Source organism: Aythya fuligula, chromosome 6 (genome assembly GCF_009819795.1).
Source record: "Aythya fuligula isolate bAytFul2 chromosome 6, bAytFul2.pri, whole genome shotgun sequence".
Classification (NCBI taxonomy): domain Eukaryota; kingdom Metazoa; phylum Chordata; class Aves; order Anseriformes; family Anatidae; genus Aythya; species Aythya fuligula.
In genome coordinates, this window is record NC_045564.1 from 31,013,995 (window position 1) to 31,158,173 (window position 144,179).

The following is a 144,179-nucleotide window of genomic DNA, read 5'->3' on the forward strand; positions in this document are numbered from 1 at the left end:
CTCTCTCCTGCCCAGATTTTTAATTCACTCTATCTGCACAACAAGCATATTCCAGCAATGAACACTGCCTGGGTTAAAAGTGCATCCAAATAGTAAATCTAACCACAAAACTATAAATCAGTACAGGCTAGGAAGAACAAGCCTGTAGTTAATTAACAATGTATTTTGTAGATACAATATAAGGTAGACAGGGAGAAAAGAAGGAAATATATATCCAGAACTTAAATTACATGACTTTCAGCAAGAAAATTTTACTTGCTTAAAATTCAGCCTTGAACTGACTTCCCCTGGAGTTTTAAACCAAAAGCCTTTCTTGCTGAGGATGGTTCCATTATTTCCAAAACACAACTGAGGGAGATGAGTTATTCTGTCAGTTTAATAAACCAGCAGCCAGACACTTTATCCAGTCTGTCAAAGTTTGGACATGGTCACCTTTCCTGCTTCAGAGTTTCAGTGAGACAACTTTAAGTACAGCATCTCAAAAACCAAGCTACAGACCATACTTTTCAAACTGTCCGGAATGTCCCAACAGTGAACACCTGTGAACTTTTCTGCAACTGAGGTGCAATGCCCCACAACCATGGCAACTACTTCCAGTTATGAAATATTAACAGTTCGGAAGGAAAGGAAGTGAGATATGGATTAAAACAGTAAAAATGTTTTAACACGGGGTATACTGAAGTCCGGTTTACTCTTCAGTTCCTCTTGTTGAAGCTGTTCATCTTTGTACCTGGGAAGGAAAGTGACCTAGTGAAAGAATTAGCCAAGCAGACATATTGCTTTCAGTTTCTGCTCAAAATAAATAAATAAAAAATAAATAAATAATAAAAACATGGTTTTGTTATTTTGTTTTTATTCACCTGCAAGGTTCCTGTTTCACGTATAAAATGTAGAAGTGTTACAATTTCAATTTGGCTTGGTCTTCATTCAGTGTTGCTAGACATCATATAGAATCAGGGACATCTTTTCTTGCTCCAGCAATGCCTGCTTAGAATAATTTTCCTTCCCTGGTCATACTTCCTCCTCCTTTCACAAGCTTTTCATAAACAATATTTTTTTAGACTTGCAAATGTCTTATAATTTCTCTGTCTTTCTCATGCCTTTATAACATCTTCCTTTATAAAATTTCTCAGATAATGACTCATATTGTCATTGCAAGGCATTCATACTGTAGAAAAGTAGCCATCTGTCATGTTTCTCTTGTGAGTCTAGTAACTATTAGTAATTTGAATGTAGGTATATTGTTAATAAATAAAATAATTTTAAAATGTTATGTATCGTCTGGTGAAGTTCTGACACAATAATCATAATAGTCATCCTGGTGACCCATATGAACACATCAAGATAATGATTACAGGTGATGAAGAGCGAGTTTTGTTTCATCTCTGACAGCAGTAACTTTAAGATAAGATGTTATATGCAATAAACACTTCGAAATTAGTAGAGTAATAATTCTGCAGCTCAAATCTGCTTTACAGCGAGTTATTGCAGGCTGAGCATTACACAGCTTGCAGCCGTTCAAATTTCTAAGACCATAGCAGTCATTGGCTTGAGAAACCACAGCAACCCGCTGTAAATTCCTGTGCTATTCGTGCCATCTGCTGGTCACGAAAGATGTGAAGGGCGTTGCCAACAGCACAGATGGCAGGGGCTCATCCCCTTTGGGAGAGGATGGGGAGGCAGGAGGAGGAGAACGCTACAAGGGAGGAAGGCCGAAGTGCCCAGCACTAGGAGTGGAGGGGCTGGCAGGGAGGTGTGGAGCCTCTCAGGGGTAACGGCCAGCGAGGAAGAGGAGGAGGAAGAGGAGGAGGAAGAGGAGGGCCTAGGGAGCGCGGCGCTGCCTCCGCCGAGGCGCTGGGTGCCGCTGCGGGCCGCCCATCAGGCGGCGCGGGGCCGGGCCGGGTTAGGTGAGGCCGGGTCGTGCCGTGCTGTGCCGGGCTAACGTCCCCACGTGTGGCCGCCATGTCGGTGTCGGTGGCCGCGGGCAACCTGCCGATGCGGCTGCTCCGCAAGAAGATCCACAAGCGCAACCTCAAGCTGCGGCAGCGCAACCTCAAGCTGCGGGAGGCCGAGCGGGCAGGTACGGCCGGGACCGGGATGGGAATGGGGACGGGACCGCGGAGCCTCTCCCCGGCCGCCGGCCTTGCTCCGCCGCTTACAGCTTGTTTCCTTTGCCCTCGCAGCGCCTCCGGCGGCCTCGCTGAGCCCCCCGGAGGAGGAACAGGAGGAGGAGGAGGCAGCGGAGGAAGCCCCCGAGGCGGTGACCCCCGAGGCAGAAGCCCCCGAGGCGGCGGCGCCGTGCCCGGAGGGTGCCGGGGCGAAGAGGAAGAAGAAGAAGAAGAAGAGGAAGGCGGCGGCTGCTCTCGAGAACGGTGCGTTGTCTTCCTCGGTATGCCGGGATTCATTTGCCCAGCCTAAGTACCGCTGAGACATTCCCCAACAACAAAAAAAGCCCTCTTTCGGCTTTGTGCCCCTTCAGAGAGGGTGTGTTGGCTGTGAGAAGTGACCTGGTTGGGCTGATGCACGGTTTAGAGCCCTGGAGATCTTCCGTGGTGTATTTTTTTCAAGTAGAAGAAAGTAGCTGAAGATCTGAGGGGTGTCTGCATATACCTGGGAGCTGTTACTGTCTGTGCCCAGCTGCTGCAGCTCTGGGCCCTGCCCTGGTGGCTGCCAGCACAGGAGAGCACATGCTGCTGGGTCTGGTGTTTCTGGTGGCGATTTCCCTTATGCACAAACCTAAAAGCACTGCCTTTTTTTGTCGTGTTTCTCTAGATTACACTGGTGAAATAGGTGATTATTACTCAATGTTTCTAGTGATTTCTGGAAAACAGATTTGCATTATTACGATATTTTAGGGATACAAGTACACTAATGAGTAGAAGGACCGCTCCTTATATGCTTTGCAAGAAATGATCGTAAAGAAATTGGATGGATAACTGGAAAACGCATCTTAGGGTTTTAACAACCTATCTGAAATTTATCTCTTCCTTCCCAATTTTTATTCTGTAAACATCAAGCAAAAGAGTGCAATAGCTGGTACCTTGCGATTTTTCTTTTTGCAAAGACAGAATTCTGAATGTGCATCAAAATACTTCTAATGGAAAGCTAGCTGTTACACAATAAGTAGAGAATAGGTCCTTATTACATTTTGCCTATATACTGCATTTATATATAAATACATTTTTGAAGCTTACATTCTCTAATCATTTATTCTAACTATAGTATTTGAACTCTAATATATACTAAATCAGTAGCAACCAACTTATTTTTTCCATAGGATCATGCTTTTGTCATTTCCCCAGAAAAAAAAAAAAAAACACATATGGTATACTCTAAGTTGCTTTGGTTTACAATGCAAAGTGGATTGTGTGCAAGGAACTTGAATGAATGCCTTGCTATCTGCATCAGAAGGCTTCATGGAAACCTTGCCACCCCTTCTCATGACCCCTCTTACCTCATGACATTCATAGCAGTGATTTAAGGTCTAAAGAAAATAAGTCTGGCTCAGCTTTTAATGATGAACATGTTTTTCATATTCCTTACTGCGATTAACAAGTTTTCTGTAAAAATAACACCCTAGGTACAGAAACTAAAAAAGCAAAAACTGAGGAGGACAAGTCTGTGGAGGCAGAAGATGAAGATGGGAAGGATTCTGGAGAGAAAGAAGTGGAAGAAGAGGAGGAAGAGGATGAAGTACCTAGTTTACCGCTAGGTTTAACAGGTATCTTGTGTCCTCATTTTTCATAGATGTACAAAAATCCCAAGTTCTTAAGCTTTCTTCTAGAGCAAGTTGCAGTTTTCAGATATTTAATAAAAGTTACATGTTTGAATACAGGTAGCATGATGCTGACCGCTGTAGATCTATTTTTCAGTTACTGTTCTTTGAAATTTGCATTATATCTACGCTTCTGTTGGTCTTAAAATTACTAGTGAAAATCAGTTTTATAACATACACACACACACACACACACACATTTCATTATGGAAGAAAATGTCAGTGAAATGGAGGTGTATGGCTAATAAATCAGAATGAGAGGCAGTGCACTCGTATACACTGTTAACAGTTGTCTGCAGTATTCCTAGGGACCCATTAATACAGAGTATTTTGTCAACATCTAAGGATTTTGTGGTAGGAAGGAATGAGAAAAAATCCTTTTAACATCAGTTCTAACTGGGTCGTCTTGGGATAGATAGAGTTGAAGAAATAAGTTTGAAATTTGTTTTCCCTTCTCTTCAGGTGGTTTTGAAGACAATTCTTTTACATCCCTTGATGGTCTTGTCAGTGAGAATACATTGAAAGGCATAAATGACATGGGCTTTACGCACATGACAGAAATTCAGCATAAAAGTATTAAACCTCTTCTGGAAGGCAGGTAAAAAATGTGTTTTTAATAACTATATTGACAACAAATGTGGAAATTTTGCTAGCAAGATAAATACATGAGATGTGACTTACAGCTTTTTTTTTTTATATAATTCTCATATTTTTAAAAATATTTTGTTTGTAAACGTTAATACAAGTTAAGAAATTGTATCTGTTACCTGTGAACAGATACTGAGGTAAGTTCATGGAACTTGCTTTGCATTTGGCTTTGAAAGCAGGGAAGTCTGTTTTCGTTGGCCTCTTGGAACAGTGTGTTGCACAGTCCATTGAGGCAGAGACCAATTGTTGTGGACCAGATCTGCCACAGATTTCTTAGTATTAGCTATACTGGCTTCCTTTAAGCTTTGTTACATTTTTACATTGTCAACATCATCCAGAATGGGATTGCTGTTTTCGCTGTAGGTTTAACTAAACGCTTCTTTTTGTAACTTTGTTTTATGTAGGGATATTTTAGCAGCTGCAAAAACAGGCAGCGGCAAAACACTTGCATTTCTCATTCCTGCAGTAGAGCTCATCTACAAGTTAAAATTCATGCCTAGAAATGGTAAGCTTTTTCTTCTTTTCATGGTTGAATCCCATTTGTCGATTTGACTGTAAAGGGGATTGGGTGAGTTTCTGTAACTTAATCTTGTTTGGTTGATGTCTGCTTTAGGAACAGGTGTTATTATTCTTTCACCTACTCGAGAGCTTGCAATGCAAACCTATGGAGTTCTTAAAGAACTTATGAATCATCACGTGCACACCTATGGTCTGATAATGGGGGGCAGTAACAGATCAGCAGAAGCACAGAAACTTGGGAATGGAATCAACATCATTGTAGCAACACCAGGAAGACTTCTGGATCATATGCAGGTAGGTAAAATACTGATGCCTAATACTTAATAAAACATAATAAAATACTTGTCCCTGTCTGACTCTCAATTTGTTAATCTTCTAGAACACTCCAGGTTTCATGTACAAGAATTTGCAGTGTTTGGTAATTGATGAGGCGGATCGTATCTTAGAGGTTGGATTTGAAGAAGAAATGAAACAGATCATAAAACTTCTACCAAGTAAGAAAAAAGTCTTTCTTGGACATTACTTGGCTAACATTTTGTCTTCTTTATGACTCAATTATTGTAAAAGAAGTCATTAATTTTTATAGTTCTGTAGGTGTACCTCAGAGTTATTGTCTTACTCTGTCTTTTTTCCTGATAGCTAGTATGCATTATTTTATTTAGCATCATTCATCTAAAAGACAGAGTTTTCTTAACGTACTTTAGGAATATAATTCTGTTCATATAAGATCCTTTTAGTTCAACACCTACAGGATCTCATTCATCTTTCTATACCTGTTTTATTACCTACAATTTATTATTTCCTTATAAAACTTAAATATAAGGAAAAATGTTTTCTGGCTTGCAGTTGGATCTTTTATTCGTGTTTCCAAGAACAGTAGAAGCTTATTTCAGTGTTTACCTTAAAATTTGCTTTATCTTACTTTGATTTAGGTATTTCTTGCAATTGATATATAAAACACGATCTCAGAGTCACCAAGGCTCTTCCTTTAATTATCAAAATTCAGTAAAAAGCATGGAAGTAGTAAATAAAAAGTATGCAGCATGTTTTGGAAAACAAAAGTATTTTAATACCCATGAAAATGAAATCGATCTATAGTTAGAATTACAGGGTAAGTCTGTACCTAAACTGTTGTCTCTAAATTGAAGAGCAAATGCTAATTAACATTTCTCCCAGAGAAAGAATATCTTCTTTTTGCAGATAAAGATTTTGCAGATGGTAACACACTAAGTAAATAAAATATACAATGCATAAAGCAACAAAACCTGCTTTAGAAGATAAGCGAGGGAAAAAAAAAAAGAGAAGACTTGCTCAGGGAAGTTTGTAGCTAATGACGTTAAGGCCTTGATATTTGTGTTCTCCTTTTAAAAATAAGGCTTTCTTTTAAAATACTTTCAGAGCGCAGACAGACAATGCTTTTTTCCGCTACACAAACCAGAAAGGTTGAAGATCTGGCAAAGATCTCTCTGAAGAAAGAGCCACTGTATGTTGGGGTTGATGATAACAAGGAGACAGCAACAGTTGATGGTCTTGAACAGGTAAAACACACCTTACTAAAAAGGGTATCATCTGTGAACTTACACTGCCCTATATGTTTTTAAATAGGTTGTATAAATACTATCTTAGTGTTTAACATCCTACTGGGCAAAAGCTATCAGTTGCCTAAAGGGCTTTATTCACTCTACTAGCTGTAAGTTTTGTGCATCCAGTCAATGTTTGCAGGAAAGATGATAAAAAAAGTTCATTGGATAATAATAGTTAGTTACACTTTGCCATTCCTATTTATGTTATCTACTTAAGCTCCAGTTCTCTTTGTAATTCTGTTACCATGTTGCAGACTAGAAAATGCTATAGATTTCACTGTTGCTACTTCAAATGCCAGCTATATACAGTTGTACAGTATTTTTTGAGTGGTGTTTTAAAATGACTGGTAGTTACAAATTATATTTAAAGAGTAAACTTGTAGCAAAAACTGGATAAAATTCCTGAAATTATAAAGAATTTTAAGAAGCCTATACAGTAATTTTCATACTTAGTATCAGAATTCAGAAGTTCTTGAAATGGATTTTTATTGTATAAACCATTCTTCATTGAAATACTATTTTTTGAGAACTAGTGAAAAAATACTTCTCCATTGGAGAATTACTTCAAATCAGCAGAGTAAATTTTTGGCTGTAACTCTACTTCAGGAGTTTCATATAACATGGTGAGGGACAGGAAATATATCAAACGGTTTCTAACTGTATAGCTGGAAAATTAACTATTTGGCACATCTGTTTTGTAAGATAACAGCTCCCTGATTTAATTGTATTGGTAAAGCTAAAATGTGTTCCATACAACTTTGTTTGACACCATTTAAATAATTTCCAGGGTTATGTGGTATGTCCATCTGAAAAAAGATTCCTTTTGCTCTTCACATTCCTTAAGAAGAACCGGAAGAAGAAACTAATGGTATTTTTTTCTTCGTGTATGTCAGTGAAGTACCATTATGAATTACTCAACTACATTGATCTGCCTGTTATGGCCATTCATGTAAGTATTTTATACATAGATTTCATTTTTAATTAACCTGATAACACCTGTAAGTTGTTATGGATCTTTCATTTACCTTATTTATTTAATTTCAGTTTATAATAAACAGATACTCTGCTAACAAGATGTGCTGGTCTTGATTAGTTTGCAGAGGAATGAAATAAAATAAAAACAATGTAAGAGCACTGCAATGCTGTTAATCTCACTGTTTTCTAAATGAGGTTTGAATACTGATACTAATTTATCCTCTTGTGTGTAGCCCGTTTTTCTGTTTCTCTGCAAGAGGCTGCCTTTCATGAGAACCAAAACTCAATTTTTAGAGCAAAGTTATTATCAGAGGAAGCCAAACACTCGGGTCTTTGGAATGTCTGGTGTTGGGTGTTTTTTGTTGTTGTTTCTTCGTTTTGTTTTGCTTTGTTTTTTCCATAAGGCCAGGGTGATGTTTAGTTTTAGCATACCAATTCTGGCAGTTTAAAGGAGTATCTTCAGTTTTTATCAAAAAGACAAAGTTGTGAGAGTTGAGTGAAAGTTTATGAAATAATTGTAACTGACTGCAACTGTGCTGCTTGTTTTGGTTTTATTTTGTTTTGTTTTTTGCTGTACTTCAAGAGAGCTGTTACAAGTATGGGTTTGGTTTTGTTTTAATTGGTAATCTAATATACTCCTGGGTTTGCAAATATCCTTTTTCTGAACATTTTCAGGCATTTATGCAGTGCTTGTGAAAGTAATGCTTATGCAAGTGGGGTTTTAATGCCTTAGAAACATTAGCTCTGAGAGAATCTGTTGTGCAGACCTCTGCTGTTTGCTGTGGTAGCATTGCTTTTTAACCTGCCTGCTCCGTGTAAGTTTGTAAGATAGAAAGATGCCCTAAATATTTTTTTTGGTATGGGAAATGACATTTCTGCTTTCAAGCAGATAAACTTTTTATAGTTGACATTTCATCCTTAATGTGTGTGGGTTTATTATTATATTTGGTTGTTGTTTTTTAGGGCAAGCAGAAACAGACAAAACGTACCACGACATTTTTCCAGTTCTGTAATGCAGAATCTGGAATTCTGCTGTGCACTGATGTAGCTGCCAGAGGACTGGATATTCCTGAAGTGGACTGGATTGTCCAGTATGACCCTCCAGATGATCCAAAAGTAAGTTAAGGAAATAAAAAACTTTCAATTCCTAGCTACATATGTAGTAAAGAAACCTGAATCTTCTGTTCAACAGAGGTCAGGATTCAGCCAAGTTAGCATCTGGAAGCTGATTTCTTCCACTTACTCTAGCAGGATATGCTGCACCTAGCTGAGACTTCTGTTACATTTTTAAGAGTAGTTTTGTAAAACATTACTCTTTATGCTACTCAAGTAACTTAAAATCTAATCAGCTAAAAAACAAAACATCTATTAGAAGGAATATGAGGTTTATATATGCGTCCTTGAGTCTCCTGACAGCTTTTTCAATGGAAAATTGATTTTTATTTAAAAATTAGAATTCTCATTAGAGTAAATGTCCAGTGCAAACAAGAACAACTCAAATCTGGAAGGTCCTGACAAATATGTAGAGCAAATATATCAAAAGCAAAGTAAAATTTTCTGCTACAGGGCACTACAATTCTATTGTAGTGCCCTGTAGAACTACAGTTCTTCTGTGAATCTGTGTTATTAAATGCTTGAAAGACTGATTGGACTTACTGTTTTTTCTTCTCTGCAAAAAAGGAGTATATTCATCGTGTTGGTAGAACGGCCAGAGGTATAAATGGTAGAGGACATGCTCTGCTCATTTTACGACCGGAAGAACTGGGCTTTCTTCGTTACCTGAAACAAGCCAGGGTAAATTTCTGTAGACCTTTTTTTTTTTTTTTTTTTATTATGATTTCATAGTGCAACCAAGATTTCAAAAGGAAAAACTGTAATGATTAATGAAACACTTTAACTTTTAAACAAGAACTATTCTGTTGCTTAGAAAATATTTAACTGAACATCTGACTTTGTGCTGCTGACCTTAGACTCGAAAGTAACTATTGAGTATATTTATAGTTGCTTTGCAACTGTGTAGCTTGTGTTATTAAGAAATAAATTTCCTATGACCCATCATGGAAAGATACTGTGAGCTTGGCCAGTGCAGTTGTTATTTTTCTTTAGAAAGAAAATTGATAAATTTCAAAATAAAGGTAGCCTTCTTTCAAGTGTAGCCCTTTTAATATGGTAGAACTGCTCCTAGTTAGTCCCTTTCTATAGAGAGTTGTGTACAGTCCAGAATTTTGCCACTTGTAATTAATGTGATGTAGCTTCTAAAGGAAAAGCTAAAATGGTAAAAGTGTCATAATGCGGGTCTTCATGCTAGTTGAAAGGATGTGATAATACTGATATATTGGTGCAAAGGCACTTTATGAATGTATCTATGATAACAGGTAGCAATAGTGTGATTATTGCTTTGAAAAAAATGTCAAAAACCGAAAATAATTGTAGGTAATCTTTTCACTCATGAAAATGTCCTTGAACTTCACAGTTATAATTATCTATTAAGAGATATAGCTAAAATATTAAAAAGTGTTCTGTTATCTGACAGGTCTTATCCTATTTGTTTTAGGTCTTAAACACATTAACTGTTTGTACAGTAATACATACATAATGTAGATATTTTCCTTGTTTGTTAAAGGTACCACTCAGTGAATTCGAATTTTCTTGGTCAAAGATTTCAGATATCCAGTCTCAGGTATGAAATGGCTTGCTAAAGGTGCTCTGAACATTTGTATAACAATAATTTATGCAGATGATATAGTCTATTGCAACTAAAATTTAAAAATATATGTGCATGTTCAGAAAAGTTCCTGTAGGTGAGTATTCTGTAGTAAATCCTCCTGTCATATTGTCCCTATATGATATTACAGACAGAAAATGTTGTGAAACCAAATATGGATTTTAATATCCAGTACTAAATTGTCATCATTACATCATCTGAATTTGCTTGTAAGGATTGTTTTTTCATGTTATATTGCAAAATCATAATGATGTAAATATGCCTTCAGCTCTTGAATAGAATGTTCTTGTCCAGCGTACTAAACATGATGTTCCAGTAGCTTTCATTGAATGGTTGTGCATGTTCAGACTAATTCTGAATATCTTTGTCTTCTAAGATGATTTGCTCAGCCTTCAACATGTAAGAAATCCAGTACTAACACCTAGAAATGCTAGTGTATATATTCCAAATATATTTTTAACCTCCTTGATGGTAATAAAGCCCAGCATCAGCCAAATCTATTTTGTACTGCAGTGCTACAAAAATAGCAATGGAACACAAAGTTAAAGAGAATAACATAGTTTTGTATATAAGAATTTTTATTGTTGTTTAGTTCTGTGAGTCATTCTTTTCATGAGAACTCTGTAAAATTTCTTTGTAATAAATTAAACTTGAAATAGCAATACAAGAAGTATTGAAGACAGGCTTTACAGAAAGAGAATTGTTGTTAAGAACAATTAGGAAATAATGACACCCAATGTGAGTTAATATTAGTGTGCCAAATTAGTGTACGCTACAAGTCAAATGAGACAGGCATCATAGTATAATTCCACTTCAGGCTCTTTCATTTTTCTGTTTATAAAAGCACTGTAACAGCAGAGTGCACGCATACATATCACAGTGCAGTCTTACTGAAGTGAGTAGTGAATGTCGCTGCAGCTTGCACAGTAAATAATTTGCTTGCACATAATTTATACAGTTGTTATAGCCATAATTTCATGCCTTCTGTTTTTCTTTCCTCCTCACCAGCTGGAGAAACTGATTGAGAAGAACTACTTTCTTCACAAGTCAGCCCAGGAAGCATACAAAGCCTACATTAGAGCTTATGACTCCCATTCTCTGAAGCAGATATATAATGTCAATAACCTGGATCTTAACAAAGTCAGCCTTTCATTTGGTTTTAAAGTCCCTCCATTTGTTGACCTCAGTATCCTTTACTGCAGTGTTTCAAAGCTGAATTCCTGCTATGCTATAGTACCTATGCTACTTCAAATTCTGGTTTTTGTTTTGTTTTGGCTTTGCTGTTAATCACATGCATGCATCATGCTCAAAAATGGTTTATAAAAGAAAATCCTAAATGGCAGTTTTTCCAGTTCTAGTGTTTACAAACATCTGTTTCAGTGCATGAACGTGCTTCAGTTGCTGCAGGTTAGCAGGTGCTGAAATGTTGCGTACATCTTCCAGGGTGCTGTTCTTCACGCACCATAATTTTCATTGAAAGGTGTGTAATTAAGTTTAATCATGGAATACTGAAATAGAGGGGCAAGGGTCCCTCTTGTCAAAGCTACCAGTGGGTAGAAGTTGAAGCAGTGATACTCTGGTCAAATTAATTCTATGGCTGGAGGAATAAAAGTGTTCATTAGAATGACAGGCACAACTTCAATTTGATCTGTAGTTCTGCAACTGAACTTTTTATATTAATGCTGTTACTTTTTTTTTTTCTCCCTAGTAAGTAACATTTCAAATTAGTTTTTTTAAGTTCTTTAACCCACAAAATTCCAGATGTGAACAGCAGCCAAGGCAGAAGGCTACAGAAAAGAGGCGGAGGTGGAGGATTTGGTTACCAGAAATCGAAGAACGTCCACAAAGCTAAAATCTTCAAGCATATTAACAAGAAATCAGACAATCGGCAGTTTTCTCGTTAATCCTGCATTCATTAAAATGGCTTGTTCTGTTGGAATAGACTGCCTTCACCAAAACTCTCTGAAGTAAAAAATTACTTCAATTTTAATCTGCTTTGTTGGCATTTTTAGGGAAATTTGTTTTTGTTTATAAGAACATCTTTCATTGCAGGAGGACTCTTTGGAAAGGAAAATAAAGACAGGTGGCCTGATAATTTTGCCATGCTTGTAATTATTTCAAGTTAATACTACAGATTTATTAAAGAAAACATATTTTCAGCTTTTTATAGAAAAAAATGCTTATTTACCCTTTTTACATGCACACCTGGAAATTGTTGGAGTAGATAGAATGCGGGACAGATTGCATCGTGAGGTGACTTGTGTTACAAGAGACTTCAGTATGCTGGGAAATGCAGAAGAGTTTATAGGTCTCTGGATAAAACTTAAACAATGTAAAAAAAAAAAAAAAAAAAAAAAAAAGGATTTTTATTCACAAGAATTACTGCAGTTTTAGTGGTACAGAACTCTTTGTCCATCAACTATCCTGGAGAATATAAGAACATTCCTTCAGAACAGAACATGTCCTTTGAATCAAATTAAGACTGAGCTTGTAACTGTTTTAAGTCATGGTATCTGTATAACATACGGGATATCCAGGATTTAAAAAAAATATACATCAGAGACGTGCTTAGAACTGTTTCTCTTAATGTTATAATTAAATGGTAACATTCTAGTGAAATGTTTGGTTTTCTTTCATGGTCTGTTGAAATCTGAATTCACCTGTCTGGTAATGTCTAGTGTATTCTCTTAAGAATAGGCAAAGAAAAATAAGAAGCAGGTTGCTAGATTGGAAGGACTCAGCCCAGATAAAGGTGTGGGAATTTCATTCTTTTTTTTTTTTTTAATGCTCCATAAAGTTGATGCAATGAAGCAAAGATACTTCCACAGGATTTAGGTGGTGAGCAGTAAAATTGCTTGTGCACAAGTAAAAAATTGAAGGGGTGTATAAATATCCTAAAAGGATGTTTTGAGGGAGAAATGGAAGAGGACCAAATGCATGTTGCAAACAGAACAAGTATGGACAGTAAGTGAAAAGAAAGCACAAGGTGCAGGAAAGTAGAGTAATTATATTACATATATTATTTTCAGGTCTCTACCACTGTAGAAGTAGATAATTAAGGGCGGGGGGGGGGAGGATAATATTTCAGGAATGTACATCCATTAATGCAGGAAAGGAATAAAGCGTCATAGAATCCAGAAATCAGGGCCCCATGTGATTTATTTTATTTTATTTATTCTGTTTTTATTTTCTTTATTCTGTATCATCCAGAATGTAAACCATGACTACTTAAGAATATAAAAGCAACTGTAGTTATTCCAATGTAAACTGAACTGTTACCCTTAGGTCTTTTGAAGTAGTATGTCAGATTTGAAGTAAGATGCTGCGTGCATTGAAGTATTGAGGAAAAACTGGTGGTCTGTCTTTTTACCCATAGAGAAAACCAATAATTTGGGGGAGAAAAACAGTGTGACCCTTCTACTGTGGGTGCTTACAGCATCCAGAACGTAGTGTTGCCTTTCTTCCTATTTTTTATGAAACAGCTCACTTTTAGCACTAATGGACAGCTTTTCAAGGCTCTTAATTAATATTGGTTGGATACTAAGGACTTCGAATGTGTCAAAATATTGAAGTAGATTCCTGTTACCACAGTTTGAGTGTCTCGTGCTTCCAGGGTTATAATGAAAAAACAGAATCTGCTGTGTAGGATAAGCGATACTAATTGGTTGTGTGATTCCTGACTCATTGAGATCTAATCGTTGATTCTGGGTTTGCTTATACAGTTACAACTAATAGATGTCAAAATAGCTCTCATGTCTGTTTTTTAATGGCACATTTAAAAAATTATCTGAGGTGTACAGCATCATACAGTTAAAGGGTTCTGTCTGCACCTGCAGTCTGTGCAGCTGCAAGTATGGGAATTAACTTGCATTACAATGAAATAACTCATTAGATGAACTGCCACATTAATTACTTGGGAAGAGTTGTAAGGAAAGCTGCAGTAAACCACGGTAAAGATAAGTGCACAAGCACTCAATGTTAACGAAGAAGTATGGAGTATAAGTTTGGAACAGAAAAAAGCTGGGATAATGGGCACAGCAAGTTGGGTGTCAGAGCATTGACTGCCTGAGTGCTTGCACAGAGGGCTGACTGGGCTTAAAGCACGTCAGCATTCCTGCCGCTTCTCGATGTACGCAAAAATCTGCTTTGCAGAGAACTGCTTTTTTCTGACATTCCTACTCGTTCCGGGAGCAGAAGGCTGTCTGCTTTCCAGGCAGCTAGACAACTTCTAGCTCCACCTACCTTTTTCTTTGGAAGAGTTGAGGTACTGTCAGTTTCTGAAGTCTGACATTAAAAGTAGAGGCTTTACACAACATTGTCCAACTCCTCCCAGGTATTTTTGCTTTGTAGGAATCTTCGAAATAACCTCAACTGGGAGATGAAAATACTAAATGGTATTGCTCTAGCTTACCCTAAAGAAACAACATTAATTTTCTTTATTTATGCATTTCGAATGTGTAATAGCTGCACAGACTGAAGCAACTACGTAGTCGGCTGTTGCGCACAGTTATTTCCCAATTAAGCAGGTGAAAAATTCCTCAGCTGAGACCTAGTTAATATTGAAAGAGAAGAGCTTCAGCTTCCTGGCTTGTGCAAATGCGCAGTTGCCTTTCACTTTGTTTAAGGAATCATAAATGAAAAAGAGTTTCTGATGAAATATCTGTGTATCAGGCAACATCTGTTCTGCTCTGGTATTGCAAGAAGTTTAAAAGATTGTCAAACTGATTGGAAATCTACCGTTTCCTTTGCAACTTAGCCTGTTATCAATCTTGTGAGCAGTTAATAGACCTTAGCCATCAGACTCTCAAGGCTTGTCTCATAACAATGACTGATAGGTTGGGGACTAATATTGTATGCCTTGAGAAATTGCCTTCTTTCTCTGAGAACCTTGACAAAGAAATTGGACTCTTTAAACCACTTAAAGGGGTGATCAAAACTGTCCTGCTTGAAGTGGAAGATTTTTTTTGACAGTTCCCAGAACAAGCCCATAAAGGAGAATTCCATTGCCAAGCTACTGCTCATAATCATGAAAAATCTTGTCACAATACAAGTTTTCTATGCCGTAATGCTGCCAAGCTACAGACAAGCACAAAACCAGACTGAAAATGTTGCCATCAAATTTTTCAGGGTGAATGTTGTATGCAGAGGGCATGTTTATTGATAGCATAGAGCAAGAATACATGAACTGGGTACCTACTTGCTGTAAATAAGAAATGTGTTTACATCTTGGCAGTAATTGGCCTTACTGTTTCAAGTGTAAGAGCTACCCATGGTTTAGATATCCTAATGATTGGCTTTCAAGCAAGTAATGTAAGGCTAAAGTTAAGCAAGCTCTCATGAGACAGATAAAAAGTTAAGACCATACCTGTTTCAAAAATAATATTTTTGAATGTTATAAATAGCATATTATTGGTTCTTGAAAAATTTTTTGTTTGCCTTTTTTTTTTTCCCCAAAACTAAAATAACAATGCTGAAAGAAGCCTAGAATCAGCTGGCTAGGTATGCGGAATAAAATTTGTCTCTACTCTTGACTTCTCTCTACTAGCTTGCTTCTCCAGTATTTTAGATTCTTAGCTTGACAGGAGAATTCATGCAACTGTTCCCAATGCTTTTGTTTGCTCTAGATTTATAGAAAATGTTGAGTTGTGACAATAGCAATCCAACCTCTTGAACTGAAATGCTCTTTGCTTCTAAAAAATTTGCTGGCTTGCATCAAAGTCATAAATACTATAATGTTGCTTGTGTCATATCTCTTTATTGCACAGCCACGTGGAGAAGAGATTACTTTTTTTTCTCTTAGCCACCATAATAAACTTTTGATATGGAGTTGTGAGAAGAGTTAGAGGATGGATGCCATTAAAAGAAGGGAAGACAAATGGAAATTCAGGGTGCTGTCTAGACACGCACCCACTTTGTTATATCAGTGTCATCCAGCTTAAGAACTGCATTCACCCTTCAAAAAATATCTGAGCCTGCTCTACGATAGCAGTTTATCTTCCCAAACACTTTTGTAAGCTACAACACTGAAAAATGTAATTGTCTGCTATTTTTCCCCCTTGGTCAGAATTAAAAAAGAAGAAAATTGTAGCCCCTGCACAATCGTGTATAACTTTTTTGGAACAGCTCTTTATTTTTGCTGTCATCTGAAGAAGTTTAGCTGTGCAGCACTTTCTGGGCTCTTTTGAGAGTGGTTGCAATTGCCGTTGAATGTTGAGTCACAGGAATATATTAAATGCGTTACTCTGCACAACTAAAACTATATGTTCACTCATAGGGGTTAACAGACCATCTGCATTTGTAGGAGCTAGTGAGTCTTCCTTATTGATAAGCGTTCTTGATACATTGTCATTTCTAATTAATAAAAGCCTTTCTGTATGGGAAAACAGGCTGACTAGCTTAACTGGTCCCTGCTGGCAAATGTCTGCCTGCTCTGCATCCCCACCACCAGTGACAGCTGCTCCTTCTGCTCTCAGTGCACTCAGAAGCTGAAGAGGAGGGAGCCCAGGACTTCTTACATCACCATTCGGAGGCCCTTTTGTTTTGCTATGAGGGATAATTAAAAACTTAAGGCAAAGCAAATATGGAAAGATTTTCAACACAGGTTTGGAGTTTGTCAGAATAAGAATCAAAAAGGCATTAGGGCACCTTGACTTTCTCAGACACCAATTAAAATAGAAATCAATGGATGGGTCTGAAATAACTTTAAACCTGACACTTAAAAACATCCACAAATGGAAAGTCCATGTCTTCTACTTGACCAAAATAATAGCAAAATATTCTTGCTGGAGCCAACAGTCAAGGGCAAGCAAATTAGATTTAATCATAGATCATTAGTTGAGAGGTTTTGTTGGTTTGGTGGGGTGGGGTGTTTTGTTTGTTTGTTTTTAGTGTGGTTGTTACAACAGGTGGAAAGCGTAATGTCAGCTAATCTGCTACTATATAATCTCCTTCACATTCACGTGTTGGCTTTATCTGTGATAGGATTCATGGTCTGTCACAAGAATATACATGCACACTCCCCTGTGGCAAACTTACTTCATGCAGGTATACAGATTTCTGCAGAATAGTCTTCATGTTTAAAAACCTTGTACTTAGTGGCTTGCATCCTTTTAGGTTTCATGAAAGTGATATTTAAATGGAAATTATTCTAAGATTTAGACATTATTACTGAGAAAATCAATACTATCTAGCATTTATGTGACATTTGGATTCCCTTTATCATGTTTTCTATCATACAAATTTGGAACCGGCTATCAAAGGACTATTAGGGAGTTGTTTTTCCAATTTTTTTTGATCTTTATCAAATTATTGTAGGATTTTTATAGTTGAGTTTTCTGAAGAGTGCTTTATGAAGGAGGCTGGTTTTCTATTAAAGAACCAAGAGAAAACGCAGGCCAGAATAAAACTGCATCTGCTAGAAGCTCTTACAGGACCGTTGTATCTAAATAAGAAAATGAGTCAAAACAGTAAAGTTCAGTGTAATCCCTTTAAAACAGTCTAAAAATAATCTGCTTCTATTTCTAACAGATAAAAGCAAACTTCTGAAAAAATGTAAACTATATTTAGAACTTATATATTTGCTACAAAAATACAGCAAACAGGAATATGAAAACTGGCTCATCAGCTCATATAAATTGAAATTCTGTTATCTGGATGAATCATCATCCTCCAAATCTGTTCTTAAGCAGTACAGTGTCCTTAAAAGTGCTAGAAAACAGAGAATTTTCTATAATGAAGTCAGTTTTCTTTAGTACAACTGTACCAAAGGGATCTTAGACAGGAATTATGAGGGTGCAGAGAGGATTAAGCTATGTGAAGAACACTCAAACTGACAGAAAAAAAATAATTATGAAAAAAATTTATCAGACAAGATTCATTTCAATATCAGCAATCATAAGTGTCAATTTTGCAGATGGTATTTGGTAAAGTGATAAGGACTGGGAAAAATTTTGTAACTTGTTATTTTGCTCACCTCAGCCACAAGTCCTTTCCTCTCTAAGTGATTCTCAGGAAACCAGGGAAAGATGAGAAAAGTTGCAAAGGAAGACGTAAAGTATTTCTACTATAAACAGATCACTATTTTCCACCTTTTTGTGTTTTGTATCCCTTAAACTTCTCAGCCCACAAAGCTCCAAACATTCAGATGGAAAGATATTTTGTATTTACTCTTAGCTTCATTATCTAGCTCCAACTCTTTAGCTGCATATTTATTTGCTTATTTAAGAACAATGAAACAGTTGGTAATATAAGATATCTTCTGAGCCTACACACTACCACTCTTGGCTGAGAGAAAAAACTATGAAAGCGCAGGCTGTGGCTTCTGAAAAGTACCAGTCGCTGAAAAGTTTCAGTGAATGAAACAAAGACTATTCATTGTTTTCATTGCACATTGCACTTTGACATGATAGCAACTCGTAATGCTGCAACTGTACAGAAAACTAAAGTAGATGGTCCTATACTTTCAGTAGAAGGCTATCAGTTTTAGAGCTTGATTTTTTTCCTTCTTGGTTTTTTTTTTTTTTTTTTTTTTTTTTTTTTTTATTCTTCCTCTTTTATATAACATTTACTTTCTTTTCTGTTATTTACAATACCTGAATACCTGTAGCCTCTTCATTTTTTAAAATTCCCCCTTCTCTTTCTCAAAGTATACCCTGTTCCTGAGACACTGCAATGTGTTGCCATAGCAATCTTTGAGGAATGCTAAGCCTTTGCATTCACAGGACAAGACAGCAGTGGGGTAATTATCAAGAAAAAATAAATCCTTTTGAGACTTTCTTCAAGCCTCCATATTATAGGACTAGATTATTTCAGCCAAGTTGAAAGAAAAAGTGGGAGATTTCAATGAATTTGATGTGTGGACTGGAAAGTGACTATTCATTTGTGGTAGATGACCTACATGTATAATAGCAGTAGAGGAGGGTGAGAAATGGCTTCTACGAAAGATTTTGAAATCACCTGATCTGCTTTAATGGTGGCCACAGACCACACATTAAGTAACATAAGAAAAAGACAACTTCATTTCCTGCAGGCACAGGAACTGACATAAAATCATATCTTTGTCTATTTGGGCCCCCAAACATTAAACTTACTGCAGGTAGCCTGGGTTTGCTTGTTTTCACTCTTTCTTTAATAGCTGAGTCATTCAAGCTGTGATAAGATTCATAAATTCCTTTATTAAGTTCATAGAGTTGGTCTGGCAATTGTTGAAAAATTCAGAATTTAAAAGACCTTTTTATCTGCTTGTTTACCTTATTGCTTTTAGGTCTGAGTGTCTTTTAAAAAGGAATAACATGTTGTCTGATAATTATTCAGCTGGCATTTTAAAAGCAGCATTAATTAACAAAAAGAGACACAAATTACAAAGGAACAATATAAAAACAAAGCATGGGAAGGTAGCTGTGAAGCTGTCTGCCAACCCTGAAAAATTTTCACCAGTATTTAATTGTTCCAGGTGCTGCTCTAGGCTTTACTTGCAGCAGTAGTGTAAACAGCTTTCTTTGAGAAGCTCTGTCAGATTCTGCTTATTGGATAGAGGGGCAAATTCAGGTAGCAAAATTAGATATTTAGCACACAGAAGTCCTTTTCTCCTAATTATAAAAGCTGTTAAATAATGCAGATAGTTTTCTCTTTGCTGCTGGCTTACATTAGAACATTTGCTAGAATTACTAAAGGAAAGACCAACTAAATCCATGTCTACGTGAAGAACCTGGGAAAGAATTTGCTTGCTTTTTTGTTGTTCATCTGGCAAAATGAAATGGACCCAGAAATTAACAAAACAAAACAGCCTGTTTTTTCTGATTACAGTCATTGTCTTTCATTTCTGTAATTTTTCATTGTTGCACCAACTTTCAAGGCTGGGCATCCTGAGCAAGCCAAGCTAGACCCTGCTTGCTGTGGATAACTGTGGTGCTGGGAGAGGTTTCTCTTCTGTCAGATAGTCTTGTTTTGTCAGTGAGAGTGACTGCAAGGGGAGAACATTGATTTCAGCAGCGTTCATTTAGACAGGACTATTCATAGCGCTGACCCAGAAAATATTCCTTCTCTACCCCAGATAGGAGCTAACAACTCTCCCAGTCCCAGCGTCCTGCTGCAGCCCATGATTATAGTGTCTGTGTCTCCTATGTGAAAGGAAACAAACTTCACTGACCTTCTCTCATCCTGTTTGCTTGTTTCGGCTGGGAAAAACTTCAGATACCTTTGGAGAGCTCTTGACAGCACCGAGTAACTTGGTGACTGGAAAAGAGGCTGTGTTTCACCCAGTAACTTCCACTGAAATCATCCTGGCCACAGACTATGTGGATACAGGGTGGCAAGGCCAGTTATGGGTTGTAAAGGGCCCTAAGAGAGAAAGCAAGCTGGAATATAGCATCCCTCACAAAAACCTTAAATACAATGCCTCAATCACAGCGTTAAATGTAATATACCCAAGTTGGCACGTGATCCTGTCACACCAGTTGTCACTATTTTTCACTCGGGAAGTAGCGAAGCTCATTGCCATCACTCCTTGATGCATATCACCCTCTTAACGTCCATTACGGACTTTAAAAGATGCTGCAGAACAGGCTTAAAGTTATTCTTGAAACACAGCAATTTTGAGGGTAGTTCCTCAAAACTGCCGGGAGAAGGGCACACTTTTGGAGGCTGGGTGTGTGCCCTTCGTGAAGAAATCGTGCCCTGGACTTGCTGCGAGGCAGGAAAACGGGAGATGTTCCCGGTCCCTTTGAAAAAAATTCTTGTTTAGGTGCCGCAGCCTAGAAATAACTCGGGTTCAGCACCGAAACCGGCACCAGCCTGCCCGGCGGGGGCGCCGAGGAGAACATGGCGGGCGGGGCTGTGGAGAGACCCCGACCGCCTGAGGGGGCTGCGGGGAGAAGCGGGCGTGCGGCTCCGCTTAAAAACCGCCGAAGGCGGCGCCTCCGGGCCCCGGGGCGGCCTCTGGGGCGGGACGGGAGCTGCGGTGCCGCCTCCCCGTGCCTGCCCCTCGCCGCGGCCCCGCTGAGCCCCGCCGGCCGTAGCGGAGCTGCCCGCTATGGGAGCGGGGAGCCGAAGGAGCGGGCGGCGGCGGGTGCCCGGTGCTGCCGTCGGCGGCGGGTTGCGGGGGGCGACAGCACCCGGAGGGGGACCGCTGAGGGGAGAGCCGGCGCTGGGAAGGGGGAGAGAGGTGCTGGGAGGGAAGAGGAGGGCAGGGAAGGGCTGAAAGCCTGGGTATGGCGGAGTCCCTGAGTCCCTGCGCCCCCCGGGGCCAGTGTCAAGCCAACATGGGCGCCAACGCCTCGTCGTCCAACATGGACGCTAACGCCTCCTCAGCTGCCTCCGCGCTGGTGGGTGGCAGCTCGTGGAGGGGCCGGGAGCCCTTCTCCATCTTCACCGTCCTCATCCTGACCTTGCTGGTGCTCCTGACCATCGCCACCTTCCTCTGGAACCTGCTGGTGCTGGCGACCATCCTGCGGGTGAAGGCTTTCCACCGGGTGCCCCACAACCTCGTGGCCTCCACGGCGGTGTCGGACGTGCTGGTGGCGGCCCTGGTGATGCCACTAAGCTTGGTGAAGGAGCTGTCGGCCGGGCGGCGGTGGCGGCTGGGCCGGGAGCTGTGCCTCGTGTGGGTCTGCTTCGACGTGCTGTGCTGCACGGCCAGCATCTGGAACGTGACCGCCATCGCCCTGGACCGCTACTGGTCCATCACCCGCCACCTGGAGTACACGCTGCTCACTCGCCGCCGCATCTCCAACGTCATGATCGCTCTCACCTGGGCGCTCTCAGCTGCCATCTCCCTCGCCCCCCTCTTTGGCTGGGGGGAGAGCTACAGCCCCGAGCAGGAGCGCTGCCAGGTCAGCCAGGAGCCCTCCTACACCATCGTCTCCACCGGCGGGGCTTTCTACCTGCCCCTCTGCGTGGTCCTCTTCGTCTACTGGAAGATCTACAAGGCGGCCAAGTTCCGCATCGGGGGCCGCAAGAGGAACGCCGTGGTGCCCCTCCCTGAGGCTGCCCAGGTAAGGGTGAGGGATGGGGAGGAGACCCTGCACTGCCTCCCCCTGCTGCCTGTGCCCCTGCTTCACCTCTGCACCCATCCGTGGTTTCAGCACAGCGAGAGGACTGAGATGTCCCCCAGGGCTGTCATGAATTTAGCTCAGTTATGGTCTGGACCTGAGCTGTAATTAGCCAGTCAAAAAGTGCTACTCTGCTCCAAGAGTTTTATTCTTGTTTTTTAATTACATGTGTTGTGAGAATATGTGACAGGTGCATTCACTGCAAGTCTTGAGACCCGTTTAAAAATTGTCCCTTTAGTATGAATTTTCCATTCCTTATTGTTTTGTTTTTCTCTTTATCTCTTTACAGTGTAGTCAGGGTAAACAAAGACATAAACAAATCCTTAGGTCACATACAGAATAAATGCATGCACATTTTTCTGCCAGTACAGACTTTATGTAGGATCTCTGCAGGATCTGTCAGTATCTGAAGGGATTTTAGTAAGCAGATTATATTCAACACTTTATTTATGTACTTGGGTTATTTTACCTTGTATAGTGGGAACGTAGTGCTCGCTGCATAGTACCAGAGCAGGGTGTTCCTGGTAATCCTGCAAAGCCCTAGACCTGTGGGAGGTCTCGTTTGTTTCAGGGATATGACTAACTGAAGGGAAAGCTGCATCCCTGAGGAAGGATGGAGGAAGGCCCCTTGTGTCCCATTAAGTCAGGGTTTTTGTGTGGTGATGTTGTCACCCATGCCAAGTGTGCTCAGCAATGCTCACTGTGAGCTCTTCACTTTGTCACATACCCATACTCTCGTTCTGAACTGTGGAACTGATTTGTTGTGGTATGTTTTTGTGTTTGTATGTTGTACTTACAAAGTCCAGTCCTCTCCCAATAACAAAAGATGAGTATGTGGCTGTTAGATCTATATAATGAGACATGGAGCATTTTCTATTCAGGTGGGGCCAATCCTCACTCATCCACTAAATCCCTCTAAATTTGATTTTGAGTCATGGTAGGCAACATGTTATTATGGTCATAAATAAAAGTCTGGGGTTTCTAGCAAGAGATGACAGCCCTGGCAGTTATATGTGGTCATACTTGCATATTTGTGTCCTGATGTCTTGAAGATGTTTGTAATATGAATTGATTTTTGAAGCTATCTTCTATACAAACACAGAAAAATTGTTAGAAAAGATGGAACATCTCTTCTAGTGGCATCCTTTCTTTTCCTACAGCCCCCATCCTCTTGTTTGCACCACATTTTTTTCCAGGTTGTTCAAAGTGTGATGAATGTATTGCTTGGGGTTAATCTACAATCTTTCCAAACACAAAAGCTAACTAAGTATTTGTAGGGTTTTTACATGCTCTGTTTTACACACACACATGCTCATATGGGACTAATGGTAATCTAAAAGTACGGAAAGTTAATTGGACTGAGACATTATTGCTCAAGTTTTAGTCTCAATGTAGGCACTTTGTTGGCAAGGCAGTTTTACCACGGAAAAGTCTGGCTCCTAATTGTCACAGCGCTGTCAGCAAAGGCCTGTGCGTGGCCCAGCTTGGCTGGCAGGTAAGTGCTGTTTTCAGCAAGTGTCTGAGAGCTGGTTGAAGCTGTACTGACAAAAGTGCTCCTGTCAGTGGGAGCTGAATACCCATTTTTGAGGCGTTTGCCAGTATAGCTATTATTACAATCTCAGCAAGTGCTCAAGCCAGCAATTCTTCATCTTATATTTGCAGTGATTGACATTTAGTTCTTTTCTAAGAGTGCTTCTTGAATGTGCAGTTGGTGTATACTGCCGACCTTCCCCATCGTCCCATCAGCTTCGTTTGCTGACTTAAATAAAAAGACTTGTGATGCACATGCAAACCTTTACTCTGACACCCTGCTGCACACGTTCATTAAATTAACCTTGGATTGAGGGAGCTGGCATTCAGGATGCATTTCTTCTCGGTTTCCTTTCTAAGGTAAGAGGCTGAGACTTACTGATTTTTATCCCAATCCCATTTAAGCACATAGGAGTAGGGTCTGTCATGCCCACTGAACAATAGTAGTTCCCCAGGGAATTCTGGAAAAGAATCTTAAGATACTTCACTACTGTTCCTTTGAAAAATAAAAATAAAATAAAATAAAATAAAATATGTATATTTTTTAATGTGGTAAAAAAGATAACACTTCCAGGGGAAGTGCAAACCTAGTGAGGGGATCTGGCTTTGCTTCTCCATATCTGGGAGTGATTTGGCTGTCAGCATCAGCCCTTGCCCTCTCTCCGATGGGACTAATTCTGTTCCACTTCCCCTGTATTGCCCAACAGCTTACTTTATTTTTCCATTTATTTCTCCCCTAATGTCTCTACGCTCTCTCCTGTCTGTCACCATTCTTTTTCTGAATAAAATATTACGATAATACGGGGACGTTTTTAGACACTGCTTTTCTGCCAACAGAGCCAGGTGCTGAAGTGGTTTGTACATGGATATAAGCACGCAGAGAGGGGACGATCCTCTCCGAGCTGAGGGGGGCATACCAAGGGTATGTTTCTGTGCTCTTACAAAATAGCTATTTTGAGTCATTTTGTGGTTAAAATTTTACCTGAGTTTTCAAAAAAACACTTTAGAAAGTATTTGGAAAAAAATGAGGGAGATGGACATGAGGCAGCTGAGGTGCTTCTAGTTTTAATACAATATAGTATAGTGCTATGCTCTTCCCCCTTTGAAAACGAGAACTTTTTTCTCTAATTTTTCTTGAAACAATCAAATTGGGAGCTAAAGTGGGCTGGTGCTTTCATAACTATTTGTTTACTTATGAAATTCCTTAAAATGAATTAAAGTGAATTCTGCAGTCAATACTGATATGAATGAACCTTGTGTGAAAAAAGCAGTGACACGCTGTCACTGACAGCTACACTCTGTCCTACCTGGTTGACAGTTGGTAATAATTCTCCCTGTAAACAGTCCAATTGAAATAAATGAGACAACTTGAAAGACAGCAGAAGCTGCTGGATAATGCCCTTTCAAATCAATTGAGTCACCTGTAGCATCAGTTTTGCAAAAAAAAAAAAAGGACAGCAGAATCTGCAAGTCAGGCAGCATTGCTTAAATGTAAAAATTACAGGGTCAGGATTAAATTTCAGTGTAAGGAGTTAGAAATTAAGTTCTGGCGATGTGTTGTTGTTGTCTTCCCAAAGCTTATCAATTTTGCAGGAGTCATTCCCACTGCTTTGTTGGGATGTGAGTGAGGTCCTGGTGCTCGAGGAGCTGCAGCATTGTTCTGCACCCTGGCCAGTCCAGCCACTGCAGCCCACGGAGACGGTCAGGACAATGCAGGAGTGAGAGAAGGTGATGTCCTGAGGGTGTCACAGGACATCAGTTTCTTATTTCTGCCTCTGTCTGTACAAGCAGGAGAGAGGGGACAGAAAACAAGAGGAGCTTTGCAGAAGAGGTGTGGCAGATGTCTGGTAGGAAAAAGATGAGGCAGGAAGCAAAGTGGAGTAGGTGGGATTTTCCTGGGAGACACACAGCTATTCCTGCCTGATGGCAGAAAAAAAATCCCATGAGAGAAAGCAGGCATTCTTCTCCCTATCAAATGTGCTATTTATAATATTGGTGGAGCATCCAAAAAAGTGTACACATTCTTGTGTTTTGATCTTTTGTTGTGCATTGTAGTTTCTCGTGCTCTTGTTCAGAGCAAGAAGTACACCAAAGCTGCGCTGAGGCAGTAATATCTTGTTCTGTGCTGAACCACCCCAAAACAGGCAAAACTCTGAATTTGTGGTAATAAACTAGACTTAATTGGTGTATATCGGAACCATCACGGTGGTTCTGAAGTTCCAAAAGGATTCTTTACTGTTGTTTAAATCAGAGGTTCTTGCAGACCCTCAAAGTGCAGTACAAACACACATGGTACCTGCCATGAAGGACCAGTAATAACAGTCATTAAAGCTATAAGGAACATCTTAAATCAAGAGATTTCCCCAGAAGCTCCTTGGTGGCGTGTTCTTTATAACACTGCTGGGAACACAGGAACTGACTGTGTGTTTTCGCAGAGAGCTGCGTGTGCCCATTGAGCTGCAGTGAGGGACAAACACCAGCAGTGGCACCGAGCTGGAGCTGCTGATGAATGTGCAGAATGAATTCTGAAACCCAAACCAACCTCCTTTTGGCCACGATTCCTTTGTGTCTTTAGTGTAGAAGGAGAACGTGTACTCAAGAGCTCATTTCCTTCCTTGAAATCTCTTTATGGCACTCACTGGAAAGTGGCCCTCTCTTCGCTTCTTAGAGCCTGTTGTCCTGGAAATAGCTGATTTCACAAACTCAGAAGCTAATTCTGGCCTCAGAGCAGCAGTGCTTTCATGCCAGCTATTTTTCCTGACTCGCAGCTGTGGGAGCGGAGTCTGGGTGGAGGGGAGGCAGCCTGTGCCCAAGGCATAGCTGGCTGCCAGCTGCTGAGTGAGAGGGGTGCTCAGCACCCTGCAGAGGTGCTCACATCCGAGAGACATCCTTGCTATGAACTAAGATGTACGCTGTGGCAACCTGTTCCCCTGCCACAGCATGTTAGCTACTGATCATCAATAGGCCCAAAATGGGGTGAAAGGTTTTATATTGGGCTTTCCCTCTGTTCCATATGGCACAGAGATAATGGTCAAGTACTGCGACTTACGTTAGGAATTGGAGTCATGCAAAGCCTCCAGGATTGGCACTGGAAACCGCAGATTTGCTGTAGTCAGAGCTGTGTTTTGTTCAGGAAACAACTGGCAAGGCTGAAAAGGCTCTGTAGCCTGTGCCCTTGTTCAGGCAATGCCAAATCGCAATGGATTATCCTATGCCTGCATGAGGGGGATCCTTTAGTGTGGTTCCCCTGCCAGCTCTGTGTACCGCAACAGCGTTTGCCTACAGCAGACTGCTTTACCTTCCATGTACTCTGCGTGGGTTGGCTTATAGCAAACAGCCTAGACAACACGCTCCTGGGGACTGGGACTTGCAGCGAGGAGAAGCTTGCACCAACCAGGACAGGAAGATGAGTCAGGTCTGCAGCACATCAGACAGAGAGCAATAAAAATCAAAAGACTTGAAATGATTGTGAAAGGCTGGGATTTCCCCACTTTGCAATACGCTGGGCACCGACAGGCACACAGAGGTGAGCTTTCTGCAGCCTCCAAGGTTCAAACATGTAATTCCTGTTGCAGGCACTGGCTGAAGGGCCTCACTGAGCAGGGATGCTCGTTACATTTTCAGTAACATTTTGTGTTATTAAATCCTTTCAAAAGATTTCTTACGGAAGATTGAGGCAATATATCTCCAGCCTGCCAGGGATATTTACCCAATTTACTTATTTAACAGAAGGCTCTATGAGAGAGCCCATTCTTTTTCCTAAGGCAACAGACTGCTCGATTGCAACATTATTCCAAAGTCCCAAGCAGAACTAGTTAAAAAATAAATAAATAAAAACTGAAAATGTACCTATGAAAACAGAAAAAGTTGAAATTATGTAAATATAAGGAAACTGCTGTCCTGTAATTTACAAAAAATACCATGATCTGTTTTCACTTGCTGTTTAGTATCCAGATATCTGATCTAACAAGCAGAGGAGCTTGCAGAAATTCATCTGTTTCAGTAGGAGCTGGATCAGAGTATAATAAAATAAGTTAAATCAAATTTCTCCCAAATTAAATTAAGGGATAGACAAACCTCTGCTAGTAAACTCCGCAGTTCAGCCACAAACCTTCTAAAATCTGAAGTACCAAGAAGAAAAGGCTTTGGTTTGATGATGGGATGCTGTGAACTCTGTCTTCTGAGTAAGAGTTGAAGGTTAAATATGGTACCAAACCATGCCCTGTGCTAGCAACATGGTCCTTTGTGTGGCTCTCCCCAAGCAGCGTAGCTCTGCAGCTGTTTCTCAGGGCTAAGAGGTGATCCTTTCAGGGCTGCTTGTCACAAATCTGCCCTGCTGTCATCCATCCATCCCTTTTTACAGAGCGTGATTAAAGATGTGCGGAGCAAGTCCTTCTGCAGACAAACGATGTGATCGTTGCTACGTGAGGGGTGTCCCATTTTAATTGTCAGGATAGATGTGATTTTCATTTCCTTCCATTATTTGCCTGCGCCCATAATCTGCCGCTCTTGCATTCTGTAGCCACGTCTCGTGTCGGAGGGCGACGACAGGGATATCCATCTTGAAGAGTGATTGCCCAGCCCTCGCCAGCGCTTCCCCCTCCGAGTCGCTCTGCCCATGCTAATAGCAGCCCTCCAGCCCTTACGAAGCTTGCACAGAGGCAGCCCGTGCTGATTGAACACGGGGCCACCTTTGGAGCCGGGTGAAGTTCTTGCCATTCCCATGAGTTATGGGCATGTAGGTAACTTCTGGGGCCTCACGTTGCATCCTTGAACTGTTCATGGTATTGCTCTGTCCTTACAACTGTAGTGCCCAGAAGAGCTTTGAGCTCACAGGCGCACAGATGGTCTGTGTACCGTCAGTTCCATTTTCTGGGCAGGCTCCTGCATGCTGGTCACCTGTGCTCAGAAGCTGATGGCCAGTCCCACCACCCCTTGGAGCTCTGTGCCGGGCTCACTGCACAGACGGTGTCTGGACCTTAATGAGAGAGGAGGAGGCAGGAGGCAGCCGGCAGAGCTGACGTTTCCCCTCTCTTCTGTACTTCAGGGGGAGCTGGAGCATGGACAGATTTTTTTTGTGTGTGCTCTGTTCCTTCTGAAGAACAAGTAAGTGGTGTTGCCATGCTCCAGCACCCCCCAGGGATGGGGTTTTGAGCTCTGCCTCCAGGCAATTAAGTTGAAGAAAATTAGTTTATCTTGTAGTTGATACAAGCCATGGAATGAAATTCATTTACAGTTCAGGCCTGAGAAACCCTAAAGATCATGTAACACCACAGGACAGCCTGGTTTAGGGCTCTGCAGAAGGTACTTCCCTTTGTTAGGCGACCTTAACAATTTGATTTCCCAGTAGGTATCGAGGCATCCAGTAAGATAAACTGCAAAATAACGTCTGCAACACACGCAGCATCGGTGACTCCTTGCTGACCTTGGTTTGTCAGTCACTCTCAGCAGCTTTTCCAACATAATGAGAAATCTGGTACTTTTGGCACTCGGGGATATTTTCTTTCTTTTAACATGGAAGGAATGAGTTGCGGCCTTTTGTGGTAGGTGCACAGATGTCGTACTGTCATTTAAAAATAATACTTCGCTCAAACAAATCGTCTTGGTAAGAATCCGTGTTTGCTTTTGTTTTGAGGTGAAGGAAGCTTCGCAAGAACCACAGATGGTGTTTACAGCTCGTCATGCAGCTATCACTTTCCAGACAGATGGAGAAACATGGAGGGAACAGAAAGAGAAAAAGGCAGCTTTGATGGTTGGCATCTTAATTGGAGTTTTTGTGCTGTGCTGGATCCCTTTCTTCACCACAGAATTAATAAGTCCCCTCTGTTCCTGCAACATCCCACCCGTCTGGAAAAGCATCTTTCTTTGGCTTGGCTACTCCAATTCTTTCTTTAATCCTCTCATTTATACAGCATTTAACAAAAATTACAACAATGCCTTCAAGAACCTTTTTGTAAAGCAGAGATAAAAGGGGACACGGAGGAGAAAATGATTCCTTTATTGCATAATGCAGATTTCTCGAAGGAGATGTGCCTGTGATAGATGCAGTTTTCAAGCACAAGAGCTACTTAAGGGGATTTAGCAACAGTGAAGAAGCTGGAAGATTGTTGGATAGAAACCTACCGACAGTTTGCAGTTCCCATTTGGAAATATATATATGCTGCCCCAGGGCTTGGCAAAGAAAGAAGCAGTGAACATCTCCCTTATTTTCTTTGAAGCAATGTGGGCTCAAGTCTGCAAGCAGAGCGCTGGTTGTGTCTAATACCGTGACTGCCAAAGCCAACCAGAGTGATCCCAGCCAGGCAAACACAGGAGCCGTCCTGCAGCCTGCTCATCTTAGCAAAGGCACTGAGGGGACTGTGAAGGGAGCAACACTGAAACGTTGGAGATGCGGGCAGGATGCTGGCTTCATTCTTGAGATTTGTTTGGAAAGGAGGGAATAAATATGCTGCGTTCAACCCAAAGCTTAGTCTATATGAAATTAAGAGGGGTGACTAAGCAGCCCCAAACCACACCCTAGCATAACTGAAGGGCTGTGTTCTCTTGCAAGCAGCAGCTCTCAGCTGGAAGTCCTGATGAAGTAAAGGTCAGTTATGTCCCCTGGGGTTACATGAAGGTTTAGGGCCAAGTGTAATGCTGTTCAGGGGTAGGTGACAAACTAGAAATGTCTGCACTGCCCTGTCTGGAGTCCTTGCACTGTAAGTGTTGTACTCATCACCCTAACCACGTCAATTCCCCTATCTGTCATTTTTTAATCAACTTTCTCCTCCTGTGAGATAGGTATTGATGCCATCAGATCCAAGTGACTCCAAAAAAAAAAATCCTAACTGACTTAGAATCAAGCCTTAAGTTGTTTGCCCAACATTTAATTTCCCCATCCCAACAATAACAAAAGGATGAGAAACAGATACCCATGCATACTGCTCAATCTGTCTCTCCATAGTTGTCGCTCTAATGGGTTTTACTTCCTCCCCTTTCCTGAGGGAGGATGCCGACAGTGTTTCTGAATATTTCTAGCATGGCAGCTCTACACTGCAAGAGTCCCAGCAGCAAGTTAGATAGCTGCTCAGCTTCATAACTGCCAACTTAAATAAGCCTTTCCCTTGTGAATCTCATTTTGTCCGCAAAAGGAATAGCTGGTGTTCAAACTAAGGTTTGGAGGCTTTACCATGGCTTGACATCTGGAACTTGAGGCAGCACTATGAGGCCAGAAGATTACTGTGCAATTCTTGTCTGCTCGCACCAATGCTGTTGCAAAGGCTGGTGATGCAGCAGGGCTGTCTCAGCTAGCTTGAGAACTGATAGTAGCAGGGCTACTGATGGAGCATGCACTGGAACTCCCCACCTTGTCAAAAATTCATTTAGCTTCCTTAAGAGGTGAATTTTAGGCTTTAGAGTTTCACTGTGAGTTCTCAGGATAGCTAGTTTTGTGCTCTGCCCACCCAAGCATCTGTGACAGCAGTGACTTGCTACACAGTGACGTGCTGCCACTGAGAGCAACATGGCTCCATATCCAGAGACGAGAAACATTTCACTACAGTGCACTTTTAGAAAGCTCTTAAAATCAGCTTCCCACACTGGCTCTGTACACATCTATATTTAGAAGAGAAGCAACACATATTCAGGATGTGAAATCCTGGATTTCAATCACATAGAAGCTGGGTTGGGGGGGTGGTAGTAGGAGAATTGTGCTGCTCAGGGTCAAGACTGAGCCTGCTGCCTCCTGTTTGATGGCAGAGCAGGTGCTGCCAGCCCCTGACCACCCACACAGTAAGCTCCATGTTTCACCCACGGATTTACGTACCAAACCCAGTAACCTGGTGCAGCAGGAGCATCTCTTGGATAGTCATCAACCTTGATTAAAAAAGCTAGAACAGTGCGTAATTTTCTACCTCCCTTGGTACTTTATTTCCGTGATTAATTACTCTCACTACTAAAACTTGGAACTTTATTCTAATTGAAAAAAAGAGGAAAGTAGAACGAAGCATGGAGGCATTCCTCCTTCTGGCAGTTCACATATTAGAGTTCAGATCTGACATTACTGCTATGCTGTTACCCTTAGCTTCAAGACAGACCAAAGAATATATGGAAAATGCAACTCTCATGTGCATTACAGTAAATGATACAGGATTGTGAATATACAAATAGAAGAAAAAAAGAAAAAGCTATTCTGAAAAGTAATCATTTGACAGTGTTCCAACATTGGGTCATTTATTTCCCCAAATACTAGTTGCCCATTTGGAATACACCAGTTTTCTCTGCCCATACTGAATCTGTTCCTTAAACGCAGTGGGACTATTGGTCAGCAGAAAGTTCATTGCTGCACCCTGCAGCAAGGCTCTGAACCCTGCAGTGCTACATAAATTAAGGTCTCAGGTTTTTTGTGCTCTTGAAATCAATCCACAGATTGTGCAGAAAGCTAAAAGCTTCAGAAGAGCTTCAGAAGATGGAAAAAGTGCAGCAAATGAGAAAATGAGCATTTTTAAATGAAAACATAACCACTTAAGAACTATCCTCCTGTCTTTGAGAATTCCACTTAAGAGTTACCTCCTGATACTGCCTTTTACTTTGAAAAAATAGCTGTCATCATTTTAGTGGAATCCAAAATTAATTTGTTTGGTTCTGTTTAGCAGGATTGTCATATTTATAGTGCTAGAGCATCGTGGATAATGTTCCCAAAAATCACCTTCCCACGAGTATTCATAGCATCATGTACACTTGCTCCTCCACAGTAAAAGTGTCTGGGGACAGAATGATCAAGTAGTTAGCCTGACAGGCATCATGTTGAACAGGAGGAGGAACAAAGTTGGCTGTTAGAAGAAGTGCCCATTTTCTTATACTACTTCGTGATTTCTCCACAAGTATCAGAAGAAATGCTACCTCCAATGTACACATTAGAAGAATAATTACAGATTTTACAGAGGGCAAAGTTTGTAGACGTCATTTATGTCTACTGCTATCAAAGCTGACTAGAGAATGTCTGCAAGTAGCACTCAGTAGAGATCTCCTTCCTCAGGTACTCCAGTATTTAATTTTGCCTAGATTTTTAAAATACATATGAAGAGAAGCAGCCTTAAAATACATATGAAGAGAAGCAGCCTTAAAATACATATGAAGAGAAGCAGCCTGCTCATATTCAGTCACTAACTAGTTGGGGGGAGTAAGTTACAAACTGGCTCAGTGCAAAGGTTCTTTTTATTTGTACTGAAGGAACAGGAAAAGTGTTTCTGGTTGTCACAAAAACAGAGTCTTGTTTATGAGAAGGCACAACACATTGAATCTAGCCAACCACGGTTGGGGTAGCTCACCACATCTTACCCAGACAGAATGTCAACAATCTCCTTACACCAATCTTAACAAATCCATAAATTTCTCCATTTAACACTACAGACTCTGCATGAGATCACATACAACTATCGAACCTTCCTGTCCTCAAATGAAGTGGAATCAGGTAGCGCAGTGTGGTAAACGTGTACCATCTCCACCAAGAATTCTGTGTGGTGAGCAGATGCCTGTGCAAGACACATCTAACCCTTCCGCGGATCCCCTTGGCATACAGCAGGTCTGATAGTTTGTCCCAAATACTGAAACATCAAGCTTAACAAGAGCAGCAAGAGAGAAACTGTTATTGAATGCTATGTGACACATGAAAACATTTCTATGACTGAATATCAAAATACTACATTTACACAATTCATCTTTAATGCACTTATAATTCAAAAGCATATTAAGGCTTCTAAAGCTGCCCTTTAACATGGCCTAAAGTGCCACCTCAAAAACAATAGCAGAAGGTCACTGGATTCTAAACATCTTTTTTATTTTATATGTGCTGCCATAGAAAGTAATCTAACAGCAGTGTCAATGTTACTGGGGAAGAAGAATGTGGTTTTCCTTTTCCTGAACAAAATATGTGATGTACATTAAGTCAGTCCAAAATCCTGATGTTAAGTACAAAAAACAACTGCTTGAATTATAAAATACTGTATATACAGATATAAAAGTGTTTCAGAAAGTGTTCCACAAAGTTTCTAAACTTTCAAGGACAGATCTTCAGCAGGGTAGATAGGTTGTCTTCAAAGGTGAGCATCAGTTCATTTGAGTAGAAAGTCTGAATCTTTATCTTCCTATGTTACAGCTGACAGACTTTGATTTTCATCCCAGCTAGGGATAATGCGATGGTCCTAGGGATTAGGGTGGTTTTTTCCTGGAGCTATTAATTTAACAAGCACATACTCTATATATAAAAATGAAATTTCAAAGAAATTTATACAACAGCTAGACTTTATAAAAATATAGATCTATAGTTTTACATGAGGAATTATCCAAGGTAAGTTTCCATTTCCTTTTGTCTTGGCCATTAGAAATTGATTTTTATCCTTTGGAATCTTATCTATAGCTAGGAGTGTAAATTAAAATAATATGGAGTTACTAGCTGGTGAAGAGTCTCAAGAACCATTTTTTTGTGTTTATTTTTTGGCCAAAATTAACAAGCTATTGCATCCTGCAGCGCTCATCTTATGGTACCGGACATATTAAACAGTCCATATCTACTTATTCCAGAGTTTTGATGTACTTCAGTGTTAAAGCCCAAATAAAAACCATCTTAATTGTTCTTTCTGTGAAAAACAAACAAATAAATAATTTCTATTTTGCTGTACTGCATTAACTCTTTACTGTGTAGTGGAGGCAATAATGAATAACATGGCCTTTTGATGAAGGAATGTAAAAGAGTACATGCTGAAAAGAAACCCAGACTTTATATCTGTGTCTGTATATATATATTTTTTTGTATATATAATTTTTTTTATGTATATATATATATATCTACAATTGCATTTTTAACCATCACTTCACAAAAAAGATTTGATGTACGGACTGAACAATCATGTATAAACTTCACCAGCTGGAGATGTTCAGGAGGAGCTAGCTTTCAGCTTCGAGAGCAGCATTTCATTCTTACGACATTCCTGTTAATAGAAAGGAAATTAAGTAAAAACTCTCAACTCTTTTACTTAGATCTTCACATCAGCAAACCAAATCCTCTAATTCTGAAAGAAAGTTACAAGACAGTTTGCAAAAAAACAAAAGTCAGTGTTTACGGAAAAACTCCAAGTCAAGAAATGTATTTACACAGGTACATACCATCAGTTTTCAACACCACAACCACAATTTTATTTATTTTTAAGTATAGCAAGATTGAAGGTGCCTCAAAAGACAGAGGAAGACAAATGGCTTATTTTTTGTTTAAATAAAATCCACGTATCATCCAGACCAGGAAGGAGCTGTCTCAAAATAAACCAGGAAGTCTTTTTTCCCCCCCCTCAAACACCTGAAACCAATAACAATTTTGCCTGGCAGCACTACTTTCATTTATTATCATGGAGACAGTAATTAATAGAAGCACATTATGATTAACTCAGACAAGGCTAAATCAATGAAGTATTAATCAGTCCTTTCACAGGGGTTAGAAAACAAGGCTAGTTCCTAAAAGTATTTAGGACTACAAAGATTCTGGATTCCCTCCCTTACTTACCCATACCCTCCCTTACTTACACATACCACATAACTGCTGTTCTGCTTGGAGACCTGAATATACAGCTTACTCAGTAACAAACTAGTACTTCCCATGTAACATGGAGTGGTGCTTGCTTATCAGTGACAAAGGAATTTTCAGAATAAAAGAATCACACCAAGAGACATTGTTAACACGGTGCAAAAAGCAGTGTAAGGAACACTTGTGCACAAGTAAATCCTTAAGTCAAGCCAAAATGGGTTACTGAACATTAAAGCCTACACATGTTTAGAAGCCTTAAAATCTTGAATTGACTTTTTTTTTTTTAAAAGAAGTTCAGAAGAACAGAAGCAACACAAAAACATGTAAACCCACTCCTTTATCCACTGATAGGCTTTAGCAAAGCTCTGAAGTTATTATGTAGTCAGTTTTCTTACCTGATTACTGGGCTTCTGTGTCTTACCCCAGTTTTATGGGATTTTTAAGCAACAAGTGTCAAAGAGCATGTCTGTTTCAAGATGGCATAACCTATTTGAATTGCTTCCACTGTCTACTCCTAACTAGGAGGAATATAAATTCAATTCCACAAATTTTCCTTCCTTCCCATTGTTGTGGTGCCTCAAAGGTCTAAAAACCTCATCCAAAAGATGTATGTTATATACAGTAAGTTTAAGAAAGGAAAATAGCTCTCATTAGTTGTCTTGACATTAATAAACTTAAACCCATTCTTACTTTTAGGAATACTATTAGCGGATTAATTAAAATAACTATGCAAATTCACTCTTGAGAAATAAAACAACTTGGACCTGCCTCTGCTGCCACTGACGTCAGTGAGAGCAGTCAGTCACGCAGATGTTCCTCCAGAAATCCCACCTTAACTCCAGGTAGTTGCTAGAACTAATGTACCAGCAAGTCAGGTGCTGCCTGGCCCCAATACCTAATGAAAGCATTTGTGGCTGCAGATTCATTTGTTGCCTTGTAAGTTCTCATTGAGTAGAAATGCAGCAGTGAACAACATCAAGAGCTTTGCAAAAAAGAGAAAAGTTCACAGTTCTGTTAATGAGCAGAGAGCTATTCATCCATTCCCACAACACAAATGCTGCTCATTTCTAGGTAGTACTACAAAACTCATTCTCAAAATGAGATTGGCAGCTTCCTCAGACAGCTAACTCTATGTGATTTAACTCCTGAGCTACAGTAGAGAAATGCAGAGGTTTTTTTGTTTGTTTGTTTTTGTTTTTTTTTTTAAAGTTCTAGACAAATCCATATATTTAGAAATTTGCTCCTTTGCTCCTAAACATAAGCAAGGTTTATAACACACTTCAAAACAATCAGTGTACCTGAGCAGAACTTCTTAAGCAACAATTTATCAGTTCAAATACTCATCAATTTACGTTAGCAGAAAAAAAAAAAAAAACAACACATTCTTACCTCTTTAAATTCTTTCACTGTTTTAAAGTAAAGCCTCTGTTTCTCTAGAAGCTCCAAGTATTCATCATTCAACTGATCTCTTCGCATTTTGTTTTCTTGCTTCTTCTTTTCCATCTGTAAGTATACAGGAAGGATAAAAGGTCACCTACTGTATAAGGAATACACACATGCACATAAAGTGTAAGGAACAATTGATGATTTTAATGGACTTCAAAGATTTAAGAGTTCATTTTTAAGAACCCGAAGAACATCACAACAGAGCTTTTGCTCTGCTTTCACTCCTTTGACTTATTGTGCTGTTATTCATTTCTGTCTGTGTAATAGAGGTCAAGACAGAAAACAAAACAATGAACTCCTAGGCAGTTTTAATTTCCTGCTGTTCCTTGCTACAGCAATTAAAAGAATGTAATTCTTCCAAAAAGAAGTGTAATTATCTTCAACCTCATCTACGCTCGTTGGAACTGCACTGTTCTGAAGTATTTTCATAATCTCAGCTTGACCTTGACTTACTCGTTACGTCAGCCTTGGTAACAGAAAGATGACCCATACATACAACACTGGCATCACTATTCTGCTGTCCTTTGTCCTCTTTGAAAACAATGTTCTCCAACACAATAGTCTATAGTCAATATGTTTTTATGAGTTTGTTAGTGCAAGGGGCTTTATGATAGCTTGAGTTGCATTCCATCCTGTTTTTTCTATATAGGCATAATTGTCACATTTTATATCTGAAATTTCTGCTTAGCTATTAAGATAAAACAGTCTTTCACCTGGAAAGATGGCTTTTTTCAGTACACACTCTAGTATATGTTGATTTGAAGCACACCATACTTCTATTTCAACTCAAATGAACAACTATAACCCACTACCAAGAATCTTCTAGCTCTACAGAGTAAACCATCTCAAAGCCCCTTAATGGTATATAAATATATTTCTATATGAATATAAAGTAATACAACACAATAATTACAAGTTAGTAACCGTTATTACCAGGTACTTAAAACAACCCCACTGTATGCAAATAAATCCATGGACAGCTTCAGCTGGAGTAGCTGTTGAACCTCATGCTTGCTTTGTGTGCATGCATTGCCCCAAACCCACGTAACACAAATCCGCTGAGGCTGTGCTTTCACATAATAGCCACTAAGAGTTACCAGAAGTGATTCTGATCTCTGCATGAACTCTGGGGCTCTAAACACCCACAAGTGCCTTTTCACTTGCTATGTGAGCACAACATATTCAGCAGCAACACCTAGTCTTTTCTACATCAGGTTAAATCCAGAAAGTGCGTCTGACATAGGCCTGGCTGTACTTATGCAGCCCAAATGGAAAAAATTCTTAATAACTTCAGGGACATCAGCGAGATGGTTGAACCAGCTGTTTCAAAGAGCTAAGTCACTACGCTGCCAGTAACAAAGTTCATGGGTACAAGATTCCTATCTCTCTTTTACTCTGTCCCTTAACATTTTAGTGGTGAACAGTTCCTTATGGATGTGAAAGAGACAGTATTTGCTAGTTGCTTGCTTGCACCTCACATAATGAATTTCTGCATTTATAGTTATTATCCAAGAGGCTTTTCTGAAATAATTCCCAGGTTCTAGAAGAGAAAGTGAGTCTGACCTTCATTCGATTCTGTTTGATGCCTTCCACAATCTGTTCCATCTGCCGTAAGAACTGCTCACGAGAACCAGAAGATGCCATTGCTCTGGAAAGAAAAAATAATAACTGATAGGGATGTGGGACAATGTGTCTCATCTACAATTACCTTGCGTATTTACCCATGTCCAAGTACTCACATTGCTTAATATCCTATGTAAAAACTCATCTTTTTAATCAATGATTTCAAGTACAGTGCAGATCAGAGAGATGGAAACAGACTACAGAGCTCATCACAAGCATTTTCCTTGACAGTTTGCATCTGTTCCCTTCTCTGTGTTGTAATAAATAATAAACTACTATTAACTAACCAAGAGCACAAACTTGTAATAAAGGCAGCTGATTAGAATATAAAGAAAAGTGAGTAGAGGACTAGAATAGTAAATAATCTAATAATAATAATAAATAAATAAATAAATAAATAATAATAATAATAATAATAATAATTTATGCCCTAAAAGGAAAAGACCAAGATACGTTACAGGCCCCAAATTACTTCTGAACAGATTAAGTAAAACAAAATAAAGAAAATGCCACCCCACACACACAACCATCAATAAAAACAATCCAAAACCCAGCTGTCAATTACTGAATTGGTTTCTAATGACTGGACAGAATATCAAAAAGATCTTATCACTAAGCAAAACAGATCTAAGATCCCTGCTGCAAAGGATAACATTTGAAATACCTATTTATTATTTTTTTTTTTCTTGGTGGTGCTAGTGTGGATTTTTTGTTGCTTCGTTTAGGTTGTAATTAGAATTTTGGATAATAGGAAAAAACATAACAAAACTCAAAATTTCTGACAAAACACAAAAAGGCACAGGTGTACAGGATTAGAGATAATTATAAGAAAAAACACAATTTCACAACAGAATTATAAAAAGACAAACAATTTTTTCCTGTTAAGAGGCAATATCCTCTTCCATGACCCTATTGCACTGCACTGTTCTGACAAAAATTCACAATGGAGTTCCCTCACCCGCTCCCAAAGTCAAAAAACAAAACACAGAGAGGAACAAATGCTGGCTGTATCACAGACTGATATTTGACCTTAAACTTCCAAGGGAACCATGATTTTACCTAAAGACTTCACACTTCATCAAAACCTTTAAATACAGAGTTAGTGTATAATAAACATGTCTGAAAAACGTTTTAGTCTAATGTTTTGTACATAAAGTAATAACCACAAACTCACAAAACGAAGAAAAATACTTCAATTAATGTCAGGAAAATTATGACTGATTTCTTTCCACAACTGCAACCGAACAGCCAGATATTAAAAACATATGTTGACTATAAAAGTTAAGTAATTCCAAGTCTGTGATTACCCAAATATTGGCTTAAACATAATTAATAAGCTACTTTATTAAACTGTTTAAGTTAATAAAATATTCTAACAAATTTTTACATTAACTCATGCCCCCTCCCATTTTTCCCCAAACAACTACACCACCCACTGCAACTATCAAGAGAAAAATAACCACTACTTACTGATGAAAGTTGTCATGAATAGAATTTAGTAAATTAACCTGTGAATTAAAAAAAAAAAAAAAAAAAAAGAAAGAAAATATACATTTGTCCTTTCTGATGTTACTCTGCGTTTTCACAGACAATAACATGAAATTCAGATCTAAAAATGAACTGGTACCAATCTTTCCCTGACAAGCAGTCAGCTGTATGAAATCCTGAGCTTCTTTTTGAAAAAGGAACCACAATCCCTCTTTGTTAGTGACATCTGTCCTAGTGGAAGAACCACAGAAGGCAGCAGCTAGTCTTGGATCAAAATTAATATTTTTGCTTTTACGGATGCCCAGTTATAGCACTGAGAATTTTCTTGCAAGACAGCTTTGCAAACTAAAGCAATGAAGTAAAAGAGTTGTTTAAATGTTCTGAAGCTTACAGGTAGTTGTGTGCACTATCACAGTTGAACACTGGACAAGCATATGTTATAGCTATATTAGAGTGGCATAATTAGTCCTAGTTACAGTGTCAAAGTAGAACAGTTTCACTTAGATGTCTTAAAAAATAAAAATTAATAGAAAACCTTTTGCTTTAGAGACTGGAGCCGGTATAAGGCCCGCCAAGCAGTGCAGAGCAGGTGAATTTCTGCACTGTATTCTTTGTGCTGGTCAGTTTTACTGGCTTCCATAAAGCCATGCATCGTTACACACTTCACCTCTACATATTTCACAGTCTGTTTAAAGATGAATTTCTAAGAAGTAGAGAACGGCGTTTCTTTTGCATAGCTACTGTTATGAAGATACCAACATTGCACTTAAACAATACAGACATAGGTATTTGTAACTTCAGTGAAGTGTTTTGTTGCTCTTGGTATAAACTCACTATGCAGATTAACCCATGCATTTTTTTTCTTGCTTTCTAAACATCGCTGAGGGCACTAAAATTCACTGAGCAGCAGCAATTAATGCAATCCCTTCAGCTTTCAGTATGTCTCACAAGTCTCCTGTGGTTAAACCTTCCAAACAGTTTCTCCTTTTGATGAGTACTTGAAAGCAATCTTTACTAAACAAATCTGAGCATTGCAAACAGAAGCATTTGCCCCGCTGCCACAAAGGTAAACTGACTACCTTTACATCCAAGATCTTTGATATAAATGAGAGAGCAATAGGTGCTGCATAGCAGCAGCCGCAGTTGTTCACCACCTCACTATGAAAAATTCAAACAAATTCTGAGCAGATTCCAAAGAAGCTATGACGCTTAAAAATGCCTGTTACTCAAAGAAATTACTGCATGATTCATCAACACTTGCCAATCCCAAATCCCTGCCTTGAAAGTTTGTGTTTAATAGTGCAATTATGCAGTTTATACTACAAAACATTCAAGTAACAAGGAGTAGCACTGCACAACTATTGCACTGTAAGACTGTTGCTGTGTTACACTGCAGAACAGTAAAGCTAGTGGATAAAACCCAAAAATTGACGACACAAAAAAAGAATTTAAAAATATTTTAAAAATAAGTATTTTAAAAACCATGATTGAAACCATCAACCATATGAGCAGAAACCTTTCACTGAGACACTTAGAGACAAATGATGCTGCAAGCCAGCAGCTAGAAGTTCCTTCCCAGAGTTATTGGAGATGGGTTGGTTGGGTTAACCAAGAAGAAACAGGGTAATTTGGTCCTGTGACAAAGATATTTGCTAATCAAATGTTACTTGTGTTTTGTGAACAGATTAAACATGCTGTACTAACAGCACTTTTTACAACACAGACCACTTCCACCTCAACATTAGAAATGTTCTTATGAACCTATTGTCTCAATTTTACTCTCAAAGACTGCTGACCCTGCTCTGATATGGCTGAGTAAGTAGTTTTTACTTAGCTTTCACTATCTTCTCCATAGACTGAACATTTAGAAAACAACAGTAACATTCTCTTACCTCCTTTTCCAAATATACCTTCTTATCATCCAGTGTATTATAAAGAGTAAAGAACTGTTTTGTTTCTTTGTGAGTTGCTGAGACTGCAAAGGAAAAAAAAAAAAAAGGTAGAATAATAAATGGGGTGAAATGGAACCTGTAAAAATACTTTGTAGGCTTCTTATAATATACAATTATCAATAACGGAACACAGTCTATAATGCATTCTGGAAGAATATTCCCTCTGCATGTAAATCTCCAGCAGTGTTAACAGCTATCAGATTTTATGAGAACTGGACTCCAGAACAACACAGCTCAGTGTCTAAAATACAGCCCAGCTGCTGACAGTTCATTTCACAAACACACACTGGCACTATCAGCTGTGCTTCCTTACCACTGCCTGTTCATCCTTCCTTCATGAACTTCAACCTCACACCATGGAGGCTTCTGTGCTGCTAACAGTTGCCCTGGCCTATCTGGCACATTGGTGGGCAGAGGGAGTGCAGGGGTGCAGAAAGGGAATGGATGATCTGACAGCACTGCATGGAAAAAAGGAGTGCATTAAACTGTATCTTTCAAGGTACAAATGTGCAAGAAAAGGTTTTACTGTTTGAAAGCCTCTTTTCTCTCCTTACAACATATAGAATTAAAAAAAAGATAGAATTTTGATAGAATTAAAAAAAAAAAACATTTCTTTTCAAACAGTATCTATTTTAGGTGATTATAGCAGATGCTGGTCACAGCTCAGTGCAGAAGGTAAGGCTCAGACACTTCTTCCCCTTTGGGTCCACAAGATGATGACTTGATGATACTCAAGTCTCTGAAGTGTTTATCTATTCTTTAGTTCTTCAATGACTAAGGAAATCTAAGACACTTTTGATTTTCAAGGGAAAAAAGTTCAATTGAGAAGGACAGCTGGCAAAAGTTACCATGATTACATTAAGCAGCCTAGAATCCTGAACTGAAAGAAGTCCATGTTTATGATAATCAAATGATTTAATGAAAATTATTCCAGAGCTCGTGAGTAAGTCAGATATACATGAGGATGATTTCACTCCGGTTTATACATTTTAAGAAAGGGAATATTGGAACTTAAAAGCATTTCAGTACAGGACCACTGAGTTTGGAAAACATCTCCAAAGATTGTCTTGTCCAAAAGTAAAAAAAAAAACAAAAACAAAAACAATTTTTGTCTACTCTGATGATCTCCTGAATCCGATCAAATGCAAGAACTCTATGAAAACAATGCCACAGTTCACAGAAAGACTTGCAAGAGATTTTCAGCTCAATTTTCTAGAAGCTTAGCCTGAGCAGTGCAGGTTCCTGGCCAGGAGACCAAGCACAGTGTTATCTGAAGTTACTGCACATATTTTGCACTACAGAAATCAGTCCTGTAAGACTCAAAGCCCCTTACATCTGCACCCAATGTTCCACAAGTCTCCTTAATCTTCCCGTCCTTCATATATAAAGGAAGCCTCCATCTTCTGAGCAGGTACATGCTGGACTTGATTAAATAAATTGCATAGCACATAAAAAGCAAATGGGGATCAAGGAGAGAAAAGAACTGGACTTGCACTCACTAAAGAAGCATACCTATTCCATGCACTGAGCTAGATAATGCACATAGGAAGACAGCATGTGACTATACAACTAGAGATGACTCAAAGACAATGGATATGAATCAAAGTTGGATAACAATTTTAGAACTGCTCAACCTTCAAGAGCTTGGTTAGAACCTGTATATAATGAATGCAAAGTATCTTTAAAATACTAGCTAGTTCTTCTACAGAAAAATATATTTTAACTTATGCCATTACACAGGCAGCATTAAATACACACCAGTAAGCATGCCGGTCCATTGTCAATTTGATGGAACAACTTTAAAATTTTATTCAGTTTGCATGCTCCATACCACGTGTAGCAAACACATCACTACCCAAACAGTCAACCAAGCAAACTCCCCCTTTTTATAACTTATATTAAAATAAATTGAAAATAACTTGTACTCTGATCCTAACAAGATATTGTAAGGTATTTATATATCAAAAATGAAATAAATAATGCCTTTTTTTTTCCATAGTTCTTGTCTTTACTTGGCATTATTTTTGTTGACATCTCTGATTCTGAACCAAACTATCTAATGTAAAGAGCAATTAATGAAGCATGACTTAAATATATAACAACCTCATTTGTAAATAGATTAAGGAATTTCTAAACACATTGGTCATTTAACTATACGACTGAACCTGTTGCAGCCAGAATTTACTCCAAAGACCTCATGTATCAAGTTTCACCCACAGGAGAATTCTTATAGCCAGCTTATAAAACCTTGAAAATAGGTTGTATAATGTGAATATCAAACGACCCTTAAACTCCTCAGAATTAGCAAGCGCTGTTTTACACTCCATAAGCTTAAAATGCAATTACCCTCCTTCCAGGGCTTTAGCTTTCAGCAGAATGTTCCTGCTTGATATACATACCCTGACTGTAAAGTTCAATAAATCTCTTCTGATATTGTGTTAGCTCAGCTCGGCTGGGTACTTCATCAATCTTGCGCTGTAAAATCGCTATTTCTCTGTTTCTTCGTGCCTGAATAGAAAGTTAGGAGGGGAGAAAACAAAGCCTCTTCTCGTTCTTTTCTTAAAATGGATGAAGCCCCCCCAGCAATATTTTGTTACTAAATAATCAATTATTTTTTTAAAAAAGTGTTGGCTGAGGCTCAGTATTATTTTATAAGTGATTTGTGATTTATTTTTTTTAATTAAACAACACGAAGAGAGGTATTAAAAGTGACAAGGTAAGAAAAATATGAATAATTTTGTCCAATTTATGAAGACTTACCAATAATAGCCGGATCTTTTGAAGTTTATCTTTTTCAGTTTTGTACTGCTGGTCTATAAGCTTATTCGGCTCCTAGAATTTGAGAACCCAAAACAATTATGTATTACACCAACAAATGAGAACGCAACTACAAAAACATGCAGATGGGTTTGTTTTCTGTATTTGTATCTTCCATTTAATGGCTCCCACTAAAACACAACCATTTGCTTTTTTTTTTTTTTAAGAGATGATTCATAATCTGCATTTTAAAAAAATGACAACTTTCATATTTTACTGTAAATAAGTGTTTTGATAATTTTAATACTGATATTTTAGTTTTTAAGGTTTGTAAATAGTTTTTCCCCCACTGCTTCACTACAGTGACACAAAACAAAGAAACCTATCAAAAGATTCTTTGTATTTGTCCAAATGTTTATACTTTGATTCATCGGCAGGGTTAAGGATAAACAATGCCCAGGGCAGATCACAAACACTCTGAGATGTGTCCTACATTTTCTGGATTTCAGATTTAAAGAATTTTTTTTTTCCTCTTTAAAAACTTACAACTGAGGTTTACGGTTTCATTTTTACACACTGTGTTCAGAAGGACGGCAGCATCATGGAACTTGTAATCTACCTCATTTTAGACACACAAATATACAAAATGTTTACTCATTGAAAAGACAAGCAAGTCAAGCTCTTCATTTTCTGTTTATTTGTTATTCATTGCCTTCAGTCTGGATGCACTTGTGCTTCAGACAGCTGCTCACTGCATACAATGCACTGAGCCACTAAAAAGTTGTGCCTCTATCCTTCAAATAAATCAACTTTTAAGGAAAAAAAGACAACCAAAACAAACATGCTTTCTGAGGAAGACTTGGTTTTGTCAAATATATGCACGACTCTTAACATTTCGAGATTCTTTCCTGCTGCTACAAAGATGAAAGTAAAAAGGGGATGAAAGCATCTATGAGTTAGCCCCATGGGTTCTAGCAAAAAGAATAAAGAAGTGATTTTCAGTCTATTGCACTTCTCTGTTTGTTAGCCGGAATTGTGGCTTTACCAGTGATAGAAAATAGTTTTTCAGAGATTGCAACAGACATTTTAATACTTACCAGAACATGCAAAAGTCAGAAGGACCTAAACCAGCATTTTAAAACACTAATTGAAAATAAACAATTAACACATTTGATATTTACCTCTTCCTCCCCACTTTCTGCTGCCTCTGCTTTCAGATTCTCAATACTTTGTTGAAGACGCTCCATTTCTTCCTGGAAAAACAAACAAACAAAAACATATTTGCTTTTAATTGAGACCTCTCCTTAACGGAGACAGCAGAAGGTTTGATGCCATAGACCTGTAACAGAACTGTGACACTGACAACATACTTTATTTTAGAATTTGTAAGATTAAACAGCATTCCCTGCCCAGGGGTAAGGCATCCATTATTACTCGTTACATAAAATTGAATGCCTGCTTTTATCAAACAAAGGAACAGATTTATTTCTTACTTACAAATATACTAGAGCCAACTGAACTAATGAGTGACATAGAAAATGAGAAACTGGTGAAGCAAATAAATATTACGATAGCACTAGCATGACACAGAACCACAACATGTGGTATTCACACTAATGGATGAACAAAGTTAATTGTAAGGTTGTTTCCATCAAGATCCTTCAGAGCTTTCCAAAACGGTATGTTTGGGGAAAATGAAGTTTCTGTGCTCAGTATCTGCCACAGGGCAGTATGTCTTTTTACTTTTTTTCATTCCATTAAATTTGATCTAACACTGTTTAAACAGAAGAGAATGAAAACAATTCTCTCTGATCATATTTCTAAGCAGCCTATAAACACAGCAGTAAACATGGCAGCAAAACACTGTAATTAAGCAGTAAAACAAACTCTACTCTGAAAACTGTAATAGATTTATCTCTATCTCTGTCTCTTCTGGTGGTTTGCTCCAAAGCTAGGGACTTTCAAGGAACCTTCCTCTTGTGCACTGTGCTCCTCAGGTCACTGCTACCTCGTCCAAGATGACAGAACGTGTTTCAGGCTGTGAATAGTACAGATGTTATCTAGTACAGCCTGATCTCAAACTTTGATTTATTTTAATATTATCATCTGTTTGTAATCCCTCTTGCCACATCACCAGATACTCTTAGCAGAATAGAGAGGGGAACAAGAGCAGCCACAATACAGGACTGATCTGGAGTCGTATCTAAAAACTGCCTTTTAGCAAAGACCCTGGGCAAAACAAAACATTGAAGGCCACACTACTTCAGATGCCCTGCCTGCCTTCCTTGTAGCTCCCTGCCTCATAGCAGGGAGCAAGTCCTCCTGGTTATCAGTTCCAGCCTTCTTGGTTGACAGCCTTGTTGTAGGTCTGATACACTGCAGAACTGGGCAACTGTCCATAATTCTGCACAAAATCAAACTAGCGGCAGTATTCAATATGAATCTGTAAAAAAAAGAGTAAATGGCAGGGAGGGGAAGAAAGGACAAAGCAGGAAGAAGTATATGGATACATTTAAAGCTTGGTAAAGAAGCACTGTTTAAGAAATTAAAACTTACCCTACAATGTGCTTTGAATTCTTGCTCCTGACTTTTGAGGTTTTCATTCATGGCCACCAGTGCTCGCAGATTCTGTAATACGCTAAATTTGAAGATCCAGCAAACTGCATTAGTTTTTTAGTTTTTACATTAAAGAGATGGAGAACTAAAAGATACTAGAACCAGCTTAGTTCTGTACAATTTTCCAATAAAATCCATTTAAATTACAAATCCAAATATTACTATGGTCAAAATAAAGTGTCGTATTACCCTGAGTATTTTGATGATTTTGTGATTTCTCACCTCATTATTGTGGAAGTTTTGAAAGAGTACACTAATTTATGCAAGATGAAGACGTCAAATATAAAGAAAATAAGAACAGGAAGGCCTCACACACATTTCAAATGTGTTTAGTATCCTTCTGCTTGTATTATATTTAAGCATCTACAATTATTTTCAGCTACATATTGATACTTCTCACTCAGACTTCATAGTATGACAATCTTTTGCCGTCTTTGGAAGGAAGCTGGGAAATGTACTTGTTTAAATTCTAATTATTTGTTTAGGCTGAAAAAAGCAAGAAATATTCAATTACTTGGTTTTAAAACCATCATTTTTCAGAACTTCGAATGTCACAAACGAAGGAAAAACGCTTACCTAGAATCTGCTTGGGATTCTATTGTTTCTAAAGCCGCCAATTCCTTGTCCAGTTTTTCACTATAACTCTTGACCTAAGGGTTATAAATAATAATTATCTAAGATACACTTTTTAAATAAAGAACACGATTGTCCCCTACATTGTGCCAAGTGACTTCAATATGCTCATCTTAACTATTCTGTATTCTGTTGGAGCATGGGGTAAGGCAGTAACCATGCCATCCAGCAACCCATGAGTGCAACCAAAATGCTGGTAATGCAAGGCACAGAACAAAGATCTAAGTGCTGAGTTTAAGCAGGACTGCGGGGACTTAGAAAGAACAATATCCAGTCATAATGAGATTTCACAACTGGAAGAGCATTCCACAGATGACATATAAGATCAGACAGTAAAACTTTCTCTTTCAGACCATAATGTTTATTTCAATCCTTTACTATGTCCGTAATCCTTCCCACTGAAAGAAAAAGGCAACAAACCAAACAAAAAAAAATCCTATTATTGACAATATTTGGGATCTAGACTTATGTAGAAGCATCATAAAAACAAGCAGAGACCAACTATTAACTCACAGTAACAACCTAAGAATTAAAAACAATAAAATGTCAAAAAGCAGTCTTCACATACAGAAATAATTAAATCCAAAAATAAACTCCACGAAGAAATCCAATATATTAACATTTCACTTCATGCAGTCATTTTTACTGACTCATACATTCTCTGTTGCCATTACAAACATTATTTTCTTTTCATGGTAAAACCACTTCCTGACATGCTCCAGAAGGGGAGGAAGTATGAGTTTTTCTTTTGGACCAGAAAAGCTACTGGGCAATAAGAAAAAAATCGTAACTCTATTCACAACCTCAAAACCTTCTTAACACAGAAAAGTTGTCAGTCATCTTCACCATTTAATACATCCCTTTACACGTAACTTCTCAAATAGATTATCTCAAAAATGATTCAGCTAGAATCAGCGTACAGACAAACAAAGACATTACCTCAGTTAATGTCTTTTTTGCTTCGGTACATTTTGCCTGCAGATCAGCACATTTAGCTTGCAACTATTACAAAGAGAAAGAAGAAAGTTAAAATTCTATGTTCATGCTAATTATACCTGTAATGGAGAATAGCAATATTTGTGATGTTAATAATGGTTGTCTATGAAATGACAGGCAAGCTATCACAAACAGGGGCTTTTCTCGTCAGGTGAGTATATCTTATTGCAAGAATTCTGAACATCTAATTAATAGCAGCAAATACTTTCCACCTGACCTTCCTGATATATTATTACCACTGGTTATTTCACTTGTCAAATAGTTTAGAGGTTAATTTTACATAAATATCCTTCCCTAAAGTCCATGTATTTTAAGGTAACACTGCAAATATTAACAACAAAAACAGGACGTGGGTTAGAGAAGAGAAGCAGAAGCACTGCAAGTAAAGAAATGCGTATTTGGCTTTCTGGTCCTCTTCTTTTCCTGATGGCTGAGTTTGCCATTCAACATATGGAGCTGTGAGTCACCCTCATCATCCCTCTCCACAGACAAATTTGTAAGACTTTTTGCGTTAGTATTTCTGTATTTTTCACAAATAAATCACCAACAGACTGCATTCTAACTAGTTGAAAAAGAAAATAATTTAAACCTGAAGTTCACATCTCATGAAATTTGACATAGATTAAAGAACCACTCGATATGAGAACTCTTGCCAGAATTTAATCAATAATGGCAGTACTGAAGACAGAATTTCACAGACACCTTTTAAAAGGAGGTCTTGACTGTCACTGATTTTTAACTTCTATCTTACTCCACAAAATCTGTCTTTGGCAAGTGAAAAAAATACATACATCTATATACACACACACAGTACTATGACATTTTTACTTTACTAAAGTGATTAAAAGGATTGTATTTGGCTTGCACAGCTATTAGTACTTTTCTTACCTTAAAAAATAACAGACTTATGTACTATAAATAAGCAACATGGAATTAAACAGCCCTCAATTCTTAAAAATAAGAACATTATAAGACCCCCAAAATATTTAAGTTTTCCTGTGAATACAAAGTTCATTTGGCCAGTAGAAGTAGTTTTTAATTAAGCAAGAATTAAATCATTTTGTTGTTTACAACCTCAACTTCACCCCACCCCAAACTGCCACCTTCTCAGTAGTATGTGGAAAGCAAGCAAATACATTCATGCCAGGAAAACTGGTAAAGGAAATGACTTGCACCAGAAATGAAAATGTAATCCACTCATCATGCATCAAGTTAAAGGAATATTTTGTGCTACTAATCCAGCAACTACACTATACTGCAGTTCTGTAGAATATCAGAACCATCTGCTCCAGAAAAAAAATCTTTTGAACATCTCAGTATTTACACAGACACCAGGGGATCCTTTCTGCTTTCCAAGCTATAAAAGGCACAACACAGAATAATTGCAAAAGCTAATTACAACTGCTAAGTTCGTATACCAGCCTCTCCTACTGTTCAACTAGAAAAAAAAATAAATAAATAATCAAGCAAACAGCATGGCTGGAGATCAGTGTGCTACTGCAAAATCGAAATTTTTGTTTTTTAAACCTGAGCTAGCTGTTGCAGTTCTCCAATGCTACAATATAAAACATACCTAGGTGATCCTTCCCCAAATTCATCTTGAGCTAATTGTCTCCAAGAACACAAAGAGCTCTCACAAGAGGGCAAAGGACAAGAGCTGTGGCGCGCTGTTCCAGTATCTGTACGTTCAAACTGAGCATTCCTCAAGAACATCTGCTGTCTGCAGAAAAACTGCAGACGGATGTGGGCTGACGGACACAAGCCAAAATCTACTCCAAATCTCTAAAACCATATTAGAACATCCTTAAACCCAAGTGAACATGCCCTTTTATCACAGAGCAGTACCGAACTGTTGCCAGTCATGACAGCACAGCTTTTAATTTGGAACAGGTCTGCAACCAGCAAGCTCAACGTGCTCGCATCTGCCTCCACTCTACAATGACAACTTAGGATACAGTGAACATCCTACTTTCCCCACTTCTGAAATGCCTTAAGATCACACTCTGTAATTTATGTTCCTACTTCAGTGAGGGAAAAAAAAAAAGAAACAAAACAGAAAAATAAGCCTATATAGGACTACAAGGGAATTCATGTAGAATTTAGCTGTTCATAAGGCCATGTTATAGTTTTGAAAGGCTGATACTTCAGCCTGCATATAAGTAATAAGACATTGACAATACCTAGCATTAAGTCATCATTTTGACCAGGTACCGAAGTTGCATTTGAAATAGACATGGAAAATTCATATTACTGAAGTATTGAAATAATACAAATTCAAGAAAAAAAAAAAACCTCTATAATTAATTTCAGTATATCGCAATAAATATAGCGTAATACTTTCTAACATTTCACTCTAGAATGAAGACTAATTGTGACAAAACACATTCAACTAATAATGCAAATAATAATTTTAGTGTTATTTACTATTTTAAAAAATGCTGGTTTTGACAGATGGGGCATACAGAGTAAAAATCCATCAGCCTAAAGAAGAATGAAACGTATTTTAGAGCAGTTTCCTAATTTGTTTCTTGAGTAGACTGTTTTCAGTTTCAGCGTCGTAGCTATCAAGTCAAATGCAGAAAAAGCACACAGAGCATCTTACAAAGAGGTGTACAAAGCTAAAAACATCTTTTGATCAACTAGCCCCCTCCCTCACAGGGTTATCTTTTTTTTTTTTTTTTTTTTTTTTAATATGAAACCAGGCACATTGTCTTAGTAATAAATGTGCAAGCAAGACATTCAGAGATGCTGAAATGGATGTTGAACATGACAAATTGCTGGTAGAGAAGATAGCTTGCAAATCTTTTCTGGATGGTATAAACTTGGTGATCAACCACATTTATCAATGTTTTCTTTATTACACACATAATACTTACCTCTTCCAGGAGTTTGGTTTTCTGCAAAATCTGCTTATTCAGAGATGCCACCTTCCTTCTGTGCTGTTGGGCAGCTCCAAACCTTTCTGGTCGCTCCTCAGCAGAAAGCTCAGACTGCTAAAATAAAGAGTAGTAAAGCCTGTTGAAAGTCAAACCATTACTTTTTACTTCTACAGTAGCTAAGGAAATGCCAAACTGGGACACACTTATGATATTTCCTGATCAAGGGCCGTGTTCCACTAACCAACAGGAAGAACAACTCACCTATCTGTCTTGTACAAAGACTAGAAACGAGCCAAACAAATAAATTATATCCCAGAGGTATCAGGTAAAGCAAGGTAGTCAAGTGTTTAAGTGGTATTTACTGAACTTCTTCAACTGGAGATATCAATGTCATACCTCAACACATAAATCCATAATTCTTAAAAGCCTTAAACGTTTGTGTCTGTAGATTCTGAAATACTGGTTTACATGCAGTATGCTGATTGACGTAATTACAATATGGTAATTACATTTACCACTCTAAGCGTTTATTTTTATGTATTTCTGTGCTATGGACACTAGTGTTTAAAACTACTTGCATTGCCAAGAAAGTGTCTCACAAATACATAATTAAGACAAAAATCTGGTTCCACTCTGCTGCTCTCTCTGAATTTGGAAGGGAAATCTGCCAGAAACATTCTTTACCATGACTAACATCTATCATAGAAATTGTATATTTGCAGTAGATTAAAGAGCAATTAATATATTATTAATAATAAATATTTTACTGTATTAATTATATATTAATCCATATGAACTTGTGCTGAAGATATCAAAGCTTTCATGACAGCTTGCTGACAACTGTGCACAGTAAAAGTCAATACATCAAACACAAACTGCAGCAGTGAGACTAAATACTGGTGCCTCGTGTGGAAGCTTTAAGACATAGCATCAAAGCTTCTATTAAAAGCACAGGAAAGGCAGAGGGGTCTTCTGAAGACAGAAGAGGAAAACAGAATATCTCATCCACAAAAAGCAATACAATACACTTGGTGTAAATGTTATCTTCTTCTCAAATAAGTGAAGAATTTCCTTATGTGTTATGGCTGGTAGATGACAGACTAAAATCTCCTTTGATGCCCATCTTGGAGCAGACCAATGACGAAAGAAGGGTAAATTAACTTGGCAGAACAGACATCAGCAGAGACACCAACACTGCACCCTTCTCACCTAGTGCCTACTAGGCAGGAATGACGTAAAAAACTACAAGATTAAATACTGACATTAAAAACACCTACTGCTGAAAGAAGTGATCTGTTTTACTTTCGATAATACTCCTCCACACTCCGCAGTTACAACACTAAAAGTGAACCACAACATGTATCTTAACGCACAACCATGTTGTTTTGCGAATACAGTTAGTATTGCTTTTCCTGTTGGTTTCTGTGTTAGTCTTATAGCGACTTCAGACAAATGAAAAAAAACATTCTACTTCACTATTAAGATAATTTTATTTATTTATTTATTTATTTTTACTTTTCTGATTGTAGACACCACTATTTTTTCAGTGACAGTGCAAAGTTCTATATTACAAATTTACTTTTACTGAAAAAGGTAAACTGGCTTGCTTAATTTCCTGATACAGACCTCTGGTAGTCTATGAAGTATCAGGGGCTTCACAGATCACAAGCTAAAAACTGGTGCTCTGCAGTGACAAGTAACACTCTAAACCTGCACTGAATTTACTATTTCTCCTTTTGAAATATGCACACAATGAAGGAAGCAGGAAGCCTATTATAACACCAGCTTATGCTAAATTGCTTTTCTGTAAAAAAAAAAAAAAAAAAAAAAAAAAAAAAAAAAAAAAAAAAAAAAAAATCCTTTTCAGTACAAAAACTGACAAATGCTAGACTTGCTTCCATGACACAGTTTTAACATGTCCATTTATTTTGGAAATGTGTGTAAAAGTACTGGATCTGATGGGATGTTCAAAAAAAAATTTTTTTATTTCTCTCTCATTTATTTATTTATTTATTTTAAGTCTGTAGAGCATATTATAATTATTTTAGTCATAATCTTTTGTTGCAGGCTGATGACATTTAGTCTATTCAAGTAGTTCTAACTTGCATTTTGGTGTCAGCTTTGTACAATAAAACTAATATCTAAGAATATAAAGAGACAAAACATTTTTGTATTTCTTGTTAATAAATCCCAAAGAACAGCCAAAGCCTAACGCTCCCCTTTTTTTTTTTTTTATTTTTAGCAAGCACCGTCAAAACAGTTTTTGCTGTCTCTACAAACAAACTTCTACTTTTTCAGGCAATTCACATTGTTATAGTCCTAATATATTTTTTTTTTCCTCTTGAATATGTGAGAAACAAAGAACACTCAGTTCCTCAAATTCTGTGTTCTTGTCCTGTGCTCCATGCTCTTGGAAAAAAAAAGGCAATCAACCCTGGTTTGATCTTTAAAACTCAAAAGAACATGTGTTACTGATGCAATTTAATCGGTTACTATGGAAGCTACGTTCACAATGCACCCATGATGTTCCTACAATAGTGTCAAGATTCTCCTTCCTTTACGAAGGCATGCTTTTAAAAGGACATCATTAAAACATGCCTGCTTTAAGTACATTGTTAAAAGTATTTTCTGCCTCACATATAACCTCTTGGGAACCTAAAAGAAAAATGTGTTTCCACACTACTATTCTTGATGATTTATTAAGAAAAGGCTATGCCTCAAGAAGTGGGCTGCTAAAGCTTGATTTTGAAACTGGGAAATAACCATCACATACAGAGGTTTCTGCAGAAAAATCTTTCTGGTGTGAAAGTTAAAAAGAATTTGCTCTGCAGCAACACTACAGCATTACAGTTGCTGCTGAACTGATTTGCAACTAGTGGAGAAAATGAAACTTTCAGCATAGAGGGAAGAAAGCACACATTACAGAAACTACTTTGCTTTTGACATTGTTGTTACCTTGTCTCTTACTAGACTGTCCCAGTAGCTGACATTAGAAAGCATTAGTGTCTCTGCCTGTTCAAGATTATCAATTTGCTGCTGTTGCTCAGAAGAATTGCAATTACATTTGACAAAAAGGACTGAACAGATACATCCTCCAATTTTTCAGTCAACTTGTGATATCCCCACTAATTGGCAGGTAGGTATAGGCTCACTTCTGTACTCCTCCCATGTTCCTTCCAACTGCCCCCAAAAGAATTAGTGAATTAAAATAAACAAGTTAAATATTATTCAGAAACCTCACTTTGCAAGACAAAATTTTGTAAGTTAAAACTCAAAATTAATGACGTTTCATATTCATCAGTATTGCTAATCTATTTGCAGCTCTTAGACTGCCAGCCAAAATAAATGACTAGTAATAACGACTTTAACAGCCTGCTTCTTAAAGGAAGAAATATTGAGTCTCTGCATGAAGATACAAATGTTGTAGCAGTAAACTTTATCTCTTTGCTTTCAGCCACCTCCTATCATTAAATATGCTTCAGAGGTGACTTAACTCCACCACAGTTGCCTCAATTTGAAAATATCTGAAGCCCATTGGGAAAACAAAAGCAATCTCCAACTCTTTAACAGTTCAAATCCATTTTCAGTCAAGTTCCACTTAAATCCTTAGCAGTCATTTCAATGTAATTTGCTATCATTTTTCCCTGACACTTCCCTGAGTCTCAGGAACCCACATTAAAAATAACCAAATCTCACCCTACCTTTCAGGGTTTCTGCAAGCCAACAAATTAATAAATAACACATTTAGTATCTTCCTTAAACAACGAACTTTAACCACACTAAATGGTTGAGATGCTTATTTTATGCTACTCTGATCCAATGTGTAGGGTGGGTAATAGTGTCTGATATACAAATCTAAAGTCCAAAAATATTCCAAGTCAACTCCTCATGATATGAAAACAACTTGCGAACACCATTTAACACTTCTGAAAATGTTTCTTCAAGCATTTTTGAAAGGTGTAGTTTTGAGGCTGCATTTCTCCAATTATAGCCATCTCATTTTAACAAGGAACAAGCTAGCTCTCCATCCAGTTCTACTCCTAGCAAAACTTTCTGTTGTGTGGGGATTCTTCCTCTGAGAATTTGCAAGTAGCACACTAAAAACTACTTTGAATAACTGTCCTTAAAAAGCTGGCGATGGATAGGCAAATAAAAGCCATGTTAACGCTTTTCTGCCAAGACCTTTTTTTAGGAAATGAGGAACAACACTAGAAACTTTCCTTCCAATTCACCAAGCAAGTTAACATAGCAGCAGAAAGGACGGGAAACGCAGAAAACTACACACTGATCTCCAGCAAAAACACCATCTTGTAAGCACAGTCCTGGCATATGGCAAAATCAGATCTAGAATTTTGTTTGCCAGCTTTCTGCACTGAAAATGGGCCTGTGAAACCTATTAAGATTTTGATTGACAAATAAGAACCGATTTTTTCTTCAGAGTAGGAATACGTCGAAGGGGTTAAAACTATTAGAACCATATCCAAACATTGTTGATGCTTTATTAAGCTGTTTGATAACATCTTTAATTCCCTTTTCCTGGTGTACGCGCGCGCACACACACACACAGCATTTCTTTTCCATCATATCCAGTAGATCTGAAAAGCGATATATTTTTGGTTTGACTTGAATCAGTTCTTACTTCCCAGAGTATTAATCATTGTTCTACTGTAATAGTCAAGGTCTTGCTGCCTTCTCTCAGAACAGAAGAAATGTAACATTGAAATATGACCCCTGGGCTTCTGTTCTTCCAATCCTTTATAATAAAGAAAGGCCAAGAATTTGCTATAGACTCTGTTGAGTTATAGGGTTTATCTCCCAAATGGGAAAGCTCCATACCTCATAAGTGTCAACAAAAAGGAAGAAATATGAGAAGACTATTGGACAAATAAGAGCGACCTATAACTCATAACTGGCAGTGATGTATTATATGTATTAATTGCTCCAAGAGCCAGATTTCTTCCTCACATTACTGTAAAGAAAATAATCACTGCTAAACACAATGAATGGAGCAAATATACACAGCTAATTGCCTTGACTTAAAAAAGCAAAGATTTGTTTTTTGGTAATACCAGATTCAGAATGAGGGATCTAGCACATGACTGATAAATGGTGCCCAGCGCAAGTAAGATCACAGTGTCTAACAGTCCAAGTGGAGGAGGCCTAGGTTTTTGCCTCAGCAGTTCCTGCAAAATCCTATTCCTGCGCTTAACATTTAACATTTTAAAATGCATTCAGACCTCTGGTTTCAATAGGTATCAGCTCAGGCCTTTCCTTATTCATGAGCAAGTTTAAGCAGGTGCTTAACAGCCAAACTATTCGTATATGCAATAAAGGAATATGTGCTCTCATGCCAAAAGCTTGTACATATTTAAATCTAATTAAAACACTTCCCAGAATCCTGACTGTGCTGTCATGCACAGAATATATGGAACAGTGTTGTTTTAGGAGAATCACAGCGATTAATTTAGAAGCTTAAATTAATTAGTAATCAAACATTATTTGGTAAATCACAACCAGGTAACACTTACCTTTTCAGCGTATTCTGACACTATTTGCTTGATCTCATCTGATTGGAGTCCAACTATCTGTCCTACCGTGCTTGCTGTCAATTTGCCCTGCAAGGGTATCAAAGTAAAAGAAAAAAAAAAACATTTGGAGTTTTTGAACTGCCTGTGTTTTTATATATGGCAATTTCCCCAAACTCTAATGTTAACAGAAACATAGAAAACTTTTACATTTGACAAAAATCGCCCCTATAACCACATATTAATGTGCTATAAAGCCCAATGAAGTAGGAAACACCTGTGATGATGAATTTGAACAGCGATCACTAAAACGTAACTAACAACAATTTAAACAAAGCTGTATCAGTTTTAGATGCTGCTTACCTCTTCTGTTGCCATTGCAGCCATTCCAGTCATCAGAGTTTTAATGCGAAGCTAGGACAGAATATGAAGTATTACACATAAGATTATCTTATTTAACTTACTTCTGCCTACTGACAGTGGCATACATATACAACTAACATTGTAACATGAATGTAATGTAATGAGACAGTAAATCTACGAAAGTTAATTCAGAGATGGATGGAGTTACCGAACAAAGGAAAGTTCTTTATAAAAGTATAGTCTAACTCAGAGTATTCAGATCCCAGTATCAAGACAAAAATTGACCTCCTAAAAATGTTTAAATTCCAAAACCAAAGTTAATCCTTTTTTCTTGCATTGAATATCAATAAACATTTAACTCCTGTACATTGATCTCAAGTTCCATACTCTTCTGGAAAGCAACTCTCCCTTCAGCTAAGCACCTAATTTTTCCTTCCAACAGAGAAAGGAGCAGCAGAGGTAACTGTTGCCCTCCATCCAAGTTAGTTACATCCATGCCTACTTCAGTACTTGACACACCTCTTCAGCAGCTTGAAGGTCATCTTCATCACAAGGCTCAGCTTTTCCTGATGCTGCAAGCCCTGAAGGTAGCACACTTTTTTTATCTTCAGCCTTTTAAAGAGAAATTAAAAGTATTATATCTAGTTCATGTAATCTAAAGTACTAATACAGACGGGAAGGATAAAATGGAACACGATCTGCTTTTATAATTACATTTCAGCTACCAGGACATCCCCACACTCTATTTCATGCCATCCCTCACTGATTTCAAATGCATTCAGAAGGTCTTTGATTCAGCATCTCTGGCTTGCTACAGACACATCTGGGGCTAAGATCCCTTACTCCATACTCTTCTGGAAACTACCAATTACACAATGCAGTTGTCTAAACAAAATGTCTGCTATAGACGGGAAAGTTGTAATTTTTGACCAAAGTTTTTTCTTTTTTAATAACAGCATTGGCATGATAAAAACGCAACATTAAAAAAGCGTAGCATTGCCTAGTTTAATCACAGGAATTTATACCACTAAAGTAACAAGAATTGGGGACAGACAAACTCAATTTCTAGGTCTTTCCATTGCATCACTAATCTAATTCACATTCTAGTTCTGCCTTACTGGTGACTCAATTCACACAACAAACATGATGGCTGCAATATATATTTCAAAGACAGTCAAGCTGATGAACAAACAAAATGAACTCGATAAAACATTACTGCAGCCTGGCAGTTACCTTGAGGGAAAAAGAGGTATGCTGAGATTTGGAGACATCTCCATGTATAAATTGTAAATGCTAAATTTGTATGTGGAATATTGAGATAATGAGTAAAGGGCAACCTTAACATACTCAATTTACTGCTGAGTCCATGACATAATTGATGTATTTCTTCATCATCTCTGTCTATAATAAAATTTGTACCCAAAGTAGTATCTGCACTGAAATAATAACACTGCAAATATTCTAAGATAGCTTATGATTCCATTGTCATCAAAAGCATAGGAAAGAATCCTGCTTTTCAAAAGGCACCATGACTTATTCATGGCATGGTATCATGTTTCTCTTTCACATTAAACGACCTGTTATGCAATAAATGGCTGCAAAATTTCTTACTGAGAAGTGCAATTCTTTCAAAACAAAAGTACAACACAACACCACCACTCCCCTCCTTCAATGACCACATCATGGAACACTTAGCTAAAAGATACTCATTACTCATGTAGCAGGCAGGATATGTCATTAACACAGACATCCAGTTGGGAGTGAGTGGGTGGGTAGGTGGACTTTTTTTTTTTTTTTTACCTGTTCTGTTTTTCCTGCTTGCCTGCTAAATCCGTATCTCCTAAAACAACAACAGGAAAGAATTACTGTTTCCAGCTTCCACAAATAAATTAAAATTCCATCAGTTTTAAACATAAAAATGCACTAAAAACTGGATTATTTAAAAAATATATATATGTAGTCAGGTTCAGGTTAGTTTTGGAAGGTTTCAAATACACTAAATAATCAGGTAGTGCAGCATATTTACAGAATAATTTCAAAATCAATCTACTCTTCCATTATGATCTGCAAATTTAGACTGTGCCTAAAATACTGTCATGTAAAGTTACTGGAAGGAAGAAGTGATGCTCTCTTTCCATTTGGAAATTAATCCTGAGCTGTTAGCTCCTGAACTCAGGAAAGGTCTTATGATATTCTTAGTGCAATCTCTGGCCCAGAAAACCACTCTTCTTTTTTTAAAAAAATGAATCTGCAACTTCTTTCTGAAGCACAGTATTCAGATCTTAAAAGATATACTCAAACTTTTCTATCTTCTTTTTTTTGGAGGTTAAAATTTTGACGCGAGTTGTATTGTTTTGTGTTGCAAAAACAGTAATATTGCCATCATTGCATAAACTATTTTTATGGAGCAAAGAACAAGTACGTTCAATAAACGTAACCTGCTAAAAGGGACAAAGTCAGAAAGTGGGTTCCCACTGTATCAGGCATTTTACACATATATGACTCTCCAGTTCCCAGGGAATTTACAGGATGAGTAAACAAAGTCTGAAACCAAACTCGAGTAAATATGAAACAGTATGATTCTCAAGTAGTATTAAAGAAACCACCACACCAATTTTTATATGGAATACTTCTAAGTAGACATAATATAAAACAGTCAATCAAATGAAATCTTTCACCTGCCATATTCCAAAAGTGTAGCATGAACCTTAGATTCTTCATCTAGCAGTTCTTCAGCTCCCTTCTGACGCTTATACTTTCTCTGGGGTTTGTAAACCTCCTGCAAGACAGTAAATGAATTCAGAGCTTGAAGAAATAATTTATTTTTAAATAAGCATGGCATTGCTATCTAGAGTGATCTATACCACTGGTTGCTTTCCAACTCGATGTATTTACTAAATAAACATCTTTGACTTCATTTTTTTTGGAAATACACAATAAAATCTTACTAAATTTATTTCTACATATTTTGTTACAGGATATGTCTTTCCATGTTTAAAAAACAACTATAACCAGTTCAACTATAACCAAATCAATTACATTGACATTATCTCATCCTTTTTTCCTGAGAGGAAATTCCAGCCCTCATCACAGCAAAGAAAGTCATCATCACAGAGCCAACAGTAAAAAGGAATGGTCCGCTCCCTTTTGGTTTGTTTTACATTCAAATAACTTAAAATCCCCTGATGGTCAGGCTTAAAATGGTTAAAACAAATACATTACTAAAACAAATGCTGAAATCAATGAAAAGCTTGTGCTTTTCCTATATATGCTTAACTTCAAGCTATTAACTATATTCACACATGACAAAACAATAAAGGCAAGAAGTTGCAAAGACTGTAAAGGAAAATGAAAGATCATTTTTTGCTTGATACGATTTCTTACACAACATGAACTATGATTTTCAACAAGCAATTCTTGAACCATAAACTTTAAAAAAGATTGAAAGCTGTTTGAGCAAGACATGTAATCCCAAGGTAGAGATTTTGAACAAGTGAAAATAGTATTTCTTGGCAAGTTTCTCTGGAATTTGCCAGTTATGCTCTGCAACTTTTACGTCATTTCCAATCTGAATTTCTATTATCTTTGTTTCTAATTATTAAATCTTGTTACATTTTTGCCCATCACAGTGAATATGCTTTTTATGATCAAAAATCTCTCATAACATGTACTTCAACATTCACAGAAAAGTAATAGAAATCATAAAAATAATTACAGCTTTTATGGTGATATTGTGTGCTATACCTTCTATAGAAAGAATAGACATCATACCATAAACCTTAGTCTTGGTATGAGATAATCGAGTACTTGAAAAAAACCACTGCAACAGAATCTGTTTACTAGATATTCACAATTCAGTAGCAGTATTCTTATCCCAGTAAGCATTACTGATATTTAATATTCCCTTTTCTAACCTTTAGACCTGGTTATGACCATAAATCTCATTGTATTGTCCCCTTGAGAAGAGGTAGGTCCTTAGACCCCAGGTCTAATAATGAATTCATACAACAGACTAATTTTTCATTCTTGATGGTTCTCTCCTTTAGGAAAGTTGATTTTTCTTCCAATTCCAACGCACAGTGATTTAAAGGTGACCTGCAGAAGAGTCTTGAGCTTATGCCCTTTCTTCCAGTTCCTATGGACAGACAGAAAAGCTTGTGTGCTTTCTCCCTTTAAAATTCCCTGTGCATTTTCCTATAGACTGCACTCACGTGCTGACACCTTAAAAGATCTCATGAATTAATCTTCTGATAAGAAGATCAGGTGCCAGCAGGAGAGGCTATAATCCTGACAGAGCTCATATATATAGTGAAAAGGTGCTTGTCTGATACCTTGAGCAATGATGAACAAACATCAAAACTTTTTCTACCGTGAAGATGTACCTAAATACTAGAGATCTGTAATCCAGAGGAAAAGCACATCAAAAGCAAATCAACTCTGCAGATAGATACAAACTGGGGAGAGCAGCCAGCATGCTCAAAGCCAGGAGAGCTATTCAGAGATATTCACACAAGCCAGCTGAGCAGTATAAAACAGTATCAAACCAGACTATACCTTGTCTTCCTTGACTTCCGTTACCTGTTCCTTTCTTGGACCCTGAATATGGAATTATTCCCCAGGCTGCAGAAGTGGTAACATGCACAGCTGATTCCAGGGCCACAAACTATGAATGTCAACGTAACAGCCCCAGCATACCAGATAAAGGAACTCACTCTCTTCAATTAACAAAGAAACACCCAATTTGGCATACCTGTACCTATTTCACCTTTTCTGTGTAATTCTCTGAGCTCTGAAAAGCAATTTTACAAAACATGCTGATAGACATGTAAGAAAAACCCTACCAAGAACCATGGGACTTCAGACAAGACAACCAAATAGAGCTACTATTTACTAGGTAAATGCGTGCTGCTAGCAGATTGCATTCCTTTTCAGAAGGGTTCACCTGAATAAAGACATTAATAGAATAGAGTACACTTTAAAAAACAACCTATTAGGACTCAGTTCTTATGTCCTAAAACTACTTCCGTTCTTCAGCAAAGTGACTTCATTACAAAAATTGCTTGCTTCTCGATCATAAAAAAAAATTGTACTTACAAAGATATCAGTAACTGTTTTGACGGCCTTCTCTTTTCTTTGCATAAATTCATCATCCTGCAAAATATAAGAAGTGATCAAAAACACAAAGAATGGAGACTAATTCTCAACTTTTTTAATGAGTTTAGCAAATTTTTCAAATGCTTTTTGCCCATGCTTTCTAACTGAGCTGACTGTTTGGTGAAATGCTAGTGATTTCCAGCAACAGAGAAGTACTTGCTTCTCTCATCAGATAGGTAGGTAGGTCTTTAAAACCATATCCAGATCAGCAGTCTTTCTGTTCTTTGTTTGTATAGTACCTGACAAAAATGCCATCCCAGCCCACTAGTGGAATCTCCAACCATTACTACACTACAGAAAAAAAAAAAAAAAAAAAAAGCTGGGACAAGCTTAGTGTGAAAGAGAAGTTTCCCCTATCATATTAGGATACACTGCATAGCTCTACATGCACTCCAGGAACAAGCTACCTGGCAAGCAACATCAACAGAGAATTAACAAATATTGCTGAAAAATTAGGGCAAATACCAAGCAAGAAGTTAACTAACATCTATAAATTTCTGTCACAATGAAGTTTTAGTTTATTTATTTATTTATTTATTTATTTTAACCCCAGCTGAATCTGTACATGGATTCCTCTAGGCCCTATTAACAAAGGGATAGTGAAGACAAAACCCCATAGCCTGATGGATATCAACATAGTCTAAACAACTCTTGTGCATCCATGCTGGCTTTCAGAGCTGTGAAGCTAACACTGTACCTATGCATTTGACACACTGTAATAGAAAAAAGAACTGGCTTTGATCTTACCTCTGGAAGTCTGTGTGTTTTTTGAAACTGTGATATAGAGTAAGACCGGATATAGTCTCCCATTTCCTCCCTTGTTTCTATTGCACGTTTCACCAGCCACTGAAAAAGAAGTTTTTAGTCAGTGGAAAGAGGAAGAATAACAACAGCAGCGAACAGCAAATTGCTTCATAATTGCTTTTAATACATGATAAAAGCTAAAAGCACATTTTAAGCACACAAACAAACATTTATGTTTAAGCACATAACTGAGGGACCTACTCCTAACAAAATGATCCAGAACTAGTTTTTATATAAGCTTCATGCTTGCTATTCTTCTATGGGCTAAAAAGATAACAAAAGAAGAAATCACATACCTAGTAAGAAATTTTAAGAATTCACAAGGTTATCCTTATATTCAGAATTTTATACATAAAACAAACATTCTTCATCCTGCTGAAATATATTGAACTACGCAAACCTCAAAGATCAACAGAGTTCATACTACCGTGGGATTCATCAGTCTAAAGAACAAAACTACCTTTCCTTAAACACTTCTTGGAACAGGGCCTGGCACTCCAAAAGCAACTTTTCTGAATAGTTATTCAGAAGTAGTATTTTACAGAATTAGTTATGCTCTTGCACGATTTCCTCTATATTTAGCTTGCACTACAACTTCCCATATATTAGTATATAAAAGCAATTCAGTATATATATATTTTTTTATAAGTATGGAAAAAATATTGCAAACCTCAGCTAGTAGGAATTCATAGCACTCAATTCATAAACAAAACATATGAAATCTTTACAACTACAAGCAAAGATCATTAGAATTTTGCCTATTTGGATTTCTGTAATCCAAATATTTGTAGTTCAACTAGATTTATTATAAAAAAATAAAGCAATGAACAACTGTGAAATACAAATGGATGTGGACCACTTTAAAAATTGTTCTTTTAGCTTGCATCTTTAAATGTTAAAACTTTAATTTTCTGGCTTTTCACTTTTATGTACGCCACAGAAAAGCCAGCACACCTCAAAACTCACCAGACCAAGAGCTCAGCTATAGTCTCTAAGTTTTGCTGCTCAGAATTCTATACTTCAAAAACTCTAAACCCTGCTGTGCTACACAAGCCATCTATGCTGTCTTTTTCCTGCACAGGCCATACTGAGAATGTAATATATCCCTCAATTCCAGGAAGTATTAGATTTGCAGCATGTAAACAAGCATGATTAAACTCTGCACGCAAGCAGGAAAACGCCTCTTTACTCCAAAGATGCCATCCTTGGGTACATAATTTCAAACAAACAACTAAATAGTCCACATGGTATTTTTACAGTTCTTGGGCATCCTTCTACAAAGCAAGCTTCGACTGTTCACAGCACCCATCTTTAACAGTCTAAATGGGGGCAGACGGGCTGGATTTTGACACAATTGCAAGCTGAACAGAAAGTGTTATCAGCTCCCTGTGCCGGAAACCAATACAGAACCTGTCTTGTATCATCAGTCCATGGCACAGGACACCATTTAGGACATGACCTCATCCCAGTAATATTGGTTGTACCCCAGGTGGAAGCCATTAAAGCTAGGATATGCTTATTTCTATCAAATTTCCCTGTTATAGATATTAATATTTTTCCACAAACTACAGCAACACCATGAAAAGATGCATCTTTAAGACTATGAAGCATTTAAGAAGAACCACATGCCTGTGTAAGAAAAAAATACATTTCTTCAGACATTTATAAGACCACACAAAAAGCCACAGGAGACTCAAGTACACTTTAAATAATGTTGGAGAAGATAAATCTTGGGGGCTGTTGACAGCCTGTGCAGCAGGTCATATCAGAGATCGGATCATACTTGGGATCCAAGTTTGAGCCAGCAACAGTTTTCTGTACTACAACTGTGAATCCCTGGAAAGCCATGGGACTACAATGACAACGAGGGAGCTGAAAACAGAAGCTATTAATTACAGCACACATTCCAACACAAGATTTTGTACATAACTTTGCTTATGTCTGCAGAGAAAAGTTACTAGGAAGAACAGAAATGGATCTGCTCACTGAGTTCCCATTTTTAAAGTCTATTTTTTGTTTATTTAGCTACAGTCTGTGGCAGTGAGCCAGCTCAATCTCAATTCCTCTTGTAGAGGAGGATTCAGCTAAATTCCTGCCATCAAGTTCACTGGACTAACTTGCGCAGTGGAAGAGCTTTTGGGACACAGAGCTGAGCTAAGGAAAAAGCTTCTGTATCATCTGGGGACTGACTTGCAATTTAGACAGTAAGCAGAATCTTGAATTTAACATGGCATCAAGTCAAGTGTCATTACCAAATACAGAATTCCTACACACCATGGCATAGCAGGCCTATCATACATCTTACATGGTCTTCTAGAATACAGGGAAAGCCATGTTCCCTGAAAAAGATCCTCTACACATTAAAAAAAAAAAAAAAAAAAAAAAGCCATTAAGAAACTCTTCTTCACCAAGAATGGATTAGATATACTGCTTACTGGCCAGCTATGAAGACTGAGAATCACTGCTACCACAGAAATCCAGAAGCTGTCTTCCTTCCTGCTTCAAAACCATGTATTTTTCCTTTTAAAGGTAGTATCTCTAACCAGAATTTTTGACAAGTCAGGTCAGAGAAAAGAATTCCTGATGCTACATTTTTATAACAGGAGAAATAGTTTACGTCTTTACTTTAGGACAGGAATTATTTTTCCTATAAGTCTTACATGTTATAAATGTAGCTGTATATTATCATTTTAAATTGACCAGAGCAATTAATCTAGGGTAGGATTCTTTTGGTAGAAAGTTACAAGTTTAGAAGCAAAAACTCACATTGACAATACACAAACTTCCCACTTTAGGCAGCATGAGCACAGCTTGAAAGCTTTATTACAGTAGCATACACCACATTTTTTTTTTTTTTGTGGGAAAGACAGCTAAGTGTGGTTTTCCTCCAGAGCCTCCCACTACAAGATAACAAGAAAAAGACAACAGGAAGTTTTCCCCACTTCTTACAAAGTAGAATTTGATTAAATTCTTCCTTGCTACACTCTTCCACAGGAAAGAGGAAAAGAGATACTTAATGAGAAAGCTTGCTGACCTGTCTTCACTTTCCCTATTTATCAGGGCTACATTCTTGTGTGCAGATGAAAGTAAAATCTGAAGAACGGTAACAGCATACCAAGGATTCTTTAGATACCACACAAGCGCAACACATCACATGTTAGCTTCAACCTTAATAAACTGAAGAACTGTGAGCATGCATGCAGTCAGTTAGTATTGCTCAACAAATACGCAGTAACGGGATCACATGTCAGAGGAATTTATTTTTCTACCCAGTCTTCAACTGATACCAACAGGGGAAGAAAAGATATGCTTAATTATGTTTAAAGAAACAACCCCAGCTGGCTTTCATTTTATTGACATCCTGCTGTTTGTGCCACTACCTGCATACCTTACTCTGTAAGCTTAAAGATAGGCTGTAAGATACTTGTTCTATTTCCCAGTTTCACAAAATAGATTACCAGGTTCTGAAACAAGCTTAAATTTCAGTTTCTTTAACTTCTGCAAGAGGCACAATATGAGTCCACTTCAAAAAATTTAGTTTGTGTTTTTCTTAAAAATGGATCATCTTTTACACCACTCAATTCTCCAAAAGCATTTATTTGAACTACTCTGTCATTATTTATTCCAAAATTAAGTAAAGAGCCAAACAATAACATAAATCTTTGTTAATATCTTTATGCAAATGCTATGGCCTTTCTCAGCAAAATATTGACTATTACCTGTACAACAGGAAATATGTGAATGAAATCCAGTCCCTGGATCTGATGTGGTTCCAAACGATGAGGACACTTCATTTTTGGCAATACTGACACAATTTTTTCCGTTAAGGCACTATTACAAAAAAGAAAACCACAAATATATTTATGCTTCATTTTTCTTTTGTAAATTTCAAACAATTTTTGCAAACACAATTAGCAGTTAGAAGGTTCCCTCTAGTGGCTTCCATTGTACACAGCTGTGAAAAGCAATCAAACGCATTTACAGAATAGCTTTTACATTGTGCTATTTATTATCAGTCCATAAAGAGCTAATTAAAACCCTCATCAGATGAAATGAAAAGGTGTTTGTAGATATAATATATGCATGGATGATGAAAACACTAGCTTTAAGATAGGTTAAGAAAGACTAAGATAATGCACTTTCAAGGACTTAAAAGCCTGCTTAATAAAACTGCCAAAATATCTCAATGTCACTACTGAAATTTTATGAGTATAAATGTGTGTTGCACCTAACAGTTAAGCACATGGTCTACTTCATATGGTTCTGGTTTGAAGTGAATAAAACCAAATTTGCCGGCAACCATCCCATTCTACAGTTCAGGTAAGAGCTGGTAAAATGAAAGGGTTACCCTAACAAAAGGCCTTCATCTACAAGAACGCCATTCTGCTTCTACAGAATCCCCCATTTTAGGGCAAGGTGTTTTTTTGCTGTCTACTGTTAAGCACCTTTTAAAACCAGGTATCAGCACTGGAGATGAACACTGTACTTGCAAAAATTAGAATTATTTTTCCAAGAAGGAAAATAATTAAGTGGTCCTCAGTGATATTATGTGCTGCCCCAAGAAATAACTGGTACTCTGAAAAAATAAATGAGGAGTGAGAGGGATAAGACAGACCAGAGCCTGGGAATGGAGCCTGAAAATTTACACTTGCTAAGAGACGTGAAAATCTGACAGAACGCTTCTAAGACAGTTTCCACTACAGCGCCACACTAATATTCTACTACACAGAAACAGCACTGTCTCTCAGCAGTGTAATTAAATGCTCAGCAAACGTAGTTAAAAGTTACTTAATCCAACAGATGCAAAATCTCCTAATTTATTTCCATGCTTATTTCAACATTTCTAATAGTTGACACAGCAATTAAGTAGTAACACTATCAAAATATTTTCAGAACAATACTGAAAAAACACAACTTAAGTTTTCCTTATCTTGAGATCACAGAAGCACTGACACATCATTCAGTTAAACATTACAGACTATAGGAATTGACTATGCTTGTGTGACTTTGAATATAAATAAATCATTTTTGCTGTTCTGGGGGATGAGACTGTTTTTTGTTTCACCAGTTTTACATACAGTCAGCTGGAAAGATAAAAAAACATTTTCAGAACAACTTAATTATTTCCTATTCAGCTGTTCTTAAAGATAAGAAACATTTTCTTGGCAGTTAAAACCAAAACCACACTACCCCCATCTTCATTCAATCTAAATTTAATTTTGTATATTTACCAATGCTTTATGTAGTTAGCTATGATGATTTGAGTATTTCTAAATTTAATGGAAAAGCAACAAATCGTTATTTTTAAATGTGTTAAAGCCTTGCCAATGCTAAATGACTTTTGAGAAAACAGCACAGGAAGATGTTCTTTCCAAATATGTTGAGGAAATAAGTCTCTTCATGCAACTGTAATTTGACAGGCTATTCTTACTTCCTGCAAGCTTTAATTATGGCTCATCACAGAAACAAAAAAATAATGTAGTTTAGAATTATCCCCATTCTCAGCATAAGTGATTTTTACAGCCTTCCCTAATACAGGAATTGGTTGGCTTACAGTTAAGTTCCATGCACACGAAATGACATAAAACCAAAATGGTCTCATCAGGTCAACATCACAGCAGGTAACTGTTTTGGTAGCAATTTAGATTCCATTTGCTGATGCCTCTGATTCCAACCCAAAACCAGAAAGAAGAACCACAGGTTATTTACACAGCAACATAGCAACAGAGAACTCAAGGAAGGTCTTCTAATGTTGCATTCCCCAGTTTCCAGCAGCGTGGTCTCTCTCTGCCCTTTGTTTTGGCCTCTGCATCATCCTCTTGTGCCAGCACAAGCATCTGTGCAGCTGCACAGAGAACCGGAGCCAGGAACTGATTCACGTTACAACTATTTTCCTTTTTTTTGGTAGGTTTTAAGCTGGATCAGTTCCCAATCCAGTTTGTCGTGCAGCCACATAAATGCTTTCACTGCTTAGTAGGGATGCACAGACATGGCATTGCAGAGGGAGTAACTGTCTTTTTTGGAATAAGCTTCCTTCTGGGTTTTGCAGCTCACAGAACTACAGTCTAAGCAATCCAGAAACCCACAGACTTTCAAAAATGGATGATCTCGAAAAGCAGGAAACACTGACTTTGTTATAAACAGGTAAATATCAGGTAATTCTCCCCCTTCCATTCTCCTTATCTAAGGAAGACAGAAATACCACTTTTGTCATTTCAACAACTTACATTTTTTGACCAATAGTAGAGTTTTCCTGAAACAATAAATCAACGTCGATATCAAAGTTGCAAGTAGTGATACACCACGTCATGCCACCTACAACCTACCAAAGGAACAACGGCATGGTTAGTTCCACTGTAATCTGAAGAGGTAAAAACAAACATATCTTAAAGACTTTATTCATTTTAGAACTACAGCTTCTGAAGTTCTCCATCCTCAGTACCCTTATGCAGAGCCTGAAATTCATGTAGATAGAAGTTGATATATGCATTCTACTTCTGATATCCATGTACAAGAGGAGTGGAAAAAAGCCAGAACAATCAGTGATGCTCTAAGTTACTCTATTAGCCTTAGATATTAGTTTTAAAATAGTTATGGGACAAATATTTATGTACACATGTAATACAAGGTAGCAGTACATGGTAATCTTTTAAAAACTGACCACATCAAAATTTTATAAAGGATCATAATTTCTGCATTCATATATTTAACAGTACTATTGTTACTGTTATTCTTTGCTTGCTGACATTTGAAACACCAACTGCTAGGCATGGTGTAAACATGGTAATGGAGATCTCTAACTCTACAGAAATCTGTCTCAGACCCTGTTCCTATAGAGATCCTTAAGCATATTTAAGCTCCTGAGCCATGTCATCAATTATCTAAACTACTTGAACATTTAATGACAACCTTACAAAAACATATGCAAGATAACCTAAATGTATGCAAAGACAACGATCATAAAGAAGGGATTAAATGTGGAATAACTTCATGTCACACACCAAATTTGGGTATTAGAAAACCTCGCAATACCCTATAGGCCTCTCACATTCCAGTCTAAAACAGTTAACCAGTATCCTTTGTATATTAGCAGCCAGCTCCTTTTCAATAGCAACACACATTTTTGTAAAGGTTGAGCATTGTCATGAAATGGTAACTTTGCAATTATATTTAGGCAAGTATAAACCTGATGCATCCACTTCTAGACATAAGTGCAACAACATCCCATCCTAAGGCAGTCTCCTTGAAACTACTTTATGTCTGTGTGCACAGTCTCCTTAACAGCCAAGGTCAGTAACCCCATGCTGGACGTGGAAACTAAAATTGTATTGCAAAGCAGGGCTGTGCTACTTTGGAAGGAAGAGCAGAAAACAGAAGTGCCCATTTAAAGACTGTGCCATAGTTCTACGTGGTCAAACCTTGGTTCAGGAATTTCTCACAGAGTCAGCACTAGAACAATTCAGAAGTCTCTTTTCAGCCTGAACTCTGCTCCCTGTTGGTATCACATACTTCCTGTCTAGGACAATGAAAGGTTGACATACGTGACATTCTAAAGACACATAAAACAGCCCCAGAATAACCTCACTAAGTGAGCTATTCCATTCTTTCACAAAGCCTCTCAAGCCAAATCCTTCTTCATTTCTAATTAACAAATACTTCTTTTTAAAAAGCATTATGCTATCTCCAAATATTTTTTCGCAATTTTAAATGCAATTCAGAGAGGAGCAAAGTTCCCTGTATACGACTCCAACTTAAGCCATAATATACATCAAAAAGCACATCAGCAATTTGTTTGCTCTTGCAATTGTCTCTCTTAAAACAGGCCTTGCTGCATAAAAATGTTTTACAAGACAGAGGAGACCTGTCTCAAAGGGGCTCATTTGCAGGATCATTTACATAGAAAAGCCTCTTGCATTGCAAGTGTCTTTAAAAAAAATAAAAATAAAAAAAATCAACTAGAATTGTTAAACTGACTTGGAAAAAAATAACCCATGTATAATTAAAAAAAAAAAAAAAAAAAAAAAAAAAGATTTTTAAAAACTACTGCATTGGTCTTACCTTGTCAAAGGGTGATAACCCTTTGATTCTTGCTCGGAAATACCCAGCAGCCACCAACAGTTCCAAAATTTCAGTCAACTTGATGTTTTGTTCCTCATCTTCTCTTGTTTCAACCTGACAAATGAACAATGCAACACTTATTCAGTATTTCTCTTCCCTTTTTCCAGTGAATGTTTCCCAGGCTTTATCCTAACACAGGAGATGTATCAGGGAAAAAGTAGACTTCCATTAACAATTCCGTCATTAAACTGAAAAACATTAAATACGTAACGCATTTCTACATGGATTAAATATCACTTTTCTTTTTTTCTCCACACATTTAAATACTTTAATCTGCTTTTGCTGTTCAAACTCCAGGTCCACAGCTTGCCTCAGACTTGATAGTTTTTGCTCCTGTGGCCATACGACCGTTCATTTATTCTCTGTTTTGCACATCTCTTTCAATTTCGGGGTTCACAAAACAGTACAGTCACATCAGCACTTCTGTAATATTTTTACAAAAACAGACAGATTTTTTTTTTGTGGATTTCCACCTTTCAACTAATGCAATTTTAAGCAAACTCAAAGGAAGGCGGTAACAAAAACTAAATTAGATTTCGGGGTTTTATTTTTTTTTTTTCCTAGATGAGTAGCCTGGATAGTTCCAATGCCCTACAGCTTTACCAGCACACTCTCGTGAAGTGCCTTTTCGCCGTGGCATAGGATGAATCCCCCCAGCTACCAGAATATTCGTGCCTTACCACAGGCGCAGCGCACCCAAGCTCTCAGCCCAAGGCCAGCGCTGGCCAACAGTCCTGAGGGGGTTCCCACCTCACAGCCCCCCCATTTACCCTCTGAGGGAAACGAAAAGGGGAAAAATAACCCCAAGGGGGGCCGCTTCGCCCTTCCCCAGAGCCCGTTAACGCCTGCCAAGCCCCCCACAGGGCGCAGCCCGGCACCCCCACACCCCCCCCGGGACCCCCTCATGGGGTCAGGGGCAGGGAGGGCGCGGGGCCGGGCCCACCCGCGGCTGGTGCCGGCCTCACAGCGGCGGGGCAAGGGCTGGAAGGGAGCTGCTACGGTACCTGCTGGGGGCCCTGGCTCTCCTGTCCCCGGGGGCCGACCATGGCCCTCCGGTGTCCGGCCGCTCCGCCTGTCACGTCCACTCTCCTCCTCCTCCCCCCCCACCCCTCCCCTCAAACGCCCGAGAGCACGGGGTGTTCCCAGCCGGCAGCTGCCGGGTCCCCCCGCCCCCGCTCAATGGTTCGCCCGCACCCTCCTTGCGTGCAAGCGCATCCGGGCCGTGCCATTCGCGGCCGAGGGGAGGAGAGGGGGGGGGAATGTGGGGGAAAGAGGGCGGGGGCTACGCGGCTCCCCGGCGCCTCATGTGACCGCTCGGAGCGCAACCGCCGCGGCGCCGCCCCGCCCCCGAACCCCCCCCCGCCCGCAGCGCCCCTGGGGGCGCCCCCGGGTGCCCCCGTGCCCGCGGCGGGCTGAGGTAATCGCCTCACGTCCCTGGCACCGCTGTTTGAATCGAGTTTATTCTTTTTTTTTATTTAATTATTTAGTTTGTATTTCCCCCTTAATTCTTATTTTTGAAAGGAGGCGGTCTGGCAGCTTGCTGAGAGGTGTGATCTGAGAGACGCCTCGTGCCCTGCTAGGCGGTTCCACCCCTCATTTGTAGCCTGGTGGTGGTCAGCCGCGGCGGGCTGTTATAAATAAATATTTTCTGGCCTGCGGATGGGTCTTCCTCCTCAGGAACTCTTCTTAGGTTGGTGCTGCCCCTGCAGCGACTGTCCACAGAGCATGGGGCTCATCTGGGGCCCATGCGTGGGTTCGGACCACCTTGGCTGCTGGATATTCCTGTGGAATACATATTCCTCTGGTATATTCCCTTGGCAGGTCCAGTGGATGAAATAAGAAGCTCACAAGTGGATCTGCAAGCACTAGATCTGCCCAAGCCAGGAGTCCCGTCGCCCAGCAGTGGCACCGAGAGTATTGGCAGGGCCAGGAGCTGGAAAGCTGCTGTCAGACACCAGTTCCTAACACCCAGCCTGCACTTTGGACTCATGAGTAAAGTTAGGTGCATACACAAGGATTTGCAGGGTGATAACAGCCCAGAAGTAAACTAGTCCACAGCTTGGAGGCAGGGTAGCTTCTCTTGTTGAATACGGCCTCAGAAATACCTGATGGCGATCTCTCTTCAAATTTACCCTGGAGTTGAGTTTCTAGGCTCTTTGCCATACACAGACCATTATCAGAAATAAATTCTGTATTAGGCTGCAACTAGAGACATCTCAGGGAGGTGAAGGAACAAGAAAAGCCATGCGAGAGCATCTTTTCCATCCGTTGGAGGGCAGCAGAGCATACACAAGCAAGTCCGTACTGACTGCTTCTGTGACAGAGTGATCAAAACAATAATAATAAAAGCAAAAATATGCCAGACTGGCTCAGCCTGCATCCTGGTATAACCACAGGCCATGTCTTAATTAGAGTTGCAGAAAACTGTTTTGCAGCCCCAGAGGCTAACATGCTCACCAGAGCAATACATGCTTTCTGCTTTTTGTCTGCTTTCTACTCAGAGAGAACTGGAAGGCTCTAATTTGTTTGTCATGGAGAGAAAGATTGAGACAAAGCAGAGGGACAAGAAGAAGAGTTGAATGGAAGCAGTGTTTGGGATGGATGGGACCTTTCAAGGCATTGGCCTACACAGATTGTAGTACAACTACTGAAAAGAAGCATCAACTTAGAAACAAGATTTTTGAGCCATGATACTGTCACAAAATTCCTTTCCAAAGAAGAGTGTTAAAGGGAAAGGATAAATAAAAAGCAGAAGACAGCATGAACTAGAGGCTTAAGTACTAACTGCATATCAGAGAAGGGAGGGATAAAACCTACTCTGGAAAACTTACTGTTTTGCTGGCTTTTTGAAGCACAGTAAAGAAAAGGAGGCAGATGGCTGACAAAGTCCTATAGACTTTAAAACTCATGCATTGATACCCAACATCACAAAGCTGATTAAAGTGATATACTTCTTTTAATTTGCTCTTTGTTTATGTGATCATGAGGACTGGAAATATTTTTCCTCTTTGCAGTGGAGGCTGAAATTTTCCTACGCCTGATACATGGCTAGGCATGAAAATACAAAATGCATCTCTATTGTCATTACAACTCAACTTTGATTACTTGAAACTCAATAAAATAGTCTACAGAAGCTTTGCTTTCTGATACCTAATTGTGATGCAAATCCACCTGATTATTCAGAGTCATTGTCCCCTATGACATTCAGATAATCAATCTTCTAAATACCAATTAGGTTTTAAAAAAGTCCCAAGAGGGATACAGTGTAAAAAGGAAAACCTCCCTTCCCTCAGATCTCTAGATTTTGTACTTGCAAATATGTAGGAGGTTCAGTTCTAGTCGTAGTTTTCCCCTTCCCTGCTCTTTTTTGATCTGTGAAGGTCAGCCACATTCTGGCTCTTGGTGCAGCTGCTTTGAACAATACTGTCTTGATTTTTCAGTTTCATTCATCTTGACCCCATAAAGCTGAACTAAAGAGTTTCCTCACTTTTTATAACCACAAACTTTATTTTGCTGTTCAGCCTGGATTTCTGGCAGCAACAGACTTGGTCACCAAGTCTGAATGTAGCAGTCAGGTTTCACTGTATCTTTCAGCACATACTTTCTTTTTGTCATAGCAAGAATTAAAAGATGAGGTAGAGTAGTGACAGCAATAGCAAGGGCTCCACTCATCTTTAGGCAGGTGAAGTTAGATAAATAATCAGATAGGCTTAGGTAATTTTCCAATGGTCTCTATGATAAGACTTTTTTTTTTTTTTTTTGTAAGTTCTGCATGATAGATAAAATACAATAAAATAAGTATAACTCCCTGCATAATGGTCCTTTGGTATAGGGTCCTTTGGATGGGCTACAATGTTCTTTTATATATGACATAAATAAACTGTCATGGACATATCTTGGAGTAAAATCCAAGTCATCTCCCTGGACTATGGACCTCAATAATGTCATGATTGCATCTTCTCAGTTGTGTACCTAATTTCAGGAGAAGCTGAAGGCAACTGTGGGGGACTGAACCCAAGCCTTCTGACACCAGTATCAATTTTTTGCCCTGTTTTCTGTGGCTCAGTTCTTGGATGAGCTCTATTTGCAGCCCATGTTGGTGCCTGGCAGCTCCAGCACACCAATGAACTTCATCCTGATCCTCAGTGAAATGATTCCTGCGATGAAAGCTTTAATCTAGATTTCTGGAATTAGCAAGACTGCCAGGCACAGCAGCAGTATCTTCCCCTATATGCATTTACTGTCTTCTTTGTTGTCTTGGTTGTAGCCCAACTCCTTGTAGTTGTTCAGTCCCCCTTCATCTATTGCTTGAGTGTAATAGGCATGAGGGGCCATTCGGTAGGCAATTGCAAATTCCCAATTATCATCTGTGGCAGTGAGATGCTGTGCACTGTGAAATGAAAAAGTCACAGACCTGTTACAGTAGCCATTGTGTTAGAAGCTGCAGCAGACCATTGCATCCCATCAGACAGGCTGATATGTTTTGTAAAGTATGGTGCCCTTTCAGCAATCACAGCTGACATTAAATAGTGATGTTTTAAACATGCCTACCCTTGCATCCATTGGTGACATTTAGAAGGCGCAGTTTAACCAAGATCCTATTCAGTCTCTCCTCTGAATAATTCCTATTCCCAGCATTTAATAGTTTAAAACATACAGAGAGACAGCAAGAAAATTTTCTTGAAAATGATGTGTGTCATTTTTAATACTCTTTCATTAAGATTGGCAAAATTAGCATGAATATTTTAGCTCAGTTACTAAGCTGTTCGTTTATCCCAAGCAAATCCAAGGAAAATATATGCAAAAAAAAAAAAAAGAGAGATGAAAGTAATGGATGAGAAAATGGAAGAAGCTCCTGTTCGCAGTCACCTTTTTGTTGATAATAGTTAGGAAAGGGCCATGCAACAGTTTGGTTTCTAAGTAGGTGGAGCAGGAAAAATTTTATGTCCTGTGAAATTTGTAGAGGTCAAGACAGTCCAATGGTGAAAATCTTGATGTTCTTGGTAAGAAAAAAAAATAATAATAAAAATGTAAGAATTATTATTATTGGTAATAATAATAATAAAAAAAAAAACACTCATTCAAGTACTATGTAGGCTACAGTTGGCAAAACATGTGGCTGATGCTCTCTACAGTTTCATCTGTGAAACCTCTCTCATAGTGGTCTGGCTAGAGAGTGAGATGATAGTATGAAGATCTGATTAATAGGAAAGGTTTTACCAGAATCCTCTTTTGCAGTATCATGATTTCAGTCACATCACTCAAAGACTATGGTCAGAATATTTGAACAACTAGTCATTTTGGGTTCTTTGATTTTAGAGAAACTTGATAAGAAACTCCCTTTTCAGAGTGCCTACTGGGCCCACCTTGAATATCAGGCTACCAAGGAGTCCCCTTCCATGGACCACATCCTCGTGGAAACCAAAAGTAGTTTTCATAACTGGTACATAGGGGCGTAGTTTTCATAGTGGTGCAAGGGAGAGAAATGTATTCAGAAGCCTCTTCTGGCCCTAATAATCTCTTTCCTCTAATGTTAATTAGTCTGGCATTATTTATATTAAGGATCTAAAAACTGTCAATACAACATCCTTCAAACAATCATTGCAGTTCTCATCCAGGACATTTTTGACAGTGGAGTAGGAGCTGCCAAGAAGAAATTGGAGTTAATGAGGGAGATTCATGGAGATTCCTGCTAGAAGCCCAGAACACATGCAGGCGGGCAGAAAAGCTGCACTGAAAAGCAACAAATCACTCGGTTTACATCTTTCACCTTCCCTTCTGCCTTGCTCTCCAGAGTTGTGATGGCACAGGGGCTTTTCTGTCTCATGGGGAGGACGGGTACCACAGGGACAGCTCTGGTTCTACATGGGTACGCATTGCAAAGTCCAGGCAAGGAGAAGCACAGCGCAGACCAACACGGAGCAATTATCTGTAGTGAAGCTTGTTCAGGATAATGCTGTTACGCATCTCTTTTGAAAGTCTCAGGACATCTGTAGCTGTTACTGTTGGGAGAAATGCATCTAGGGGAGAATGCAGTGGTTTTTTTCTGACTCATGTATTATCCACGGAACAGCTCATTAAGTCTGAGTCATGGAGTCCTTACCTGAGAAGGTACAAAGCAAATGAGAACAACTGCACTGTAAGCGCGTCATGCAGCCCTCGATTTGGGCCAGGATATTAAATTTCAGTCAGATCACAGCTGTGTCTGTGAAGCTAGCACTGGGGAGAAATGTTTTCTTTCATTTTTATATTTAGACTGAGCAAATCTGATTTGTAATTGTTGAAAAACGAAAAGCAGAACTTATATTATGCTTTTAAAAGGTGAAACTTTTCCAAACAGAACCAAGCTTTAAGATGTTTTTGGTGTTCAAAGAACAAAAGAATACAGTTTGTTGGATCACTGACTATCTTCAACAAATCTTTAAAAAGGGGCAGAGTTGTGTATTTTCACCTTTTTTTTTTTTTTTTAGGCAAAATATATGGATCTAGACTTCACCTTCTGTCATGATAGTATGGCACATCCTACCCTTAAAATAGTTATAAAAATGAGCAATTAAGTTCTCCTGTGCAGCCAGATGATCTGGAACAGTAGCAGACCTCATAGGTAAACATATGTGCCAAGAGAAAGACTGTGTAAGGTGGAGGAGTTTCTCCAACTTTTCTTTTTCCATGTCAGTTTTTGTGAAAGACAATTGAAAAGAGAGAAGTAGTAAGACAAACAAGAGAAATTATCAGTGGTGTAGCAGTAGAAAAGACAGGAAAGTAGAGATGCAAGGCAAATGCTTGAAGTGCAGCCTTGAACAGAGTTAAGCAAAAATGAAAACAGGCTGAAGGCTGAGCGAAAAGGCTTCTGAGGTGCCAAACAATACAGTCCCACTTCTTACCTGATTCCTGCTTTATTCAAATAAATAGAACTTTTCCGTTGATGTGAACTACAATTTGAGAATTATTTCAATTTATTGACGTCTAAAACAACCTTTTTTGGTGAGAAAAACAGATCAAAAACGTTAACAAATCCTCCATCTTCTTCTGATACTATTAGCTCATTGTGACACTAATAGCACACCTTTAAGATATCCAGCGCCATCTGTAAGCTACATTACAACACAGCTTCCCTGCAGAAGAAATGAGCTATTTAGCATCTGGGTAGATGTAAGTTGATTAACTTGTACATGTATGCATTCTGAAATGAAGCAGTCCCACAGAGCAGTGTCTTTTTGGAGACAGCAACTGAGCCCTAAATGAAAAGAAAACTTGGCTGCCTTCACTCCATTGCCCCCGTCTTCAAACTACTTCCAAGCAGATTCTGGCACAATCCAAAACTGACATTAGAACAACACATTTTTAAGAGTCAAAACTCCCTTACGTGAAGGCAAACAATTTGACAAATGGTGGAAGAGCACCATCTGGTGACACCAGGCACAACACCATGTTCTTCTGCTATTAGGAAATATTTGTAGTGTTCGGTTAAAGCTTGTATTTTGGAAAGCCTGTCTCACTAGTTTAATATGCTTTAATACATTATTCAATTATGCATAAGGAGTACAAGATGGATCATGCTAAAAAAAAATCTAAGCTGATGGTGACCGTATCCCTTCTATCCATTAAATCACAAGAAGTTCTCATCATTTAAATCAAGTGTTCTCTGAGTTGTTCTGAGCCATTTTTTAGGTGGCTTTGGAGCAGATTTTATAGGCCCCATGAAATGTGGTACCAAGTTTTATTGCACCAGACATTTCAAGGATTTTCTGTGTGTGATCCAAGCATTTTTTTTCCTTCAGTATTCAAGAAGGTTGGCTTAACTGTCTTTACAAAGATTTTCTGTTTCCACAGAAGTGATTATTATGAAAAATGAATTAACTTTTGCCATTCTAGATATTCAGAGGTAGGGGAAAAGCATGGATCGTAACCTGACTATTATTTGCAAATCATAGCTAATTTCAGCACAAACTGAACCTGGAAGTTAAGAAATTATTATTTTTTTTTTTTTCCTAAATAGATTCTTTTTCACAATAATGATCACCCCCATTTCCTTTAATTTCAAGGTCAAATTAAAGTGAATTTAGTTAGAAATCAATAAAAGCAATTAGTAAGTATGCTAAGTTTAGAAAACACTTTCTGGAATTCTAGTCTGCAAAGAACTGGTTTTATAAGGCTTTGGTTTGTGCAGCCTAACTCTCTCATACTTCAAAAGCTTTACAAAACCCCTAAAGATCAGGGAGTCTTGCCAAAAATTAGATAAAGGTCAAGAATGTGGAAACCATGGAAATTCTTAACTGTTACGCAGGAGTGCTAAGCATATAATTCATGAAAAAGTCATGCTCACATAATTACCAAGTTATTTTTTAATATATCACATAATCCTGATCCACATAATATTAATCTAGTCGCTCGCTTAATAAGATAGTAAAGCATTATCCTCTCCAAAGCGTAAGGATTATCATCAGAATGTCACCTGGCATAAAACTGTGCCGCATGTCTGAGGAAGTCTGTGTATAGCATATGGCAGTTATCCTGAAAGAGAAGTGATACGCCTTGCTTCCTCCCACCACTCACATCAGTGGGATGATGAATCTCCAGCCTGTGATGACTCCTAAAAATGTCAACCTTGTTTCGGTGTCGATCAGGCTGCTGCAGAGACACCCAATTGGTAAACCTACTGTTTTGTGCAGGGAGGAATACTGAAGAAGGTTGAAGCAGTTGATGAGTTGGGGAAAAATCATTTTATTAAAAAATAAGTTAGAGATCAGGTCCATCAGTTTCCAAAAGGGTGGGGAAGAAAAACATTACAGCTCCAAAAGCCTTAGCTGCCAATTCATAGAGGACAAAATTCAAATATAAAAAGCAAGAGATGGACAAGCCCAGAAAACCCAGGTTCTAGCTCAGTCGTTAAAAACCCACCTAGTAGGGTTCCATTGACAGTGAAAGTTCTTACATTCAGCTGCCTCTGAAGCCTGGAAGAACCTGTCTCATGCAGAGAGAGTAAGCAGCCTATGCTCATTCACAGTCCCACCTAATGGCAAGACCACGTGCGTACTGCAGCCAGAAAGGCACGCACTGCTTGCAGCTGGGGGTCAGCTTCAGCAGAAGCTCTTCCTTTTAGCTCAGACGTTTGTGATTCAGTCACACCAACGGTCACATGCCAGAAGGGGAAGATCCCTCTTCAACAGCTCTGCAAGCTGCCACATGAGGCATGATTTCATGATTTCCTTTTCTACATGCCACAGGGCGGCATTGCCATTGTGCTGTGCATCTAATGGCAGTCATGTGGCAGGTCAATTTGGAAACAGCTGTGGATGCATGCTTCATATTCTCTCCTGCCTAGTCACAGGCATACAGGTAGCAGCTGCTATCGGTGCTACCTGCTATTTTTCCTTCACCAGTGATATCAGAAAGGAATCAGCTGGCTTGAGGGTGGATCTCTCTGAAACTGTTTTGCTGCTGATTAAAGGATGGGTGGTTTAATAAAGAAGCCTGATGCCTCGTGGATATGGCATAGTCAGTGTTACTAAACAATGAACATTAAAAATTCAATCTCCATAAATAATGTAATTGACTTAAATTCAATCTCATAAATAACGTAATTGACTTTAATCAGGTGATTTAATATATCTAAATTATATATCAATACGAAGGCTTTTCTATCTGCTTTTTGGCTTTTGAGCCCTTGGACAGCTTTTTTTTTTTTTTCATTTTTTTTTTTCTATCAATGACAAAATGAAGAAAACCTTTCTTGTTTGTTTCTAAATTAAAACAGAGACTTTTTACTTGATCTCTTGATTCCAGGAGCTGGGCTTTAGACAAACACTGAATATTGCAGAGCCCATAACAAAAATAGGGAGAACTGGCAATGCCTTATTACACAGCCTCACATCTTTTAAGCAGGGCCACTTAGGACAAAGATTTACCTCTAAGATTGTTAGCATTTTTCTTACCAGTCAACTCATAAGCAGCAGTTTGATTGACTCCAGTGAATGTGTTAGATTTTTAAAAAAATATATTTTTATTTTTTGTACTTCAGAACTAATGAGGTCTTTTTGTTGTAGAATTCTCCTAGCAATTTCTCTGCTGTCTCCATCAGTTCATTTTCTTGAGAGTTTGAAAAGCTGGAGGTAATATGTTTGGAGTTATACTGTGCATCTCCAAAGCATGCCCTCTTATCAGTGACTACTCCTAGAAACAGATGGAAGGGGATGCCTTGTAACTTCCGTGACTTTGCAACTCGGAAAAACATTCCTACAGACACACTAACAGTTGGGCTATGTTGGAGGCTGTCCAGTCTAGTCTGGTCCAAATGGCAATTCAAAACATGGCTCATTCACAAAGCAAGCATTAAAAGCTGCCTCCAGCAAGCTCTGCTTCCCATTACTGCTGCCCTCTTACTTGGGATCTGTGCTACGGTTGCTTAGTATAAGAAGTAGATGTGCAACTAGCGCTTATCTCCGAAATCAGCCTCTGTGTAGGGAATATAATCACCTCTTCCAGCTTTCCATCTCTTGGAACTGCTCGCAGAACTTAGTCATGCTCCTTTTGCACCGTACCCCTGGCTAGTACTACTTTAACTGCAGAGACACGGTGCTGCTGTTTTTCAGACCTTTTACAAAGTAGAATCCCATCCTAAGAAGCCACACATTCCTGCAGATGGATCCAGCAGGAATTATTTCCTTTCACTGTGGGAAGCCTGGGCCTGGTGGGAAGCTGAGCAGGCAGCACCGAGCCTTGCTGCAAGCCAGTAGTTCAGCACAGTCAGCATGGAGCAAAAGTGACCAGCTTAATTTGTTCTTTTGTTAAAATTTTTGTAAAATTTATTAAAATTTTAAATTTGTTATATTGTTCTACTGAGCTTAAGGACACTTCTGTCTTCATCTCTTCTGCCTAGGTTCTCTCCCAGCTCCCTTTCTACTGCAGATTTAAAGAGAAATCTGGCAATGCATTTTCTTTTTTGTCATTCTCTTCCATAGCTGTCTATACAAAGTTTCTATTTGTATAGCAGAAAATAACCTGTATTTTTTTTTTATTTAGAAAGTAGGCTGAAATGAGCTGCATATGCTGTATCAGAATGTCACATCAAGACTCGCCAGCCTCTATTTCTGGAGGTGTATATGACGTGAGGTAGCGTGCTGTACAGTAGCGAGAGGTGGAGAAGTCAGCACAAGCAGGAGAAAAGTTGCAGCTGTTCTTAGTGAGGGTCAAGGCGTTGAGATGCTCACAGAAAACAGGTCTGTGCTGAGCTGTAAGAGAGAGAAAAAACAAGTCTGCTTTTAGTAAGAAGTGAAATGGGGTTCCAAAATAAAATGGCAAATGGGCTGTCCATGCTGTGCAATGTCAGAAATGCCAGTGGTAAGCCATGAATTTGCCAGCAGAGGCAGAATTTCCAACATTAGGACAGTTCTGAAGAGCTTCTAGAAGAGGGAAGGGCTGCCTGTATATATGCTGGGTGGCTGTGCCAAAGCCTGACTGTTCACGTAGGAGAAACCAAAAAGAAGAAGAAATGAGTTGTGAAAGGGTTGGAGTCAGAACTATTATTTCAAACACTTTATGGAGAAATAAGAAAGAAAGAATCTCTGTTGCCTTTGACCATGTTCAGCTCTAGACCACATTCTTTATAAAATTTTTCAATTAACTTTTATTTAAGAGGTGGAAGATGACTATTTTGTTCCATGCCTCATCCAGAGCTGTTTAAGAAGGGATGGGGACCTGAGTCTGTCCACCAGAATACTCACTGGTGCTAGCAGGCAACCCAGCACTGGAGAACTCTCATGCAAGTCTGGTGTGCTGGTGTTCTGTTCTGATGCTTTTCCACTGAATTCCCTATCAAATTCACCAAATTTATAAGGCAAAATATGATTTTTCTAACTGCCAGCTCTGCACTTAACAGAGTATCTGAAAATCGAGCTACATTTTTTAATGCCTTGTAGTTCATAACTTAACTCTGATAGCAGCTGATATTCTGGGATCAGGATGGAACTGCAATTTTATTGCTAAGGCATAAGGGGAGATAGACTGTATTTAGCTGTTTCTGCAGCTGTATTGATTATCAAGCTTTATAGTAATTAAAAAAAAAAAAAATCAGAAAAGCAAGGAGTTGGAGATGTTGCCATGGGGAAAGAGTTAATACTAGAGTAGTAACTTGCTTCTGACAAGAGCATATCCCTGACACTGCAGAAGAAAACTAAGCTATTTGTAGTAAATGTAATATCATCATTTAACTTTCAAGACCATCAGACTAACTATCTAAACCTATATTTAGGTTAATCTTCAAGAATCTCTTTAGCTTGCACAGCAGTTTTACTGACAGTCTCATGCAAAGCCTGCTGAGGTCAAAGTAAAGATTTCTGTTGCTTTGTACTGAATCAAGCCAAAGAATTGTCATTTGCTTTTACAGACCTCCTATCTCCAACTGCACTCAGCAGTGATAAAATATTTGGTACTCTTCACGTTTTCCGTAATACAACTCTACTGTATGAATTCACAGTCTTTGCATACAGTCCTGTTTATTTATTTATGTATTTATTTATTTATTTTTCTGAATGCACCCAATTAGCCCTGAGGATACTTCTGTTTTTTTAAATACAGCCCAAATGCCAGCATCAGGTGATAATTGGACTGGAAGGAACTACTTGACACACTGAATGACATGAGTTGATGATCCATCTGGGCTGGTCCTCTCTGCCTAAAAAATTGGCCATGTTTCCATTGCACACAGTGAGAGATATTGGAGTTACTGGTTGCTTTTCATGGTCTTCTTAGGTTCTTTTTAGTTGGAAAAGATGGGATTTTCAGGATCTGTTTGAGGGCAGACAGGGCAATAGTGCTGGAAAAGGACCCTGAGGAAGGTTTCCCCTCGTGAGAGGAAGATGCAGAAGAGGAAGTGAGCAGAGGGAGCGATGCCTTTACTTAGCCTGGTGTTTCTGGAGCCTTGACAAGACGTGGCTGGGGTGAAAAGCTGCCCTGGGTGGGATACAAGCGTGCAGAGGATAGCATCACACAGCAGTCTGTACCAGGATTGGTTTTGATTTAATATTCACTGCCCATTTTAAGACTTCGGTGGGCACACACAGCATCTCCTGGTCTGTCAGAAGACCTCCCGAGAGCGGTAGCAGTAGCCTGGTGTCCCATGGGTCATAAACCTTATGGGCAAATACTTTCCTCTTGTCTTTGCAGGGCACTGGAGCCTTGGAGGTGATGTGGCACCACCTCGGCCATTTCCCGGCCCTGGGACAGGTTCCCCAGTGCACCAGCAGATGGCAGCGAAGTTCAACAAATGGATGGCAGTGACCGAGCCCCCTGTGCTTTTCCTGCAGGCTTGTGTTGCTGCAGAGAGCTGAGAGCTCCGTGCATATTCACAGCCTGCAAGGTTCATTTCCAGTGCACAGATCACCCGTGGGATGCCTTAGGTACATCGAGGTAGCAGAAAATGTTCATTCATTCATTACTGTTCGTAATCCAAGTCATATTTATTATGTTTGTGATGGTTTTTGTCAGAGAAACAGTAGAACATACAGTCTCTGCTATCTTCCCTTTCTTAAATCTGTAATTAAAATCTCTGTATATCTGCACAGATGAGGATGAAGCTCAATTGCAAGTGAGTAAACTTTTATTCTTTATTATCATTTATTTAGTATCTTGTGCTACATTTGAGAGAATGAGGATATATCACCATGGGCTGCTTTACAACTTTTATAATGTATTTTTTTTTTTTTCATCACACAAAAGCTGCATGAAAGGTTTAATAATAACTTGGTTTAAAACCCCAACAACAAAATGATTAAGATAAAAACTTTTTTAGCCCAGCTTCACACTTTCAATTAATCTCACTTCTGGCAGAAGGATGGTGGAAGGGGATGTTTGTTTTCCAGCTTCCAGCAGGCAAACGATGGAGATGTCAGGAGAGATGTTTGACTGCAACTTTTAAATTCCTTGCCTAAAGTGAAAAAAGGATGAACAGATACTAGGGATGTCTACTTAATGCCTTTAATGTGTTAGTTCCATAGTGGTATCATGAAAGACCATGCTTGCAGGGTTTGTGCTTGTCAAGAAGATGCTAAACCATCCTATGTGATATTTATCTCCCTTACTGCTCAGTGCTTGATCCATCTAGGGAAACCCAACACGACTCTGCCTCCATCACACACCACGGGGATTACACAGCCCTCTACAGTTACGCAAGATGCTCAAGGAAGACAGGTCAGTCAAGGCCTAGATCTTCATTTCAAAACCTGTTTGAGACATTAACAAGTTTTGTCTGAAGTCCTCAGCTATTGACATTGCTGAGCTGAACATAAACACCATGGTAGCAGGAGAGGATCCCTTCTTGTGCCCCTCTTTTGGGCCATGAATGCTCTGTAACACAGAGCTAGACTCCGTAGCCCTGTTCCTAGGAAAGGAATCAAGCCAGTGGGACTGCTTGGAGAAGAGAGCGCTTCAGGGCTGCTCAGTTTGATTGCCCTTATCGTAGTAGCATGCATAACTACATATTTTCTTTTCAAGCTCATATTTATACATACCATAGTCTGAATATGCTTTTAATCTTCCAGTTATGTTAGAATTTTTGTTAAAAAAATGTGCATAACACCCCAGTAGACAAATTTATAGCAAGCAAGGGTACATGTTTCAATCACTTGCGAAGCAGCAGCATTCTTAATCTGTCAATCAGTCCATGCACAAAACGCACGGAGCATCAATTGCTTTTTAGGTTATTTACTGTGACTTATGTATCTGCCAATAAATCTAAAATACAGGTCAAAGAATATGTAGCTCAAGTATATCCATAAATGTAGCAGAAAAGCTTCACTAACTACCTCAGATTGCCAAAGCTGAGGTCATTTCCTTGTTGTGAAAAATACTGAGGTCCATAAATTATTTTTATCACCTCTGGGGCAATGCAAACAGTTTCCCACAGATGCTGAAAGTATGATATGTTTTTTCTTTAATATCAGAACACCAGTTTTACACAGCTCTTAAAATATGAGGTCCAAGATTCTGCTTTTGTTTTAAAGCCCCAATTCAGCAACATATTAAAACAGATACTTCAGGTCCTGACATTAAACACGTGCCAAAGTGCTTTGTTGCATAGTCATATTGGCTGTATTGGAGCCTAAAGGCTAAACCTTTTTCTCATGAAACTCAGAATTTACCTTACAGTTTATTTCAAGGAAAACAGGGCATTTATTCAAACAAGATATCAATAAACATTTAAAAACATTTTAAAAGTCTTGTCTTTCAGATATCACTTGGTGAACTCTGGAGGTAAACCTTGGTGGAGATAAAAGTTGATGAAACATTTTTTTTTTTCTAACAGTTTAACTGGTGTTTATTTAAGGCTTAGTTAGCATTGTTTCCTTGAGGAAAATAAAAATATGTTGAACATGTAAAGAACATAAGCATGAATGGTGAACCTCCTCCAGAGAACTTTGGAGAAAACACCACTGAATTAACTTACAGTACATTTGTTAAACATGAGCAGCTCTAATAATGACATTTCATTTAACAATGCCCTTTGTCTTTTCAGTTCATCAGTTACCTATTTCAGTAATGAACTGCAGTCATACCATTCTGATTTTCTCCTAATGTAAAGGCTGAGATCACTTCAGTTGCAGTGGAGCATGATGCTATTATTCAGTTTGTGGCTTAGGAAAAAAGCTATAGAATATATCACATTTGTAATTGGCCAACAAATATTAAAGTCAGTGATTGGTAAGGATACCAATAATTTCATTTATTTTTTAATAGGAAAAAGTAAAATTAAAAAAAAAAAAAAAAAAAAAGGGTTGAAAATGGCCAGTATATCTATTTCATGTGCAGAGCAGTAAGTGTTCAGCTGGGAAAAAAAAATTATCCACACATTAAACGTTATTTTAATTTTTTATCAATGGTCCATACATAGAACTTAACAGCAACATTTTTAGTTAGGATGAATAATATCGGTTGCAAAAATAAAATGGAGTTACCTGCACTGCTTAAGGACAATTTTCTAAAGGACTAGAGGAAGTCAGATTAAGTGGGTAATATCCCACTTTACACTATGTAAACACAAGGCAGATAAAAAATATCATAGGTCTACTTGATATGATCCATAAGTCTTGCGAGGGGTAATGGGGCCTACTTTTACTCATTTGCCTTCCTCTTTTTTGGGTTTCTTATACTTCAAAAGCTTTTTCATTGCTGTTCCAACTGCAAGTGAGACATTTTAAGCAGGCTGCCTTTTTCCACTTTCCTGTTCACTGTGATCCATTCACAATATTTTCACAGCTCACCAAAAACATTTAATTAGCAAAGACTGATGTTCAGCACTTCATAATCTTTTCCCAACTGAACCAAATCTGCACAATTTACAATAGATCTTTGGAAAGCCTCTTTTTACCATGTGCTGCATCTATAGATCTCTCTCAATTACCCACAGTAAATTTAGGCATTGTACAAGAGCAAATTTTACAGTCCATGAAGAGATGAAGTGAAATCTAGATGAAATTCATTGTGACAGATTCTCAGTTAGTGCCCTGATGTGTCTGTATTACAGAAGATAGACATTCTATTAGCATGGAAGCTCCCATAATGGACTGTGAATCATTTCAGGTAATAGAGATGCCAACTGGAATGACTGAAAAGCACTATTGAATTCCATTAGAGCTCTTTGTTTTTAAATCAGTCATTTCTTTGTGAATATCCAACTATATACTTCTTGACCCTAGCTGGGAGTAATAATTGTGAACTAATATTACAAAACATTAATCTGAGTTACTGTTCAATTAATGTTTCTGTTCAAGGGTTATTTTTATGCTGCAAATGTGAAGGAGACTGGCTTGTATTACAAATATGTATTTGGACTTGAGCTAGCGCAGAATGCAATTTTCAGTTATATTTCTGTCTCCACTGTATTCAGTCTCATCTCATTAGCTGTAAAAAGACTCAGGTATTGGCTTTTCTTTTTCCAAAGTCATCCTACCAGAATAAAATAACTATAATCAACAAATCTATACAGATAAACATTTTTATAAGGGATGCCACAAATGTTCTTCTTTCATTTAGGTGCTTGGTTAATTATCAGCAAAATAACTAACACCATATCCTGTTACCCAAACAGCCCCACCTTATCTATCAATCATGTATGATTTATCAGACTTGATAATTGCTTGGATAATTAACACAGAATTTAGGTTTACTCAGTGTGCTGAAACCTCAGAAATGCCTGCATAATTGCCATTTGTGTAGAAGATGAAGTTATGAATAATTCTTTTTCACATAAATCTGAAGGCTGGATTGCAGGCAGTGCATATTTCCTCATCCATTGCTATTAATGCAGATATCATGTCATACAAGTGTATGGCATTGTCACATGCCTTCTGTTAACTGTATGTACATAGTCAAAGTAATTAAAATACATATCTATAAAAATAAGACAAAAATGTCTTCCTTTGTTTGTAAGTACTGCAAGCTTTTTTTCATGAGGAAGTACAGAAGGGAGACTGAAGAAAAATTAGTCTACTCAGTACAGTGGCAACAGGATTTGAATCCCTGTAATATTCTCACATAAATCCTCTGGGAAGACTTTAAAAAGAGTAGGCTCTATATCTTCTGTCTACGATCATCTATTTTCACATCAGAATGAGCAACATTATCCTTATATGCCAGAGTATCTGTGTCTACAGCTTGAAAATGAGACTCTCCTTAATGTTGTAATGACAGGTGTAAGATTAACTTTGTTAGGTGTCTAGCCACTCATGCAAACTAAATTAAATTAATGGAACAAATTTCTCTCATAATTAAGATAAAAATTCATGTCAGCTGTAACCTTGCTGTACACTAATTATATACAAATGATTTATCATCTGCTTCGCCCAGAATATTAATCCTCAACTCATTGATAACTGCAGCCAGTGTTAAGAGATGAGAGTTGATTAACTATGACAGATTGGGCGACCACAGCACCAAGTGCCTGAACAACCAGTAAAACCAATAATATTCAAATAGCATTTCTTATTTAAAAATGCATTCCCGTGGAAACAGATGCACATTTAATGAGGGATATGGAGATTATTTCAATAACGACTGATATTGGAACAGTGGGCAGAACTAATCAATAACAATTAAGCCTGGTTAAGATATGGTTCTATAAAGCAGGTTATACACACATTAGTGAAATACCAGTTTGGGCCACATTACATGTAATGTCTTCATGCATTCTCTTACTTATTTTTTTTCCTACTGCAGAAGGTATTGCATACTTTTCACGATACACAAGCTCCGACAAAAAGAAGATGAAATGATGCTGCCAACAGTCTTTTGAAGGCCCAAATGGGAACTCCAGTGATAATTATGCTCTCAAAAATGGTACCTCTTTATGAAAATGCTGTTCTACAAAAATAAAATAAAATAAAATAAAAGAATAAAAGGAGGGATTGGGAGAAAGGAGAAGAATCAAATATTGAGGCATTGTATGTGAAACAGGATAGTCTTTGATCTCCTGGAATATGACATTATTCTTCTATTTGAAAAAAATTATTAAAATTAACTTGTGAAACCTTTAAGGAAAAGCCATTAGTCTTTTTTTTAACAGCTGGCATGTATTTTGGGGAAGATTGTTAGTTAGTAATATATCTTTTAATGAATAAAAAAATATGCAAAATTCCAGACATTGAAGATTCACAAGTTTGGGCTTGGATTTTTATTTTATTAATTCTGTCTCCCCAGGACAGCTATTTTATACTAATTGCTCATTGAGACTCCAGGAATCCCTGTCAGAATGAACGAAAAAAACAGTCTTTTGTACATAGGCATTAATAAGACACAACCAGCAAGCTGAATTAACTAAGTAATATTGCTGTAATTTTTTTATTTTTTTTTCTGAAAAGTTGGTGTGTCTGAAGCTGAGTTATGTGTGGAAAGGCAAACTAATTGCTAACATAAAATTGAAGGCAATTATGAAGTTAACACAGAGTGGGAGGAACCTGTTATTCAGACTGGTAAGCTGGGACGAGCCCTGTGGAGCACTGTCAGGTTTGAGGTATAGGGTATAGATCGGGTCTTCAGGGATGGAGATGAGAGCTGGAGAGCGGTGCCCAGAGCTGTCCCTTTTACCAGTCACTGCAGTCACAACTTCAGCTCTCATATTGACCAAAGGCTGTTGGATTTGACAGAAAGGGATCAAACCCAAGACCCTGTCCTGTCCTATGACTGCTCAGTCACTGGATGTTGAGGGCCAACCCTTCTTGGCCTGCTGACTCTTCATGTGAGGACACCTATTCCTTTAGCACTGGAATGGCTCATTTCACATAGGCTACACCTGGATCACATTTTAAATGCAAGTTGGAACCTTTCCTTGAGCTCACATGTTCCTTAGCATCCACTCAGCACCTGGCTGAATACAGGTGCTTGTGAACAGGTAGCTCCAAATCTAGTCTTGGAGGAAAATTTTAGCTCCTACACCTTACTGTCTGTAGCACCACTTCATGCTAGCCTGACACAGAGCCAGGCTGAGCACAGTTTGTCAGTGCTCTGTAGAGAAATTGCAGGCTGATAATTGAGCAGACAAACCAGACTACCTCATAGAAATAACAAGTGCTGCCCACAGCCCAAGCTCGAGCTGCCCAGGGGAAAGAAAGAACAAAAATACCTGAGCTAGGCCGCTTCAGCCTGGCAGTCCTGACCCGGAGGCTGGGTCTTTCTACCTGCCTGTATGGACTCAGCCTCTCAAACAATGTCTGAATCACCAGCCTAGGAAGAAAATACTCTATTTCATGAAAATGGTCCTCCTCAGCCTCCAGTCCCATGAGGGACTTTCTTTTAACATTTGTCTTCTGTTCTTCAAAAGAAATTACAGTTCCACTTAAATGAAGATAGGAAATAGGAACTTTATGGGAAATGAAAATTCAAACATTACTTTCTCTGCATTTCTAGCAATTTCTGTGCTAATTGCCTTTGACTTTGTAAGCGCAGATAATGAGAAGACTCATATGTATATGGAATTGAAGAGAATATATGCAGAGCAAGCCAAGTACTTGATATCCAATTTAATGTGGAGTTTGATATCAACTTTAAATAAGCAAAAAGGCCCTATGTTTTTTTCATCATCTTTCCTCGGGGGATGTACACCTGCTATGAACCTAATCAACTCCAGTACATCACTGGTCCTCTATGCCAATGCTAATGAACAAACATCGACATGGCAGGACAGAGGTGGATCATCAGCCCAGGGAGTGCATGTGGCAACCAAACCCTGCCCTACCCATTGCTACCAAGATTCAGTACAGAAGGTTTTGTGCAAATTGCCTTTCAGGTCCTTGGGATCACAATAAAAATACATTATAAATATATTTTTAATGTATTTATAAGTGGTTCAGCTGTACTGTAATTTTCAGGAGTACACTTCCATGTGAAGCGAGCAGCAGTTCCTGCCAACACAGTGGTCCCATCCAACACTTTAGCCCTATTGCACATAGTATTATGTAGCTGCTCAGGTGGTTGATGCATGTTGCAGTTCATCAGTAGCTACTGCTGCTCTTTTTTTTTTCCCCTTTTCAGATAAAGAAATCCTGGAGTGAAAAGTTACCTATCCTTCTAGAGCACATAGGAGTTAATGGACTGATTTCAAGGGAGATAAAGTGGAAGGTTGTGGCACTCTTCACTTTGCTTAGGAAAAGTAAGCTAAAAAGAAAGCACTAGTTAGAGGGCATGCAGCCATTTAGCACATCTTTTCTAGCAGAAACTCAGCATGAACATTTGGCAGTGTTACTGTCTAAAGTCAGCCTTCTGGCAATGGCTAAAACAGGTGCATATTGATTAGTGCTCCTTTGGCTAATGGCTCCGAGGTAGGAACTAGGCTTACAACACACCAGTCCCTCATTGCCACCAGCTACAGCTACGCCTTATAGACCTGAATTTGCTGATACTGACACACAAAAGAAAATACACTGCCTTTGCCAGTTTAACAGGCAAAAGGAAAAGCGGATGCCAAAAATGGGTAGTGTTCTTGTCCTAAATCTCTTTTGCACAGTGAGTTACTCTCACCCTGAGCATCTTCTACCCCCTCTGCTTAGTGAGAAATGGGATTGCGCACTGCCAGCCGACTTCCCCAGCAGCAGCAGCTCATTCCATTGATCAGGCTCTGCAAACAATGCAATTATTTCAGAGGAGAGTGCAGTGAGCCCTAGTTTTGCTACTTCCACTTATTACTGAGGAGCATCAAACTACACAGCCATTTTCCTGCAGCCATCTTTAAAAAAGGCAATGATCTCAATGTGCTGCACACCTAATGAGGGCTGTGTGTGACAGAGTCGTAGATACATTTTCTCACTAGCCTAATGAGGAAAGAGACAGTGAAACAGTTCACACTTGAGTAATCTTCTAGTCATCAGCAACTGCAGTGTTCGCGGTAGCAGAAGCCAGAGAAGGGACAGAGAGATATACAATAAATATGCACTGGTCCATTGGCCAGAATAAGTTATCACTAGGATAGAGGTCTTGGGGCAAACTCCCTTAGGAAATTTAAACAAAAAGAGTCAATTTAAGGCATCTCTAGCAGTGCATTCAATTAAAATTAAATTTAAAAAGTAGGATCAGCTGCTGGGCTGTTAGGCCACCTGCCCAAAGGAAGAAAAAAATTAGAGATGTAACGAACCTTTACTCCCAATGTCTGCAAGCTGCTCGCAAATGACTGAATAGCACCCACTGCCCACAGCCACCCATTTGGCATAAAGTCCAATTCTCCTTCTTTGCCTCCCACCCAAAAAAGAAGGAAACGAGCAGCAGATAGCTCGTTATCCATCTTGACAGCAAGTGTTTGCATAAAAAAATGCTGTCCTTCTTACATTTTTAAAACATTATTACTTTCTTCCAGGGAAATCACTATTTCTGGAGGAACATTGCTATGAGCCAAGCCTTGGTGCTTCCATTAGCACAGACTCCAGGACTGATGCCACCAGGAAGCAGTAGAAGCTGTGCAGAGCTATGCAGCTCTCCAGGCAGGATGTTTCTGTGGCCCAGCACCTCCCACCAGCTGACAGTCACCTACAGGGGTGGTGAGGAGATGCTGCAAAGCAAGGAGCCCTTCCCAGAGATGGGAAAACCAGCTGGCCCAAGAAGTGTTTCACATGATAATGGCATGTTTCTGGTCTTGAAAGGAACAGAGACCATAGCTGCCCCCCCTGCGAACAAGTCCAGCTCCCTGAACCGAAGGGATATTAGGAAATGAATAGGCTTGTGGCTCTCTGCCTGGATCCTCCTGCTGTGGCCCTTCCTGCCATGCATGTGTGGGAGCCAGCACGTGTTCAGAGGGACAGGTCATATCAGCTTCCCAGCTGTGCTGGAATGACTTCATGGAGAGCTGTGGACACGCTCTGGAGGTGCAATTAGCCACAGCCAAGCTCATGCTGCTCATCCAGGTCTTCCATGGCTGCCCTGCAGGCAGCAATGACCTCCCTTGGTGTTTCAGCACAGCTCTGCATAGATCTTTCTTCAAGCTGCTCTGTGGGAGCTGGATGATGCCCAAAATGCCTGAACTCACCTCTCGCTGCACCAGCCACATCTTTGCTCAGTAGGGCTCCTGAGGCACATACATGTGCTATAGGGTGGGTCAAAATTTCCCCCAGTGATCACATCAGCAAGAGATGAGTCCTTGTGCAATTAAATCCTACCCTGCAAGAGCAGTCTATAACCCCTGGACAGAGCAGACTTTGCTTCTGTTCCACTGAAGGGAGAGCAGCTCCTGGCAGAGTTTTTGCCAAATGTTAATTAGCTAATTTTGACAGTCACTCCATAGGTCATTTCTGCTTTGCAGGCTGCTGGGGACGAGAAGGCCTTGCAGGAGCCACCAGAGGCGCGGGTGCAGTTTGTTGTGACTAGTTCCAAGTTCTGGGCTTCAGTCCTCAACTCTGTCTGCTTGAGCACAACAGATTTATCTGAGCTCACTATGTGAGCTTGGATAAACTTGTTTTCTCTGCCTTGTCTCCCTGCATGTGTGAAGGCACCCCCTCAGCCTGGAGCAGCAGGGCTGTGGTTCAAAGGCGGCTGGGCTCTGAGTCAGATGCCTCTGCCCTCACACCGCCTCTGCTCCTGTATGACCTTAGGCCAGGCGTTTAAACTTGTTGCACCACACGTGTCATGGCAGAGGAACCTGAAAGAGCTCCTGCGAGGCTGTTGTGTCAGCACAGTGCAATTTGGGGCAATGCTCATTTGCTCTGCTTTCTCCGGATCCAGGTCCTGTGGCTTGGGTTTGGAGATGGACTCAGCTTGGATCTGCTCCTGGCTGGGGTTAGCCTCTCCCTGACCACATCCAAGTAACCACACACAGTCTGCACCCACTCTATTTTATTTTATTTTATTTTAAATACAAAAGCACATGGACAGAATAAATCTGAACAAAACGGGGAGTCTTCCTTTGAGCCACCCAGCAGAGATTGCTGCAGACTGTGCCACTGTTGCACAACCCTCAGCCTTACTTGGGCTTAACTTGCAGCTGGGGTAAACCAATAAACACTGGGATTTTCTGAAAGGAGTAAGGGAATTAGGTGCTTATCTCCTCCGGACTTTCTCTGGTGCTCGGTGTTCAATTCCTTTAGGCTATTTTAAAGATCCCCATCTAGAAAAAGAAACTGACTTTTATGGGCATAGCACAAACATTTGACTACTTTGAATAACTCTCCATGTGGAACTGCTCATGTGCAATAAAAATGGAAGCGTTTTCCAGTATAAATAATCATTCAATTCTTGAGATCATAAATCGTTCACTTCTTGAATTATTTGGGTGTCAGGGGATAAACTGATAAATCTATATTTAGTATCTAACTCCAAGTTCTGCCTGATTTTCTGAAGCATTGCACACTCTTCAGCTGGGAAACCTTGTACAACAAACCCCTCAGATAAAGTGTGCAAATTTGAACTTACATACTTCAGAAAACTGCACCCAGTGCTTAATGGTAATCTGTAAAGGAAAGTAAAAATTGGTTAAAAACTGTTCTGAGAGCTTTCAAAAAATTGTACAGTAGAAGGCATTCCAGCTGGAAATGTATTTTTAGCTAATTTTTCAGAAACATCCTCCATGTAGTAAAAATTCTGTCTCAGTTATCATGGATGTGCTGGAAAGGAATAGCTCTGGACATGACAGCTTGATCACATGCTGTGCCTGCCACATGAGGCCACAGGACAGGACGGAACCCATGGTCCAAGGGGCTGCCAAGGAGGAACTTAATCTGTGCTGCTCACTATGTATAGATGAAAAAAAAAAAAAAAAAAAAAAAAAAAAAAAAAGTTCAGCTAACCAGGAAGCATCAAGAGAATCTTAACCAGAGAGAAAGATTTAAAGAAACGTAGTGGTTAAACGTAGTGGTTAAGTCAATGTTCCTTTTACTTTGTAGCTTACCTTGACTGATCCCATAGGTGAGCCAAAATCTCTGAGGCAAGAAATGTATGCAAAAGATGCAAACATCTGTGAAATGGTGGGACAAATAACTTCTACTCCTCTAGTAAAACAAAGCAGCAGCTGCTTGTGAAAAGAACCCACGTGCCAAATCTGTAAATACGCTCTACCTCTTTTTATGCTGCTGCTATAATTAATCTAAGAACCTTTAAAATTCTGATCTGATACTTACACTTGTTATAGCAACATATTTAATTCCAGAGCTACATCTTTTAGCAGATTCTTTTACTTCATTCAAATTACTAATCGTTTAGATTCTCTCTGAAAGTCTTTCCTCCCTCGCTCCCCATGCATGCTTAACCTAATTAACTATAAATGAGAAAAAATGCTATTCACATAAAAAGAAAATGTTAACCTATAAATTATCCAGTGCTCCCTCCTGAGGCTGGCAACGCCTCTCATAGAAAAGCTCAGATGTTGGTGCAATATTCTTGGCTTGCTATCCAGTTTCTGCCACCCAAAATCATTTTATACAACACATTACTCTGCCATTTTGTACATCTGGCAACATTTGCTGATACTAAGTCCTCTCCAGTGTTTTCAAGATTACACGAAGGAGAATTTCCAGGATGATTAATTGGAGAGAGAAAATCATTCCTTTACATTTCAAGGAACATTTGCAGAAGACTAATGGTCATTTATGGAAATATGGCCTCTTTATACCCATTAATGTCTTGCAGTGCTCCCCGTAGGTCACACAATTAACCACCCATTTGTGTTTCCTTGCTGCTATCCCAAGTTCTCTCAGTTGTCATCATCAAAAAACTTTTGCTTCTCCCCAGCCAGATCAAAAGCCCACTCAGGTCTGTGGGACTGAGCCACTGAAGGGACAGAGTCTTCACTCTATAGTTTTTTTCTCAAAATCCACTTTTTTTCCTCAAGGTTCTCAACTATGTTCAGCCAAATTCCACCCTGAAAACCTTCTCCAATCCTTTATTTCCCATTCTACTCCCATGTTTTCGTGACTTCATTCATCTCACTTTGTACACCTACTTACTAGCTTTCTCATGGTGGGAATTCTGCACACATTCCTTTGCACCAGCTTGGTGGAACCACCCATACAAACCAACTGCAATAACTAACAATTGCTGTGCCCCAGTTCTCCATCTTGGAAGAACTGAGCAAGGAGTTCAAAACACGATCTTAAAGGAAGTCTATATCCAAGTATAGAAGAAAACGAAGCCAGAGAGAAAGAAGAATGGACGACAACACAGGCAAAAACAAGTAAATGCTATATCAAATATCAAAAGCAGTAAATTAAAGGAGAGACAAACTTCTTATCCATTCATTCCCAGTTTCCTGAAGATTTCCCCATTTTGATAGTGCTTGTTCATGAGCTGAGAGGAGATGGGCTCTCCAGCTGTGAGGAGACAGCCTCTGACTGTAGCAGAAAATAGAAGCATAATTTACTTGCCATACTTGAAAACAGTAAAAAGAAATGGAGAGAGAAAAACTCAGGAAAAAGCTATTGGCATTTTGCTTTAGCTTTCTAGATGGTGAAATCATCAAGACATGGATTTTGTGAATGTGTGCGCATTATATGGTTCAGGAAAGGTTGCCATTACACGTTAGTTGAATTAATTATACATCCACAAGTTTTCTCAAACACCCTTATTGAAGGTATATTTAAAGTTGTGGAGAAGATAATGTCATCTCTTATTTTAACATTGCTGAAGGATGATTTACAACATCTCAGCAGAAAATGCAAAAGCTGTCCAACATACTTTCATTCCAACTTTTACATTAATTTTCCCTCTGTGGTCCTTTCTGTTCTGTGGTCAACCAAAAGACTGGATTAGGACAGCAGTACCTCACAGACAGCCCCTACTTGAAATGATCCTTCCTGTTATGCCCCCACAGCCCCCCTCCCAGGCAATACCTGCATCTCATCCCCTGGTCTCCCTGTTCCCGTATCCATTTCCATGACCCCCCTCCCCCCCCACTTCCATACCATAACCATTTGCTCTCATTGACAATGGTTTCATCAATGGGTTTTCAGGAATTTCAGTTAATTGGAACTAATTATAGTTAACTGTAATTAGGGCCACATTCGCAGGGGGAGGTGGGGATGAAGGAAGGGAAATGTAATTCAGCCCACTCTTAACTCTGTACACACACCTAGCTGAGTTGGGTTAATAAGAGTATCAGTGTGATTCCCAAGCACACAAGAGGCGATCAGCTAGGTAAATAGAAGCCATTTTTCATGTTTCACTCTGCAGAGTGGAGTTTTACCAAGACCCATTTTACAAGTGAGGTGAATGAGTCTTAGAAAAAGCAAGTAGCTTGACCAAGGCTCTGCAATAAGACTTTGCCAACACAGAGATCTGGAGCAACTCCTTTCCAGTCCATACTGATCTTCATGAGAACAAAACCCTACATTTTTGTTATTATTATTATTGTTGCTGTGAAAAAGCTACCATCATTGCCAGCACCAGGAATTTGAGGCTGCACTCTGGCACAGCTGTGCAATTTCATTTTAATTAATCAATCCCTAATCCCTGATTAGGGGAACACAGCAAGAAGAAAATATCTGAGAGAAAACAAAGGTCTGCCAGATATGTATACATACATATGTATATATATTATTTTCAAGGCTAACATCTTGCATCAATTGACAACTAATAAGTTTCAGTAAGCAGCAGTGGAAAATAAGAGAAAGTCTATTAGCAGACACCGAGGTGAACATTGTGTTCCCACCTTTGAAACCCAAGCTGTGGTTTAAGATTATAACTATCTTTTTGCTCCAGAACAACAAGAAAAAAATTGAAAGGCACGACTATTAAGCAAGGATAAAGGTTGGGTCATAAGCAAAAGTCATGTTATAGATTTACCTACCAACAAGAAGCCAGCAGGGTTCAGGTCAGAGGTTAATGAAAGACATCCAAAGGTCGTCCAGTGATTATGTGAGAGCATGAGTTTAATAGGGCGCGGGGACGACAGACACTGACAGAAGATTTATACCAGAGGTGATGACACTGCTAGGAATACTGCTGATAAAAAGAGCCCCAATATCGGACTGAGCAGGATGATGAATGGCGCACATGTCTACTCACACTTCTCATTATAAGCTCTTTCACTCATGGTGGCACTTAGCGGCGTTTATTTACTGTGGTTTGAAGGTACTGAGCAGAAGCACAGTATATCTAATACTTTAAATGTAGGCTTGCCATATAAAAATGAAACAAGAGATAAGATTAGACCATTGAATAATTGCCCAGCTTTCCTGCAGAGATTATATTCACTAGTGCTAACATTATTTTTTCCCTAATGTTCTAGCGTACGAACAGCTCAAGTGAATTAATTTTCTAAGGCAGAAGGTCAAAGGAAAATAACTGATAAGCGTTGTGCCTGCTATAGAATATCACTTTACAATATTCTCTCCTCCTCATTTGTCAGATAGAGAATAAGAGATAATATAATAAAGGTATATAAACATATTTTTTGTCACGCTGTATTTAGTTTTAGTAGTCCCAAGTGCTATTTTTCCTTGTAGATACTGGTAGGGAGAGGATCAGAGAAGTCAGACAAAAAATGTCAAATAAAAAAATAAAAATAATAGAAGAATAAACCTTAGAACCAAACCCGAGGAAAACTAAGACCTGATGAATAACATGCACTGCACCAAGAAACTCCTTTTCAGACTGTTATATATTTATCAAACCAGTGGAGTGTGAATTCTATGAATAAGTCTTATCATCTTTCAGGCAGCAGGCACAATAAAAATTAGAACTACAGAAAATTGTGGGTATTACAAAAGGTTATTTCTATCAATTCGCACATATCAGTAGATGGGAATGTCACAAAAGAAAGTTCTGTATGTCTTGCCACTTGCAACTTCGAGCAGAGACGGAGCAGTATGGCGTGACGTCATATTTAACATTTAGCTGGACATGTAGCAACATAAATAAATCCCTACTCGACCAGGAGGTGTTGTAAATAGCCTGTGTAATTTTTGAAGGTGGAGATGTAACATTCTGAGCACACGCTACCATCACTCTGCGGGATGGTTCACTTACAGTTACCTCGTGTGTGCTGCCATTATTACCACTTCCAAACACAATACATCTGTATTATATGCCGTATCCATCTTGTAGTACCTGAACGTCTCCCGTGTAAGAGAAAAGGGAGGCAGCCACAGAAATGCATTATTGTTTTTATTTCTGTCATTGTTTATTGTGGTCTGTATTGCAAACGTCATTTTCACAGGGATCATTTGGGTAAGCAATGGCTTATTACACCAGTTAAGAGATTCACAGATGGATTCTCGAAACGTTGCTTCTAGATGTCACAATTATGCTATGTGTTGCACTCACACCTGGCAAAAGGATGCTGCCTCTCCCCAAAAGCTTACTGTCTCATAGATCTTACCTGCTTGAGGTAGAGGCTGTGGTTGGCACAGCTGAACACAAGGTAGACATCACTGAGAATGTGAGGGATGTGCTTGCTGGAGCACTTTATGTTTCTGTAATAATGTGCGAGGTCTTCAATCTTAAAAACACTCACATGAAAATCTTCTTAACAAACTGCTTGTGGCCAGCTCTTCATGAACCAATTTCTGGAAAGGAGGCCAGTGCATCCACGTTACAGTCTCTAGCCACATGCTGACTCTCTTAGTAAGGCACAAAAAGTAATTACTAAGAAAGGGAGGAAGTATTTTCAATACTCTTGGAATTTGATTCCTTCCTCAGAGTAGAAATATGTGATAAGTGAGGGAAAAACAAACAAACAAACAAAAAACTATTTGCATCTCAGAAACAAAAATATTTCCTGTGTCTCCTTGAAAATCACAAATTGATACCTAATACCTGAAAGGCAACTGAAGCCCCAGGGATCCCTTAGGTTAAGGGGCCTCTGATAGACTCCAGAAAACCAGATGTAAGGCAGACAGGAGTTGCTCAAGTGCCAAGTCTAGTTACTAGAGAGGGATTACATTTGCTTATACTTCTGTTTGACTAGAAGGACCAAAAAAAATGAAAAATGAATTCAAATAAAATCTCATCCCTGTGCAGCATATGAGGCCTGTGCACTGTATAAGTAAAAAGGGGATTGTAATGGTACCTTTGTACCAGGCTGCTGCAACATGGCAAACTCCAACCTGAGAGGAACCAAAGTCTTTTGTTCCCATACCAGGTACTTCATCCCACCAATTTATACCCCTAATCTGAGTCACAGATTTAGCACTCAACGCTCATTCACAGTCACCTTTTCCATCTATGCCCAGAGCAGAATATCTTTGTTTAAAGACCTCACACAGTTTTCCAATGCTTTTCAAACTCAGCAGAGTAATTTACCAAAAATAAATTTCACCAACATTTTCCAACAGCAGGGTTCTAATTCTTGAGATCTTGACACCCACATTTCCCCTTGGAAAAATAATGTAATCAGCTTCATCTGACAAGGCTTTACACTGAGCTAATCACTAAAAATTAATAGAAACATACCAAAAGGTCCATGCCTCCATTAATACACAATAGTGGGGGGTAGACTCAGATATAGGAAAACTGATGAAGAGGCAAGAGGCAGAATGGTTTCTTTCTTTAAAGCTCTGTAGTCATCAGTGACACTCTGTCATTCAGCATGTTTTATTGTCCACTTGAGTCAAATGAATAGGACGGTCTAATGGAAGCCATGGTGTTTCTGAATAGACAGCATATTTGTTACTGAGGCAGACAATAAAATGTTAGTAAAGCATCTGAAGTGTCTCTACACCAAATGAGAATGAGATTTCTTATTTATGAAGAGGAAAAATAAAATTTGAATGCAGTTCTTTATTATGCAGCAAAAGAGAAAGGCAGGGCAACTGAGATTCTGCTTGAAGACTAATAGTAAATGTGCCACTTCTTTAGAGTGGCCACAAGAGACCAAGCTTTGTCTGAAGACATAAGATACAAGATCATTGCTGACTATGAAGGTGAGATCACTTCTGAAGCAGCAGAAATTCTCTGATGACAAAACATTACTCATTTTGGCCCATGTTCTGGTTACAAGCACGTCAAATTACTACTGAACTGTCTAATAATATATAGCCAGAATTTAGTAACCAGAATAAAATATGATCTTTATTCTGTTGCACCAAAAATGTTAGAAATATTGAGCTAAGAGTCAAGAAATTGTAGAAGTAGATTACTCTCAGAAAGACTGATGCATGAAATTCCCGTCTTTTTACAATATATTTGGCAACTGACACACAGCTTTGAATTTATTGGGAGTCGAAGATCTTCATAAGACTCTCAGGAAACACATTTCAGAAAATGACAGTGAACTGCTGAGAAGCTGGTGCTCTTTTGCAAGCTAATTATGTTATTTGGAGCCCAGCATCTACCCTGGAGATCCAAACTCAAGACGAACTAAATATCAAATAACCTAATCTGATGGAATTAGATTGACCTCTGTAAGAACTAGCAGATACTATATAAATGTATTTGCATCTAGATGTATGAGCAATGTTTTTACTTCAACTCTCCCTATGACTTTAATTCATTTAATTCTTGAAACATTTTTCTTTTCAGAAAAAAAAAAAAAAAAAAAAAAACACAAAAAAAAACCACAGAGAAGAAAGTATTGTGACAACAACCATAAATCCACATCAGAAGGTCTTCCGGGTAAGTAGCATGGGACACAAGACCTAATTCTTTTCTGTGTTTAAAGTATTTGTGTTCACTTTGAGTATTTGTGTTTATCTTTATGCAAGTCCTGGCCTGTTAAGCGTACTTCAAGTCTTGGGTAATGGAAATACCATCAGAAGCCTGAATCTCATCAACTTTTTCCATAAATGAATCACTAGAGTAAAAAGAAAAGAAAAAGAAAACTTTTTTTTTTTTTTTTAACAAAAGGATATTTTTTAAACTTTTTTTTTTTTTTAAACAAAAGTTTTTTGTTTTATTTTGTTATGTTTCAAGAGACTAAAATACCACAAGGAACAATCCAAATGCAAACACAATCTTGAGATTTTATTTATGTCTCTGTTATGTGAAGGCCAAATTCTTCACTGGGGCAAATTTACAAAGCCAGCATAAATTCAGTCCAAAATTTGTAGTAAAGGGATAAGACAAATTTCAAGATACAGTTTAGGCTGGTCATGGTTCAGTGACCCACATCAGCAAGGTAGTTTGGTATGTAAGCTTCTTTAAGTACATGTAAAGTCCTATGTAGATCAAGTTATGTGTTCACCTTGTGTGTAAGATTTCTACTAAAACAAATAGAAAGTAAAAAAAAAAAAATCTTCCTCATTAAGCCTTCTTAAACCTTGCTCACTCAACCTTTAAACTAAACCATTAGATCATCATCCACCTTAAAAAAATATGCAGAAGAAAGTACAGCTCATTTTCTTATCAGATCCATTTGCTGTCACATTCAAATCCAAGTTAAGAATGTTCATACCTCATGTTCTGGTTGCAACATCAGATCTTAAACAACACGGCTAAATCCCAGTGATCATCAGAAGAGGACAAGTTGAAGCAGGAGAGAGCCCAGAAATATAGGACAGCCTAACAAAACATTGCTGACAATAACTGGTGGTTCTCTACAGAAGAGATACTTGTTTATTTATTTATTTATTTTTCCACAAACATTATAGCCAAAATTGTAAAACATAAGGAGGAAATGGGTTTCTATTTTTCAGGCCAGAGAACTCTGGAATACAAATTCCATTTACATTATTTGTATTGCGTTCTTCTGTCTCTTTGCTTCTCCAGCACATGGTTTCCTAGTGTTGCCTCTGATCCTGTGACTCAAAAAACCCTGTAGTGCTGAGTCATATAATCATTAATCTTTCTTGTCTTTTTATAGCTTCAGGGGGAGCTACATGGGGTTGCTTGCTAGCTACAGCTCCATTTATCCCAGTTTCCTTGCCTAATTAGTTATTTTCTGGCCAAGCTGGTGGGACTCCATGTCATGTGCTAGGAGAGCTCCCAGGAGAGTGCAGCAGTGCTTGGAGCACAACCTGCCTCTTGCCTTAGGACCTGGCACTGCAGGTGGTGGGTGAGCCAAGTACACAGTGCCCTGCACTTGGTGGAGGTCCTGGCACGGAGCTGCCCGCTCATGAATTTCTGGATGCTCCAGTGGTAACATAACCGGGAGGGGCCAAAGTGATGTCAAGAGTGTGGGGTGAGACTTGAACGCGCTATGGCACGGGCCTCTCCCCATTGTCAGACTGAGAGCCCTTTAATAACAATAGCAGATGGGATGTTTGATTGCATGAAACCGTGTAGCTCTGCAGAGATTCAGACTAACCACCTGAGTGAGGCCTATTCTGTAACGATTCTATGATTTTATGATTCCAGATGCCTCAGCGTGCCTCCCCAGGTGCAGGTGCACCTCGGGAAAGTGAGTGCCCTGTACGTCCCATCACCCAACTCCATGCAGGTGTCCTGGACGCCTTCACGTGTTTCTACAATGGAGCCTGAATCCCATGTTAAGGCACCTGTATCACTTCTGGTCAAAATCAGCAGAGGCTGACGGGATATATTTCATTAAAACTACTTTTAATGGAAAATGGTGTTTCTAAGTGAGCTCTTGGTTTGCTTGTTTTTTGCATCTTGCACTGGGTACTTTCAGAGGGAAAGGTCAACTTCAGAGGAAGGTGGATTGCCACAAGATGGAAATATTTGTTGGAAACAAAAAATCTTTCAGTTTTTGAATTGTCACTGTAAATGGACAGATTTCTGTTGGCTAAGAGAAACAGACAATTTTCAAACTGCTCTGTAATGTGTCCTTCCCAGCAGTGTCAATGCCAGCAGTGATTGCTGTCCAACACAGCTATGTCTGAGAGTGGTTGCAATACAAACATTTGTCAGCACTGACCCAGATAACCTGTGCTGTTGAACAAATTACACAGTATAACATCATTATCTCCTTATTCTGAGGCCTAAAAGTTACATGCCTATATGAAGTTTGGCATAATTCTATGATTCTATGATAATTTCCATTCAACAGCAAGAGGTGAAGGGAAAAAGCAGCCTTCTCCAGGAGATACTTTTTTTAACTTAAAATAGATACACCAAATGAGCAAGAGTCACTCAGTATGTGCTATTTCTCTCTACCAGCCGCAGAGGAACCTACTTAAGGTCCCTTAAGTCCACAAGGGTAGACCAGTTCTCTTTATTTGTACAGTGAATAGCAAAATAGGGGTGTATGCTATTGCCATATCTCGAAATAAGTTAAAATGAGTTGTTGCCACTTTTTTTTTTTTTTTTTTTTTTTTTTTTTTTAGACATAAATGCAAGGTCTGTATCTCTACAAATCTAATGCGGATTGAAATAAGTTCAGTGTTACCCAATGCAGTTGCCATTGCAATTTCTCACTAATGACATAGCAAGACTTGTGGTATTTGGTAGGAGCTTCCCAAATACAGTTTCTAGAGTCTTTAGCTTCCTTGTGGATCTGAGATGCCACAAACAGAACAAGAGAAGGAGAGGAAAAAAAAAAAAAAAAGAAAAAAAAAAAAGAAGAAAGAGAGAAAGAAGAGAGAAAGAAAGAGAGAAAGAGAGAGAGAGAAAGAAACAAATAAAGAAAAAGAAAGAAAGAAAGAAAGAAAGAAAGAAAGAAAGAAAGAAAGAAAGAAAGAAAGAAAGAAAGAAAGAAAGAAAGAAAGAAAGATCTGTAATTCACAGCTGCAGAGAAATTGTGAACCCCCAAACCTTAAACATATTAATAGGGAAAACATTTTCTTCTATCTTCAATGCCACATATATTTAAAACATTTTCACAAAATATTTTAACTTCCTGTGCAAGACTACTTTCATTCTCATACACTGCAGCTTTCCTGTTTGCATTTCTTATGCCATTCTTCTCATCCACTCAGCCATCTATTTTTAGCTTGATTTGACATGAATTTTCTTCTTGCCCTTTTCCCATATACTAATTCATCTGCACTGACCTTATTTTCACTCTTAGCCAGTGACACGCTTCTGACACATACACACACACCTAGAACTGGAGTTCATCTGTATACCTTCTCTGTATCTTCAGTTTCTTTACTGTTCTTCCCACCAGAATTCTTCCCTGAAAAAGCTGTGTCTTAATGAAGCTCAGTGTCCTGGCCATTCAGTTTTGTTTAGTCTGTCTATTGAATAAGATGTTGTATGGCACTGCAATAATATGATAGGGGGTCTTTAATTTCTAAATCCCATAGTTGGATGTATTCTAACATGATGACAGTTACCTTGCATTTTCTGTATTTTATTTAAATGCCATATTCCTTCAGTCCTACAGCTGTTTGTGGGTCTTTGGCTTGTGATGCAATGAGGTTATCTTGGTAAACTTCTGACTGGGCTGGGCTCCATATCACAGAAACCACGGCCGTGGCTGGCAGCGTTTACTCCCTAGGTAACTATTTTAGCAAGTACTGAATGAGTGTGGAAAGCAGATCAGGGCTAAGCCACACTGGCACACTGATATAGGGAAACTCGTGCTGCATTTATCCATGCAGCACCTTTCAGTAAATAAATAAAGGACTTTAGCCTCGGGAGCTAACAGCCCAGCATCTTTTGCAAGTGGCTAAATAAATAAAGCAAACAAAAAATGCCTTTGATATCAGCCCTAGAATTGTGCATCCTGTTGCTAACCTGAGATAAGCACAAGCCTTTTTCATATGTAAGAATGCATATGATCTGACAGTTTCACATTGCTGCTGTCTCTTTTTCCTTCCCTCTCTAAAATGCCAACCCTATTGGAAAATCAATTTTATAGAACTTATCTGCAGCTCTTGCCAAGACCCCAGACTCATTCACAGTACACTGCCCCTTTGTGCCTAACGAGCCTCCCATATGTTGCAGGACTTGTCAGCCATTCTCATCTTTGCCTGTGACCCAGCTGTGTGCTAACGAGGATGGCTACTACGCCTTCTTTTGCAGATAATAAAAGAGACAAGACAGCAGCCTCAGCTGGTGAATTAAAAGGCATTGCTGGAAAATGTGCCCAGTACTATAATCCTTCATTTCTGAAGGCCTTCCAGAAGCCTTCTGTATGCATGGAGAGCTTCCAGGGAGGCTTTGAAGGAGATTTATATTCCTGAAGAATATTTTGATAAATAACGAATCTGTAATTTATTTATTTATTTACTTATTTTTCCCTTCTTTTCCAATGATAGCTAAAGGCCCCAAGTACAGCAGTATTGATGCAGTTGTCTGGAACTTGGAATGAGGAGGGGACAGGTTTTGCATGTTGTGAAACTGCAGTTGATCATCAGCCATCCTTCAGCGCAGTTCCCATGAAGCCTTCTTGAAAACTGCTCAAAGGATTGCCAGAAATATTCAGGCTCTGCAGGCTGTACTTGTAGAGCTCTACCTATTATTCTCTCATTGTCTCTCTAACTTTCTTTCTCGGTCTACTCATCCATTGTCTTGTCTCCTTTCATTCACTGCCCTGCTGTGCGCACACCCTCAGGTAGGCTGGCCTTGGCTTACACAACCAGTGGGTCAGGCAGCTACCATGGCCTTGACAACACCAGTTTTTAAAAGTGGCTCTTGGGGATGCTAGAACAATTCCACTTTTTCTGTAGGTAAGTGGCTACTCTAGGCTCCTCTGCTTTGTATGAGCTTTGCTGAGACTTTCATTCTCAGATGTATCATATCCGCAGAAATATTTATTTCCCCAAACTAAATCCAGAATGTTCTGTGTTGTCTTGTTCTGCAGCCAGCGTAATGAAACAACTCTGTGTTCCTTTCCAGAAAAGATACTTTTCCTATGATGTTTCATAGCAATTACAGTCAGAGTCAGGACAAATGACATTTTTCTGCAGGTCATGTTTATCTCCTTTGTTTGCAAAACTATTTGTTGATGTATTTATTTTGGCAATTTCCAGTTCAGACTTTTTCCTGTGCTTTCTTCTCATGCTCATCCCACTTTTGTGACATCAGACATTGTACCCTCCGATGTAACCAGATGGCTATAAGGACTGAGTCTTTAACTGGTATAAATTGTCAATGCCAATAAGGTTCTTGGAGTGGCACTGATTTATACCAACTCTGGTTATTTACTTTCTTATATATTGCTTTTAATACCCTTATACTAATATAGCTAGTGTTTCTCCTATGATCAGCTTATTTTTTATTGGAATTGTAATTTTATAGACGTGACTATAAGTAACCTGATTTTATTGACAGACAAATCATCACCTGACTATATATGTGTCTAGAGAAAGAAAGATCCAGCAATCATTTGCAGTCACCATTCACTTATGCCACACTTTCCCCTCTAATACTTTAAGTACACAAAATTTCTGTTTTTAGGCTCTCGCATAAGGACTGACAATTCTGGTCTGCTTTGCTCTGCCTTGGACATGTGATTGTCCAAAGGAATTTACCTGACATCGGGGAAGACCATTTTATTTGATTAAAATGCCCTTTTGTTTGTCTTTCTGGATCCCAAACTTAAAGTACAGAAAAGTAACTATCTAAATCACAAACAAGTAGCTCGCTAGGGGTTACTGAGAAAACAAGATTTTGTTTCTGTGTGAAGAAAACCAAAGCTGAATGATTTGAAAATTCTTGCATTGCTCATATAAACCACAATGGGTTTCTGTTGCTGTAAATCTTTCTTTACTATTCTTAATACATCTATTACAATCTTCTTTGAGTTTATATGTTTGGTAAAAGTGTTTTTCATAACATATCCGTATCAGCACAAAGAAACCAAAGTTATCACTAAAGATACCGCTGTAGTAAATAGAGTAACAAATTTCATCCTATCCAATCATTATCTTGGGACTTGTAACAGGAACTGCACTGCAGCGAATCGCTGCGAATGGGCCTTGGAATATGGATAGCTCAGCAAAGTGTTTGCAATGAAATACTAAGTTTGGATAAATGCAATGCACAAGCATTGTTTAAAAAATTGTATTAAATATCAACACAATGAGAATATAAAAAGTTCAGAGGAATAATAATGAACACAATGATACAGTGAATATATATACAACATATAAATGAATTTAATAATGTATATAGCAGCCTTTACTACTTGTTGTAGTAAATACTGTTATGCCTTTACTACTTGTAAAGAAAGGTTAAAGCAAATTGTTTTCTGCTTCGTGTTGTACTTTCTTCCTGAAAGGCCACAAATTGGTGATGAAAATGTGGTTTTTGGAGTAATGAGCTGTGTCATTTTTGCCCTAATCAATAAAGTTAAGTACATGTGAAAGTCTCTGCAGAATCTGGTGCTTGAGACAGCTGGACTCAGGTGAGCAGTTTTAGCTGAGAAACAAGTATTTCATCTTCTGTGTTTCTGTTACTGAAATCTGCTAAGGATATTGCACTGTGTACATGGCTAAAACTACATAAGCTGGAAGCATGAGCACGTTACAAAAAGCCGAGCTGCCTATAGCCTTTCATTTTGGTAACAAACCCCATTTCCAGAGCAGTGTTGTACAGTTTAAACAGCATCCTACTGATTTTTGTACTAGTTACTCCTTCATTTATTCAGCACACGTGTTGCTGTTGGCCAGCACACGTAAATTCTAATTTTACAGCGTTCACCTTTTCACTTCTCCTTTTTCTTTGAAACTCGGAGAGGAAGTGGTGGCAGCTGTTTCCCTATGTTCTGTGAATCGTGGCCTGGCAGACAGCGTGCTGGAACCCCATCTTCCCACTTTTCCCTCCTTCTACCCCCAATTCTCAGACCCCAACCTTGTGGGCACAGCCGGCTTCAGCTTCGTTGAAGTCCAGCTGAACCTAACGCACCCGTGCAGACGCTGACAGGCCTGAAGAGACAGCAGAGTGCACAGAATACAAGAATTACACGGTTAGACATGAAAACGATCTTTAATGCGTGCGCGTTTTGGTAGCCAAACACCATGCTTCGAGGGCAGGGCGCTGGTGCCTCAGGGATGCTCGCTGCCCCTCTGCCTGGCGGGCCGGGCAGGGCGAGGCCGGGAGCTTCGTAGGGAGAGCCCTGTCCCTATCCCCATCCCTGTCCTTGTCCCTATCCCTATCCCTGTCCCTGTCCCCAGCAGCAGCCGGCCCGGCCGTGCCCGGCCCTCCCCTGCCAGCGGGGCGCTGCGGAGGCTGCGCGAGGCGGGGACTGGCGCGGGAGGCAGAAGATGGCGGAGGCCGAGTGAGTCCAGGGGCGGCGGCGGCGGCGGCTCCCGGGCGGAGGGGGGCGGCCGGGCCGGCCTAAAGCCGGGCCGAGCCGAGCCGGGTCAGGCCGTGCGGAGCCTTGGGGCCTCGGGGCGGGGATGGCGCAGAGCCCCCGCCGCGGCCGGGGTGCCTGGGGCTCCGGCGCCGCGCAGGCAGCAGGGGCGGCCCCGCTGGTACCGGCTGCCAGCCCTGCCCTGCTGTGCCCTGCGGGCTGCGGCTCGGGCACCGCTCTCCAAGGGCTCGGTGCCGCCGGGCAGGGCTGAACCTGCCGCGGGGAGAGGCTCCCCCTGCTCCCGGAGGGTGCTGCCGGCGGGGCTGGGCCCGCTGCCCGCGGTCGCCACGGTGGCTTCGAGGTGGCCGCAGGCGGTGTCCCGGCGGTGGCAGTGCCGCTGAGGTGCCCGGCGCCTGCCCGCCGAAGTGGGGAGGTCAGGGCTCGGCATTGCGGGGTTCCCCGCCTGAGGTTTCCCTTCGTTTCGCCGTGGCGTTCAGCTCCTGCTTGGTCTTAATGAAATAAATCTTTCCTCTCTTGGCCCCTCCGTACACCAAATTGTTCACAAAACATCTTCTGATGTGAGGAGTTTGGTGAAACTTGCACAGCAGAGCTCTTCGTTAGCTTGGGGAGCGCTGGGGAGCAGTGGCGGGATGGATCTTCTAATTAAAAGACAGTTAAGTGTTTTAAAAATGTCAGGAGTGATAATTTGCTTGTTAACTTTCTGCGTAAAGCCAGGCATCGCATGGTTGCCTTGCGAATCGTATCTGGTTCTCTCACATGGTACATTTGGTATGTTAAAAAGCTCGGGCCGAGGCCATGTGCCACTGAAGAGGGAAAGTGAAGTTGTGACTGTGACAGTGCCAAGCCTGTAGCTTTCTGTATGTTTTTGCAGCTTTGAGTGCTCATTCCCAAGAGATGAAGGCATAGAAGTTGTGTTGTAGTTCGATGTGTGAACTATTCCATCTGAAGGGAAACCCTACATAAAAAATACAAGGCTTGAAAGGAGACAGGCTGTCTCAATCATCTGTGTGTACGCCAGCTTCCCAGTCTAGTAAAAAGAATTGATGTCTTTGGAAATACTAATTTCCATTTTCATTAAAGGAAGCAGTAGTAAATACCTTTGATATGCAGGTAGCATGTCTTGCCTGGGAACCTTAAACCCAGGCTGTCAGAGACACTGAAGAGTCCTGACGTTAGTTTTGGTCGGCTACCTTGCGCTGCTCTGCCATTTCTCTGGCATGCCAGCAGCCAGTCAGCAGCCAGAATTTGGGAACTGTAATAAAATAAATGGGAAAAGCATGTGTAGGGTGGGAAACCAGGACAGAAACCACTGCGTCATACTAATTTGAGATCTGGCATTACTTGCTATAAAGACATTCATTGACATAAAGCCACTGAAAGTGTCCTTGTGCTGGTAGGGCTGTTTGCCTCATAGTAAAAACATGGCTGGAGTCTGCAGTGCCTTGAATGACTTGCAGCTGCAGGGCTTGTCTAAAAGCAGCAAGCAATTCCCTGGCATGGAAAAGACCTGTTATGTTTTGATAAGTCTTAATTGTTAAGTATCATGTATTTGCCAAAGGGTGTATTCAGTGCGAAATCAGGTAAATATGGTTTTCATTTTCTGAAACTGGTTTATGCCAGAGTAAAATTGACTTTAATTTGATCATCAACATTTGTAGGGTTTTTGTTTTTTTTTTTTTTTTTTTTTAAAAAAAGAGTAAGATCTGGTCAATTTTTACGTCAGTAAAACGTTTTACGTAGTGCCCAGTGGGACAGCTGATGCTTCTTAATTAAGTTGGAGATTATTCAAAGAATTACAAGAAGCAGAGTCTCGTTAGAGGGAGATATCAAGAGATGGTATAACATGGGGAAATAATAGCTGCAGGGAAATTATTAATAGATTTCCTCAAAGATTGGGAGCTGCATTGGTCTTGCTTAATATTTTAATTGATGAGCTTGATACACAAAACAGAATTGTAGTAATGGTGTTTGCTGATGACCCAAAGTTGGGCAATGTTTGCAGGGTCAAAGAGGACAAAGGTATCCTGCAGGAAGAACTGAATGGCATCGAGCGTCAGAGTGATGCATGTTGGATAAAATTTGGCATGCAAGGTTTGGAGCTGGTACTGAGAAACAGGAGTTTGCTAACAGGAGAGAAGAAAGATGTGAATGTAGTTACAGATCACAGGATGTGAGCAACTGCTTTATGGCGGTGGAAAAAAAAAAAAAACAAATATGGAGTGCCCCAGAAGAACTCAGCTAAATAGGCACACTACAGTAGGAACTTTGTTGTACAAGGAGAGCCAAATCTGGAAATTTTCTTGCCAGCTCTGGTCACATTTAAAAAACAAAAACTAACAAACAAAAAACGCTAAGAAGGGACCTAATGGTTTAACACCCCTCCCTTCCCCATTAGGTACAGTATTTGTGTGGAGTTGTTTTTTGTAGTTGAGACCTAGAGTTCCTGGTGCCGTTTAAGACCTCCCCTGTAGACTGTGAATACTCCTATCATCGCCAGGTGGGCACAGTCTGTAGAGGAGTTTCTCAAGTTGTGATTTATTTGTGATTCCCTGCTTTCTTTCCTGGAGGCTAAATGTATTATCCAGCCTCTACTGCCATGCCATCCAGAGGAGGGAAAAAAAATCTGGAGCACCTCCTTTTTGCTGGAGGGGAAGTGTTGCAGTGCCAGTGTTGATGCAGACATCTCAATGCTTGGTGTGAGTCAGGGTGCTGAGTAAGAAGCCAGGCACTGTGGTTGCCGTCTTTCCCCTCCGCCTCCCCAAGACGTGATCCTGATTACAAATATCGTTCAGAAGCAGCTGCATAGAAGAGATCCTGTGTTCTTGGGAGGGCTCTGCTGCCTCCTCAAACTGCCAGTGGGAAGTTAGGTGTGATAAGAACATTTTTTTTTAATTTTAATCTTCTTTTGTTTTGCCTCTTGGAATTTTTTTTTAGTGCTGGAGGATACCTCAGCATGGCATTGTGTCGCTGCTGGAGGTATCCATAGTGTCTTAGCTAGCCTGGATGCATTTCACTTGCTTTTTGGCATTTGGTCAGCAAAAGGGAAGGCAGGTGCCTCGGCGCTGCCCTTACATCTTCAGAGAGCCTCCTCTGGATCCGCTGAACCTGAGCGGAAGGGGAAGGATGCACCCACTGTTTTGGCTCCCCTTCTGTGCCCGTGGCCATAAGTAAGAGTTTACAGAAGCTGCCACCAGCTGGCAGTTTCAAATTTAAAAACAATGTCAGGGCTTTTTCTTTTTCTTTTTTTTTTTTTTGAGTTCCAGGTGGCTAAGCTGCCGATCAAAACTGTTGTTATACACGAATGTGGCACCGAATCCGTGTATAACAAGACTCTTGACTGACAGTTTTGTTTTTTAAAAAAGAGTGATTGGGATGGGAACTCTGCCATTCACGTAGTGCCTGCAGAGTTATTCATGTAGGAAGCCATCCAGGGCACAGGCAGGTGGAGCTCCTTTTTCCCTTTGCTCTCAGATTCTTTTCTGCCTGTCTACAATTATAGTTCGTAATAATGGATGGTAGCTTTGACAAAATGTTCCTTTGGTAAACATTTTCTCTGTACTGGGGTTACTTTTCTGGTTCAGCAAGTTATTTGCTCTTTATCTGGGATTACGCAAATTGGTGCACTCTGGGATTGCTGAAATTTTGTCTCCATCCTGAAAAATATTCCTCAGATTTCACTTTCCAGTTGAGAAATGTTTTCTGGCTTCTCTTCAAGAAGAAAGATCTGTGAACCCCTGTGGCTAACTTGAAACCAAGGGCTGTCTTATTTCTGAATTACATAATCTCCAGTTGTTTAAAGGAGGGAATTAAGACAAAATTTACTGTTACTGTGAAGCAAGCCTTTCTTCCATCTGATATCAGTTTTATTTTTCCCACTTCTGTGGTTTTGCATTCCTAGCTGTCTATCCCACATTTTCTTCCTTGTTTCCTAGTAGATAAAGCAATTTGTAAAACCTGTTTTCTTTGTAAGGCACTTTTGCAGCTGTGGTTGGTTCCGCTCTCAAAAGACAAATTGCCTCTTCAAAAAATTCAGAAAAAAATATAAAACCCAATTTCTGATTTATTTAGGAGAACTATGTATAATGTTTTTTACATCTGAATTTTTCACCGTCGTTTTATTATTTTTCAGGGTTTGGCTATCTCCTAATTGAGGAGAGTCAAAATACTGCCTACAAGTGAATCCTCCTCAGCCAGCCTGTCGGATGCCTCTGAGAGCATAAGAAGTCATGGCGGAAAATGACGCAATGCCAACCTTACCAAAAAAGTGTGGTCCATACATTTCATCTGTAACCAGTCGTGGCATGAATTTGGTAATTCGTGGTATAGTGCTGTTTTTTATTGGCGTATTTCTTGCATTAGTATTAAACTTGCTTCAGATCCAGAGAAACGTTACTCTCTTCCCCCCTGATGTGATCACAAGCATCTTCTCCTCAGCTTGGTGGGTGCCACCTTGCTGTGGCACAGCGTCAGGTAAGTTCAGTTGTGTATTTATGCCTGGCATGGAGATGAAAGATTGGATAGGTAGTTATAGTTGCAAAAAGCTTTGTTTGAAAGGTGTGGAAAATAAAAATTTCTCTTCAGTCACATTGCCTTTTCTAAGCTATTGCTATCCAGATCGCACTGGGTATTCACAAATAGTGTGTGTGTGTCCAAAAAATATTGTCCTGCTAACTCATTACACTGTAATATTGTTAGCAGAGTATAACCTTTGCTTTTTCTTCTGGGAGGGTGGTGACACTTGTAACTTGAGGGCTGGTTACAGGAATATGCTCTACAGGCAGCCCATAGGAAACAGCCTGGAAACATCGGATTTCTGCACACTGCAGCTTGTTTTTGAGCACAGTGAACCACCCCCAGTAATGCTCCGTTTTGTGGTCCAGCTTTCCATTTGTTCCTCAGTCCAGTTTGAGGTATTGCTTTAGCTGTGTGAAGTTCAGAAACCTGACTGTGTCTCAGGGAGTAAAGGCCAGATATGCAGTTTGCAGTTGCAGAAGCCCGTTACAGAACAGAGCACCTCAGTTAGATTCATATTTCAAGTCGGATGATGTGAACATGCTTCGTTTCTCCCATAACCATGTAGGGAGTTGAAGCTTTTTTGTGTGATTTGGGAACTAGTTTAAGTGAGATGTCTACTGTATGTAGTAAAAAATACCCCTTTTTCCATTTCTTTCATCTTCAAGTATCAAGTACAAATCTGATGGAGTTAGGCTTTCTACTTGGCTTTGAAGATTGTTGATCATGTGGGTCGATTTTACACTTCACTAAGGGAATATCCTTAGCAGCGAGGTCTGGAGGAATTCTGATTTAATGAACCTGCACAGTAAATGCAGCATCTTCTCAGAGATAGTTTTAATAAGATTGAGAAGCTCACTTTTCTGGATATTAATCATAGCATCGTAGAATGCTTCGGGTTCAAAGGGATCTTAAAGATCATCAACCCCTAGCCATGGGCATGGAGATGAGGAGAATCAATGAATGAGTTTTTGAGTTGATACTGTTGTGCTGGTGATAATATTTAAGCCTCTCTTTTTCTTTTTTTTTTTTTCTTTTTTTCCTGCTCATCTAAATGCTTTCCTTGTGATAGCTTGTTGAAATAGCTCTCTGAATCCGTCAGTTTTGTTCTACTGTGGAAATGCATTTGGCATATTATGGCCAAAGTTACATACCTACTTTATCTGCTGGTTGTTTTACTCCTCTTTCTCTTGTTTTCCTGTGATCATGGATTAGTTTTTTGGACTGTATTCTGGATTTTTCTTTAAACTTTAAAGTGGTTGTCTAGACAAACACATCTGGTAAAGAAATGGTCTTTTATGTATGGAGAAGTTTGGTTTGAACACTGTTATAGTTGTGACAGAGTTCAGTTAGTCAACAGTTTTTCAATGGCTTTCTGTGTAGGAATGATTTAATGTGTTGTGGTTCTTAGCATGTGGATGTAGCTGTCTGTAATTATTACTTGGAAAATGCATGTCCCATGTCTGTGAGGCTTACAATGTGAGAAGGGTGACATGGTTGAAAAGAGACAGAAGGACCAATAGTACACTTTGTGTTCTGTTAAAACCATGTTCACACTATTGTAGCAGTACTACTTTCTATTTCTCATTCAGGGTTTCTCTGGGGGTTAAAACCAACAGAATCCCATCTTGCAGCAGCAACATGTAAAGTTCACCGTAAAGTCTGAACTGTGAACTGTTTGCATCAGGTTGTACCCTAGGCACTCTTGGTTTGTTTGAGAACACCATCTGCAGCTGTGTACAGGGAAGTCAAAAGGCTTCTCATGTGTTGGTGGTTTTGATGGAAGGACTGGATATTGTTTGTAAAATACAGTCATCTGTTAGATATTTGCACTACTTGCTTTTAAACCACCTGATTTAAAGATATTACTTAATTGGCTTTTCCCAGAGTGACACCTGCTAAAGTTCTAGTTCTTTCCCTTTTATTATCAGTCTTTTCCATTTACCTTCCTTATCCCCTCTGCTAGCATACAGACAGGCAATCTCTATGGTACATGTTGATAATTCACCCATTTTCTTATCATTTATACTTGGACAGCCTTCCTAGAAGTGACACGAACATTTCTTTGCAGTATGGTTTATTATTATGAACAGAATAAAGGTGTTTTGCATATTTATAACCAGTGGTAATCGAGGTTGCTTTCAGAGAAGTCCTTTCATCCATCCCTGTTATTAGTCATCAGTTTGGCCCAATGCCTTTGGCAAGAAAATTGCTCATGGAAGATTTTTTTTCCTCTCTAGCCTTACTGGTGATTTATTTTCCTGAATCATGGAGATCAGGTTCCTCTCTGTCTGAATAAAGAGCATTTGCCATAACATACCTCCAGCAGCATGCCAAACTGAGGGTGCTACAGTCCACGCCAATTACTCAGCCTCTGCCTCTCTTCTGCAGCACCAGTTTAACTTTAAGCAGCAGTGTTAATCCTCAGCTGTGTTGGTAACAGTCTTTTTCACTGCAACTGCAGTACAGAATAAATTTATGAAGAAGTGTTCAAAGAGCATAGCAGTTCCCTGGGGTTGAAAGTCCTGTTTGCTTTTAGTATTCAACAGCTACTGCAGATTCTTGGCTTTCCTTCTTCTGTGTGAGCCTTTATAGTAGCACTGAAGAAAATAAAAACGTTATGCAAACAGAGACTGCTTGTAACAACAACAAGAGAAGACAGAAAATACTGACATTAAAGAGGATGGTTTGCCCTTACTGTGGTGTGTTTGTTTTGCTGTTATTTTAACGTGCATCTTTGATACATGGGATTTTCAGAAGTGCCAGCCTGCAAGCTATTACTGTTCTTCTAGAACTATGCTGTAAGAGTGCAGATTCTGGTAGGGTGCAGAGTGCTTTGAGCCTCAGCCCTTAGTTCAAATCAGCTCAGTTTTACTACTTCTGTTACGTCACTGCTGCTGTGGTTGACAATGCTGCTGAACTTTGTTAACTAATGGGCTATATGGGTTATAACAATAATAATGGATTAATAAAGGGCTTTGTTGAATAATGAAATTATTTGAAATTCTGTTTTGTTGCAATGTGTGTTTTGTACCATGTATGCTTAAAATGTTTGTTTTAGTTACAATAATTGTCTGGGTAGTCTTTGTTTTAGTTAAATATTGCCAGTACTTTAACTTTTGGGCCTTATTTCTTTCATGTTTCCACAGCTGTGATTGGGTTATTGTACCCATGCATGGACAGACATCTGGGAGAGCCACATAAATTTAAGAGAGAATGGTCCAGTGTAATGCGATGTGTAGCAGTCTTTGTGGGAATAAATCATGCCAGCGCTGTATCCTATATTCTAATGAAATTGGCGATAACAAATAGGTTTCAAGTAAAACAAAGCTTACGTAGTCATGGTGAATTGTTGTTAAAATATAACATGCAGCATGTTTGCAAGGGAAACGCAGAATATGTCTTACTGTGATAGCGTTATTGGAGGTGGTAAGTCTCGCATTTTTTGGTTCTGAAAAAGCTTTTCTTAGAAATGCCTCAATATTGGGCTTTGTCTTTTAGTCTTTATTATCTCTGAAAGTGTAGGGAAGTCATAGAACCGTAGAACAGCTTGGGTTGGAAGGGACCGTAAAGATCATCTAGTTCCAACCCCCCATATACGCACCTCCACAGATTTGGCACCCACAGCCTCTCTGGGCAGCCTGTTCCAGTGCCTCACCACCCTCTGAGTGAATAATTTCCTCCTAACATCTAATCTAAATCTCCCCTCTTTCAGTTTAAAACCATTCCGCCTTGTCCTGTCTTCATCTGACTGAGCAAAGAGTCGCTCTCTGTTTTTTTTGGAGGCCCCTTTTAAGTACTGAAAGGCTGCAATGAGGTCTCCCTGGAGCCTTCTCTTCTCCAGGCTGAAAATCCCCAGCTCTCTCAGCCTTTTTTCATAGGAGAGGTGGGTGTTCCAGCCCTCTGATCTACTTTGTGGACCTCCTGTGGACCCTCTCTAACAGAGTCTCTACATCTTTCTCATGCTGGGGGCCCCAGAGCTGGATGCAGGACTCCAGGTGGGGCCTCACAAGGGCAGAGCAGAGGAGGACGTTTCCCTCTCTCCCTGCTGGTCGCTCCTCTGTTGATGCAGCCCAGGAAGCAAGAAGTACTTACAGGGTATATGTGAAGCACATGCACTTTGCAGAGAATGTTATCATTCCTGTGGCCATTCACTAAGAGCAATTAGAAGTTGCTCCGTGTGTTTCACTACATTATCTTCTTCCTATTTGTGTATCTGTTCATGTGCAACCTTGCACAAGTGTGCTGGAAACTGGTGTTCCTCCCCTTTGAAGCACCTGGTAGTGCTGGGGGCATGCTGGATCACAACAGGGCGTTTGTCATGTGGATTGGTGCACCTTACTGGCAGCATGGTCTCAGTGGTTTTGTGTAGTCATATCTAGTGCCTCCTCTGCTAGGTAAAACCTGTGTTTGTCTGTAAAAATGGGGTTCTTATAAATGGATCAGAAAGAAAACTTATCATCTCTGGAACTATCAATTCTTTCAGTGTCAGCTCCAGCACCAGAAATCTGGGGGGTGGGAGCGCTAAGAAGTTTCTGATTGTGTGCTACTGAATCTCCTCATTTCCAGGAGAAGAGCACAAGTTAAGTGAGCAATGTAAGGGCTGGCTGAATTCTTACTGAGGTGACTTGGCCCTTTAAATGGTTTTTACTTTATGGTTTTTGTTCCTGCAAGCCATCCTGTGCAGTATGTTCAGATGAGCTGGAGTTGCTGAAGTTCAGAGTCACTCTTGCTGTCCCAGACAAACCTTGCTTTTTTGTCAAAGATTTGTTACAAAAAGGAATCCAAGGTTGGTTCCCACCAGCCTTGGACCATACCTGATCTGTAAGCACGTACAACTTCACTTCTTTTAAGAATGGAAGAGAGTTGACAGCTTCTCTCTGCATGGGTCAGATTATATGCAGCAAACCATCTTGCAGTTTTCTAACAGCTGTTACACATATTCCAGAATATCATTAATGTACTGTCTGTGTTTCTTCCTTGACAGCTCTCCAGACAGCTTTCTTTTCAGTTTATTACTCGTTCTGCACATTGCCATATTTGGTGTGGGTTTTGTTCGTTTGACTTTTTTTTTCTTCTGATGCTATTGATTTTTATCCTGTAATTAATTAATTTATTTGCTAGTTGAACTTTTCTAATTTCCTGTAGGTCTCTCTCCAGGCCTGTGTGAGAAAATAGGACAGCGGTTTTACATTGTTATCCTGTAAATTTTCTTTAAGGCTTATGAAACTTGACAGCCTCTTTTTTAATAATCTATTTTGGAAAGGACTAGTGAGGATGAGTTAGTATTTCCAAAACATTTTGAAGAAGGTGAGGTACTGCAAAGGTGTCTCAAGCAACTCACAATTTCATTGCAGGTTTAATAAAAACTGAATTTCAGTGTTGAATACTTTCACATTAATATTATTTACGTTTTGTTCTATCGAAAGTGTTATTTTTTAATGTTTTGCTGAATGTAAACTAGTGTGTAAATTAAACATAATTGCAATTGAAGTAAGAGTGAGAAATAACTTTTTTCTTTATACCTGATAGCTATATGGTAGCTGATACAGTTAGAGCTGTATTTTTTTATTGTAAGACAAAATACCTGTTGTGCCAAAATATGATAAAAGGAATTAAGAGAACTGCTTTACATTTGTATTTGATATTTCCAAGCTTCTCCTTAACAATTAACCCAGAAAGTGGATTTTGCCAACAATATCCAGTTGTCTCTAACATTAGCAGCACTGTCAATTGGACTGTGGTGGACATTTGATAGATCACGAAGTGGCTTTGGTCTTGGAGTAGGAATTGCTTTCTTGGCCACATTGGTGTCACAGTTTCTGGTCTACAATGGAGTTTATCAGTAAGTATTTTAATTCTTTAAGGCTAAATTATGAAGCTATACAATAAAATCAAGATAACTGAAGGGGCAGAATTTGTCACAACTTCCAAAGCTGCCAGCACTTAATTTGGAGTGTAAAATAAATTTGTGAAAGCTTTGTGTTTGTAAGTAAGTTTTTTAGTTGGGAGTTATTTCAATAAAATTGCTGCCATTACCAACCATGCTTTTTTTTTTTTTAATTTAACGAATGGGTTTATAATCAGTAAGAAGCCTCATTTGTTATTTGCTGTAAGCAATTAAGTTTCTATAACAGTAGCTTTTTGAGTTGACATGTCCTGTTATTTAAATCTTGTCTCCTGTGATTGGAGGTCTCTATGTATTGCACAAGATTGAGCTAAAAAATGTATTTTTTCCAGATACACATCTCCAGATTTTCTTTATGTTCGTTCCTGGTTGCCATGTATATTTTTTGCTGGTGGAATAACTATGGGCAACATCGGCAGGCAGCTGGCAATGGTAAGTTTGGAGGGGAGGATTGACTGCCTTCTAGTGGTAGATATAATCCACGTCATTGTTTTCTTCAGAGATACCAATAGGTTATTTGAATTGAGGTGGAGGAGTAAGGTAGTAACTGGTAATCTTTGGTTTTTGATCTAGTTAGTTGAGCCATTAACACTGTTAGTCAGCCCATGGTTTTGCTCTGTACCCTCAGTTGCATTCTTTTAGTCATCTTAAGACTAGGAGCTAAATAAGAACACCAGGTATGGGGAGAAGTCAAGCCATCCCCTGAGTCTGCTGCTCACGGAGGCAGAAATTGCAGCCAACAGCAGGTGCACAGAACCTAGGGAGACCAAACTTACCTGGGTGAAGCGTAAAATGAGCTATCTTACCACTCATTTTGTAGAAAATTCTCCTTCATAGTCTTTTTCATTATTTATGTAAATGACTATTGTTGTTTTTGTCAACTTGTGTTTTTCAGTATGAATGCAAAGTCATTGCAGAGAAGTCTCACGAGGACTGAGGAGAAACAATATGCACCTTTTACATAGGAAAATATCTGACAAATGACTGTCGGAGGAGCATAAGGAACACTTGACTATGAAATTGCCAAAATGCAATTTTTTTCCCTTCAGTGGTATACTTTACTGCAATCTGTGATTGCTGCTTCTATAGAAACCTTGATGTCTCTTTTTTGATTACTGTGAAGTTACAATAGTATGCAATACATTTGACAATATTGGTTCAAATATAGGATTCTCTTTTTCCAAATCTAAACCAAGTTTACCATAAATTACTGTCTGTCCGTAATGTTGCAGTGCCAAACTGAACCTTTTGCACTACATTTCTGTAGCTGAAACTTCTGCTTCACTTTATCTTGAAAGTTTTGAGGAATTTGTTCTTAATAGCGCAATGAAAGACAAGGGATTCAAAGTTAGGAATGAAGATCTCTTTACATGATGATAGCTAGTGATACCTTTAAGAAATTCATGGATTACAGGTGAACCTTGATGCAATAACTGATTTCTGCCTATTAACATGCTGTATCATTCTTCATCACAGGAAACTTGATATTTGTCTGTGATCCATGCCCAGTTTCCCATATTCAGAACGTAAAAATGGAAACTGAGGAAAATGGAAACTGAGGCTTCACTATTTTTCCCCCTTGTACAACCAATATACATGCTTAGATATGGATTTATGTGGATGATCATTAGATGTGGACAAATTCTCAAACTGCTTGTATTGAGTACCAGGATACAATTCAGGTCATTCTTGTACAATTTCTTAAGCTGACTTGTGTTGATCCCTTTTAAAAAGTTGTGTTTTGTTTTTTTTGATTTTTTTTAAATTAAATTTAATTCTGCTGAACTAAATCAGCCACTACCATTTAGTGTCAGAAAGACCTCCATTACCAACATTACTTGTGATTGTTCTTGTCTTTTCCCTGTTGTGTTTGCAGGGATTGGCAGGAGAAGGCAAGGCTGTATTTTAGGTACTGATGTAGCCCTTATTTCTGTGACCTTGGTCCAGGCACTCATAAATGCATTTGTTCTCATTGCAACTTTCTGAAGTAGAGAAGTCCTGTTATCCTTGTTTTACAGGTGCCTCTGCATAGAAGGTCTGATAGGACAGAGCTGAAATAGGCCATATATAAATTGGTTCCCTTCTTAAGAAGAATTTTAGTGTGACCCGTGTTCATGAGCATACATGGAATCCCCTTATGTTGGCCTTGCAGCTCCCTTTTAAGAGCATGAGACAAAAGAAACTGTGCAAGAAGACAGAAAGCAGACTTGAAGAGGACTCAGCCAGCCGGCACCGGCAGTGAATTTGGTGTGGAATGGCTCTACTTTTTCCTCTTTCCATTTCTGTGCTGTTGTTGTTTTAATTGTTGTATTCTTTTTGTTTGTTTGTCTTGAAGTACTTTTTAAATCTTCCATGAAAGGTTTATAAGAAATGTTACAGTCACCTAAGGAGACTGGAGTTGGTCCAAAGAACAAATAGATGTTTAGACGAGTTTTTATTAATAGATGTGCATATGCGTTGTACATGAAGCTTGAAATAGGCAACTCTTTTTCAGTCTTATATACCTATATTTAAGTCTGAAAAGTATGCAATGGAGTGCTTCCAAAAATGATGGTCACAAGAAGGAAAATTTCTGGAATGGGAAAGTGTAGAAACAATAAATAAGCAAGTGATATGTAAAGAGCTTGGTTCTGCAGCTCCACAGTTTCATTAGCTTATAACAGTTCTATGGCAATTCAGCACCTAAAGCACATTTTCATTTGGTAATGTTTCAAGAAAGCATTTGCAGATACTCTTTACCATGTTCTTCTAAACTGAGGTAGACCATGTTTAAGTAAATCCCTGACTAGAGATTTCTTTTAATCAAATCATGTGGCAATATAAAGCTTTAAATTATTAATGTCAGGAGATCATTTGGGCATGAACTGAGGGTGAGTTTCCTTAGGCAGCCTGTAGCATCCCACGAAAGAAACTGTTGTGCTTTCTGTACAGTATTTGGCCTGATCTGCCTTCTTTACTTCAACAAATGGTTTCAGCATGGTGAGCGGAATGAGGAGTCCCTCTTGAATTATCAAGGCATGAATGGCATAAAAATTCAGATGTTGGTGTTTCTTATCCTAACTGTAGGAAATAACATGGTACCTCAGTAGCCAGTGTGCTGACTGTGCTGACTTGGCAAACAATTTACTTTCATTGTGACCAGTTAAGTGTGTACAACTCGAGATGAATAGTTTTAATTATTCACTTGGTGGTGGAACTGCTTTTACCTGCCAGTCTAAATATTTACACAGAAGCAGCCTTGTGTATGTGAAAATGTGTGCAGTATGTGAGAAGTGGTTATTGTGCGTTTGTGGCACCCACTTTACAACACTTTGCACTCAGATTCATCTAAACCTGATTAGACTGTGCTGTCAACTTAACTAACTTCTTTTAAATTTCTTTTTGGAAATTTTGAGCACGTCTTGCAAAGGCAGCAATCATCCAAAATAAATTTGGGTGGAGTCCTTTATTACATGTGGTTTACTTTTTTATTCTTATTTGACTGAAGTTGTTACAAGAATGAGATCTTGGATGTCTCATTTTTTTCAAACTGTGTTGTAATTTTGTGGCTGATGTGTTCAAACCCTGACAAAGGTTCACAAGAATGCTGACACGGCCTTAACTGTAGTGGTGTGAACATGCTGCTACTGTATAGCATGTAATTATACCATTAGACTGTCTTAAAAATGTTGTTCAATAGAGAATGAATAAGGTATATTTTAGATACAACTTTATAAGCACTATAACCTCTTCACTAATTAAGCATTGTAAGCTCTATGCTGTTTAAACTGGCAAATTGCTGTTAAAAGCAAAATGTTCATTAAATACAATTGCAACCTTGTTTGAAAGGTTTCTTCTTTTTTTTTTTTTTAATAATATATATATTTTTAAATACATTAAATTGTCTTCTATTAGCAGTTATATAATAATAATGAGCTGGCATATTGGTTACACAAAAAACCTTTCTGGAAGTAAAAAAAAAAAAAAAAAAAAGGCACATTCAAATCAGAAGTGATTTTATCACAGTTAGCATGCTGAGCTGCCTCTGAAAATTTTGGAAATTTGCCCTTTTGAATCTGTAGTGGAAGTATTTGAACCAGGGGAAAATAAACTTGGTAATTTCAGTATAAGTATGGAGATTTAGATTTAAATAGTCCTTGAGAATATGAAAAACAAAAACAAAACAAAAAAACAGTGATGACAGGAGATCCCATAATGAAATACTTGTATCCTGACCAGAACATTAATAAATACGAGCTAAATGCTAGATATTCACTGACTGTATTCACAGCACCCCTCCCTGTCTCAAAACAGACGTGACAAGTAAAGGTTTAAAAATGTGTGATGAAAAAAACTCGGCAGATCTGATGGAAGGGTGGGGAGGGAGGTTCATCAGTATTTGAGGAGTACGTCCCACAGCCGTCTTGGAGCAAGACTGGACTACAACTGGAAGCTGCAGAGAACACAGAGGCAAACGGAAAAGCCCCAGGTTTGTGTTGGACGAGGCAAGCAGTGACCCAAAATCCTAAATTTGTTGTGAAAAGGCAGAATCATGGGTGTTGCCAAGTGTCTGACCAAACTGCAGTGAAAGATAACTATAATTTTACAGTCAGAGCGCTACGTTCATTCAGAAGCATGTTGGCAAAGCTGCTCTGCTGGTGTGTTTACCTCTCCCTGCCCTGTGAGAGCGCTGCCAATGGGAATGGCAAATGTAGGTCCTCCCTGCCTGCCTTCAGCCTGTGGCTGTGAATGGGAACTTGCCCATTTCAGAGAGTATTCCAGCTGCCCAGCTGCCAGGCCCTCTAGAAAGGCATCTTGTGCCTCCTTTTATAACGGGGCTGATGCACGTAGCTAGAAGGAGAGAGAGTAAACCAAGTTTTCCTCTGTAGCTCCTGTACTTCCCTCCTGCCATCTGGCTGGGATCTGCTGTGGGGACCTGTGAGCATGCCAGCCTTTTCATCTCTGCCAGCCTGTAAGGAAGGGATGTAATTTTACCAATGGCACCACTCTGGATGTTTTGCGTATATTTTTTTTTTACATTTTGGAGCAGTGTTACCAGTAAATCCTAATGGTGGTGTTAAGGGATGAACGCAACCTATGGAATTGAGGTTAAATGTGAAAAACAATGCTTATAAAAGTACAGGCACAGCTGGCGGAGGGAACGTGCGTCTCGCAGGGGGAATAGCTATCTAATGCTGTTAGTTTTGATGCCAGTACTAAACGCAAAGCATAAGTAATTTTGTGGCTTAATGTTCAGTACTAAGCAGTAAATGAAAGGTCAGTCCAACATGTTAACTGTCAGGGAATAGTAAACACTACTTTAATTGCTTCATACAATCAGCCTGGACTTTTGGTGTGTCTGGTGTCATGTTTTGAGCAGCGTGGTCCAAAGCCTCGTCCTGATTGCCTTCCCCCCAGTCAAATGACAAAGCCTCAAATTAAAGGCTAAACCAGGGTTTTTCAGGCAGCATATTGGGGGGTTGTGCTTAGAATGCTTAAAAGCCACTCCAAGGAAGAGGTAGGGGGCATTCTTGATCAGACTGGAGCCAAAATCCAGGTGTAAGGGTAGTTTTGCATTTTCTCAAGGCTTTCTTTTCTTGCTTTTCCTTTTTGAAGTGCCAAAGTTTCGTAGCTCCTGCTGCGCTGTCACACTTTTTTACCCTGCCCAGCAGTACAGCACATAGGAAACAAAATATACAGGAAAGATTATAATGGGAAAAGGCTTTTACTATGATTTCCTCCAGGTGAGTGAGTTGGGAGGTCAGTGTACAGCATGCTGTGCACATCAGTGTCTGACTCATGACCTGCAGCATTCCCGGAATCACGTGCCCGGGGTTAGTTTCTGTACTGGCAGCAGGTCTGCCTGGACTTTTGCACTTAAAAAACTCTGTGTGTGGAGTAGCTTTATGTAATGTGGTTATGCAGGGATATTTGAACACTTTGCCCAGTATTCTCAATTGCAAAGTTCAGGGGTATAGCCATAGGGTCTGCTTTTTATGGATTTGTTGATAGAAATACTGAAATTGTACCTTTTAAAGCAAATATGGCAAAATATTAGTTGAAAAGCAATCTGTATTTATAAATGTGGGGGTTCACAATGAATGTGGTTCTGTTTCTTCTGATCTGATTAGTTCAATGTGTGGCTTGCATTATGTGATAAGCGTAAGTTTCACCTATATATATATATATATTTATTTATTTTTTTCAATCAAATCTTAAACAAGATTTGCTTCATCCAATTACAGTGAACATGTATGAACTGAAAAAGCTGGGAGGAAAAGTGCTGCAATCTAACTTGCAGGCTAAAACTTATGCAAGGGGTAGCTCCCACACTTGGCATAATGTTGCAAGAAAGAAAAGGACAATAAATGATCATTTCAATTTTCCATGCTGCGTTTCAAAACAAGAGGGGAAGGGGAGCTTTACAGATTCATTTGTGCTGACTTGTTCTGATCTTCAGCTGCTGTCCAAAGGCATGGACATGGGCCATGTTTTGGCTTGTCTGTTTTCCTCTAACCCATCTATGCCAGTTTTTGGCTCAGTGTCTAGAAAACAATCCCAAACCCCAGTGTGAGCCTGGCTGTGCCACCAGCCACCGCATAAGAAATGTTTTTAGGAAGGTCTAGCTGAGATTGGTACAGTCCGTTCGGGCTCTGTGAGAAACCAGTGAAGTGTCCCTGGGCGCTTCGGGTGGTAAAGACGTATTATGAGGAAAGGCGACTACATGGTGCTCAGGGGTGCTGAAAGTCCTTGTAAGTGCATTAAGGTCATACATGTAGATTCAATTATAGGTTCTAACAAAAAGCAAGGTCACCTCGCTCTACAGACCGTCATTTCTTGTCTGGAGTGCTGAGATCTGTCGTCATTGTGCCAAGGACAGAAGAATACGCTTTCTTTTCCTCCTCCTCTCCCTTTGCACTAATGCATAGGAGTCTGAGTTAAGGACAGTTAATCCCGTTCTTGGAATCGGGACTATTTATAGGCTGGGTTAGCACTGAAAGACTCCACTGTTTTCTTTTAAAAACAAATGCTTGTTCTGTGCTGCACGTCAAGTGCAATCACTGCTGAATGAACTGACAAGCAAAGCCAAGTTCTCAGCTGAACTGGCGGAGCTCCACCGATTTCAGTGGATATGTGGTGTTTCGTGCTAGCCAGGAATTTGGCCCACTGTGTTTGAAAGGGATGAAATTGTTTTGAGCTCCTTTCTTTAATGTGCCACAGGTCAAAAAAAAAGTCCTGCATTGTGCAGCAAGTGCGAGCGCACAGCAGAATCTGCCTGTCCCTCTTTTCTTTCACCGCTGATGAAAAGTGTCATTTTCTGTGATTTACACTGTGTGCCTTTTATATGGTATATCAGCTCTTCAGGGGGACAGACTTACAAGAATCAGATCTGGCAGATCAGATTAATAATGATGCAAATGCAAAATGTTGGCCACTGATGGGCTTGTTGTCATAAAGGCTTGCCACAATCCTGCGTGTTGTGTCCAGTATTTCACTTGTAGGAAATTCAGCTGCTGATTTGTTTTGGACCCGTGCCTGTTCTGATTAAACTGCAGAGAGTGAAATAATCCTGCTTTGTGGGGTTTCAGGCCCCTCTTACCAACCAGTTTCCTCAAACCAGCGTAACAAGCAAAAATGCAATGGGAGAAGTGGCTTAAGGAAGATAAATTGGAAGCTCCTGAAGACTGATGTTTCAAGGACGTGAATCAATGTAGTGATGTATGCACTGTAGTGATAAGTAGTGTAAGAGATGATAGAAATGTAGTATTATGTATGTAATAAATGTAGAAGTGTAGTGTAAGAAACCGTGAAGCTGGTAGAAAGAGGTATGCACGCATTGCTGGGGAGTTTGCTCAGGCTTGCTCTGCAGGCTTTGGCTGTGGCACTGCTGCAGCAGCAAAGGGCAGTGGGAAGAAGGGGCACATGGAAAGCTGGCTCCAAGCAAATAAAAACTGCTAAGTTTAAGCAGGAGCAGTTCCAGTCTCCTGCCTATAGCAGCATCAACACACTTGTCAGTGCAAAGGGGAAGCAGTATTGCTGTGTCCTGACTTCAATGGGCAATAAAAGCAAGGCACCAGAGAAGCTGTGCAATCAGGAAGGGACCCAGTTTCTGCCAGGAAACCCCACACTGTTTCATCAGTGAAGTTTCAAAGCCACAGGGGACAGCATGTGCTTTCTGATGGGATTTCTTCTAAATCAGCTTTTGATGGAACACTGTCAAACTTTGGTAGTCCGTCTGTGATTTCTAAGGCTGTGGCAACTACTGAAACCCAGAGAGATGGGGTGAAGTGGATGGTGTGGCTGCTACATGTCAGAATATCAGAGATGTGAGCTGGAAAAGGGACCATGTACACATCCCCTGATGTCTCTTGCACAGCTGCTATGAGGTGCACACAGAGACTTCACTGCAGGAGGAAACAAAGAGACAACTGACACTTGTACTGATGAATTGTTATGGGATTTGATACCCTACCTGATGCTCTCTGATGTTAAAGGGAATTAATGGGTAGGAAAAATGCTAAAAGCAGTTCTTGTCACATAAGTAGAGATAAGCAGTGCTGAGTATTTGGTGCCTGCAATGAAGATCGACATATATTCATCATGTTGGCATCACTTAGATTATTAAGGCCTATCCCTTCTGCTACCTAAAATTCTCAAGAACAATATCTTAGCACTTGTTGCACTGCTCCCTGAGATGGTTCCCAATACTGTTTGTTGTAAACACTCACATCTTACATTAGTGATTCAAATGGTAACTTCCAACAATCTTCCCGGGTGAGGAAAGTGGTTTAGGTACTAGTTTTCCCATACTACTTCAGTACCAGGCTTCTCTTCATCACAATACTACTTCCAATTAAATCTGCCAACCCTTTTTTTCTTTTGTCAATTCTGATGTAAAATGCACTGACTGACACCCAGACGCACTACCTGCTTCTCAAAGTGCCTGCATTTCACCCTGCCAGCCAGCCAACATCTAACACGTACACCTCCAAACATTTACATACGTCCTTAGCTCTTGGGATGTCTTCATTGAGCCGATGAGCCCAGGGCCTGACGCAAGTCGTTAGATGACGCCGGCTGCGTTGGCGGGAGGATGGCATCGTGCTGCCGGCAGAGAAGGAGCTGATGCTGAGGTCTGGCCATGTTTGGGTCCCAAAGACTGCTTTGGGCAGGAGGAGATGGGGACAGACCCACCTGAACTTCATCCCCGCCGCTTCAAAGGGCACCTCCAGAGCCTCGCTCTGAGCTGTGTGATAATTGTACAGTTTTGCTTTACAGTTAACCGAGTGGTGAAAAAAAGTGGTTTCTTTTCAACGCTGCCTTGTCAAAATGCCAGGCGCCGCTTGTTTTTGACATTTCCAGCTACTGTTAAATAATAGTCTTGCTTCTGTCATAGCTAATGTTGACTTGAAGGCAGTTGTGCATTTCTCAACTCAAATGCTAAGCAGACAGACTTGGGTCTTGACAAATATTTTCCTGGCTTGCCCAAGGCAAGTAAAAAATGAGATTCTAGTTAATCGTTTGTTTTAAAATTCAAATTGGTGAAATAGGCAATTAAAAAAAATGACAATTTTCATCAAAATTTGCAAATTAAATGTCTCTTTGCAGTCAGAGCAGGTTCAAGAAACTGCAATAGATAATTGCTATTTGAAATCAGTGAAGTATCCAGCATTTTAGGGCCGCGAGGACTGTGGCTGTTCTGCCTTAGTAAACCTTGATTGATTTGGTAAATAAGCATTTCAACTTCTCTCTTTAAAATAAATAAGCAATTTTATTGCTTTATTGCTTACCCCTGTATGGGAGGTAAACAAGCTCTGGAGCAGGAACCTTGCAATATCATGCGCCCAAGTGCCATCTGTCACAGAGAATTTTGTCCCTTTATGCACAATAGCTTCTTATGGCATTAGGTCCATTGTAGGTTAATTGATTAGCAGAGATCCTCCTTTCAGTTGTTCCTGCTTTTCTTTGCTAAAGGACCATATCTCTCATCTCCATTTCCTTTTCTCTCTCCTATATTAGCATACTAATCGCACTGAGCTCCCACTGCTAAAAAACTCTATCCATTTCATACTGGGGGAGGGGAGAGGAATAAACTGGCATTTCCTGAGAGATTAACAGATGCTGTTTTATGGCAGCAAGAAAGGAGGAAAAGAAAAGAAAAAAAAAGAAAAGAAGTGGTGGCAGAGGTGAGTAGCGCACTATGCTGGCTGCAGTATGCCACTGAAAGCTGAGACGATAGCCACATAAATATTAAATGCATTTGAGAAGCACTATTAAAATAAATATCAAAGACGAAGTTGCTCACACATCTGTTTCTCCTCAGATTTTGCCGCAGCTCTCTATATTTGTTTTCTCTCCAGCTGTTAACACCTGTCTTTCTGTCAATGGTAATAATGCAATGTTAGGTGGGCTACAGAGCTGACAGTAACATGAAAGAATTCTCTATTTTTGATATAAGAAGTTCCTTTTTCAGAAATAAAAAGGTCTCTGTGAACAAAGATATATCCTTGTGCTGATCCTTCAGAGCACTAGATGGTGGATTTCTGTAATAGCCTTTTTTAAATCAAACTACAGAGAGCTAGACTTGTACTGCACAGCTGAACTTGAGCTGGATGAGACATCCTACAGTGGGCAGCTACTGCTTGCCTTTGTAGTTCTCATTTTATTGCTGACATATTCAGAAGGGTGTGTGTGCATGGTACTCTTCTCTCCATGTGAGGCTTGTTATCTAACCTCATCAAAAGTGTATGCTGTGCATTGATTGCTACCAGAGGACACATAACCAGCAGTGGTCTTCTTTACTTATATCTTAAATGAGCACAATATTCACAGGGCTGCTTTTTATGCCTTTGCTGTAGTCATCTCAATAGAAAGATGATAAGACATGCCTGGATATCTTGGTGTTGAAAGTGATGGGACAGATCCTCAACCAGCGTAAAACAGGAGAGTCTATTTACTGTGCTTGTTTAACTAATGCAGAAGAAAAACCTATTTATTCCTTTTGGCCTACAGCAACACAGCCTGAGATTTTGTGCAAAATATTGATGAACCACACAAGAAACATCCCATGTAAGTAAGAATAATTATGTTAAAGTGAGTATTAGCAGCAAATTAATACTCTTCACCCAATACAAGGTTAGTGCTCTGGCTGGGGTGTTATAGGAATAGGCTCAAGGATATAGAGCCCATCTTTATTTCTCCTGTGAGGTAGCTCATGGGTGAGAAAGTAGTGGGAATGCAAGTTGCCATCCATAATCTTTGTGCTGTCTGTGAGTCCAAGAAGGAAAATGGGTGACCTTTGCAGGTCTTTCAGCACATGTTGCCTTCAATACCTGGCTGAGATCAAGCGGTTTCTCAGACATTTTTTGGTCAAAATTTTCTGGGTGTGGCTGGCATGCCAAATAGACATCCCTTTCACCCAAGCCTTATCTCCAAATATAGTTTGTCTTTTAGTGATAACAGCTATTAACAATATTAACCAAATTAATATTTGAGTGATAACAGGTAGTGACAGCTATTTCCAACCAGCAGTAGATTCCTGTACTTCTGAAGGTCATAGGTAACAATTTGTGGCTATTTCCATTAATGAATGAAATGTGTTGATTTTCAAAAATACTACCTGGCATCAAAATTTGCAATGAGGGGACCAAAATTCACAGTATAATAGTTTGTTTTTTTCCCATCTCCACAGCCCTGAAATTCAGAAGTGAGGGTCTGTGTCGGTTGTATGAGGGGACAGAAGTACGAATCACGTCCTGGCGATAACCGTCCCACAAGCCTACTCTTCTAGAGCTTTGTGGACATTGGTCAAATGACCACCTGTAGAGGTCCATGCTCCCCCAGGAGGGCAGCAACGTTCCCAAAAATTATGCCAGTCCAGAAGCAGCCACAGCTAACACCAAGTGGTCGCAGCGGTTGTGCTGACCCTTGGCAGAGCGCCTTCAGCTCCCCACCACAGCTCCTTGTGCAATGCTGCTCATTCAGACTTCACACACGGATGAAAGGTTTGACCCCACTGTGAAGGATGCGGCACGAGGGCAGGGATTTCCCGAAGCGCTCCGTGTTGGCTTCACTCTTCTGCCATTAAAGCTGTGGGGGAGAGGGGGGCTCATTGTTCCCAACAGGAGAGGATTTAGGCCAAGTCTTCAATGCTTCAAAAAAATCCCACCCAAAACCTCGGTCATAATAGAAAATTGAACCCAACTGTAACTCTGAAAAAAGGAAATAGTGTGACTGCATGAGACATCTCTGTGCTCTCTGTTTGCCACAGGGGCAGCACGTGCTTTGGGGAAATCTTTTTACATGTTTATTTCATGCTGGAACATTTTCCACTGCCTAGGGAAAAATCTGAAGGTGCCAAAATTCGCTGTCAGCCCCAAGTCAGCTTTCCCATGTTTTATGTGCTGTTGGTGCTGATGGGCAACCACACCATACCAGAACTTGTGGTAACTCTCAGAAACTCAAATACTGTACAGATTACAGCCAGGATGTTCAGGGAGCAAAATGTCCCTCCCTTAGCAGATGGCTGCAGCCCACAGTGTCCCATAATCACAACGTAAAATATTACAACTTTTGCATGCTGTGTTTGGGAAAAGATGCCAAAGTGTAGCTAGGTTTCATAGGATCGGAAAAGTTTCTTTAGTAGGAAATAATTTGTAGGGTTTATTTATTTTTTTATTATTATTATTATTATTTTCCCCTTTCTTCTTTTGTTATTACCGAATAGATCTGTCTTCAATCTGCAAGTACAATAGGTTTCCAAACACGGCACTGTCACAGAGGTAGTCTGAAAAAGACCATTTTTTGCTAAGGCAGTGGCCAAGAGTTTAAAAAGTCCTGTAGGCCTACTTGGCCTGACTGATTTGGCAGCACTTTAAGAGGCCTTTGCCCTGGGAAAGTCTTAGGGCTGGGCTGCTAACAGGACAGGAGCCCATAAGAAGGCAGCTGGCCTCGTGTGACTTCAGCAAAGCATTGTTCCGCTGCCTCCAGGCGATTCTCAGCCATGATAAATGATGCTGTAAACAGGGTGCGCAGAAAAAAGCAACCTTCCTCCTACAGACAAATTGCTGTCTTGTTCCTGCTGGCTGCATGGTTGTGATTTTTCCCCCCAGAGCAATCTGTATTGGGATTAATGTTACATAATAAGCGATTAAAGATCAGTGATGACTGAGAAGGTAAGCGATCAAATGTTTTAGCTGATAGACATGTACACATCATTTATCTCACTTTTCTCACAGAAGAAACTAAAACGGATTCCACAGCTCTTAGTCCAAAGCAAATGAAGTCCTGAATTTGATGAAGTGTTGATCCTTCTGCCTTGAGTTCTCCCGGAGATGTTGTTCAAATGGCAGGCTAACTGGGTGGAGGTGAGTCCTTTTATTGCTCTCATCAAGTCCCAGTGGTTACAAATCCCATGTGGTTACTTTTGTGGAGCAAAGGAATCAAGTCAGCTGGGCCATTCTAGAGACTGTAATGTCATGGAGAGGAATTTCTTGTGCTTCACAGAGAGGTTTACTGGCCAAAATGTTGTACTGTTCTGGAGATGACTGAGAAAATTCCTATTTTTTATGTCATGGCAGCACCTATAATTTTTATCCAAATCATGGCTCTTTTACAGTGCCATTTTTATGCTGTCACAAACAATCTGCCAGTATAAAAGATAAACCACACCAAAGGGGTAAAACAAGGAAAACATCAGGAGAATTCCCTTGGATGACAGAAAACCAAACCAGTGAGAGGTTTTACTATAAGCTGGCCACACAATCCCCATCTGTCTATGGACAGTGGCAAGGATGCTTCTGTCTAACCCCTGATCCTTGCCTTTTCCTAGTACTACTCAACTGTTCCTTGAGTAGTTTGAGAAAGTGCAAATCTGCATAAAAACAACTTATTTCACCTTAGCCTGAAGAGTTTCTCCTAGATGGGTTTATTCCCAAGGTTGGCTAGATACCCTGAAGCTTCCTTCTCTTTATACTTTGCCAAAACATTTGTAAATTTAGCATCAAATCCAGCAAATTTCCAGCATGATGAGAGCTGCCATCTTCACAATCTCCACAATCCCACAACATGCAACAGCTTCTTCATGCAAATGTAGGAGAGATTTGTGCCAAGGAGTGGGACATTTAAAAGGAGCATTCACATTTGCTGTTTTTTTTTTTTTTTTTTTTTTTTTTTTTTTAAAATGTGCAATGAATTACAGGTTTCCAGCCAAATTCAGAGCAATGAATTTCCTTGTCACAAAAGCCACCAGCACAGCTGGCAACAGCCTCGTACCATGGGGAGGGCTGTAAATAACCCTGCAGCCAAACTGCGGGTGAACAGCGTGAGCCTAAGGGGCTGTAGGTCAACTACAAAACACTGTGTGAAGGAGGGGGTCTCAGCACAGCAAACAAACAGGATGGGACATTTAATGTCATACATGTAACAAATATATTAGAAGTGCAGTCAGGCCACAGATCATGAATAAGAATTAAAAAATTCCCAAAGTTTGGGAATATTTATATCAGTATCAGTATTCAAAACTTTCAAAAGAATGTCCAAAGTTTTTGGATTTCCCCAGGATGTATTAGAGGAGGATGTGCAATGACCATTTTTTCTAGCCTTTGCAACACGTCCCCTCACAAAAATGTCCTATGTCTTCTCCCTTCACAACTTCGACATTTTGACTGTGGCATTCCGGCAGCATTCAGCAAGCAGACAGCCCCAGCCTAGGCCTGGGGTGCTCAAACACCGTGTTTTTGCTGTGCTAAAATTTCATCCCACTTTGGATGAAATATGAGGTGTTAAAAATTGCCATTTCCCTCCTTCCAGTTGCATTCCTGGGGGAAACTTTGGAGGCTGGCCAAAAGCAATCCAAAGCAAAAGTCCGGTGGAAGAGCGCTGTGGCCCAGGCAGCAGGAACAGGCTGGGCTTCCAGGCCAGCCATGGGGAGAGTTGCAGCAACAGTGCCCTTTCCTTCTGCCCCAACACCTGCTCTTTATGGTTCATGTTTTTCCTCTCTGTCATCTAGCGCCAAATCATGGGGTAGGAGAGCTTGGAGTTTTGGGGAGAAGGAGCCAACAGTTGTCAAGCTCAAAATCCAGCACCAGAATGGCAGGGAAGGGAAGGAGAGGGAGTGACAGGGGAAGATGGGAAGTTTCTCCTTCCTCTTGACCACAGGCATCCCGAACACAGATCCACTCTTCCTCTGCTCAGCATCCACTCCCTTGCACTACAAAACATGACCATTAGCACAGCAGTTACACAGCCTGCCACTGCAGGGCATAAATGCACGTGGAAGGGAGAAGCACTGTCACACTTGTTGCGGTGAGAAGTTGTCCTTGTAAGAAGTTGTGCTGATTCTCTTTTCTGTTTGTTTTTGTTGTTCTTGTTGTTGTCATTGTTTTTCCCCCATATCTCTTATTAAAAAAAAAAAAAAAAAGAAAAAAAAAGAAAAAGAAAAGAAAAAGAAAAAAAGATCCATATAAAAAGACCAGAAAGCACAGAGAAGATTGCAACACTTGAGAGCTTGGTTGCTCAGAGACAACAATAAACACAAAACCATATTTCAGTGGTTATGTCTCTTAAAAAAACAAACAAAAAAAAAAACAACAAAAGGTCAAAAAGGTCATGGAGGCGTTCATGGAAAAGGTCTTTGTAAAACAAGCATCCTTTTGAAGAGGTGTCAGAGGCTACATGGTCAGACAAGTCCCTGACATGCCCGTCCCTCCTGCAGAGGAAGCTGATTCTCCTTCACTGTTTTGGGGGTCCACCAAAGCAGAGATACTTAGGGACATATGCACACCATGGCTAAGGTCCAAGTCCAGCTTCTGCTCTGGAAGGCTGCTGTAGAACAGCTTTCTGTCATATTAGTAGTTTTTATACCATAGGAGAGCCTGGACAAGTTTTAGCTGTTTCTGAGGAGATACCATAACACATGTGCCTCATGCACATGCTCAGCTGCCAGCCCTGGCCTCCACTAAAGGAGATGGAGAAGCCCTCCACATGTAGGGTTCCTCTCCTATCTGCCAACCCCTTACTGATATCTCCTCAGGTTCCCCAGAGCATTCCACAAGGCACTGGAGGCTTGTGTTTCAGCAGCTGAGCTTCATCCTCGGGCTCTAATTCCTCCACATACACATTGACAAGCTGTGCCTTGCTTGGAAAGCTGATGCAAGGGGTAATTCAGTAGCAGAGAAGAAAGGCTTTATGGTCTTTGTTGCAAAATACAGTCCTTAGGAGAAGACAACATGCCCAGATGCTAGGATATGTGGTTCTATTCCTAATTCAAACAGGGCAGTATTGAATTCGGATGTAATTGCATTCCTTTGGTATTATCCAGAATAACACGTAATGGGACTACGTGGAAGGACATCATTAGGGCTGTGCCAGGAAAACACTCGGCACAGATTTGGGTGAAATTTAATCTAAATATTTTAGGTTCAAGAGTTGTGTTCTTATGTTTTCTCTCTTACATGTGTTTTAATAGAGCTGTTTCTCCCGGGGATCTGGCCCTCAGTTCTTTCCCCTGAAGCCACTTTGAGCACCAAATTCTGCTTGAGGCAGGGATGAAACGTCATGAAAAACCCTTCTCCACTGGGCACAATGCTCCTTTCAGCAGCAGGGCCAAGGAACACTTCTTAGAAAGGCTTCTCCTTTTTCCACATGGGAGTGTTTTCATTGTACCATCTCCAAAAAAGCTCAGCTCCAGCTCTGTTTAGCTCTACCTTTCCTCAAATACGCAATACATCATATGCTGTCAGGGTGTCTTGCTCACAAAATGGGCAGTTTTCTTTGTTTTTCCTGGCAGGAATGGTTGCCTAGACCTGATGAATAGGGACGAGGCCTTCAGAGAGGAGCACTAGGGGGCTTGCAATGGTTTGGGGGCAAATATTGAACTTTGAGGAATTTTAAGCTTTCAGAAACATGATGCAGGCAATGCACTGTCTGTTTTTATTACAAGTTTGTATATCCTCAGCTGTTTTTGAAAGTTCGAGTTGTTTCCTCAGCCCCTGTGTTAAATATATATATACACGTATATATATACATGTATATATGTATAGATATTGTTGAATTTAAATAACTTTTATCTCAATGATGCAGTGTGTTGTTTTGTGAATCTGAATCATTTCAAGATAACAGTATGCCTATGTTTTACTATAGCTCATTATAGTAACCAATGCAATTTTAAAGAAGTTTATTTCTCTAAGAAAGTCTATGCAATTTAAATGAAAATTATCTCCACAATCCAACTGGAACAACCCGTTCCTATCCACCCCAATTTAGTCTGCTGTCAAGTGCAATGGAATCCAACTTATTTCTAAAGCCAGGAAATCCCAGGGATTTTTTTTTTTTACTATTATTTTTTTTATCATTAATAATTTCCAGTTTATTTTTGTTTCAATTGTGTATGCTTCAGCTTGGAGTTACCAGGCATTTCTGTATCTCAGCCTTAAAGAGAGAGTTTAAAGAGCCCTCTACTGTCACAATTTCCCTACGCTTATATTATGTGTAGACAATAGCTAAACTATTGATTATTATTGATGTTACTAAATTACATGGACTGAACTCCTTGCTACAAAACAGGTTCTCCAAACAGTGGATCATTTGCATGGCTCTCTTTTGGAGCCACTTTCAGGCTGCCCATATGGTCCTGCTTAGTCTGGAGGGCAGGAGCCCCCCTTCCCTCTCCGGGCAGGCACAGGAGGAGCAGGAGGCATTGCTGGGGAGAACGCCAGTTTGGGACAGGCTGTCAAAGGAAAACATCCACCCATCTCAAGCTTCTACCAGGTAGCCCCCATGCCTCTTAGCTTTGGCTTTGAAGTCTGCTTGAATAACCCCCACCACAGTCCTCAGCCCTGTTTTACTGAGTCTATGTGTGATTTCCAATGTGCTATGAGGTTGGGACAGCCCCAGACATTTGGCTGTATTAAAGGAATCTTCTTTGGAAACTCATTATTTCTCAAAAAAAAAAAAAAAAAAAAAAAAAAAAGATGAGCAAAATTGGCAATTTCCTTAGATCCTAAAATTTCCAGATCTTGCACTCTTCTTATAACCACAGCTCCCACGTAGGCTGCCCAAAGCACTGTCCAGCATGACTGCATTTCATGAAACCTTTTTATTTGAAGATGTGAGATGAGAGAAAAAAGCAAGACATTTTCTCCAATTCAAACCTCTGTTCTCCTTTATAAGAGAAGCAAGGAAATTTCTGGCACATGAGTTCATGGCATGTGTTTCCTATAATATCATCGCTGGGAGAAGTGCACAATAAGTGAAGGGGAAGTCATTTATTGTGGTACCTTCAAAAAAGTGGTCTGGAGCTCTGTTCACAGCTCCTTCAGTAATTACACATGAAAACATTATGCATGAAGTATACAGCCTGGCAAGCACCCATGTGTTTAGCTTTTGTTCCCCCTTGGTTTGGGGGACTGCTGGCATGCTGTAGGTTAACCATGGGGGTTTGAGGCATCAGCATCTCTGAAATTTGATGGATCCATCTATATCATGAAGGGTCACACCTTCAGTGGTCTAAAGACCAATCCTACAAGCACAGTAAGGGCAAAGTCTCCAGGAAAATGCCCTGTGAGCCTCACATACCGCATGCATATGGTGAGGTGTGCAGATTATTTAGAATGAACTTTAATAGAGTTGAGAGCACTTTTGCACTGTGTGTGACATCTAACAATTAGGGTACTCGGTATGCCTGTATGAATCATTAACTTCCAAACCTGCTAGTTCAGCCTCTGACACAGAGCCATGCATCACTGCTAGCTGGTGCTCACCTCAACAGAGCAGTAGAGCTGTTTGGATAAAAGTTATAATTCATCTTACTTGGGCAGTGTGTGCTTTAATCTGGCCGAAGTGGCTCTAAAAAAACAAAGATTACAAAACACTGGGAGCAAGCTAACAGCTAGGTAACTTTTAGGAAGGTTTCTTTCCTTAGGATTTTTCAATACTCAGATATGAAACTTTTTTATTCATGTTAGGGTTTGTCTAGGCATATCTGAACTGTAAAAGTTTAATATTTTTGTGTCAAAAATGATTTTCCTAAAGTTAACTTTTCCCATACTTTGACTTATCTGTTTCAGTTGTGGTGGTGTGCATTTCAGTTGAAGTTTTATTACATTATGTTGGCAGCACATTATGTTTTTTTACACATGGATTTGATTGAGAAATGAAACTGGAATAAGAATGAGGTAGCAGCAGCATCTGCTGGGAGACTGGGCTATTGCTGGTGTCAATCAATCTGATTGATTAAATATGGTGGCACACACTTTATTAAAACAAAATGCTCTCCCTGAAGAGGACTATTATGCCACTATAATATACAGCTTTCCTAAAGAACGTTACAAAAGAGGTGGTCTGTTTATGAAATACAATGCTTGTAAATAACTGGAAAGAACTGAGGAGTTCAAATTACATTTGGCTGCTCGTGGAAAGCAGCTCTTTTATTGTTTTGGCATGTGGTAGCTGGTATTGTTACACTGGCAGCAGCAGCACTGATGGAAGTTTAATTATTCTGCAGAATCACAAAAAAGGGTTTTACGCACTCGCTGTTGCTATTACACAGGTCCTAGGCTTGAAAGTGCTCGGTGGCCTGGCACAAGGACATGGGACAGGCTGGCCAAAGCCTGGGGACCTGCTGAGCCGCACTTCAGGGCATCTCCCATAGCCCATGGCTCTCTCTTTGCAGGGCTGGGGTTAGCTGGGAGGTGAAGTCCTTGGGGAACAGGCGGTCATCAAAGGTGCAAAACCTCCCCTGGCAGGTACAAGGTGCAGGTTTCTTAGGCGTTACCTTCTCTGCCAGAGGAACACTGCGGGTCTGCATAAAGTGCACCCCCAGGTTCAGAGCGGGGCAAGGAAACAATTTCGTGGTACGGCCCCAACTCTCCCTGGGGGAAAGTCAAGAGAAACAATGAGACATGTTATTTGGGAAGTGCTTACAGACTGTAGTGATGGGGAACTTAGGAGACAATAAATCTCCTAAGTTCTCTTAGAAGATTTTCCTATCCACCTAAAATTATGGCTTCTACCGAATTTGTTAAAGATTTGATAGTAGCTTTGTATTGTCTTCAACAGAGCTGAGGTTTTACCCACATCCGTTTATATTCTACACGATCAGATGAATTATGAAAATTCTTAACAAATGTCAGACATTTACAATTTAACACAGCTGCCTGCTTGCCACCTTTGTCCTCAGTAAATGTATCAGAGTAATATTTGCCTCACTTAGTTTCCAAAATACTGACATCTAGTTTCTAACTTTCAACAAGACACACCCAGGAGGAAGTTATGAGGATTTTTCCTGTATTTAAATGCTAAAAACTGTCACCCACCACCCACATGCTTTTATGTCCTGTGATGCTACCAGCCACTTGCATGTCCCATTTGTTCACCTCTCAGTAAAAATCCTGATGTATTTGCAGGCATCCCAAACCAACACAAAACTGAGCACACAGGACTCTCACAAAATAAACATCTGTGCCACAGAGGATTGCTGCGTCTAGGAGAACAATGTCAGGGGATCAACAAAATGTTTGGTCCAGTTGGACACGACGTGGCAGAAGCTGAGTAACAGGGTGTTTCTGCCCTCAGGGCTTCTGCTGCTGGCCATCGTCCAACTACTACATTACAGTAGAAAGAAGTTTAATATGTAAACTACATAGGTGGAGCAATAGTCTGCATGAGAGCAACAGCCTACACAATTTACTACCTCGTTTCCCCTCCTGTTTTCATGATGAGGGTGCTCTTCACCAACATCTGTGGTACTTGCAATCCTGCAAGACAAGGAGAGGATCCGGGGGAGGGCAGGGAGCAGGACAGGCCACTGATGAGATGGGCGGTGGGAAAGGAGAAGAGCAGGGAGAAGAAGATTAGATGGGGTTAGAGCTAATTTGTACAGAGAACATCCAGTTTCCAGAGGGGAAAAAAGATGAAAGGAAAAATAGGACATGGCAAGAATTATTAATTTGCTTCTGGAAAAGGGAGAAGTGCAATAGTGAGGGTCACAGTACTAACATACATATCAAAGCGTAAAGGAGAAGCACAGAAAACATCAGGTTTCAGCCCATTCCCTTTCTGCTAATATTTCTGGGGCTTCTCGGGGTAGCCCCTCTGGTCTGTCCCAGCCCAATTCCTCACCCACTTCTTGTGTTAGGCAGACCCCATGGCCTCACAACCCTTCGGCCCTGTGGCATCTCCCTGAGCACCGCTGTACCCCTTGACATCTCGTTCAGTGAAACACTGGGGTGGGTGCTGAGCATTACAAACAAGCTCAGCAGAGAATTTCAGCACGTTTCCAGTCACGGCATCGGAACAGCAGGAGAGCAAATGGCTTAGACAATATCTGTGTTGAATTTTTAATCGCGGGTTTTGGAACTATTTTTAAGGTCCTGCTGTTATTACTCCTGAGAGATCTTTTCTGAGCAATCTAAGTAGAAAATAATAATGAGGAAAAAGTCTTGCTAGGCAACCTCTTTGGCATGCAGATGGTTTTTGCAGTGACACTTCTGCTGAGGCTAATCTTTCAGGATTGAGATATTTTCAGAAACATTCACTCGTAGTTTAGTTTCTAATTTACTCCGGAAGACACAGCTTTGTATACAAATCTTTTCTTCCTCCCCACCCGCTTGTTTGGTGGTTTGAGGCTTGCTAACAACTTTTTGCACAAACAGAAGTATGAGGTCGTACTTCGCAGATCTCAGAAATGTGTATAACGATGGTTTTTTTCCTGACACATGCTTCAATTGCCTCCACAGCCATTCATCGTACATGCCGTCCACTGGCCTGATCCTCCCAGGCTCATACCGCCAATGGACCCTTGCCCTGCAAACGCACCCCGCTGTAGAGCTGCTCTGAAGAGCTGCAGAGCTCTCATCCTTTTTAAGGAGGGGTGGTTTCTCTGCTAATGTCTTCCCAACAAGATTCCCTGAGGTCATTCTGAGCATGCAGGGCTTTGGCAGGTGACTCCCCCATTTTTTTTTTCTTCTAAGGTTGTCCCCTTTTCCTGCCTGTTAATCTTCTGTTGACGCCTTTGGGGAAATGTCTCCATCAAACCTCCTTGCTGCCTGGGTGCCCCTGGGCTGGGGGACTGCCTGGTTTGTAGCACTCATGCTGTGACACACTTTTATGGTGTCTGTTTATGGTTACTGTGCAAAGAAAGGAAAACGGGTGGGCTTGGGGGTAAAGCCTCAAGTTTGTTATACAAGCAGACATAAAGAATAGTAGTTTTGGGTTTTGGTAAGCATCTGAATTAAAACAAATGCAGTGACACGACCTCTCTGAACATTCCTTGACAGTGCAAAAACTGACTCACATCAGAATTTAATTTCATGCTGAAATGCCAGGCTGTGCACAGCAACACTGCATGCCCTGTGCAGCTTCACTTGCAGCGAGCCCCAGGAGATCCTTGGCGAGAGAAATCACTGCAGCCGTAATGGTTTAATAAACTGCTGAACAGGCACCAATATTGAAGAAGCATGGGTGAAATATAACATCTCCAAAAAATTTGGAAGCAGACTAAACGTTGCTGAAGGAGTAAAAATAGTTTTGCTGCATGAGACATAGATTTTCAAGCCCTTTCTTTATGTCTTTGTTAATCTACTGATTTTTTTTTTTTTTTATTTTTTTAGTAAGTGTTCATAGTTACAAACATTAACTAAAGATTCTCCTTATAAAGAACCGAAGGACACCATAGCACTTTGACACATCTGCATTTTTTGACACATCTACAAATGCTGCTGAGGAAAGGACTTTCTGCTAGCTGTGATCAGCCCTAAGAGAAATATTTTTTATAGTGTCTCAGCAAAATTTTAAAATCTTGATAGCTAGTGAAGGTTAATTAACATATATTAAAACATAACTAAAATCCAATGGTTAGGTTTTTGCATAGGAAAAGGCATGGACCTATGTTTACTAAAGTACCATCTGCTCTGGGGATTCTGACCTGAGACACTGCATGAAACCAGGACCTACAGACCTTGGCACAGTCAGGATTTTGCTTATCATGATCTGAATAAAAACCACTGTAAGGTGTAAACATTTATGAGACTATTAAGCAGTCATGAATCAAATCAGAAATGCTTTTGCTGGACACAACAGAAATTATTTTTATTTTATTTTTTTTTTTTCTTCTCAGGACTCAGAAGCTGTTTCTTGATAAGAAAAACACCCTCGAATAATGCACTGGAAGAAACGACCAGCTGGAGCTCTGTGTTGTGGTTAGTTATATTTTGGAATCCTAAGTAGCTGTTCGCCTATATCTGTGTTCATTAGGCAAGGATTTAAAGTAAAAAGTACACCATTCATTATTCTTACCACAGCACAGACCTCCACAACAAGCCCTATCGAATAATGCAAACCAAGTGAACAAACAACCAACATAATTTACTGTCAACTTCTGCAAAACCGTGAAAAAAAATCCCTACCGTCCAAAATATTGTGGGTGGTTTTAAAAACGTTGTCCACAGTGCATGAAATGCAATATTTTGGGGGTAGTAATTGCCGTTATTTAAACCTCAGAAAGCCGCAGATTTATATTTGTTCGGTTTCCCTTTAAGCTGGATAATAAATCTGTACAGCTTCTTCTGGGC

At 39.6% G+C, this 144,179-nt stretch overlaps 4 protein-coding genes across 7 annotated transcripts; 3 read left to right on the forward strand and 1 right to left on the reverse strand.

The window, feature by feature from the left end:
* The first annotated feature begins 1,899 nt into the window (after nucleotides 1-1,899).
* DDX18 (DEAD-box helicase 18) lies at nucleotides 1,900-12,558 on the forward strand. Its single transcript, XM_032190479.1, has 14 exons — nucleotides 1,900-2,080; nucleotides 2,184-2,372; nucleotides 3,581-3,721; nucleotides 4,238-4,373; nucleotides 4,828-4,928; nucleotides 5,037-5,236; nucleotides 5,322-5,436; nucleotides 6,341-6,480; nucleotides 7,313-7,474; nucleotides 8,464-8,616; nucleotides 9,181-9,294; nucleotides 10,124-10,180; nucleotides 11,234-11,411; nucleotides 11,987-12,558. The coding sequence occupies exons 1-14, from the start codon at nucleotides 1,963-1,965 to the stop codon at nucleotides 12,127-12,129; spliced, it is 1,947 nt and encodes a 648-aa protein (XP_032046370.1). The 5' UTR covers nucleotides 1,900-1,962; the 3' UTR covers nucleotides 12,130-12,558.
* Nucleotides 12,559-21,424: 8,866 nt separating this feature from the next.
* Nucleotides 21,425-29,994, forward strand: LOC116490801 (5-hydroxytryptamine receptor 5A-like). Its single transcript, XM_032190310.1, has 2 exons — nucleotides 21,425-22,215; nucleotides 29,438-29,994. The coding sequence occupies exons 1-2, from the start codon at nucleotides 21,433-21,435 to the stop codon at nucleotides 29,768-29,770; spliced, it is 1,116 nt and encodes a 371-aa protein (XP_032046201.1). The 5' UTR covers nucleotides 21,425-21,432; the 3' UTR covers nucleotides 29,771-29,994.
* A 3,608-nt stretch (nucleotides 29,995-33,602) lies between these two features.
* CCDC93 (coiled-coil domain containing 93) lies at nucleotides 33,603-72,807 on the reverse strand. Its single transcript, XM_032190268.1, has 23 exons — nucleotides 72,715-72,807; nucleotides 71,651-71,764; nucleotides 69,820-69,914; nucleotides 67,312-67,423; nucleotides 63,536-63,634; nucleotides 62,729-62,785; nucleotides 60,313-60,413; nucleotides 59,435-59,474; nucleotides 58,154-58,246; nucleotides 57,635-57,685; nucleotides 57,275-57,361; nucleotides 51,744-51,860; nucleotides 48,811-48,873; nucleotides 47,815-47,888; nucleotides 47,179-47,260; nucleotides 45,804-45,875; nucleotides 44,626-44,697; nucleotides 44,265-44,373; nucleotides 41,806-41,888; nucleotides 39,896-39,933; nucleotides 38,366-38,450; nucleotides 36,746-36,859; nucleotides 33,603-34,769 (listed from the first exon to the last, which is right to left on the reverse strand). The coding sequence occupies exons 1-23, from the start codon at nucleotides 72,754-72,756 to the stop codon at nucleotides 34,716-34,718; spliced, it is 1,854 nt and encodes a 617-aa protein (XP_032046159.1). The 5' UTR covers nucleotides 72,757-72,807; the 3' UTR covers nucleotides 33,603-34,715.
* A 37,316-nt stretch (nucleotides 72,808-110,123) lies between these two features.
* INSIG2 (insulin induced gene 2) lies at nucleotides 110,124-124,450 on the forward strand. Of its 4 annotated transcripts, XR_004253407.1 has the most exons (7): nucleotides 110,124-110,174; nucleotides 114,340-114,680; nucleotides 117,872-117,996; nucleotides 120,401-120,567; nucleotides 120,963-121,062; nucleotides 121,526-122,044; nucleotides 122,649-122,694. XR_004253407.1 is itself a non-coding variant. In XM_032190272.1 (6 exons), exons 2-6 carry the CDS (start codon nucleotides 114,437-114,439, stop codon nucleotides 122,688-122,690), a joined length of 678 nt encoding a protein of 225 aa, XP_032046163.1. In that variant the 5' UTR covers nucleotides 110,124-110,174; nucleotides 114,340-114,436; the 3' UTR covers nucleotides 122,691-124,450. The 4 variants fall into 4 exon arrangements, 3 of the variants coding, with proteins under 3 accessions (XP_032046163.1, XP_032046162.1, XP_032046164.1); XM_032190272.1 differs by lacking the exon at nucleotides 121,526-122,044 and having other exon boundaries at nucleotides 122,649-124,450; XM_032190271.1 differs by lacking the exon at nucleotides 122,649-122,694 and having other exon boundaries at nucleotides 121,526-122,363.
* The last annotated feature ends 19,729 nt before the right edge of the window (nucleotides 124,451-144,179 follow it).

Excerpts from the sequence above, each read along its gene's own strand:
- DDX18 (XM_032190479.1), top strand. The coding sequence starts at position 1,963 with ATGTCGGTGTCGGTGGCCGCGGGCAACCTGCCGATGCGGCTGCTCCGC. Across the intron at positions 2,081-2,183 it reads GCGGGAGGCCGAGCGGGCAG|CGCCTCCGGCGGCCTCGCTG; the intron begins GTACGGCCGGGA and ends TTGCCCTCGCAG. Across the intron at positions 11,412-11,986 it reads CCCTCCATTTGTTGACCTCA|ATGTGAACAGCAGCCAAGGC; the intron begins GTATCCTTTACT and ends ACAAAATTCCAG.
- LOC116490801 (XM_032190310.1), top strand. The coding sequence starts at position 21,433 with ATGGCGGAGTCCCTGAGTCCCTGCGCCCCCCGGGGCCAGTGTCAAGCC. Across the intron at positions 22,216-29,437 it reads CCCTCCCTGAGGCTGCCCAG|GTGAAGGAAGCTTCGCAAGA; the intron begins GTAAGGGTGAGG and ends TTTTGTTTTGAG.
- CCDC93 (XM_032190268.1), bottom strand. The coding sequence starts at position 72,756 with ATGGTCGGCCCCCGGGGACAGGAGAGCCAGGGCCCCCAGCAG. Across the intron at positions 67,424-69,819 it reads TCTACTATTGGTCAAAAAAT|TGCCTTAACGGAAAAAATTG; the intron begins GTAAGTTGTTGA and ends TTTTTGTAATAG. Across the intron at positions 60,414-62,728 it reads AAACAGTTACTGATATCTTT|GAGGTTTACAAACCCCAGAG; the intron begins GTAAGTACAATT and ends ACTGTCTTGCAG.
- INSIG2 (XM_032190272.1), top strand. The coding sequence starts at position 114,437 with ATGGCGGAAAATGACGCAATGCCAACCTTACCAAAAAAGTGTGGTCCA. Across the intron at positions 117,997-120,400 it reads GAATAAATCATGCCAGCGCT|AAAGTGGATTTTGCCAACAA; the intron begins GTATCCTATATT and ends CAATTAACCCAG. Across the intron at positions 120,568-120,962 it reads GTCTACAATGGAGTTTATCA|ATACACATCTCCAGATTTTC; the intron begins GTAAGTATTTTA and ends TATTTTTTCCAG.